This window comes from Urocitellus parryii, chromosome 3, assembly GCF_045843805.1.
Source record: "Urocitellus parryii isolate mUroPar1 chromosome 3, mUroPar1.hap1, whole genome shotgun sequence".
NCBI lineage: Eukaryota > Metazoa > Chordata > Mammalia > Rodentia > Sciuridae > Urocitellus > Urocitellus parryii.
Window position 1 is genome coordinate 205,790,346 of NC_135533.1, and position 144,179 is coordinate 205,934,524.

Genomic DNA, 144,179 nt, shown 5'->3' on the forward strand with positions numbered 1-144,179 from the left:
TCCCTCCCTCCCAGGCCCCGCCTCACCCGGCGGGACTCTCCCCGCGACCCTCCCGCCGCCACCGCAGAGGGGGAGACCCGGGGCTGGGGGGCCGCGCTGCCCACAGACCGCTCCGGCCGGCAAAGCGCCGCGCAGGACCCGGGGCCCGGCCGGACTCCGACCGCAGTCGCCGCAGCTGCCGCCGGAGGCCCAGGTCCCTCCACAGCGACTCATCCGTCCCCTTCACTGCGACCCGCTCCCCTTGAGGGAACTGCGCCCTCCACACTCACCATTGCCCGCCTTCTGGGGTTCCCGGGGTCGCCTCAGCCTGTAGAACGGAGATGTCACAGCGAGGAGGCTGGGCCACTTAGAAGTTCTCCTGGCAGAACCAGTGGGACACACTGAAGTTGTTCAGAAGTGGAGGGTTCTGTCCTCTTATAGCTGCGCTCCAGATTGGAGGATCCTGCAGCCCCACCCCATGTCTCTGATTGGCTAATGATCCAGGCCCCGCCCCTGAATCCCGAGAGGCTGCAGAAAAGAACCTCCACCTGGCTGAATTAGAACCCTTCCCAAAGCCGCAGTCTGGCTGGGCACAAATAACCAAGCCGTCACAAAGCCTTGTAGGTTCAAACAGCAACTCTTAATTCCCCCAACTCTCACGGGCACTGCACACACACTACTGGGGAACACACTCCTTCCACCAGGTGGCGGGCAATCTCCCCAACCCCCACCAGAACTCCAATGTAGCCATAGCCCCAGGCAGATTCCCGGAGCAGCCTGAGCAGGGTTCATAAACTCAATCAATCCAGCATCACAGCAATTATATACACCTTAACTCAAATCATCATCTCAATGGTTCCCTGGCGTCACCTTTCAGCCATTCCCTCTGGCAATATGCCTGATGTCTTTCTGACTCGGTTGTGGCTCTCAACATCCCAGCATAAGCTTCTTCCCAGGGACCTGAAGGATTATTGCACCTTTTCATTTAATTGCATCATCCCGATGTGGAATAGGGGCTGGGGTCATGGCTCAGCGTGGAGGACTTGCCTAGCAAGGCGCTGGGTTGGATCCTCAGCACTACATTAATAATAATAATAATAATAATAATAATAATAATAATGTGTCCAGATATGGAATACCTACCCAAAGTTAAGTATAGTGCTGGGGGTGTAGTTCAGTTTCTAACTTCTCATGCCCCCTCCTCCTATCCTGCCAATGTGGGATAGAAGGCCATGATCCAGGGGAACCTCTCCCTATTTTCCATTGTCTGCCCAGAAAAGCAGGAAGAGCCACAGTGATTACTCATTAACAATTCCCTGGTGGGAGGAACGACCCCCGCCCCCCAGGCGGTCTTAGCCACAGGTGAGTCCGAAGTGCCCTGAAGGTATTAACATTCCATTTCCTTTGAACCAGCTTCCATCTTCCCCACCTGACCTGAGGACGGGCTGTCTACACTAGCTCCCTGCCCTTTGTTCTTGCTTTACCCCCACGTCTAATTTTAGGGAACCCTTGCTGCTGTGAGGGAAAAGTGCCCATGACAGCTCTGGCCTCTGAGCTGAGAGGGAATGAAGTGGGGCAGCAGCTTGAGCTTCCCTTTCAGGAATGGGGTTGGTGGAGGGGTCCACAAGAAAAGTCTGGTTTGGAAGCAACAGGTTGTAAAGTCATTGAGAGGCGGGTGATCCACCAGAGAAACAAGAAGACGGGAGTATTGGCATAAGATCAGTGCAACAAAAAAATGTCGCAGCATGCGAACCCGCCGACAGAGCTTGAGAATGTCTTCCACCAGGGGACACCAGAGGACCAGAACGAAGAAGTTGTTCCCATGACAGGGCTGGTGGCCTCAGCCTGGAAACCTAGATCTTTAGGAAGTGACTTACATTGCCAGAGTTGTCAGAAGTGTAAACACAGCATCAGTTCAATCATGGCACAAGGGCCACCTTGGGCTGCAGTGAGGACTTCTAAAGCCATCTGCTTTTGTCAGATGGCTTTCCTCATGAGGGCTACTTCTGTGTTAAGAAGAGAAATACTCAACCTGGTATAAGGCAGTGTGAGTATAGGGTTTCCAGGTGCCACAGTCCAACCTCTAAGCCAGTTTGTGGAGTAACCGTGAAGCTGAGGATCATAGCAACAAAAACCAGATCGGACCCACCCGCGTAGGAGACTGCAGAGGTTTGCTGGCTGTCCTGTACTTGGTGTCCATCTCCCTTGCCTCCAGGGGTACCCAATAGTCCATCTTCCTCTCCATCCTGGGGGAAACCTGTGCTATAATTTTTTCCCACACATCCATTGTGTCCCTTTGGGTGCTGGACACCTAATTTCAGGACTAGAGAACCAATGAGTCCCAAAGCAATTGTTGGCCTGTAAAATCACTATGTGTTGACTGGGGGGTCCATCCTAATTCCCAGGTAGCATTAGGCCATTTGTCAGGTGTGGCTACATTGTTCTCAACAGATTGGGGCTTCTTGGTTTAGATGCCCTGTGGTGGGTTTAAGCTACAAATACCCATCCCAAATCTACAGTCACCATCCTTAGACCTCTGACATGTTTGCACTGATGTTGGGAAGCATGGAGTAGATGGGCTTAAATGTGATTTGACAGCTATAAATCTGAAGGTTGGCTTGTTGGAAAGTGAAAGTTTTTCCATGACCTGGTTGTGATAAAGTTTCATTTATAGGCTATAATTTAATATTGGCATGAGTCGCAGCTTGTTCTGTGTTTCTCTTTCTTCAGTTCTAACAATTAAAGACTATAATTCTGTCCAGTTACTTCCTTGTCAGGGAGATTCCCCCCAAGGTAGCCCAGAAGTGCTGGGAAAGGGGAACAGTCCTCATGTCCAGCAGTCATGCACCCTAGTGGCATGCTGTTGACCCAAACAAGAAAAGAGTTCATTTCAGTGGACCTGTGTAAAATAATAAAGAAGGACCAGGAAAAAAAGGTTACTGATCACCTTTGTCTTTGTGGAAACCTAATCTGTACCTGGCTTGACTACCAACTGGGGGAAAAAAATGGTTAAAAAGCCCCAGGCATTGGGGTTGGACTTGGGGCTCTGGTATAGCGCTGGCCTACATGAGTCACTGGGTTCGATCTCAGCACCACATAAAAATAAAGTAAAAGTATTGTGTCCACCTACAACTAAAAAAATCAATATTTTTTAAAAAGCCCTAGGCTTGATGCTTTTGCTCTAAACAGAAATTTCCCTTGGCCAAATATCCTGACTTCAGCACAGGGAGAAAAATTATTTCAGGGCTCTCTCTCTCTCTCTCTTTCCCTTCCTCCCTCCCTCTCATGCGGCTTTACTAAATAATTAAGAGCCATGTCATTTTTTTCTAGGATTCCTTTTTTGTAATGTGTATTTTTTGGAGCTCATGATTTGATCCTACAAGCCTTGGTTAATATATATTTACTGATTAGTCCTATTGTATCCAACTATAGAGGTTTTTCACACTCTGCTTTCTTCAGAGGCTTGTTTGCAAGGGTCAGCTCTCAATCTAATAGGTTTTTAAAAGCTACACGGCCTTTGTTTGTTTGTGTATGTGTGTATACCAGTGTGTTGTCCTGTCTACGTGTGTGTATCAAACTTGAGCGCTCATAAATTAAAATTTAAAAATGTGGATCCGAGTGCCTTTGATTCACGTAATTTGAAGTGTTCAGTTTACACTGGGCAGACAGATAAGAGTGAATGATGTCTTTACAGCTACGAATTCACTGGTTTTTCTAAGTGTCAAATTGATAAAATGTAGATGTATAAATCCATTGTTTCTAAGGTCTTTGTTCAACATGGAAAAAAAATAAATGCTTTTTGATACACCTGTCTGATACATTGGTTCTTATAATTAATATATAAATTAGATTTAATATCAATGACATTAATCTTCATCAATGTGTTTATTAGAGGCATGTGATTAATTTACAAAGTTAAAATGCTAACTTTTAATACCCTTAACTTCATGAACTCCATGGGATGATATACTTGAGCATTATTTGTGTTTTCACAAATTTGTAAATAATCAGATGTGATTCTATGTACAAGTGATAGACCCAACCTGATCTTTTATTAAAATTGGGAGCCATCTTGCCACAAAGCCATGAAAAGCTAATTTCGGCTTTACTATAAATTACTGCAAATTCTGAACCTGCTTGCAATGCCTGCCCGTGCCTTGAACTCACCCATGCCTGGCTCTCTGACCAGATAGCAGCCCTCTCTGAAACTTTAGTGACGCCTCATCAATCCTGGCCTTCCCTGGCCAGACAACGACCCTCTCTGAGGCTCTAATGGTCCTCAAAAATTCTGATGTTGGGGCCAGCAAAAAAAAAAAAAAAAAAATGTAAACTACCATTAGTGTGATGCTTGTCAGAGTTCTGTTACCTGTAACCCCCCTTTGTGTAACTTGCTGGGCTATAAAGCTGGGCTATAGGAAAGGTGGGGCTGCTGTCTTGTTCCCGCCGTTTTGGGGAGAGGCAGCCCGGCCGGTCGAAATAATAAGCTTGCTTTAATTTGATTTTAATTGGAGTCAGTGGTCTTTTCTTGCGTCCTGGTCTAACACAAGGGGTCCAAAAGTTTCAACTATGTTTCAACAAGAGTATAGTGAATAACATAAAGTGTTTTTTCTTCTTAAAATAGAATAATTTGGGGGATGGGGTTATGGCTCAGTGGTAGAGTGCTAGCCCAGCATGTGTGAGGCACTGGGTTCAATTCTCAGCACCATGTATAAATAAATAAAATAAAGGTTTATCAACAACTGAAAAAAATGGAGTAATTTGTCTAAATTTAGATATTTATTCTTTCTTTTTTAGGCACTCATTCATTTTTAATTTTTTAATTTATGTTTTAATTAGTCATACATGACAGTAGAATGCATTTATGCACTTTGATAGAAGGGATATAATTTCTCATTTTTTAAAAGATTTTTAGTTGTAGATGGACACATACATTTATTTTGTTTATTTATTTTTATGTGGTGCTAAGGATTGAACCCAGTGCCTCACACATGCTAGGCAAGTGCTCTGCCACTGAGCTACAACCCCAGCCCTATAATTTCTCATTTTTTGAGTGTACATGTTGTAGAATCACATTGGTCTATGCAGTCATATATGTAATAATGTCTGTTTCATTCTACTATCCTTCCTATCCCCTTATCCCTTCCCCACCCCTCCCTTCACTTCACTCTACCTAATCTAAGGTCACTCTTTTCTTTGGCAGTGCCCCCCTTTGTTGTAAATTAGTAACTGCATATTAGAGAAAACATTTGGCCTTTGTTTTTTGGGATTGGCTTATTTCTTTTAGTATATTTTCCAACTCTATCCATTTGCTGGCAAATGCCGTAATTTCATTCTTCTTTAAAGTTGCTTAATATTCCATTGAATATACACACCACATTTTCTTTAACCATTCATCTATTGAAGGACACCTAGGTTAATTCCATAGTTTAGCTATTGTGAATTAAGCTGCTATAAACATTGATGTGACTGCATCACAGTAGTATACTGATTTTAAATCCTTTGGGTATAGACCGAGGAGTGAGATCTGGGTCAAATGGTGGTTCCATTCCAAGTTTTCTGAGGAATCTCCATACTGCTTTCCATAGTGGTTGCACAATTTGCAGTCCCACCAGCAATGTATGAGTGAACCTTTTCCCCAGCATCCTCGCCAACATTTATTGTTGCCTGTATTCTTGATGATTGCCATTCTGACGGGAGTGAGATAAGATCTTAGAGTAGTTTTGATTTGCATTTCTCTAATTGCTAGAGATATTGAACACTTTTTCACATATTTGTTGATCAATTGTAGTTCTTCTTCTGTTCAGTTCCTTAGCCCATTTATTTTTTTTTTTATTTTTTTAAAGAGAGAGTAAGGGAGGAGAGAGAGAGAGAGAGAGAGAGAGAGAGAGAGAGAGAGAGAGAGAGAGAGAATTTTTAATATTTATTTTTTAGTTCTCGGCGGACACATCTTTGTTTGTATGTGGTGCTGAGGATCGAACCCGGGCCGCACGCATTCCAGGCGAACGTGCTACCGCTTGAGCCACATCCTTTAAAAATTAAGGCTAGGAATAAAAGGTACAAAAGCACCAATATTCAGCTCTTGTCCTCTGAGTCAGCCTGAACATAGTCAGCCTGAACATAGACTTCTCTAAGGGCTTTGCAAATCTGGGCTACATGACCTCCCAGTCAGGGAGATAATGAGACCACTGGAGAATAGAAAGCTGATTAGTGCACACATACTGCAAAAGAGGAGGGTCATTGGAAAAGGGAGACATCCCAGATGCCTCCAAGAAAAGCCACCTCATCAAGGAGACCCTGACTCATCCTAGAAGATGGCAGTAAAAGAGCTATGAAGCTGCTCTCAAGTTCCCCAAGAGTGACCCCTATGGGAACTCAGCTGACTCTTAACAACAGAGAGAAACCTAGAAAAACAGTTATAACCAACATACAGTCATATCTGGGCATTGAAAAAGAAATACAATGGTTCTCTAATGGAACTTAAGAACTATAGTTGTGTCAACCCTGATGCCCCCCAAATTATTTTTTCCTTTGTGAGGCCCCTATTTGCCCCTGCTTACCAAAATTAAACTGGCCTCTGTACCTTAATCTTCCTTACTCCTCAAACTGACATTTTCCCCAAGAACCAAAACCTACCATTCCGATAACAGCACATACCAGATGTAGGAGAGCCCCACGAAGCTATTTGCTTACTCATAGGGCTAAGAACATCCACCAGGATTGGCACAGGAGGAACGGGATTAGAAACCTCTATTCACTATAAAAATAGCACAGGACATTGCAGATATGGAACAGGACACCAATTTTGTACTGACTTTACAAAATCAAATGGACTCCTGGCATCTGTTGTCCTACAAAACTGATCATGAACGAATGCTGTTTCTATGTAAACCAATCAGGGGTGGTAAGAGTCAGGGTTAGCATGGCTCCAGAACAGCCTGGAATACGGAGGGAGGGCAGGTCTGACTCAGGAGCCTTCCCAGATTGGAATGGTAATTTTCAATATAATAAGTTTCAAAATGTTACCCATCTTAATATTTATTTTCATAAAGTATTCAGTCTCACAGTGTAAGTATTAGATCCCTACGTTTTATTGTCTGGACCTATTTAATACAAAATAATGACTCACAAAACATACATGTTAAATGTGACAACTGTATGTTATAATATTTCAATTGGACTATATTGCACAGTCCATGATAAACTGTTATGATTCCCCAAAGGCCAGGAGCCACCTGGATCCCTGGACAAGTGCTAAACAATAGCTTGGCCAATAGCTTGCACTGTTATCTTGGTTGGGATAATTGTTTCTGCCATCTACCTTCCACAATTTCAATTTTTTTTTGAAATTTTAATATTTATTTATTTTTTTAGTTTTTGGCGGACACAACATCTTTTGTTTTTGTATGTAGTGTTGAGGATCGAACCTGGGCTGCCCTCATGCCAGGCTAGCGCGCTACCACTTGAGCCACATCCCCAGACCACCTTCCACAATTTCAAAAGAAATTTACTGAGACCTGCCAAACTCAAGTACATATTGCTCAGAAAATTTTGAGCAAAATTCAACAACGAAAAGATTCTTTTATATGGCTAGGAGAACAAATACAAAATTTACAATAGGCTCAAAGACTCCAATGTCATTTTAACATTACCCAATTTTGTGTCACCAGAATTCCATATAATGATAGTAAGATTCAATGGCAAAATGTATGTAATCACCTAATGGGAATTGATCCCAGTTTAGCTGAAGGGATTTCTTCACTTGACCCTTTTAAATACTTTTGTCCACATGTAGCTGGGTTACTAGCTATAACTATACTGTTAATTTTATCTCTGTTCTTGTTTTGCATGGTCTGTCAAGCAGGATGGAGACAATTAAAACTTCAGGTAACTGGCTCCAACGTTAATCATGCTTGCTTTGCATGGGAGGACCCAGAATCTTGAGATCATAGAGAGTGCACCCTAAATTTGATCATGGCAGGATGGCCTTGATTAAGGAAAATGAGTTCACAACTATTTCACTTGCTATGTATTTTAGATGTATGATTCCTGGCATTTAAGAATATTTCCTGTTTTGACAGTGGAAAAAATTTCCCTAGCATTACTAACAAAATAATTAATTCCTTGACTTTCACATTTCCCCCCTATTGTAAACTTTGTACAGAAGCAGTTTCTTAACGAGGTAACCTGTCAGCTCAAACTGCCACCAGGACATACTTCTCCTGAGTCACAGCCTGACTTTCTGAAACCACACAAGGAAGACTTCACTTAAAATGACCTCAAGGATCCTCCCTCTTCAGCCTCAAATGCTCGGATTCTCCATGTCCTCCTCCAGAGCTCTGAAAGGAGGGGTTTCACTACTTCAAGGCTTCTCAGCAGGAAGCAGCTGGATCTGATATGGTCACCCCAGTTCATTCTCCCTTTTCAGAGTCTGGAATGAAGGATATGGAAAATGCAACCCCCCAAAAACTGTCTGACCCAGAGGAAGAGGGAGGAGGAAGGCAATCATTAATCCCAGTAAATCCTTTCCAACTAACCATGGACCCTGGTTAAGAGGGAAAGAAAGCAAACTTCCATCCCTTCCTGGGTTCTTTCCCAGCATCTCCACCAAAAGCAAACAATCCTTCCTTCCCAGCCACATTGGGTACCGAAGGAAGGAGATGGATACTGAAATGCTGGGTCCTGGACTATTACCCTTTCTTATGGCTGATGAGTTCTGGAAGGAGAAGAGCAAATAGTGAAGGTCTGGGTAACAATGGGTCCCGAGGAAGAGGATAAGCAGAGAACAGCAAGTCCTGAGCTTTTCCCAGTGTCAATGAGTTTCAGGCTTTTTACTTTTCTGACTGTTTAAACCAACACGTCTGCTTTAGTGTTCAATGATTAAGCCATCCTCATTGTAACCCCTAAAGCTCAGACTCCTTGGGTAACTAGCAGCCCTTTTCCACCCAGAATGAGCCCCCACTGTTGCCTTACTGACCAACTCCACTATGGAATAAAGGAAAGCTTGTGGATCCAGTAGAGGTCTGCTTCCGTCCGGGTTGTGTTTTCAGAATGGTGCCAAAACCACGTTGGTTATCTTTGCTTACACCTTGGGCCATGTACCGTGGGTTTCTTGAGTGACTTGTTTTAGATGTCTCTTTAAGATATAATTAGCCTTTTCTATCCTTCCAGAGCACTGAGGTCTGCATATACAGTGGAGATGATATTTTATTCCTATGGTTTTGGATATTCCCTGAGTGACAGCTGCTGCATTGTCACATGGGAGGCTGTGAGGCATTCCTAATTGGGGAATTATTTCCTGTAATAAGGCTTTTTCTACTTCTGTCTGTTCATGTTGGGAGGGGTAGGCCTCCGTCCATCCAGCAAAGTATCTACCATAACCAATAAATACTGGAATCCACTGCTCTTAGGTTGTGGTTAAAATCAAGTTGCCAGTCCTCCCCAGGAAATTGTCTTGTCTTTTGTAATCCTGGAGCTTTTTGGTGGACTTAAGTGGGTTATTTCTCTGGCATGTCTCACAGACTTTGACTTCTTGATGGATTGTCCTTCTTATTTTGTTTCCCTCAAATATCTCTGAGTTAGTTTGAGAGTGTATTCTTCTCCCAAATGGAAAATTGATGTACGGTGTGTTTAAACTTTCCATTGAGAGTTAGTGGGTAAGTAAAGTTTATTATCTTCCAATTCACCCAGAAGCTAAGAGAATGTCTCCTCCTATCTGTATGGAGGTCTTAACTCTAGGGAGGGCCTGTCCATAGTAGAGGGCCTAAGGTTGTTGGTTGGTGCAAAGCCCTGTTGCAGCCTCTTAATCTGTTTGTCTATAGCACTTTGATATCTCATCTGTTCCCTTTTGATATTCTTGGCAGTGGGTTACTGCTACCTTTTTAGGTGTATAAAAAGCTTCTAACAGTTTTAAGATCTGTTCTTTTTTTTTTTCCAGGTGTCTGGAATACTCTCTTTCCAAATTGCTACATGTGCGTGCAGCATTAGGTAGGCATATTTAGAGTAGTGTAAATATTAACTCTTGGGCTGGGGATGTGGCTCAAGCGGTAGCGCGCTCGCTCGACATGCGTGCGGCCCGGGTTCGATCCTCAGCACCACATACCAACAAAGATGTTGTGTCCGCCGAGAACTAAAATAAATAAATAAATAAATAAATTCTCTCTCTCTCTCTCTCTCTCTCTTAAAAAAAAAAATATTAACTCGTTCAGGATTTCCCTCTAGTGTTTCTGGGAGGAAAATGGCTAGGTTTCAATTAGAGCAGGTCCTTTTTGAGTTACCGGTCCTTGTAGAAGGAAAGCCTGTTATTTCAGAGATGACTATCTGAGAGACATAACCCGCCTTTTGTATTTAAAATCCCTGAGAGAGCATGAGAGGTATAGACAATGAGGTGTCGTCTCAGGATGATTTTGATTATGTCATGGGTTAGCAGGGCAACTGCTGATACCACTCCCAAGCAGAGGGGCCATCTCTAAGACTCTATGTCAAATGCTTTACTGAGCTATGCCACTGGCTGTTGAGCTGTTCCATTCTTTTGGGAGACTAATTACTCCCAGACCACTCCTCCTCATTCAGTGACAAACAGGTTAAATTTTTTTGCTGTGTAGATAACCTGAGGGCAGGGGCTTTAAGTAAGGCCTTTTTAAATACCTTACAAGGCTTAGTGTGTCCCAGTTCCCATATCAGGACAGTTGTTCCTTGGTGTGCATTTTTTTTAAGGAGGCTTTAAAAAGATTTAGCTAATCCCCCATACCTAGGAATCCAAAACCTTAGTGCCCAGTTATCTCTAAGAAGCCTCTACATGGCCTTACCGTGTGGGATGGAGGTATGGCCCTGGGGGGGTTCTTTTCTCCTTTCCTAGCTTGCAGATTCGCAAAGACAACTGTAATCCTAAGTATTGAACCTGTTGTTGACACAATCGAGCTTTCCTTTTTAATACCTTATAAACTTTCTGCTAAAAAGTTTAACAGTTCTGTAGTGGCCTTTTGACATTCATCCTGGCACACAAGATGTCTACATATTGGAGAACAACCAAATGACCTTTCTCTCAATTCTGCAAGGTCCTTGGCTAGGGTTTGCCCAAACAAGTGAAGGCTACCTTTAAATCCCTGAGGCAATACTGTCCAGGTTAATGGAGATCCACTATCTGGTTCCTCAAAGGCAAACAAATATTGTGATTTAGTCTGGAGGTATACAGAAAACGGCATCCTTTAAATCTAATACAGTAAAAAAGCAACAAGCAGCTGGGATCTCAGATAACAGAGGGCATGTGTTAGCAACTACAGGGTGGAGGGGAATGTCAGCTTCATTAATCATCCTAAGGCCCTGGACTAGGCACCATTCCCTATTTGGCTTCTGAACTTCTACGGTGGTGTATTGCATGGGCTGTTGCAGGGCAATAATAGTCCCTGCCCTTTGAGGTTCTGAATGATGTCTCAAGTCCCTTTCTGCCTCTGGGTCCCAGGGGGTATTGTCTCTTATGCAGAAAGACAGAGGGATCCTTTAAGAACATTTTAATTGGTCCTGCACATTTTGCCCATCCAACCTTGATTCACTATCCCTACTTGAAGGTTTATGTGGCATTCTAATAGATGAAATGTCCTAAATCCATCTTGATGGGAGCCTGGAGTCTTAAAATTAAATCTCTCCTTAATACAAAGGTAGGGCACTCTGGGACTATCCACAATGCATGAGAAAACATCACCCTAACCCACTCACCACTCAGAGGGGGAATAAACTTTTTGGTAACAGACTATTCATACACCCCTTGCACCATCACAGTATTAAAGGAAACAAGTCCAGGGTAAGAGGTGAGTACAGAAAAGATGACACCAATATCCAAGAGGAAACTGACCTCCTGGCTTTCCTTGGAGAAGAATACACAGGGCTCATGTGTGGTGATAGAGTTATAGGAGCCATTAGAAGAGACACAGGCCTGGTCCTGTCAGGCCTGTGTGGATGAATCTGCCTCAGGCCCTCTATACCAATATGAATTCTTGCCTTTTCCCTCTGCTTCCATGGTACTCTCATCTTCCCAGTTGATGTTTGTCACCAGGTGCTCTCTGTCTGGGGTTTGGCGTATTCTGTTCACTACTGTGAAACTCCCTAGACTCCACAATCCCACCAGATTTATCCACCCAAATATTTTTCTATAAAAAATCCAAAGCACACTAAATATAGATCTCAAAAAACAAAACAAAACAAAAAACCCAACCTCAAACTGGCCCCAGTCTCAATATTCCTGAGGCTCCCTCACATGCCTCAAAGTAAATAACCCATTTAAAATGGTCTTACAAAGTGGGGCACAGTGGTGCATACCTGCAATCCCAGCAGTGAGGGAGGTTGAGGCAGGACTGCCTTAAGTTCAAAGCCAGCCTTAGCAATTTAGAGAGGCTCCGAGCAACTTGCCAAGACATGATCTCTAAATAAAATACAAAAATAGCTGGGGATGTGGTTCAGTTGTTATACACCCCTGGGTCCAATCTCATTGTCAAAAAAAAAAAAAAAGAAAGAGCCTTTTTTTTGGAGAAATATGTATCAGTTCGTTTTATTTGGGTATTCAATAATATCCTTGGTGATAATGCTGACTCCATGGCTTCTGACCCCAGAATTGACCCTGCTGCCACTGGTTGTAGCCCTGAGATTGATTTAAAAATACGGAACGCTTCACGAATTTGCGTGTCATCCTTGCGCAGGGGCCATGCTAATCTTCTTTGTATCTTCCAATTTTAGTATATGTGTTGCCGAAGCGAGCACGAAAGAGCCTTATTCCAAGAGAATATAATAACACTATATTTTTAAAATAATATAATACTACTATATTTAAAAATTTTTTTTCTATAAATTTTATTGGTTCTTTTTAGTTGTACATAACATTAGAATTCATTTTGACATAATTATACAAGCATGGAATATAATTTGCTCTGATTCAGTCCCCAGTACTTCCTCTTCCCCTCCCCTCAACCCTCCCCCATTGCCTTCCCTCTACTTTTTTGCAGACTTTCTTTCCGTTTTTTAAAAATTTGTCCTATTTACGTATACATGAGAGAAAAATGCATTTCAGTCCATTGTACATAAATAGAGCCCAAAGTTTCAATTCTCTGCTTTTACACAATGTAGAGCCACACCATTTGTGCATCCTAGGGTAATGATGCCCATATCATTCCACCATCTTTCCTGCCCCATGGCCCCTCCCCTACTCACCCATACACTTGCCCAATCCAAAGTTCCTCCATTTACCCTCTCCCCATTTTGGACCAGCATTCACTAATCAGGGAAAACATTCAGCCTTTGTTTTTTGGGTATCAGCTTACTTCAATCAGCACGTTCTCCAACTCCATCCACTGCATATGCCATAATTTTATTCTTTTAATGCTGAGTAATATTCCATATTGTATGTGTATGTATGTATGTATATGTGTGTGTATATATATCTCAGTTTCTTTATCCACTCATCTATCGATGGGTATTGAGGTTGTTTCCAAAATTTAGGTATTGTAAACTGAGCTACTACAAACATCAGTGCAGCCACATCACTACAGTATGATGATTTTAGGTCCTTTGGGTATAGACCAAAGAGTGGTATAGCTGGGTCAAATGGTGGTTCCTTTCCAAGTTTTCTGAAGAATCTCCATACTGCTTTCGAAAGTGGTTGCACCAATTTGCAATCCCACCAGCAATGTATCAGTATACCTTTCTCCCCACATCCATGCTAACACTTATTATTGCTTGTATTCATTTTTTTTAAAAAAATATGTATTTTTTAGTTGTAGTTGGATATGATACCTTTATTTTATTTATTTTTATGTGGTGCTGAGGATCAAACCCAGGGCTTCACACATGCTAGGCAGGTACTCTACTGCTGAGCACAACCCCAACCCCATTGCTTGTATTCTTAACAACTGCCATTCTGACTGAAGTAAGATGAAATCTTAGTTTTAATTTGCAATTCACTAATTACTAGAAATGCTGAACATTTTTTCATATATTTGTTGATAACTTGTTTTTTTTTTTTTTTAATATTTATTTTTTTTTTTAGTTCTCGGCAGACACAACATCTTTGTTTGTATGTGGTGCTGAGGATCGAACCCGGGCTGCACGCATGCCAGGCGAGCGCGCTACCGCTTGAGCCACATCCCCAGCCCCAAACGTGAGCTGATCACTTGTATATAGTCTCTGAGAAGTGTCTATTCAGTTCCTTAGCCCATTTATTGATTGGGTTGTTTTTTTGTTGTTAAATTTTTTGAGTTCTTTATAGATCCAGGAGATTAGTGCTCTATCTGATGTGCATGTGATAAAGATATTCTTGTACTCTGTAGCCTCCCACTTCTCATCATTGACTGTTTCTTTTGCTAAGAGGAAGCTTTTTTTTTTTCTTGAATCAATCCCATTTATTCTTAATTTATCTTTAAACTGAGAACACAAAAAATTTATTTTGAAAGTTAATAGTTGTAGATTTCTTCTCACCCTGATTTCCGTAAAATATTTCCAATTCATCTTTAAGCAAATATATGCCTTTGGCTTAAAAAGATCAGATACATAGGAATGTGAGAAAGGGGCTGGGGATGTGGCTCAAGCCGTAGCGCGCTCGTCTGGCATTCGTGAGGCCTGGGTTCAATCCTCAGCACCACGTACAAACAAAGATGTTGTGTCTACCGAAAACTAAAAAATAAATATTAAAATTCTTTCTCTCTCTCTTTAAAAAAAAAAAAAAGAATAAATTATTGGTGAATACAATATAACTTTTGGGACATGCCTCCTGGTAGTACATTTTCTGGAGACACCAAATCAAAGTATTTTGCACCATGCTCTTCTATTAATTGCATGTACATAATTCTGCTTCATAGGCCTCCGAAACTATTTTACACCTGTTATCACTCTTCTAAGAATTTTTCACATTCATAGGGTTTTCTTGGTGTGTTTTGTTTTTGTACCGTGAATTGAGCCCAGGGGCACTTAACCATCTAGCACATCCCCAGCCCTTTTGTTTGTTTTGTTTTTACATTTTATTAAAGACAGGGTCCCACTAAGTTGCTTAGGACCTCTCTAAATTGTTGAGGCTGAATTTGAAATTGCAATCCTCCTACCTCAGCCTCCCAAGTCACTGGGATTACAGACATTCACAGGGTTTTTCATTCACTGTGATTTCTTACATACGAACCAAAGAGAGATTGTTGCACAGGTCTTCCTTCTATTGCAGGTTCCACCGCATACTGTGCTCATTTATATGGGCACACTGAACCAAGATGGCAACAAGGGTCAAAACTTCCAATGCAAAAATACAAGTTATTACAGCTGCTTATTAGGTTTGCTCACAAGTTCATGTGATAATAAAGACTTCCCATTTCTTCTGTTGATACAGGGTTACCCTCCATGTGGTGTTTTATGTACTTAAAAGAATCTTAAAATTAAGGTTATCCCACATTGCTGACATCTTTAAAGTTCCTCCTCGCTATGATCTTTTTCATGGTATCAAAGGGAACTGTGAACAGGAACACTTTCTCACATGGCTTACACTCATGGGTTTCTCTCAAGTGTGAGTTCCTTGAATTTTGAGAAGGTACCTGGATGGAGTGAAGGCTTCTTTGCACTCTTTACACACACAGGGTTTCTCTTCAGTGTGCATTCTTCCATGTATTTTAAGGGTGGAGGAATGACTGAAGGCTTTCCCGCACTGCTCACATGCATGTTTCATGGCACTGTGAAATCTTTGATGTTGTCTGAGGGGACTGGAATCACCATAGGCTTTGCCACATTGCATGTACACATAGGATTTTTCTCCAGTGTGATTTATTTCATGTCTTCTGACTAAATAGGAATGAAGAAAAGCTTTACCAGATTGTGTACATGTATAGGGTTTCTCTTCACTCTTAAAGTCTTCATTCATATGGTAGATGAACTGAAGCCTTTTCCACATTGCTAAAAACACAACATTTCTCTCATTGTGCATTATTTCATGTATTTGAAGGGATCTGTGAAAATAAAAAGCTTTCCTACATTATTTACATGTATAAGGTTTCTCTTCACTGTGAATGTTTTCATGTGCTTAAAGTCTTTCCCACATTGGTTACATATATAGGGTTTTTCTCCGGTGTTTTTGAGGTTTTTCATGTTTTCTGATTGAACTGTAAAGACTGAAAGCTTTCCCACATTGCTTACATGTACAGGGTTTCTCTCCACTGTGAATTCGTTCATATATTCTAATAGAGCTGGAAGTTCCAATAGAGCTAGAAGTTTCTTGCATACATAGGGTTTTTCTCCATTGAGCATTATTTCATGTATTTGAAGGGTTCTGGGGAATTGAAAAGCTTTCCTATATTGCTTACATGTATAAGGTTTCCTGGCACTGTTATTTTACTCATGTGTTTTTAAAAAATATTTTTTAGATGTTGGTGGACCTTTATTTTATTCGTTTATTTATATGTGGTGCTAAGAATCAAACCCCAGTGCCTCACACGTGCTAGGAAAGTGCTCCACCACTGAGCCACAACTCCAGCCACTCATTCATGAGTTTTGGTATGGCTATAAGAAGTAAAGGCTTTTCCACATTGCTTACATACATAGGGTTTTTCTCCAGTGTTCTTGAGACTTTTCATGTTTTCTGATTGAACCATAATAACTGAAAGCTTTCCCACATTGTTTACATGCATAGGGTTTCTCTCCACTGTGAATTCGTTCATGTATTCTAATTGAGTTGCAAGAACTAAAGCCTTTTCCACATTTCTTGCATACATAGGGTTTCTCTCCACTATGAATTCGTTCATGTGTTTTAAAATTGGTAGAAGAACTAAAGCCTCTTCCACACTGCTTACATACATAGGGTTTTTCTCCAGTGTGAGTTTTTTCATGTCTTCTGATTGCTTTGGAATGCCTGAAAGCTTTCCCACATTGTTTACATGTATAGGGTTTCTCTTCACTGTGATTTCGTTCATGGATCTTCAAGTACTTAGAAGTACTAAAGCCTTTTCCACATTTCTTGCATACATGAGATTTCTCTCCACTGTGAATTAGTACATGTCTTTTCATGTATCTAGAAGTACTAAAGCCTTTCCCACATTGTTTACATGTGTAGGGTTTCACTCCATTGTGAATTTGTTCATGTCTTTTCATATACCTGTAAGTACTAAAGCCTTTTCCACATTGCTTACACACATACTGTTTCTCTTCACTGTGAATTTGTTCATGTGTTTCCATTTGGCTAGAAGAACTAAAGCTTTTTCCACATTTCTTACACACATAGGGTTTCTCTGCACTGTGAATTTGCTCATGGATTTTAATGTAGCTGGAAGAACTAAAGGCTTTTCCACAGTGCTTACACACATGGGGTTTCTTTCCACTGTGAATTTGTTCATGCCTTTTCATGTCACCAGAAGAACTAAAGCCTTTTCCACATTGCTTACACACATAAGGTCTCTCTCCACTGTGAATTCGTTCATGGATTTTAAGGTAGCTGGAAGAACTGAAAGCTTTTCCACAGTGCTTACACACATGGGGTTTCTCCGCTGTGTGAGTTCTTTCATGCTTCTGGAAACGCTGGGGATCATGCAAGGCTTTCCCATCTTCCTTATATTCATATGGCTTCTCTCCATGTTCCTGATACTCATGTGCTTTGTGTCCAGTATGAGCTGTCAGGGGCACAGCTAGGGATGGATCAGCAATGGTGACTTCTCTACACATATGGTGTTCACTTGGTTTTACTCCAGAACTTCTCTTGTTAACAAGAGAATCTATTATATGGCTGAGGATTTCTCCACATTGACCATCTTTTTTCTGTTCACAGAGTCTCTCTAACACTTGACTTCTGCAAAGAATGAAAAGCACATTACTAAGTATTTGTAATATTAATGATTTAGCAGAAGAATTGGTTTTATGCTGTGTAAGCTTTACTGTTGAGCTACCTTCCAGTCCTTTTAAAGTTTTCTTTCTTTCTTTCTTTTTTTTTTGATAGCATCTTAGTAAGTTGCTTGGAGCCTCACTACAGTGCTGAAGCTGGCCTCCCACTTGTGATCCTTCTCCCTCAGACTCCCTAGTGGCTGGGATTAGAGGTGTGCATCACTGCCCAGATCAGCTTTCTAAATAAGCCTGCCAAGTTACGATTTTGTTAACTCTGAAGATGCTTACACTTGTAAATACAACTGAGTACTGCTTATGTGAAATGCGTGAGAAAAAATTCAGATGGGATTTTGTGATATTTGTGTATACACAGAAAAATATCTTCAAAATGAGTCCCACTTGAAGGTAATTTCATACATTTCTAATAAACTGTGTATGGAAAACAGTCTGTATATAATAAACTACCAGAAAGTATCACTTAAGACATCAAGGCACTGTTTCAGAGGGTGTCTGTACTGGAACATTTGAGTTTTGCGCTCTCCAATTATGCATGTTCAACCTGTATGCACTGAAGTGAACAAATGGAGATAAATCATTCTGTACCTTGGGGTGTATCTTTTCCTTATTTTTATGATTTTTTTTAATAAGTTACTCCCAGATTTGTGAGGAACATTGCCTTCTCTTGTGAGTTAAATTACCTTAGATTTCCCCTGGAATTGTAGTGATCATCAATGGCCTGATTTTTCCATTGTTTTCCTAAAATACAGACCCAGAAAAATCATAATGATTCATTTCAAAATTATATAAAAACTATAAGAGTATAGCAGATCTGTTGTATAATGTCACCATGCCAATACAGTCATCAAAATGTGGGCTTCGAATATTCCAAATCATGGAACAGCACTAATAACTGAACAACAGTTCTCTGATTGACTAAGTGAGAAAAGTATGTCATATGTCACCCTTACCTATAGTGATCAGGTTCCAGAAGGTTTCCTGCATCACATCTTTGAAGAGCTTCTTCTGGAAAGGATCCAGCAGAGCCCATTCCTCCAGGGTGAAGTTCACAGCCACATCCTCAAAGGTCACTGGCTCCTGAAATATCCCACAGGTTTTCCCAGGAGGAAAATGAGACACACAGCACTAGAGACCTCATTCACTTGTGAGAATTTCACATCATACTATGTCCTCCCAGAGAGAACAGGAACACTTGCGGTACTGCTAGGTCTCTCCAATTCTCTTTCTACACAGGTCTCAAGCACTTCTCACAACAAAGTGCAACTATGTACAGTGCTTAGTATCAATAGCTGTCCTGAGACAGCACATTCTTAGGAATGCTTGAGAATATACCTTGAACTTTGTTGGTATCTAGCAATTACTGCCGGGATGATCCTCACCAGCTTAACTGCAAGGAAGGGCTTGGGGTTCCCAAGCAGGTTATCCCAACAAAATGGGAAAATGTTTAAATCCTGCTGGTCCTCTAACTGGAATAGTTTGATATGCTTGTCAGAAGTTGCATATCTCAGGCTGTGGCTGTGGCTCAGTGGTAGAATGCTTGCCTTGCACACATGAGGCACAGTATTTGAGTCTCAGCACCACCTAAAAATAAATAAATAAATAAAAATATTGTATCCATCTACAGCTAAAAAATATTTTAAAAAAGAGAAGAACTGGGCTGGGGATGTGGCTCAAGCGGTAGCACGCTCGCCTGGCATGCATGCGGCCTGGGTTCGATCCTCAGCACCACATACAAATAGAGATGTTGTGTCTGCCAAATACTAAAAAATAAATATTAAAATTCTCTCTCTCTCCCTCTCTCTTTAAAATAAATAAATAAATAAATAAATAAATAAAATAAAAAAGAGAAGAGGTGGCCTATCTCATCAATGCCCAAAATACACTAAGAGTGATGAATCTCCAATGAACTGGACTATCAGACCAAATTTGAAACCTCTTTTGCAAAACATTAGAGAATTTAGTACATACTTTGGGAATGCACTAAGGGCCCACAACCAGAAGCCTGTACCAGGTTCCTGTAAGTCATTAGAATTAAATAGTAAATAAGATTCATTAGGGATAACTCAGTAGACTAATAGGTAATCAATAAAGATTTGATGGAGAATGTCAAAGCACAATAAAACAAGGGGGAAAGTGGTATGTGTTCTTAGAAAGATTTTACTTCACCAAGATGTCACCTATACACTGACCTATAAAATTGCAAAATGTCAATAACAAAAGCTTTTCCTAAGAAAACAAAAAATTGTTCGTGCCTGCTCCATTGGCACATGCATATAATCCCAGCAACTTGTTCTTAGCAAGACCCTGTCTGAAAAATAATAAATAAAGAAAATTAATAAGTTTTTAAAAATAGGAAGGCATATGGCTGAGTGATTTAGGGCTTCTGGCATCATCCCCCAAACCAAAAATAAAAAAAAAAAAAATTGAAAAAGGAAAAAACAACAGAGGAAAAAAAAGTAGCTTATCAAATCCTCTAGGCATATTTAATGTCTAACAATCAAGGATTAATAAAGAGCCAGACACACTGGTGCATGCCTGTAATCCCAGCGATTTGGGAGGCTGAGGCAAGAGGATGGCAAATTCAAAGCCAGCTTCAGCAACTTGGCAAGGCTTTAAGAAACTGAGCTGGAGATGTGGCTTAGTGGTTTAACGCCCCTGGGTTCACTCCCTGGCAGCATCATCATCATAGTAATAAAGAAAAGGGAAACAGGGCTCATTAATTGAAAAAAAGAAGAGAGAGAGAGAGAGAAAGAGAGAGAGAGAGAGAGAGAGAGAGAGAGAGAAAAGTCACTTCTGAGAAACCTCAGAATTTGAATTCAGTCAACAAAGACATTCACTGGGCAAGTGATACACTCCTGTAATCCCACTGAGTCAGTAGGCTAAGGCAGAAGGATCACAAGTTCAAGCCCAGCCTTGGCAATGCACCAAGACCCTAACTCTAAACAAAAAATTTAAAAGGGTGGGATCTAACTGAGATAAAGATTCAATCTTCAGTATCACCAATCAAAAAAGCAAGCAACCAACCAACCAAACAAACAAACAAAAACCCATAGAGTAATTTGCAATTATAAAAAGTCACATGAAGCCATCACTATAGGTGTTCCATGACATAATGAAGCAAGGAGAACAAAGAATCATCTAAAATGAAGTCAGAGACTGTTTCACCAGTGTATCTCCATATCATGCCTTTTGGAAAGTTCTTTAGAGAGAAGCAAAAAGATGTAGGAACAGGGATCACATAAAGTAAAACAGAAATTAGTTACAAATATGGTGTATATTAATCCCATTGTATCAATAATCCCTTTAAATACAGACAGACTGGTAGAAAACAAGATCCACCCTGTGTTCCACCCTTGTGCACTTTATGAGAAAAAAAAAAAAAAAAACAGTTTTAACTATCAAGACATCAGGTCAGGAGTCAAAATGTTTCTTATTTTTTTTTTAAAGAGAGAGAGAGAGAGAGTGAGAGAGAATTTTAATATTTATTTTTTAGTTTTTTCGGCGGACACAACATCTTTGTTTGTATGTATTCTTTTTTTTTTTTTTTTTAAAGAGAGAGTGAGAGGAGAGAGAGAGAGAGAATTTTTTAATATTTATTTAGTTAGTTAGTTCTCGGCGGACACAACATCTTTGTTGGTATGTGGTGCTGAGGATCGAACCCGGGCAGCACGCATGCCAGGCGAGCGCGCTACCGCTTGAGCCACATCCCCAGCCCCAAAATGTTTCTTATATATGAGAAATAAATTCAAGAAATCTAGAACTGTGAGAAATCATTAGAGAAGTATGTTTAAAGTGCCCTCACTCCAAACACACACAAAATATATGTAAAGCAATGTATTTGGTAATCAGATCAATTCAGACATTCAGCAATGGCTAAGGGATGCGGATATAGTTTAGTTGGTAAAGTGCTTGCCTCACATGTACAAGGTACCTGGGTTCAATCCTCAGCATCACAAACAAACAAACAATGGTATATGAATAGAAAGAAAGAACACCAAAGAAATTTAAGTATTTCAAACTATGTGAACTTGAACAAACATGCTAATATTACTTATGGGATACAGAAAAAGCAGTGCGTAGGGAGAACTTTAGAACAATAAATGTGTATATTAGAAAAGAAGAAAGACCTCAACTCAACAGTGTAATGTATTACACTGGACCTGCAAACAAGAGCAAGATACTCTTAAGCCACAGATAAAGAACTTGGAAGAAGTCAAACAATTTCTGAAAAGAAACAATCCAGAAAAACTCACATGAGAAAAGATAAACAATATAAATAAGGCTCTATGTATTCCACAAATTGAAACAATAGAAACTCAAAAACAGGGAGAACCAGGCCCACCTTGTCTTTTGGGCATATTCTAACATTTAAGCATATCAATCATTACAATATCTTCCGGGTAAGAGGTGCAAAAGTACTACTTCATAATGCATGAGGTCCACAGTGCCAAAATATAAAACTAGATAAGCATTATAAGAAATAACAAAAATAAATTAATAAAGGAAAGGAGTGTAGCTCAGTGAGAGTGCCCTGAGTTTCAATCCCATTACAGATTAGAGGGAGAGAAGACAAACTGCTTCTAAAATACAGGTGAAAAGAAACTGAAGAGAGCTTAGCTCAGTGGTATAGTACCTGCCTGGCCTAGAATTTAAGAATGACTAAACATTTAAAAGTCAACTCATGTAATTGATCACCTCAACCAGCTAAACAACAAAATCCTATGGTCATATCAATAGGTACAGAGAAAGCATAAGAAATAATAACAATAGGCATTCAGACTGAGAAGAAACAAATAAAAAATGGCTGTTCACACATGCCACCTCCCACCCTGGAAACCCTTACAATAAACATGCAAATACTCATCATTTTTCTATATATCAAGTATAAAAAAAAAATCAACTTCAAATTTAAAACACTATTTATACAGAACAAGAATTTGGACAAAAAGAGAAACAATTTCACAAAAATAAAGGAACACTAAAAAAAAAAAAAAAAAAAGATCAAGGCCAGAGGTAATCAATAAAAGCAAGCTATATCTTAGTGGCTCATGAGGCTGAGGCAGGAGGATCTCAAGTTCAAAGCCAACCTCAGCAACTTAGTGAGACCCTGTCTCAAAATAAAAATGAACAAGGCTGGGGATGTAACTCAGTGGTGAAGCACCCCACCCCTGGGTTCAATCCCCAATATAAAAAAAAAAAAAAAAAGAAGAAGGTTTGTTGCTGGGGATAGGGCTCAGTGCTTAAGGACCCTGGGTTCAATGACAGTATCAAAACTAACAAACAACAACCTGGTAACAAAGAAGGCTGACAGCAGGGTGAACTCTAATCTAGGGAAGCAGGCCAGAGACCTCCCACCATGAAAACCCCCTTACCATAATTAAGCAGAAACCCCCACCATATACATAACTTATGAGTTCCTATTCTTCTCACAAAGCAAAAACAAAACAACAACAAAAACAACCACAAAACAAACAAAAACCAAAAACTTCTGCATAGCAGCATAGAGCACTGTGATGGTAGTTTCCTCTTTTTGGAAACTGTAGGTTTGCCAATGAAAAAAAAAATTTGTAAAACTTCTAGTCTCAAAAAATGGAACAAAAAAGCACTTGTCCTGTAAACCTTCAAACCTCTCCTCTCAGAGGGACAAAGTCAAGAACTCCAGACTCTGCCGCCCACAGAATGCTTCAGGCAACGGCCTCTCTGGGCCCCGCAGTCAACAAACCTGCTTCCCGAAAATTCCTACGGATTCCCGGGTGCCCAACCTCCCCCGTCCTCCATCACTAGCGCCTTCTGGGCACCCCGCTTGCTCCTCTCCTCAAAGAAAAGTCCTTTCTGCCACCCACTGAGGGTCTGCAGACCTCACAGCGGGGCTTCCCCGCTTTGCGGTTCTCTTAAATGCAGCTGCGCCTCCCTCGATCCGCATTTTCTAAACCAACGTCCAGCGGCGCTGATTTCCAGTCAGGGGCCCCGGCAGAAGGGTCTACAGACCTGTCCGCCTCCTGCCCCCACAAGCTCCGGGCTGAGGGTCAGTCGCGGATTCGGGAACCGGCTTCCCCAGTTTTGCAGACTTGGAGGAACCGGGGGACCGAGGAGCAGGGGGCTGGGACGCGCACACCTCCCTTCCAGGCCCCGCCTCACCCGGCGGGAGTCTCCCCGCGACCCTCCCGCCGCCACCGCAGAGGGGGAGACGCGGGCTGGGGGGCCGCGCTGCCCACAGACCGCTCCGGCCGGCAAAGCGCCGCGCAGGACCCGTGGCCCGGCCGGACTCCGACCGCAGTCGCCGCTGCTGCCGCCGGAGGCCCAGGTCCCTCCACAGCGACTCATCTGTCCCCTTCACCGCGACCCGCTCCCCTTGCGGGAAGGGCGCCCTCCACACTCACCATTCCCCGCCTTCTAGGGTTCCCGGGGTCGCCTCAGCCTGTAGAACGGAGATGTCACAGCGAGGAGGCTGAGCCACTTACAAGCTCTGCTCACAGAACTCGCGAGGCACACTACCGCGTCCCAGGAAGAAAGCTGTTCAAAAGAGGAAGGTTCCCGCCCTCTTCCAGCTGCGCTCCTGATTGGACAGTTCCTGCAGCCCCACCCCCGTGTCTCTGATTGGCTAGTGATCCAGGACCCGCCCCTGAACCCTGAGTGACAGCAGGATAGAACCTCTACTTGGATGAATGGAACCCAAGAGGCGGTTTCTATCTACAGCCCTTCTCAGCCCCAGCAACTATCCAGGGCCTGGACCTGACCTGACGTGAGGGATTATTGCATGTGTCCATTTAGATCCAACCTCCCAGGTCTGGGAACACCTATAAAAACTAAATATAGTATATGATATGTAATATAATTTTATAAAAGACCATTTATTATTTATTATTTTTAAATTATAGGTGGGCACAATATCTTTATTTTATTAATTTATTATTTATGTGGTGCTGAGGATCGAACCCAGTGCCTCGTGCATGCTAGGCCAGCGCTCTACCACTGAGCCCCAGCCCCAGCCTTAAAAGGTCATTTAAAATATAACCAATAAGAGATATTAATATTCTTAACTATATTAATTATTATAATATATAATTAAATGAAATTTATTGCAGAATTGAAAAATCTGGATTTAATTGCTTAAGCAAAATTCCATCCTGGCCTTTCAGAACTGGTGTTGTCATCTCATTGTAATCAGTGGGCTCTTTCTGTTGCTGCCCCCTAATTGAGGGAACCAGTGAATGTACTTAGGCAATTCCAGAGGCAATGTCCACGAGATAACATCCCACCTCAGGAAAGGACATCTTGTCAAACATGGTGGCACATGCCTGGAGTCCCTGCAGCTCTGGAGGCTGAGGTGGGGGATTGCAAGTTCAAGCCAGCCTCAGCAATTTAGCAAGAACCAATCTCAAAATAAAAACAGAAAAAAAAAGAAAAAGGGCTGGGAAGTGGCTCCGTGGTTAAGCACCCCAGGGTTCAATTTGGTACCAACAAAGAAAATGACATCTACCCGGACTGCTAGTGAAGCCAGAATCAGACAGGTAGTCAGCATAGATAGGTAAGTTGAGTCAGGTCAGATCAAGGAGGCCAATTTTGAGTGAGTGAGGCAAGTTGGAGACTATCCCCTGAGGGATTGAAATGTTAATTCCTTCAGAGCCCTTCCTCCACCCTTATCAGCCCCTGCTCTAAGGTAACCTGTCCCAGATATTGCCCCTCCCTACAGGGAGCTATAAGATTGTTAATCAGCCTGTCCTGGGCTGCTTCCTCCTGCCCTTCCCCCTTCAGCCCACACTTTCCCACCTTTGGTCTGTTCCACTGAGCATTCCTGGGCCTAGTCCTGGGCTAGTCACATATGCAGGAAGGAGAAATATAAGGGGATAAAGGCAGGAGAACAAAAGAAGCCTAGGACATAGAAAAAGGGCAGAACACCTTGCTTCTGGAGATACCAGGATACCAGCTACAGCCCCCTTCTTTCTCCTGGGAGAAGTCTATGTTACCCCTTTTTAAATAAACCCGCTTTGTATGCTTGCCTCTCGGCATGCTTCTCTAATGTTCAGACTTCAACATTTGAGGTAGCAGAACTTGTCACAGGTAACTGGCAGTATTAGCAGGACATAATGGAACAGAAGGGAGTGAGGCAGTGCCCTGTATTGTCAGAGGTCTGACATTTGGGATGAGACAGCTGGCTTCACAGCCAAGGCTTTCTTACGCCTTTGCTGTCTATCTACCCTACCTACATATCCACAGGGGACTACAGTTCAGGGGGCAATGGAGCTATATGGAAGCAACGTTCTACAAAGGAATCAAGAGGGAATAAAAGGAAACATTTGAACTCAGAAACCAGCCTGCTCCACATGTAGGAAAAGCTTAGATTCAGAAGATTAAACATATTCCCAACCTTGAGGGCCACAATGACATCTTACTGAATCCAAGTTTTCAAAATGGGACACTCTTGGGTGCTGAGGCAGATTGCATAAGGATTTCATGGTGGAAGTCTCCATGCCCAGCTGTCCCCTCCTCATGGTATGCAAACTCTCCATCCTTCAAAACCTGAACATTCACCATAAACACTCATGTTGACTCACTTTTATGACCTTTTCTTAGGAGATCTTTAAATTGAAAGACCCTAGCCCAGTTAGTCCAGTTACCTAAGGCCAAGATATGAAATCAAGATACCGGGCTTGTCATAAACAGGCTCAGGCACCGGATGTGCTTTCCATATAACTGGATGTGCTTTCCATATAACCGGTTGAGAAAGGACAGAGCACCCACATCCTGAGGCATGAATGAATAAACAGGAACAGATAAGCAGGAACAGAAAGAATAGAATGCAGACCTGTGGTTTTTGGAATGCAGACCTGTACCCCCTAGGTGGCCTATATGCTAGATTTAAACAAACCAATAAGAAACCTGTTGCTTCCCGCGCGCGCAAAACCTGCCCCAAACCCTATAAAAATCTCTGTATCCCCAAGCCCAGTGTGCCAGTTCGCCAAAGCTCCGATTCTCAGCACCACATATAAACAAAGATGTTGTGTCCGCCGAGAACTAAAAAAAATAAATAAATATTAAAAATTCTCTCTCTCTCTTTAAAAAAAATAAATAAAAATAACATATTAAGATTTATTTATATCATTTAATATACTACAACTGGACCTCTTATCAATAAGATATATAATAAGTTTTATGTAACTTTTTATACTGGGATACAATTTAAATGTATTTTTTTTTTAAGAGAGAGTTACAGAGAGAGAAAGAGAGAGAGAGAGAATTTTTAATATTTATTTTTTAGGGCTGGGGATGTGGCTCAAGCGGTAGCGCGCTCGCCTGGCATGCGTGCGACCCGGGTTCGAGCCTCAGCACCACATACCAACAAAGATGTTGTGTCCGCCGAGAACTAAAAAATAAATGTTAAAAATTCTCTCTCTCTCTCTCTCTCTCTCTCCTCTCTCACTCTCTCTTTAAAAAAAAAAAAAAAAATATTTATTTTTTAGTTCTCGGCAGACACAACATCTTTGTTGGTATGTGGTGCTGAGGATCGAACCCGGGCCGCACGCATGCCAGGTGAGCGCGCTACTGCTTGAGCCACATCCCCAGCCCTTTAAATATATTTTTAAGTTAATGAGAACCTAATCTAAGTAAAGGTTAATATTATAAAACACAAGCATTTTGCTACTTTTCCACAAAAGGTTAAAATCTCTCAGCCTTTCTTTAATTCATGCTTTAATATCATATTGTGTTAGCTAGTATTCATGTGACCTCGAGCAACAAGTGTGTAAACTTTGTAAAAATGATATTTAAGAAGCAAAGATCAGCTTCAGAACTAGAACACTTAAGATTTATAAAGAACCCTGTCTTACCTGAGATAAGGCTCTGTCTCCCATCTTGCTACATGATAGAATGACGCCAAAGTAGGCCAAACTTCAGTTCATTTAAAGTTGTGTTCAGAGATTGATTTTTATTAAGGTTACTAGGATCTTGGGGGGAGGTGGGATTGTGGTTCAGTGGTAGAGCGCTTGCCTAGCATGCATGAGGTACTGGGTCAATCCCTGGACCACATAAAAAAAATAAAATAAAGGTATATAAAAAGAAGATTACTAGGATCTCAAACAGGGGGTATAATATATTACTCAGTCAAAATTCAAGGTAGCTATTATATGAACTAAATGTTTTTAACTGTAGTTAATTTTATTCTGTATTTTCCTTATAAACTGTCTAACAGTTGCCTATTAATGTTTTGCAGAGATATTACTTCAAGAACACAACCTGGATTAATTTAAGATAATAAGCCATCACCTACAGGACAGATAGGATATTGCAGACCCCAGTAAATAAAAAGGGTTTATGATTCTAAAGTTATAGATATTAAAGTTAAAGCCCTGTTAACAATTGACTTGCTTCATCTTAAACCCCCAGTGAAAACAGTTAAAACCAAAACAACCATTCCTGGGTGAAAGACCCCAGCCCAACAACCTCAGGCCTAGTTGCAAAACCACCGTGGCATGTCACAAACCTACGCAGGCACCAGAGGTGTTTTTCAGACAATCAGTTAGGTGTAACCGGTTGAGAAAGCACAAAGGACCAGGTCCTAAGGCATGCCTGAATGAGCAGCAACAGGAGGACCAGAGTGCTAACATGTAACTTTTATGTGGCTTTTCCAGTAACATAAAGTGAAAAACAACTTTGCCCTTTAGGTAGCCTATATGCTGGTTTAAAATTAACTAATAAGAAACCTATTGTTTACCGTGCTCGAAAACTGCCCCTTTACCCTATAAAAATCTCTGTATCCCCAAGCCCGGTGTGCCAGCTCACCAAAGCTCCGGCTGAGGTTCTGCTGGGCACCCGCAGGCGCCTGTGTCCCAATAAATCCCTCTTGCTTTTTGCAGCCAGTGTTTCGTGTGATTCTCCTTGGACAGGGAATCGGGGGTCTTTTCACTGGGTATTTAAAATAATAATAATAATAATAATAATAATAATAATAATAATAATAATACACCTTGTGTTAGCCCCCCAAAATAAGCAAGACAGGAGGCTACAAAAGAGAAATTCTTAGGCAGGAATGCCTGAAAACTATCAGAAGAAACTATCAAGAGAAACTGGCAGAGTCAGAAGGTTTTAGTTAGTTTAAGGCCTACAGATATTCCTAACCTACACAGGTGGGCTTGATGTTTGCTAGTATGATTATCCAGCCCTGAGTAACAGAAGCACACACCAGATGTAGGAGAGACCCCCGGCCCCCCTGCAAGTTATCCCCTTACTCATAGAGCTAAAAACATACATTGGTATTGGCATAGGAACAATGGGATTCAGGACTTCTATAAAAATAGCACACTTTATTACAGATATCCAACAGGTCACCAATTTGGTACTGACTTTGCAAAATCACCTGGACATCTGAAGTCCTGCAAAACTGGTTGGGAAAGAATGCTGTTTCTATGTAAACCAATCAGGAGTGGCAAGAGATGGGGTAAGAATGGCTCCAGGACCATCTGGAATATGGAAGGAGGGTCTGACTCAGGAGACTTTTTGGATCTGGAATGGTGATTTTCAATATAATCAGTTTAACAATGTTACCCATCTCAATATTTCCTTTCATACACAGAATGTGTATTACATCCCTATGTTTTATTATCTGGACCTATTCAAGAACAATACAATGCCTTATGAAACATAAATTATGTTAAATGTGAGAACTGTGTATTACAACAATGTGTCAATTGGACTATATGGCCGAGTCCATGAGAAGCTGTTATGATTCCCAAAAGGCCAGGAGCCACCTGGCACTTTTACAAAGTGCTGAACATTTTATCTGGTGGCCAATAGCTGGCATGGTTATCTTGGCTGGGATAATTTTATGCTTCTGCATCTACCTTCAACAATTTCAAAAGAAATTGTCAGCACACTTATTGCAGATACCCAACAGCTCACCAATTTGGCACTGACTTTACAAAATCAAAGTAAAGGAAACCTGGCAAAGTAAAGGACATATTGCTCAGGAAATTTTGAGTGAAATTTGCAACTAAAAGATTCTGTTACATGGCTAGGAGAACAAGTACAAGATTTACAATAGGCTCAGAGACTCCCAATGTCTTTATAACATTACCTATGGGGAGGCAGCCAGTGTCTTGTTAAGTGGGTTCGTCTTCCTGCTCAGGAGGATATAAGCCACCTAAGAAATTAAAGTCTAGAATAATTAGCGAAGAACAAAAGATTAAGTCAAAAAGATAATTTCAAAAGATGGAGACCTGATAGGTCCAGTCCACCCAGGAGCTGAAGATAAACAATTAGAAAATAGCTCCTTGGGGCTGGGGCTGGGGTTGGGGCTAGGGCTCAGTGGTAGAGCGCTTGCCTAGAATGTGTGAGTCACTGGGTTTGATTCTCAGCACCACATAATATAAATAAAGGTCCACTGAAAACTAAAAAAAAGAAAGAAAGAAAGAAAGAAAATTGCTCCTGACCTTTACTGAAGGGGGTACATCAAAGAGAGATAACATTTCAGGGGTGAAGAATTACTTCATGATGTCTTCTTTTAAAAAATGTTTTTAGTTGTAGTTGAATACAATACCTTTATTTATTTATTTTTATGTGGTGTATTTATTTTTCATGTGGTAACATGTGGCATGTGCTAGGCAAGTGCTCTACCGCTGAGCCACAACCCCAGCCCTCTTCATGATGTCTTGAAGGCAGCAGATTGATTGAGGACACACCCATCTCAGAGGGGCTGTGAGGGACATTTGGCAGAGCTTGAATAAGGCTCACAATGTGTCTGGGCAGTCAGCCAGAGGAAATGTCCACTGGAAGTTCCCAGTCACCAGATTCTCCTATTCATTAGGCTGTGATGTGTGACATAGTCCCTACACAGCCCACAGATGGCTCTCAACAATCATTCAGTTTCGTGTTAAGAGTTCCATATAATGATACTGAGACTCAATGGCAAGATGTATGTAATCACCTAATGGGACTTGATCCTTTTCCATAATGCCTCTTTGGATGTGTTAAAATTACAGTCTCAAGTTCTGGCCATGGCTAATGCAAAAACACCTATTTTTTTTCTTTTTCTTTTTTCTTTTTTTTTTTTTTAATAATGAAGAAGATTGGGGCAGTTTAGCTGAAGGAATTTCTTCACTTAATCCTTTTAAATCCTTTTATTTTTCTCCACATGTAGTTGGATTACAAGCTATAACTATGAAGTTAGTTTTGTCTCTGTTCTTGTTTTACATAGCCTGTAAAGCAGGATGGAGACATTACAACATCAGGAAACTGTGGTTCAAAAGTTAATGATACTTGCTATGCACCAGAGGACCCAGACCCCTGAGATCATGGAGAGTGCACCATGAATTTGAATGGGGGAAGATGGCCTTGATTAAGGAAAATAAGGTCCTAACTACTTAACTTGCAGCATACTTAAGATGTATGATTCCCGGCATTTTAGGAGAACACATCCTGTTTTGACACTAGAAAATTGTTTCCTAGCTCTAACAAATTTAATTAATCCTCACCTCTCTTTTTAAAAATTTTTTAATAAATTTATTTTATGTATTTTATTTTTAAAATGTATTTATTTATTCTAGTTATACATGACAGCAGTGTGCCTCTCACATATAGAGCACAATTTTTCATGTCTGGTTGTACACAAAGCAGATTCACACCATTCATGTCTTCATATATGTACTTAGGGTAATGATGTCCATCTCATTCCACCATCTTTCCTACCTCCTGTCCCCTCCCTTCCCCTCGCCCTATCTAAAGCTCCTCCATTTCTCTCATGCCCCTCCCTGCCGGGAGCCACTCTGAATGACCCACGCCTTCCAGTCCTGAAGCAAGAGGCTCTGACCAATCACTACATTTGTGGTGACTTGGGCTTTATCCTGGTTTGGATAGAGAGGCGGGTTTTCAGGTGTAGGGAAAACATGTCCCTCCTAACCCTGCCCCTTCTGGCCTTTTTTTGGATAGAACTTTCTAAGAACTAAAGTCTCCTCAATAGAAACTCACTTCCGAACATGCTGGCTCTCTCTCGCCAGCCTCTCATGACTTTCTCTTGCTCTTTCTTTTGGGGAGCCTTAGGCCAAGAGCGGGGAAGCTGTCCTGAAGCTTGTATAAAGGTAAAGTGTGTCTGTGTTTTACCTGGTGTCCCTACACATTCACACAAGCGATTTTAAGTTAAGCTGCCGCTCAGGTTGGGGGCGGCACCTCCCGCCATCTCCATTATGGATCAGCATCCAGATATCAGAGAAAACATTCAGCACTTGTTTTTTTGGAATTCACTCACTTCACTTAGCATAATATTCTTCAACCCCATCCAGTTACCTGCAAATGCCATGATTTGATTTGATTTGAATGCTGAGTAACATTCCATTGTGTAATATACCATTTTCTTTATCCATTCATCTACTGAACGGCATCTAGGTTGGTTGAAAATTTAGCTATTGTGAATCTTGTTGCTGTCAACATTGATGTGGCTGCGTCACTGTAGTTTGCTGTTTATAAGTCCTTTGGGTATAAACTGAGGAGTGGGATAGCTGGGTCCGTTCAAAGTTTTCTAGGGAATCTCCATACTGTTTTCCATAGTGGTTGCACCAATTTGCAATCCCATCAGCAATGTATGAGGGTGCCTTTTTCCTCACATCCTCGCCAACATTTATTGTTCCCTGTATTCATAATAGCTGCCATTCTGACAAGAGTGAGATAAAATCTTAGAGTAGTTTAGACTTGCACTTTTCTAATTGCTAGATGTTGAACATTTTTTCATATATTTATTGATTGATTATATATCATCTTCTGAGAAGTGTTTGTTCACTTCCATGGCCCATTTATTGATGATGATGATGATGATTTGGTGTTAAGATTTTTGAGTTTTTTTTTTTTTTTTTTTTTTAATATTTATTTTTTAGTTCTCGGCGGACACAACATCCTTGTTGGTATGTGGTGCTGGGGATCGAACCCGGGCCGCACGCACTCCAGGCGAGCACGCTACCAGTTGAGCCACATCCCCAGCCCCTTGAGTTTTTTATATATCCTAGAGATTAGTGTTCTATTTGCTGTGCATGTGGTAAAAATTTGCTCCCATTCTGTAGGCTCTCTATTCACCTCACTGATTGTTTCTTTTGCTGAGAAGGTTTTTAGTTTGAATCCATCCCATTTATTGATTCATGATTTTGTTTCTTGTGCGATAGGAGTCTCATTAAGGAAATCGGGGCCTAATCCAACATGATGAAGATTTGGGCTTACTTTTTTTTTTTTCTGATAGGCTCAGGGTCTCTGATTTAATTCCTAGGTCCTTGAACTCACTTTTAGTTGAGTTTTGTGCATGGTGAGAGATAGAAGTTTAGTTCCCTTTTGCTACAGATGGATTTCTAGTTTTCCTAGCACCATTTTTTTTTTAAAGAGGTTATCTTCTATACAATGTGTTTTTGGTGCCAATACCATATATCTAATATGAGATAACTGTATTTATGTGGGTTTGTCTCTGTGTCCTCTATTCTGTACCATTGGTCTACAAGTTTATTTTGGTGCCAATACCATGCCGTTTTTGTTATTATTGTTTTGTGGTATATTGTAAGGTCTGATATAGTGATGCCTCCTGCTTCACTCTTCTTGGTAAGGACTGCTTTGGCTATTCTGGGACTCTTATTTTTCCAGATGAATTTCATGACTGCTTTTTCTATTTATTTCTTTTTCTTTTTTTTAGTTTTAGGTGGACACAATATCTTTATTTTATTTTTTAAAATTTTTATGTGGTGCTGAGGATCGAACCCAGTACCCCGCGCATGCCAGGCAAGTGCGCTATTGCTTGAGCCACATCCCCAGCCCCTGCTTTTTCTATTTCTATGAAGAATGTCATTGGAATTTTGATTGGAATTGCATTAAATCTGTATAATGCTTTTGGAAGTATGGTCATTTTGACAATATTAATTCTGCCTATCCAAGAACAAGGGAGATTTTTCCATCTTCCAAGGTCTTTAATTTCTTTCTTTAATGTTCTGTAGTTTTCATTGTAGAGGTCTTTCACCTCTTTTGTTGATTCCCAAGTTTTTTCTTTTTTCTTTTTCTTTCTTTTTTTCTTTTATTTTTTTGAGGCTATTGTAAATGGAGCAGTTTTCCTAATTTCTCTTTCAGAGGATTTGTCACTAATGTACAGGAATGCCTTTGATTTATGGGTGTCGATTTTATATCTTGCTACTTTTCTGAACTTATTTATTAGTTCTACAAGTTTTCTGGTGGAATTATTTGGATCCTTTAGATATAGAATCATTATTTGTTGTCAAATAGTGATAGTTTGAGTTCATCTTTCCTATCTATATCCCTTTAATTTCTTTTGTTTGCCTAATTGCTCTGGGTAAAGTTTCAATAACTATGTTAAATAGAAGTGGTAAAAGAGGGAATCCAGTTTTTAGAGGGAATGCTTTCAATTTTTCTCCATTTAGGAAGATGTTGGTCTGGGTCTTAGCATAGATAGTTTTTACAATGTTGAGAAATGTTCCTGTTATCCCTAGTTATTTGGTGTTTTGAATATGATCATGTGCTGAATTTTGTCAAATGCTTTTTTAAAATTTTTGCATCTATTGAGATGATCATATGATTCTTGTTTTTAATTCTATTAATATGATGAATTATGTTTATTATATCCATAGGATGAACCAACTCTGCATCCCTGGGATGAATCCCACTTGATCATGGTGCACTCTCTTTTTAATATGTTTTTGTATGTGATTTGCCAGAATTTTATTGAGAATTTTTGCATCTATGTTCATCAGGGATATTGGTCTGAAGTTTTCTTTCCTTGATGTGTCTTTGTCTGGTTTTTGTATCAGGGTGATATCAGCCTCATAAAATGAGTTTGGAAGGGTTCCCTCCTTTTCTATTTCATAGAATACTTTGATAAGTATTGGCATTAATTCTTCTTTGAAAGTCTTGTAGAACTCGGCTGAGAATCCATCTGGTCCTGGGCTTTGCTTGGTTGGTATGCATTTGATGGCATTTTCTATTTCATTATTTGAAATTGATCTGTTGATATCATGTATGACCTTCTCGTTCAGTTTGGGTAGGTCATTTGTCTCTAGAAACTTGTCAATGTCTTTGATATTTTCTGTTTTATTAGAATATAAATTTTCAAAAAAGTTTCTAATTATCTTCTCTCTTCCAGACATGTTTATTGTGATATTTTCTTCTTCACCTTGATTTAGTAATTTAAGTTTTCAATAGCATGGCCAGGGGTTTATCTATTTTATTTATTTTTTTCAAAGAACCAACTTTTTGGTCATTTTTTTCAATTGTTTCTTTTGTTTCAGTTTCATTAATTTCAGCTCTGATTTTGATTATTTCCTGTCTTCTGCTTTTGATGTTGATTTGTTCTTCTTTTTTCTAGAGGTTTGGCACTTAGTGTTAGGTCATTTATTTGTTGACTTTTTATTCTTTCAATGAATGCCCTCAGTACAATGAACTTTCCTCTTAGTACTGCCTTCATAGAGTCCCAGAGATTTTGATATGTTGCATCACTGTGCTCATTTACCTCTAGAAATTTTTTTATTTAATTCTTGATTCCTTCTACTATCCATTCTTCATTAAATTGTGTATTATTTGGTCTCCATTTGTTATAGTAGCTTCTATTTTTTATTTTATCATTGATTTCTAATTTCATTTCATTGTGGTCTGATAGAACACAAGGCATTATTCCCCACCCCACCCCTTTTTTTGGTATTTACTAAGGGTTGCTTTGTGGCATAAGATATGGTCTATTTTAGAGAAGAAGCCATGTGCTGCTGAGAAGAAAGTATATTTGCTTGTTGATGGATGAAATATTCTATCTAAGTCTGTTAAGTCTAAATGTTGATTATATTATTTAGATTTACAGTTTCCTTATTTAGTTTTGTTTGGAAGATCTGTCTAGTAGTGAGAGAGGTGTGTTAAAGTCACAGAGTATTATTTCATTGTGGTCTATTTGACTCTTGAAATTGAGAAGGGTTTGTTTGATATACATAGATGCTCCATTGTTTGGGGCATAAATATTTATAATTGTTATGTCCTGCTTATATATACTTCTCTTAAAAAGTATGAAATGTCCTTCTTTGTATCTTCTGATTAACTTTGAAGTCTACTTTATTTGAAATGGGAATGAAAACCCCTGCTTATTTATGCAATACATATGAATGATAAGTTTTTTTCCCATCCTTTTACTTTTAGCCTGTAGATGTCTTTGCCCATGAGGTAAGTCTCTTGAAGACAGCATATTGTTGGGTCTTACTTTTTAATCTAATCTGCCATTCTATATCTCTTGATTGATGAGTTCAGGCCATTAACATTCAAGCTTATTATTGAGATATAATTTGTATTCCCTGTCATTTTGATTTATTTCTGGTTTTTATTTTTCTTAAGATTCTCATTTGGTTGAATATCCCTTTAATGTAGATCCTCCCTTTGCTGGTTTTCACTTTTTTCCCCCCACTTTATCCTCATGGAATATTTTGTTGAGAATGCGCTGTAGTGTAGGCTTTCTAGTTGTGACTTTTTAAATTTTTTGTTTATCAGAGAACATTTTAATATCATCTTCAAATCTGAAACTTAATATTTCTGGATATAAAATTCTTGGTTGACATCATTTTCTTTCAGAGCTTGAAATATATTATTCCAGGACCTCCTAGCTTTGAGGGTCTGGGATGAGAAATCAGTTGAAATCGAATTGGTTTCCCCCTATACATAATTCAATTTATTTCTCTCGTAGCCTTTAAGATTTTATCATTATTCTCTGTGTTAGTCATTCTTATTATAATATTTTGTAGCGTGGGTCTGCTGTAATTTTGTTCATTTGGGGTCCTGTAAGCCTCTTGTATTTGATTTTCCATTCCATTCTTTAGGTTTGGGAAATTTACTGCTATCATACATTGAAAAGATTGTGCATTCCTTTGGTTTGTATCTCTACTCCTTCATCTATTCTGATAATTCTTAAATTTGGTCTTTTCATGTTATCCCATAATTCTTGGATATTCTGTTCATGGTTTCTTACCATCTTCTCTGCATGTTCAACTCTACTTTCAAGATTATATATTTTGTCTTCCTTAGTGAGGGTCTATCTTCTAAGTGGCCTAATTTGTTGGTGATGCTTGCTATTGAATTTATAATTTGGTTTACTGATGCCTTCATTTCAAAGATTTCGGCTTTTTGTTTTCCATGTTCCCTAACTCTTATTGAAGTGGTCTTTCACTTCCTGTATGTTTTGTTTGATTTCACTCCTTTTACTATCCTTATCAATTCCACTATATACAATCTGAACTCCTTCTTGGACATTTCTGCTACTGTGTTATTAGTGGCTTCTGTTGTTGAAGCCTCTTGGTATGTTTGGGGCACTTTATTCCCTTGTTTTTTCATGTTGTTAGTGTGTTTTCCCATCTAAAAGTATGGATCTAAGGCAGAATAAGTGTACACAATATATAGCCTTAAACCCAATAGCTTCCACTAAGGCGTCTACTGCTTTCTCACATTAAAACAAAATGATAAGTTCAATAACTATCTATACCACAAGCAGAATATTTGTTACAATTTACAACTTCAAATGGTGGATGTGAGAACAGAGGTAGTGTAGTAAGCAATATTCATAAGGGAGAAGGAGAGAGGCTAAAAGTAAAAATTCACAGGAAGAGTGGAAAAGGAGCTGACAGAGATTGGCTGTTGGTTGGAGAAAAGTTGGAAAGAAAATAGATGGTGGGCGGGGGGGGGGGCTGGGGTTGTGGTTCAGCAGTAGAATGCTCGCCTAGCATGTGTGAGTCACTGGGTTTGATCCTCAGCACCACATAAAAATAAATATATAAAATCAAGGTATTGTGTCCAACTACAACTAAAAAAAATTAAAATAGATAAAGTTAAAGAAAATAGAGGAGGAAGGATATGAACAAAGAGAAAAAATTAAAAACATTAAAAGGAAGGATATGAACAAAGAGAAAAATTAAAAACATTAAATTAAAAAGTACAACAAAAATGCAAAACACCATTCATATATCATTGTCCTCCATACACTGATGCATAAAAAAACATCCTGTTTAAATATGTCAGAGATTAGTGAATCAAAAAATAAAATAAATCTTGCTGGAAAGTTGAACTTTCTCTGTCAGTGTTCAACAGTTTCTCAACCCTGTCTCTGATGTCTTTCGGGATCACCAAACCCAGATCAGCCCTCCCAAACCCAGTTTCTAGCCCACCGATCTGGGCTTCAGATACTGCAGGCTCAGCCACGCTGCAGTCCTAAGATCTCAATGCTGCTCCTATTTGCAGAGAGACCACTAGGGATACACTCATGCAAAGGAGCAACCCAGAGATGCATCAGCAAGACAAGAACCACCAGCACTCTCAGCAGGAAGACAGCAGACTCCTCCAAACCCACAGGTACCCCAACACTGGATCTGAAGGTCCCAGATGGAGTCCGCAGACAGAGGCTCTTGTGGTGATAAACCTGCTGGCACCCAGGCCCCAGGCCCCAGGTCTGGTTGGTGTCCCAAAATAAGTGCAGCCACGTACAACCAAACATGGAGTCTCCCCCAAAGCAGTCCCCTAGGCTGTGGTAGCAGCGGTAGTGGGGTGGTTGTTAGCAGCAGGCGGTGGGTCAGCAGTAGTGGTGGGTGCCATTAGAGCTGCAACTGCAGCCACGGGAGCAGAGTCACCAGGCAAAATCTCCAGGAGTCAGCAACAGTGTCAGCTTCAGTTGCATCCAGGTATTGTGTCCAACTACAACTACTTTCTTCTGTGGCAGCAGCATGCAGAAAGAAGACCTCCAGGCGACCTCAGGCTGGCAGTAGCAGAATCAGAGGCTACAGCATTGGTGGTAGTGGTGCAGGCAGCCTACAGTCCTTTGGGATAGTCAAATATTAGGTATTTTCATAAATATCCTTCCTTTGTAGCCTCCAATGTTACTTACACTTTGGTAGGCTGACACAAGTGTACATCTTAAGTTACATTAAAAAAAAAACATTATTTTTCCTTTTAAATGTCCATGTAGGACTGTGCTCAGGTGTTCAAGACCAAGTTGGTCAATACTGACCTTGTTTCTATCTATTCTTAAGAGTCAGCTGAGATTCATCAGCGATCACTCTTGGGGAAAGGTGTGAAGCCTCCTGGCTCCTTTAGGCTTCCTCTATCAGTGGTGCCATGTGCCAGGATGGGTCAGGATAAGGTCTTGATGACCACACATGTGGCTTCTCTTGGAAGCTTCAGGCATTTTATTTTCCAGTGACCCTCCTCTTCACAGAATATGTACCACCAGTTGGTGGCTCTCTGTTCTCTAGGGTCCTCTCCATCTCTCTTAGTGCAGACAAGTTGGCTCACTGGAGTTTCAGAGCCCTTAGAGGGGCCCCATCATTCTCTGGCTGCTGGCTGATCTTACAGGGCAAGGGCCAAATATTGGCTGCTTTTTCCTTTACCCTTTTACTTCCTTGACTTTGGTCTCAAATTTTTGGTTTTAAACACCCAGCAAGCCAATTTTACCAGTCTTAAAGAGGGAATAACAGGTTATAGCTTTTTAAAAATATTTATTTTAGTTGTAGGTGTACACAATGACCTTTATGATATTTTTATGTGGTGCTGAGGATCGAACCCAGAGCCTCACATGTGCTAGGTGAGCCCTTTACCACTGAACCACAATCCCAGCCCCCAGGTTATAGCTGTAATATCTATAATTTTACAGTTACCCCTTTCATTTAATTGGGTTAGTATTAGTATTGCAAGTCAACATTATATACTATTTGTCCTGTAGGTGATAACTTATTCTCTCAAATTAACCCAAGTTGTTTTTTTTTCTTTTCCTTTTCTTTAGAAGCAGTACCACCGAAAAACACAATACAAAATAAAATTAACAGCAAAAACATATTTAGTTTATGTAATAGCTATGAACCAAGAAAAATGCTTTTATAATCTTGAACCTTTACTTCATTGTACATTATATCCTGTTTGAGATCACAGTAATCTTTTTTAAATTTTAATTTTTTTAGTTGTCAATGGATATTTGTTTATTTATTTATTTATTTATTTATACGTGGGGCTAAGAATCAAACCCAGTTCTTCATGCATGCGAGACAAGTGCTCTACTACTGAGCTACAACCCCAGCCCAAGATCACAGTAATCTTTACAACAAAAAACAATTTTTTGAACACAGGTTTAAATGAGCTAAAGTCCAGCCTCCTTTGGAGACATTCTAAGATGGAATAAGGTGGGAAGTAGAGCCTTATCTTAGTTAAGGTGAGGTTCTTCACAAATAACACAATACATCATTACATCTGAAATATGAATCCAAGAAAAGCTTAGAGAGCTTTTAACCCTTTTTTGTGGGAAAATGGTAAAATATTTTCATGTTTTACAATATCCACTTTTAACCAGATCAGGCACTCATTATCTTAAAAGTACATTTATCTCAGTGTAAAAAGTAACAGGTCCTATTATAGACCTGTTGTAATTTTAGAATACACTAAAAGACATAAAGAAATCACCAACTAAATTTGTTATTTTATTAAGTTTAAAATTACCATTTCAGACAATTTTAGTTTGGAGAACATTAGCTTGGAAAATCAAGCTTTATATTTTAAAACTTGTATATTAGAAGAACATGAGTATACTTAATATACAAAGAACTAATAGCATCATCATTACACAGATGTCCTTATATTAACTAGGTTTGAAATTCCAAATTCATAGATTATTACAGGTTTTCAGAGTTTAGCAGTACTAGAAAAACCCCTTAAATCTCTTATACATTTAGGGAACAGCATTAATGATCAAAACTAGATTTACTTAAAGCAGACAGATTTATATCACTTTCTCAAATGGCAGTGTGGCCCTTTTATGCCAGATACAATATATAAAAGATAGCACTTATTGGTGAAACCTATATAAAATTTCATTTTATAAACTTTTACAGAACTTTTAAAGAAGACTCAGACAAACCTATTTAGCTTCAGATGCATACACATCTCTAGTCACATATATTCATATATTCACATATTATCCATGAAAAAGTCAAGCCTGGCCAAAATTGTAAGTTATGTGCTTCTCTAGCAAAGAAAAATCCTAAAAGTAATGGACATCACACTTTAATATTTTATAGCTCAAGCCTTGCACAAATTGTTACTCATCAGTGTTGGGTGTTTTCTTTTTGTTTGTTTGTTTTTCTTTTCTTTCTTTCTTTTTTTTTTTTTAGAGAGAGAGAGAGAGAGAGAGAGAGAGAGAGAGAGAGAGAGAGAGAGAGAATTCTTTTTAATATTTATTTTTTAGTTTTCCGCGGACACAGCATCTTTGTATGTGGTGCTGAGGATCAACCCCGGCCACACGCATGCCAGGTGAGTGCGCTACCGCTTGAGCCACATCCCCAGCCCATTTTCTTTTGTTTTTCCAGGCAGGATAGGCAGAGTAGGATATCTGGAAAACCTGACTCAACTCACATTTTCAAAAACTATCCAGAAAGGAATGAATCCCCATTAATATTTCTTAAGTGGTTATCCCCTTCTCCTCAGGGTCAAGTTATTTCTTCCTAAAATAAACTCTTGGTTAAGAAAACCTTGATCACTTTCCTCAGGGTTAGGGTTAGGCTCTTCCACATTGCTTGCACACATAAGGATTTTCTGCAGTGTGAATTATTTTATGTCTTCTGACTAAATAGGAATGAATGAAAGCTTTCCCACAGGGTTTGCAGGTATAGTGATTTTTATAGTGAATTCACTATAGGTACAGTGAATTTGTTCTTGTATTCTAACGGAGCTGCAAGATCTAAAGCCTTTTCCACATTGCTAACATATGTTAAGGTTTATTTCTAGTGTGAATTTTTTCATGTGTTCTCATTGAACTGTAACGACTGAAAGTTTTCCCACATTGTTCACAAGCATAGGGCTTCTCTCCACTGTGAATTCGTTCATGTATTCTAACGGAGCTGGAAGAACTAAAGCCTTTTCCACATTGCTTACATATGAAGGGTTTTTCTCCAGTGTGAGTTTTTTCATGTCTTCTGATGGCATAGGAATGAGTGAAAGCTTTCCCCCATTGTTCACAGGTATAGGGCTTCTCTCCACTGTGAATTAGTTCATGGATTTTCATGTGGCTAGAAGTACTAAAGCCTTGTCCACATTGCTTGCATACATAAGGTTTCTCTCCAGGGTGCGTTATTTCATGTATTTGAAGGGTTAGGGTTGGGGTTAGGGACTGAGGTCCGGGTCCTTCCCCAGCGACTCAGCCATTCCCTCCACCGTAACCCGTTCCCCTTCCGGGAAGGGCGCCCTCCACACTCACCATTGCCCTCCTTCTGGGGTTCCGGGGTCGCCTCAGCCCGCAGAGGGCGGGGGTCACAGAGAGGAGGCTGAGCCACTTCGAAGTTCTCTTCCCAACACATGCGACACACCTACTATGGTGGCTCCAGGAAGGAAGCTGTTCAAAAGTGAAAGGTTCCTGCCCTCTTCCAGCTGCGCTGCTGATTGGACAGTTCCTGAAGCCCCACCCCATGCCTCTGATTGGGTCGTGATCCAGGACCCGCCCCTGAACCCTGAGTGACAGCAAAAGAAAATCTCCCTCCTGGCTGAATGGAACCCAAGAGGTGGTTTCCAGCTGCAGCCCTTCCCAGCCTGAGCTTCTTCCCAGGGCCTGGATCTGAGCTAACGGGAGGGATAATTGCATGGATCCATTTAGGTCCACCCTCCCAGGTCTGGAAACACCTATAAAAGATAAATATAGTATACAATATGTAATATAATCTTATAAAATACTACCATATTATATTAATATGGATAACTCATATTACATAATTTAAAATCATTATAAAATTGAAAATTTTGGATTTAATTGGTTAAGCAAAATTCGATCTTAGCCCTTCAGAACGGGTGTTGTCTTCTCAGCATACCCAGTGGGCTCTTCCTGTCTCTTGCCCCTGTGATTGAGGTAACAAAGTGTACTCAGGCAGTTCCAGAAGCAATGTCCATGGAGATAAACATCCCATTTTAGAAAAGGACATCTTGTCAGAGGCGGTGGCACATGCATTTAATCCCCACAGCCGGGCATCTGAAGCAGGAGGACTGCAAATTCCAAGCCAGCCTCAGCCACTTAGTGCAACTCTTTCCCCAACAAATAATTTTAAAAAGAACTGGGCAGGTGGATCAGTGGTTAAGCACCCGGGTTTAATCACCTGTACCAAAAAAATAAAAGGACATCCACCCAGACTACCACGACATAATGGAACAGAAGGGAATGAGGCAGTGCCTCATATTGTCAGAGGTCAGACATTTGGGATGAGACTGCCGCAAGCTGCCCGGCCCCGGGCCGGCTGAGTCCCGCTCCTGCTGCCGAGCACTGCCTGCGGCACCCCTGCTGAGCGATCCCCTGCTGAGCTATCAGTGCACGCCGGCTTGCAATCTTACAGCCCGGTTGGGCACAAAAACACAAGCCAGTCAAACTGAGACAAAGTTTTATTTAGAGAGAGGCCATGTGCGTCCCCTAACAAGTGGGTCCACACGTGTGTGTCTACCTGAGCCGGGAGGGTTTCCACTTCCCCCGGAACACCCTCCTACTATCCTTTTCCAACCAATGGGAACTCTCCCATTACAAGAGTGACATGAGTAACCTGAGTCCTGAAATTGGGCCCAGCTGGACAGCATGAGTCCAATTACCATATGAATGTGAATTGCTGGCTGGCAGTCAATAATATCCAAAGGTGCCTGTATCAATATTTTTGCTGTGGCTCCTAACATCTGCCCCCTACTGTTTAAATAAACAACAGGCAAATGTGGCTAGGGACCGTGCCTGTTAGGTATGTCCAATTCACATATGGTTCTTACCCGTCATGGGAAAACTGACCTTATTGCGTCAGTCTCCTGGCTTAGGTTGATACCACTGTAACCGAATCATACCCGTCACTGACTACCGGTCCAGTATATAGCCATACCTGTGTAATAGGCCTATGCACCAGTGGGGGGGTGAGGTTCTTGCCTCACCTCTGTTGGCCCCCAAATTTAACCTTGGTGCCAGTGGGGGGGTGAGGTTCTTGCCTCACCTCTGTTGGCCCCCAAAATCAGACCATCACTAGCAGAAGGGAGAAAGACGCAGAATTGCCACGACACCAAGCCAATTGACGGCTCCTTTGGAAACACTGGTGACACATCGGCTAAGATATTTAGCACTACCAGTTCGCTGTATCAACAAATAGAGCACAATGCATACAGGTGATACATAGTCCAGGCAAGTTGTGTAAGCAGTTCAAAGTGGAGGAGTCTATCAATATGTCCATTTCCTCCCAAGGTAAATTAAGTCTTTGATTGAGCAGTTCAAATTGGAGGAGTCTATCAATATGTCCACTTCCTCCCAAAGTAAATTAAGTCCTTGATTGAGCAGTCTTATTGAGTTATTTTGATTGATGTATCAATTTATACAGTTTATAGTGATAGCTATCATAAAAGTTGTAGTTTGGTCTTAGTCTTCACCGGCACTGGGATGGAGATGGGAACTATGGCCATGTTGCTAAAGAGACGTTATCCTGAACAGAATTATGAAATACAATGAAAAGGAAAGGTGAAAGTAAACAAACATATCCGTTAACCACCTTTAAAAACAAAATTTAATAACAGCTGTTTACCTAAAGTAAATTAAACCATATAAGTCACGTGACTAAATTTTTTTTTTTTTTGAATACTTGTATCTATATATACATGAGCGCTCCTTATAAATGAAATATGGACATACACACATACAGACATACAACACAAAACAGCATACATAACATAGAACATATAAGACAATAGTAAATAAAGGCCTTGTAGCTATAGCTAGGTGAAATCTCCATTGCAATGTTTAAAAACTTTACAGTTAAAAAAAAATAAATAAATAAAACACAGTCAAAAAAATAAAACTGATCAGAAAAACACTAACCTAGGTTTGTATGAGCTTAAAAAATAAGGTAAAATAAAATAAAATAAAATAGAACTTTATGATGTGGGAAAAATGCAAATAATAAAATAGATATTGAAAAAGGCACCATGGTAAATCACTGTCGCAGATGCAATAATAGCCAGGCTGGAACTCTGGATATCAGCTGTTATGGATTTGAGTCAAATCATTTTCTTTTTCTGTAGAAATTGTTTTAGTTAATCTCTCTGGAATCCAAATTGGTTGCTGTTCCTCCTGTGGAAAAACACAGACAGAGCCCCGACTCCAGACTATTACTGGGTCCGGACCTTTCCATTGTCCTGTTAGAATATCTTTCCAAAGTACCTTAGGCTTATGTACATTTTTCGGATACATATGTCTTTCCGCAGCACTAAGTCCTGATGCATCCAAATTTAGAAAGTTTAGAGTAAAAAGGGTTATTTTAAGTTTATCTTTGGGGGATATATACCCCTTACTAATTCCCTCCCTTTGCTTTAATAAGTACATTTTTATAGTTTGATGAGCTCTTTCAACTATGCCTTGTCCCTGTGGGTTGTATGGGATTCCTGTTATATGAGTAATGCCAAATGATGAGCAAAATTGTTTAAAAGACTTGGAGATGTAACCAGGACCGTTATCGGTTTTTAACTGTTTAGGAACACCCACAGTGGCAAAATTTTGTAAGCAATGAGCTATAACATCTTTAGTTTTTTCTCCGGGATGAAGGGAGCCCATCAAAAATCCAGAAGAAGTATCAACTGTAACATGTAAATATTTTAATTTTCCAAATTCTGGCAAGTGTGTGACGTCCATCTGCCAAATATGGTTAGGTATCAGTCCTCTAGGATTGACTCCAAGATTAACTTGTGGCAAAAATGTCACACAATTTTGACATTGTTTTATTATATGTCTGGCTTGTTCTTTAGTTATTTTAAAACGTTTTTGTAAAGTATTAGCATTGACATGGAACCTTTTATGAAAATTTATAGCTTCTTCTATTGTGGAGAAAATATGTATGTCATGTGTAGATTTATCTGCTAGTTCATTACCCAAACTAAGGGCTCCAGGCAATCCTGTATGTGCTCTGATATGTCCTATAAAGAATGGATCCTTTCTATCCCAGATTAGACTTTGTATAGCAGAGAACAAAGAGAAAACAGTAGAGGAAGGAGAAATCCTACCAGCATCTTCAAGAGATACGATAGCATTAACTACATACTGACTATCAGAAAATAAATTAAATGTAGAATCTTTGAACATCATAAAAGCTTGCAATACTGCATTGAGCTCTACCTTTTGAGCTGATTGTTTGGGTACTAAAAATGTAAAAGTTTGATCAGGAGTAACTACTGCTGCTGTACCATTATTTGACCCATCAGTGAATATATTTGGAGCATTTATGATAGGGGTTTTTCTTGTCATTTTTGGAAAAACTACAGGATGCTTAGACCAAAAGGACAACAAAGGATTAGATGGCAAGTGATTATCAAATGCAACACTAGATTTACACATGATTATTGCCCAAGTATTTAACTCATTAGCTAACTCATCAATTTGATCCATAGTATATGGAGTAATAATTTTATTGGGAGAAATCCCAAACACTCCTTTTGCTGCTTTTATTCCTTTGAGTATTAATTGCCCTACAGCCTCAGGATATCTAGTAAGAATAGTATTAGGAGAATAAGATAAATGTATCCATAATAATGGACCTTCTTGCCAAAATACCCCTGTAGGAATATTTTTTGTCGGTAATACAATAAATAATAAAGGCAAACTTATATCAATTCTATCCAAATGCATATTTTCCATATATGTTTCAATGATTTTTAATGCCTTTCTAGCTTCAGGCGTTAACATGCGGGGTGAATTTGGATCTGATGGACCTTTTAAAATATCAAATAAAGGTCCTAATTCTCCTGTTGGTATGCCTAGATAAGGCCTTATCCAATTTATATCTCCCAATAACTTTTGAAAGTCATTAAGTGATTTGAGTTGATCTACTCGTATTTGAATTTTTGGTGGACGGACCATGGTTGAGGATAATAGAACTCCTAAATAATTAATTGGAAGATTTAATTGTACTTTATCTATTGCTATTTCTAGATTATAATTTTTTAATAAGTTTGTAAGCGTGGCATAACATTCTAGCAATGTGTTTTTATCTTTATGTGCCATTAACACATCATCCATATAGTGAAATATCTGTAGTTCAGGGTTTTGATTTCTAAGTGGCTGGATTGCTTTATCAACATAAATTTGGCACAAAGTTGGGCTGTTAGCCATCCCTTGAGGGAGTACTTTCCATTCATATCTCTGATCAGGACCTTCATGATTCAGTGCAGGGATAGTAAATGCAAAATGTGGACTATCCTCGGGGTGAATTGGAATTGAGAAGAAACAATCCTTAATATCTATAGCTAGAATATGCCACGTTTTTGGTAAAGCAGACAGTTGGGGAATCCCTGATTGAGCAGGTCCCATAATAACCATCTCATTATTAATGGCTCTTAAATCTTGTAATAATCTCCATTTACCAGATTTCTTTTTAATAACAAAAATGGGAGTATTATGGGGAGATACGGAAGGTTGTATATGTCCTTCCGCTAATTGCTGTTTGACCAGATCATGGGCTACTTGTATCTTTTCTTTAGTTAGGGGCCACTGAGGAACCCACACTGGTCTTTCTGATTTCCAAGTAATTTTGATTGTCTCAGTGGCCCTTTTTGAAAACCCAATCCATGTTTATCTATCTCTTGATCTACTTGAATTGGTGCTGTTATATCTTGTTCTTGATCTCTTAATCTCTTTTCTTTTCTAAAGCCTTGTTTTGCCCTAGTAGTGGGCGCGTTAGGATTGACGTTATTTGTTAATGTCAATCCTAATTGATCTAGGACGTCTCGTCCCCATAAATTTATGGGGAGATGGTCCAATACATAGGGCTGTATAGTTCCTTCACATCCTTCAGGATCCCTCCAATCTAATACCATTGCACTTCTATGGGGATTAGTTGCCACTCCTAGGCCTCTAAGCGTTTGGGTCGCTTGCTGTAATGGCCAATGCTTAGGCCATTCCTGGCGAGATATGATGCTGAGGTCAGCGCCTGTGTCCAGCAGTCCATTAAAATCATGCCCTTGAATATTTAATTTTAGCATAGGGCGAGAATCTAAATTTAAAGATAGCATAGCCCAATCTACACCTGTGGAGCCTAATCCCTTGGAACCTCTTTCTACATTACAACTGGAAAATTTATCATGTAGGCTTGGTATTATTAATAACTGTGCTATTCTATCTCCTGATGAAATTACTGATATACCTCTTGGAGAACTAGCTATGATTTTTATTTCACCCTCATAATCGGGATCAATTACCCCAGGACTTATCATAAGTCCTTTAAGTGTAGAAGAACTGCGTCCTAATAATAAGCCTACTGTTCCCTGGGGAAGAGGTCCTTTTACTCCTGTGGGAATGATTTGAACTCCCATCTCTGGAGTTAATACTGCTCTGGCAGAGGCACAGATGTCCAACCCTGCGCTCCCTCTAGTCTGTCTGATGAGGGATCTGATGGATAATGCGTCCTGGGCACCACCTTGATGGTGCTGCTGGGTTCCTCCATTGCCCCGTATATTTGTGGTTTTGGGCCCCGGGGCATTGGGCCCTCCAATTCGTTTTTTGACAACGGGGCCTGATGCCTTTCTCCACGATATCGTGGGTAGACACTTGGTCTTTGTCCATTTTTTGATAACGGAATACCCTCTATGGTGGTTTGAGAATGGCATTCATTAGCCCAATGTCTCCCTCTATGGCATCGTGGGCAAATACCCGGGATTCTACTCTTTTGATACCTAGCTTTGTTAAACCCTCCTCCTATGGGGCAATTTCTTTTAAAATGCCCTTCTTGATTGCAATTATAGCATGTTTTTGGCTTGGTACTTAAAGCCTGTTTTACTTCAGCTGCCATGACTTGTCCTTGTTCATTAATGTCTCTACATAATTTAATATATGTGTTTAAATCTTCCTGTTTCCACGGTCTAATGACCTCTTTGCAGCAACGATTTGCTTGATCGTAAGCCAGCTGTTTTATAAATGGCATTGCCTGTTCTGTATTTTCAAATGTCTCAGAGGCTGCTTCAATAAGTCTAGCTACAAAGTCAGCGTAGGGCTCATTAACTCCTTGTATTATCTTAGATAGTTGACCTTGAAAATCCCCTTGTCCCTTTAAAGTTTTCCATGCCTTAATTGCATTTATAGCGACTTGAGCGTATACGCCAGGATCATATCTGAGCTGTTGCATTTGTTCTTGAAATTCTTCTTTTCCCAGTAACATTTTCAGGCCTCGTTCAGGGTAACCTGCTTCTGCATTTTGCCTAGCTGTCTCCTTGCAAAATTTCTCATTGGCAATTTTCCATAATAAATACTGTCCTCTATTTAGCACAGAATTACACACGTTAGCCCAATCTGCTGGTGTTAAGTTCCAGCCGGTAATAGATTCGACCATACTGACTGTGAAGGGAGCGGCCGGGCCGTAGGCTGCTACAGCTTCCTTTAATTGCTTTATTATTTTGAAATCTAAGGCACGGTAAACTCGTTCTTTTTCTTCTCCCTGCTCAACTACAGGGCATGCTAGTTTTTGGGGTCCCGCCTCAGGATTCCGTTCATCATCTATGGAGGCAGGTAAAGCTGTTGGTTGAACTATGCCCTCTGGTGGTGGAACGGAGTTAGTAGCAGCCTCCCTATCTGACGACCGTTTTTTCCCTGAGCTTGCCTTGTTCAAATTTTCTTCTATCTGACTAGCTTGAGAGACCTTTTGTTTTGCTTGACTTAATATGTTTTCTGCCATGGCTTGGACCTCTAACAATTTACTTAACAGTTTTTCGGTTTGTTTTTTACTAGATTCTAATCTACTATAAAGGTAACGTAACCCAATAAGATAGGATAGAAGAAAGCCAAAACAGAATGAAACAGAAACGGAGAGGAGGAAAATGATTATGTCAATTTTCTCTCTCTCAGGGCCGAATAACTTCAAACCTTGAGCTAGCCATTTATCCCAACTGGTCTGGAAAAATTGTAAGGCTAGAGAGCCTGAAATAAGAGCAGAATAAATCAAAACAGAAATACCCATTCTGTCGCCTTTCCTTAGGGGCGAGCGATATTACTCACCTTTAAGTTTTGGGCGTTCCCAGTACAGGGCCACCAAAATGCCGCAAGCTGCCCGGCCCCGGGCCGGCTGAGTCCCGCTCCTGCTGCCGAGCACTGCCTGCGGCACCCCTGCTGAGCGATCCCCTGCTGAGCTATCAGTGCACGCCGGCTTGCAATCTTACAGCCCGGTTGGGCACAAAAACACAAGCCAGTCAAACTGAGACAAAGTTTTATTTAGAGAGAGGCCATGTGCGTCCCCTAACAAGTGGGTCCACACGTGTGTGTCTACCTGAGCCGGGAGGGTTTCCACTTCCCCCGGAACACCCTCCTACTATCCTTTTCCAACCAATGGGAACTCTCCCATTACAAGAGTGACATGAGTAACCTGAGTCCTGAAATTGGGCCCAGCTGGACAGCATGAGTCCAATTACCATATGAATGTGAATTGCTGGCTGGCAGTCAATAATATCCAAAGGTGCCTGTATCAATATTTTTGCTGTGGCTCCTAACATGAGACAGCTGGTTTCATAGCCAAGGCTTTCTTTGCCTTTTCTTTAGTTACCCACTTTCACCCAAGAAAATAAAAACATACCTACAGGGAAGTATACTTATTCAATTCAGGAGGAAAATGGACTTATATGGAAGCAACGTTCTACAAAGGAATCAAGAGGGGAATAGAAGGAAACATTTGAACTCAGACACCAGCCTGCTCCACATGAGGCCATAAGAAAAACTTAGTCTCAGAAGGTTAAACATGTTCACAAGCTTGAGGGCCAGGCTGATAGCTTGCTGAATCCAAGTTTTCAGAGTGGGACACTCCTGAGTTCTGAGGCAAGATACCTAAGGATTTCACTTGGGGAGCCACCATGGCCAGCTGTACCCTCCTCATGGTGTGCAAACTCTCCATCCTTCAAGACCTGAATATTCACCTTAGACACTGTCACTTGACTCACTTTCATGACCCTTTCTCAGGAGATCTTTAAATCTTCTTTCTCTAATGCTATTCCTCATACATTTTCTTCATATGAACAAGTTACAGACCATCTCCAGCAAGCTACACATTTGAACTCATAAACCAACCAAAACCACTGTCTCCGAAACAGCCACAGTGAATCATGAGTCTCAACTTCAGAAAGGAAGCAGCCTCAAGTCCACCTACAAAGGGGGCTCCTGCTTCTCAGAGCTCTGCAGCTTCTCACTGTCACCTCGCCCTCTGGTGTTGTGCTCAGCAGCAGCAGGACACCTACAGGAAAGGGCTGCTGCAGGAAGCACCAAGGGGAATTCAGTGCCTTCTCTTTCCAGGCTAGACACAGTCCAGTGTGTAGGAAGAAAGGAAATGCTTTATTGCAAAGTGAAAAATACATATTCCAAGCTGCGAGTGGGTTTATTCAAAAGCTGAGCAGCTCGACAGTTAAGACTGTGGATTATTGTAACACAGAGCATGGGTCTGGGTTGTCTCATGAATTCTAAGAATGAAATCTATGGACAGAACGGATTGAGAGCAAAGCAACAAGTTCATTGGGCAGAGCTCCCAAAGAGGGAGGAAAGCCAATGGGTGGCTTTTGTCTAGGGTGTTATGATCTTGATCTGTCCCTATAGGAGATTGGTTAGATGACATAAAAATACAGGATTTAAAAGGGGGCTCATCAACTCTATTTGTCTTCTTGAAGAAACACAGAGACAATAGTTTTTAAGCCTTTCCTAGCATAAGGGTTGGGGTGAGGGTTTGCTGGCACTAGAGAAAGTGATGTAGAGAAGGTTATGTGATTTATGTTGTTAGGCATAGCGGGAGGAGGAACTCAGGATGAGCTGTTGCAGTTGAAGCTGTCAAGGGCAGCAACAATACATCCCCCAGGCTAGGATGGCATGGTTTCTTCTTCCTTTTATTCTGAGACCCTTTTCTGGTTGCCTATGGGTGGTCTCTATTTCTCTCCTTATGAAATTTAGGGTTGATCTTCATATTAATATTCACAAGTAGGGTTGATTATGGATGCAGTGCCTCAGAATAGGGTGGCCCTTGTGGAACTTCATTCAACATTATTAGCATGTAATTATGCAGCTAAGGGGTGTGGGAGGACATATGGTAACAAGTCATAATAAGCAAAATGTAGAGGTCAGCTTTCTTCTTAGTGCACCTCCCGGAAAAGCAATTAAAGGCTTGCTCAAGGTACACATTGCTCAAGGTGTGGTCCCTTGTGGCTAGGGAGACTATTGTGTTTTCCAAACTAATGCAGGTGGGATACCTGTGGATGAACAGGAGGCCTGATGCCAGCAAGATTCCCAACTACTCCCCATATTTAGAATCTAGCAGGAAGTCTTATGCCAATGGAATTTCTGTTGTCGAGTAACTGCCCACTGAGCAAGACTCTGTGCCTGCACCTACTTCCTTGTTTCCTGTCTCATTCGTTCCCTTCTCCAGAGACTCTGATATCTTATTTAGGATTTGATAAAGGGGGATGGTCCATCTTCCAGAGATGCCTCTGGCTGGAGTAGGACAATATCCCTGCCTAGCCAGGAACCAAAGGTATCTGATTGCCTGGACTTGGTGGAGGGGATGCTGGCAGCTACGGGGTGGGGTGAGGGTGGAGTCTCTGGTGTAGGGAAGCCTAAGTCCTTGACCCAGCATTTTCTTAATCTCAAGTTTCTATCTCCAAGAGACATATTTTACCAGGAGATGAAGAAGATCAGAGCCCAAAGTAGGAGAAATATAGCAACCAAAAATCCTAATCATGGTAAGAGCCAGGTGAAGCTAGTCAAGGAAGCCTCATAGTTTGGCATAGAGCCCAGCACTGCCTGGGGAAGCAGATGTAAGCCAAGTATTTACAAAGATTTACTTTGTAAAGTCTTATCAGCTATCAGCACTGGTTTCTGGGTTCAGACACACTGACATGAAAACAGCAGGTGGTACTTGCCAGAGCCCAAATCCACCTTCCTGAGGCAAAAAATAATCTCTTATTTTGTAACACCAGATGAGTTAATGAGACCATGGAATTTGGTAGCAATTGAATGTCTTGTCCAGTTTCGATGGCAATGTCTCTTTTGGTTTCTGAGGTGTCATCAATTCAGAAAGTGATTTAATTCAGGTGATTCCCCAGGTACAGTTAGACTTGGACCTCACTTGTCCAGTTCTTGTGTAGCATAGAGATGGTACCTCAGTGGTCATTGGTGAAAATGTGTATTTTGTCAAGCTGAAGAGAAGATACATCCTACTCCCCATGTTTGAGACACCTCTTTTCAATAATGTGTTATGGTTTCCATGTCATAGAAGCCTCCAAGGTTTTGTGCCTGTGTCACAAAAAAAACATTTTCCCAGGTAAGCACACAAGCCTGTGTTAGGAACAGCTTCTGTCTTATCATAGGAGCCGCTGAGGTGTCACAAGTTCATTTACTTAACAGGTTGGTGTGTGAGTTCCTTTTCCAAATCTTTAAAACAATGACATCCCTTGGTTGAATTTGTGGTACAGCAGGGCTGGAGTCAGAAACTGAGTGGACTTTATTTCTGAACTGCAAAGGGCCTTTTGCACTTCTTTCAAATTGATTATATATCTGACGGCTTCTTGTATCTTAGGATCAGTGACAGGGTCTAAGTCACAAATGGCCTCCCATACAGTATTTCACAATGGCTCAGCTGGAGAGAAGTTTTGGGGGGCCACTCTGATTATTCACAGCCCAATAGGCCAAAGTTGTCCTAAGGGTTTGGGGGTTTCTTTCAAGGTGATTTTAATCAGTAGATTGTCCCTTTCTACTTCGTCTGACAATTGAGGTAAGGGAGTAAAGATGTAAGAGGTGCTCAATGCCCATTGGGTCTCCTGCATCACCCAGGAGATAGAGGCCCAGGATCACTCTGGAGTGACCCAGGGATCCAACCTGAGGATAGTTTCCTTTCATAGAGCTCTAGTGACCTGTTGGGCCTTTTGGGTTCAGGTGGGGTATGCTGCTATTCACCCGGAAAAGGTTATCAGCAAAATCAAGAAGGTGTTCACATCCTTACCACGGGGGAGGGAAATGGGGAATGCACCTCATTCCTGCAGAGGTTAGGTAAAGGGGGTAATTTGGTCACCCACACCCCGACTCTGCTGGTAATACACGGGTGTGGAACTCTTATAGCATCTTGAATGGTAGAGGTGACATCTTTCCCCACAAAGGTCTGAGTGACCAAAGTCATCAGTGCCTCCCTAAGCAACAAGTCATGTTTTATGATCTCTTTAGTCCCCCAGCCATCTTCTGCTGCTTCTGTCCCCACTGTTTGCCCATCCCTCCTCCATCTTTGACTAAGAGCAGGATGCACACGAGATTGGGGCCACGGGCATTAGGCCACTTCTGAAGCACTGGGATCTATAAATGTACTTCCTGCATTCTGTGTGAACCACCATCTTGGGGGTCCCCTGACCTGCATGGATGCTGCCTGAGTAACCATACTGCTTCCACGAGGGGGACAGTTTCAGATCCATGTTTTTATGTTTGACTGGGTTTTTTTTCCTCCTGTCAGGAGTCCCCGTTCCTTCTATATTGTCATGGGAGCATGAAGACCTAGGAATGCACACCTACAGTCAGTGTAGATTTCCGACTCAGCTGCAGGAAAGCTGGTTATTTCAGTTTTGTTTTGTTGAGGAGCCTGGGGGAAGAGGTCTTGCTTCTGGGATGGAGTGGCACAGTCTGCCCTCCTGCTCCCTCCCCCAAGGAATACTTCCCTGTGTCAACCAGTCCACATCAGAGTTGGTCAAATGTTGGCTCCATTCCAGAAGCAAGGCCTTCTAGGGTGAACCTTTTCTGGGATCTCCATACAGGGATGAATGAAGTCATCTTCTTCCTCTGGGGAGGGAACCAGGGTTGCCAGGTTTTCAGTTAGGCAAACATTAGGAATAACCACAGGGGATTCCAATAGGGGGCCTGGGGCTTGGACGTCATCATCCAGTCAGGGGTCTGAACCTCCAGTGTGTATCCCAGGGTTAGTTTAATGCCTTTTCCACCAGAAGTCCTGTGGTGACCATGGTACATAGGCATTGAGGCATGCACGGGATGCAGAATCGAACTGATTAGAAAAGTAAGTTACAGGTCGAGGACCCTCTCAGGTATGTATGAGAGAAAGGGTTCATCCAAGTCAGGATCCCCCCAGCTGCAACAGAAAGCAGTTAAGTTTTTGAGCTCCATTTCCCTGTCCAGCCCAGCAGTACAGTTGGGACCCAGAGTAACCTCAGAGTAGCTTGGCCAAGTTCAAAACCAGGGATCTACCTTCTACAAAATCCGGTCATTTCTAGGAAGGCTCTGAGTTTTCTCTTGGTGTGGAGTGGTTCTACCATTTAAAGGACTCAAGGGTGAAGAGTTATTTCCTGTGGAGTTAGGATATGGCCTACATATCTTAGTTTTTGCTGGGAGAGTTGGGGATTTTGTGGAGACACCAGTACACCGGGACCCCTAAGAAATTAAGAACTACCAGGCATGGTGGCACATGCCTGTAATTCCAGTGGCTCAGGAGGCTGAGGCAGAGGATCATGGGTTCAAGGCCAGCCTCAGCAACTTAGCAAGGCCCTATGTAACTCAGCAAGACCCTGACTCTAAATAAAATATTAAAAAGGCTGGGGATGTGGCTCAGTGGTTAACCATGCCTGGGTTAAATCCTTGGTACAAAAGAAAGAAAGTAAGAACTGACAGTAATTTTTGTAGGGCTGCAGATAACGAGATAATTATTGAAGAGCTCCGTTTCTATTACTTAGGAAGCTTCAGTTCTCTTGTTAGGCCATTTCTAAATAGGTGGGAATTGTGCTTGAGTACCTGAAGCAGCACCACCTAAGTGTATTTAGTGGTTTCTGTTGGGGAAGGGTCAGTCCACTCAAAGCAAACAGGTATTTCGAGTCAGAGTATAATGGAATAAGAAAGGTGGTTTTATTATTGTTGAGGTCAAGGAGACACTTGAATCATTCAGGCCTACTGGTAAACAAGTCAAATCAGTGTATAGGTTTGGGACTGTGGGATGGAATGGGATAACAGCCTCCTTAATTGAAGGAAAACCTTGGAGTAGCAGATATTCCTCATTTGGTTTTAGTGCTGATAGAATCAGGAGACTGGCAATGAATGTCATCCCTTTCCCAAGTTATTTCTGTGACCTTTTCATCATTTATTTGTTTGCTCATGCACATTTTCATTCCTTTAATTAAATGTCATGTGATTCGAATGAGAAAGGTTGGTGTTGGGAGCTGTCTTGGATGCAGATGCCTTTAAGTCCTGATGTCCCAAGCCACTGAACAATTATTACCTTCAGTCTAGACGACAGTGCCAGGTCACAGTAACTTGCGGGGCGTTACCCCAGCTTGGATAACAAGGCATGCTCCAGGAGTAGGTGTCACCCTCCAGGGTTGAGTTACACTCACCTGTTCCTTTGTAATCCTACCCCTTTGCCCTTTTGGGGATAGAATATTCCATGGAACAGCCTCCTACAATAAACCCTGGGTTCGAGGCATACTGTCTTGCCACCTATGTGGGAGCTGGGTCAGAAGAGCCATCACAGAACCCAAAGGAAAAGGTATTTCTCTGACTCTGTGTGATTCTTTCGTGTCAGCCTAGTTCATCTCGAGTGACCCTGGCTGGTGTGGTTGTGTACTGAAACAGGGTGGTATACCCTGGCTGCCAATCCAGTTAGGATCCTGGGTGTGTCCTGCAGTAGTTCCTACTCCCTGACTGAAATCCAGGGCCACTACACCTTCAGCAAAAGCCTGAGCCTTGCTCCAGGTATGAACCTTCTCCTCGAGGGTACAGTAGGCGGACAACACTAAAAACAGGTCACCCCAGGTAAGATTAAAGGTCACAGCACCTGTAACTAATCACTTTGCCTCAATCCCATCAGAGTCATCATTAGTTTTTGTTTGCATCAAGTCTAAACTAGAGAAAGGGGAATATACCCAAGTGATACCATCTGCGTTGGACTTCCTAGAGTGGACACATGGTAGTTGTTCTGGGGCCCCACCATGGATTGAGGTATATGTCTGCCTGCTTTTCTCTGATAGGATAAGTAACTAGGGAGGACAAATAGGTGGGGCAATTGGATTGAATGGCACTGAGAAGTGACTGGGGGTCCCCTTACGTGGGAGAGGCTGGACTCCCAGCTCCACAGGCCTGCTGTGTTGACACACAGCATTTTCACTCAGAACATTCTTCCTGGCTTCTGGCAAGGAACATGACTACAGCCCAGAGTCCTGGTACAAGACCATGAAGGTCTGGACATAAGGAACTTCTTCTGTCCAGTTTTCCTCTCCCTTGCAGGAGATTCAATTGCAGCCTTGTATTTTAATTCAGAGAACCATTGGGAGGTCAAATTTCTCCAATTCCCAATCTGTATTGAGATCTTGAAGTACTGTAAGACAAAACCAACCTTTTTCTTGAATCTGTGAGCCTTAGATGATGAGCCATTTATCTTACATGTAGCTGAGAGACTTTACTTGACCTGTGGTTTACTTTTCTAATCAACCCCAAAGGAGCTGGGCATTGTGGTATATGTCCGTAATCCCAGTGACTGGAAAGGCTGGGGCAGGAAGGCAGGAAATTCAAGGCCAGAGCTTAGCAAGACCTTCTGTAATTTAGTGAGATCTGTCTTGGAATAAAAAACTAAAAAGGCCCAGGAATATACTTAGCGGTATACTTACTGTCTTTGGATTCAATCCCTACTACAAAAAACAAACAAAACAAAACCCCAAAGGGGAACTGGCTAGGATGGGTGAGGTGAGGCATCAACCATTTTGAAAAAGCTCAGCTTGGTCATGAACTGGTATTTAAACCTTCTTAGGCTTGAAAGAGAAAAAAAAAAAAAAAAAAAAACTCACAAATGATCATCTCCTGAAGAGATCCTTGCCCCTATGGACAAAGTTCAAGAGCAATCTACTGTGGATTTGGCCTACACAGGTCTGGCTTGGGATCCTCCTGAAGGTGAAGGATGTTAGGCATCCCTAAACATAATACTGTGGTACCCAAGTACTCCTAGAGACCCAGAATCTGCTTAGCATTCTCAAAGCCCATTTACAAGAGCCACAAAGCTCCATCAGGGTTCTTGAAAAAAGAACAATGTCAGAATAAAAGAGTCAGTTTTGGTGGGCCCTATAAGAATCTTGAATGCAATTTTCAGTGATGGAAATAATTTATATTCATCCTCATAATTATTCATATGGTTCAGCACGGTAAAAGGACAAATACCCTGAACACTCCCCCAAATATTTGGTGAGAGGTTTGAGGAAAATAGGAGCTTTCTAATGGAAAAATTTTGGACTTAGTGACTGTCTTATCCCCACACCACTGCCAGAGCAATCGAGGATGCCAAGTCGGCCAGTGTTGTGATGGAAGGAGAGGAAGTGGGCAGGGAAGCTAACTCCTGGATAAGGTGAGAGCAGTGATCTACCAGAAAATGAGTCCAAGGGCAGAGACCTTTAGTGTGTGAGAGAGGAGAGTTATCTTCTGTAAGATTAGGGTGGGGGTGATTCCAAAGATGACCATGGAAAGTAAAAAAAGATTGTCCTCCCGAAAGCTTAGTAACAAGCCTTTGCAAGTAAATGCAAAAGCTAGAAAAGGTTGAGCTTCAGAGTCAGAGCAACGTGAGCAGCATCCATTGAACAGGACCAGGTACGTTTTCTCTACATGCCTTAAAAAACAAACAAACAACAACAAACTAATTTAGGGGCTGGGATTGTGGCTTAGCAGTAGAGCGCTCGCCTAGCACGGGTGGGACCCAGTTCGATCCTCAGCATCACATAAAAATAAAGGCATTGTGTTGTGTCCATCTACACTTCAAAACAAAACAAACAAACAAACAAAAAAAACCTGATTTAATGGACACTTCTTCTTTCCCTCAAGACACTGGTGATCAATCTGTGTGTACCTTCCCAGATGAGCCAGGGATGTTCCTCACACCCAGAAATGAAGTGTTCCTTTGGGGCTTCCCTGAGAGGGTGCTGCACATGCGGGGTGTTCCCCCTCACATGTTCTCCCTGTTGAGCTGGAAGGAATGACTGCTTACAATCAGGCACTCACAGACGTTCCAAACTAGAAGAGGCAAGGCTACAATGATTTAAGAGGAAACAAAACAGGCAAAAGGGGCGGGGGGCAGAAAATTTATCTAGTGGAGAGATAGCAGACTAAATAGAATATGCTAGAAAAAAGTTGGCCACTCACCAGTTTGTGCTGTTGCCTTCAATTTACTACCTGTTGGTTTGCCAAGGAAGGAAAACTGTCACCAGTTAGGGGTTTGCAGAGTTGTCCAGAGACAGAGCAGACCTCCACTGAAATCTTTCTAGGTTCCTGACTATGCCATCAAATATAATTTTATTTATGTCTTTATATTGGGGAATGAATCCAGGGGCATTTAATCACTGAGCTACATCCCTAATCCTTTTGTATTTTTTGAGATAGGGTCTCCTAAAGTTGTTTAGGGACCAAGATGCTGGAGCTGGTCTTGAACATGTGATCTTTCTGACTCAGCCTCTTGAGCTACTGGGATTACAGGCATGCCCAACCACCAAAAAGAATTTAAGGACAAGTCAGGTTATAGCAAAAGAACAACTGTTTTGTTGCAAAGGAAAGGTACACATACTAGGAACAGCATGCAGGCATACCCGAAAGCTGAGCAGCTCCAGTGTTAGAAGGGCTGTGGTTGTTTAGAACTGATAGTAACATCAGGGGTTGACTATTTGGAATAGGGAGGTAACTTCATGGAACTCCACTCAATTCATTAGCATATAATTATTCAGCTAAAGGGGGAGGGATTACATATGGTAATGAGCCATAATAAGCAACAAGGTAAAGTAGAGGTTACATTGACTCTCGGTGCACCTGCATGAGAAACTATTTGGACCTGGCTCAAAGGTGTTATCAATCTGGGGTTGTATGGATATCTTTTTGCTCAATTACAAGCTAACAAGATATCTGTGGTTGAAAAGGAGGTCTGATATCAGTGGGATCCAAGCCTGCTGCTAGCAGAATCTACACCTATCCCCATAACTACAGTTGAGAAGGAACATAATGCTGTTGCCTGACAGGTAAGAACTCTTGCATGGCCCCAATAAAAAAGTTTTAGCTGAGCCAGTGGTACACACCTGAAAGTCCAGCTACATGGGAGGCTGAGCCTCAACAACTTGGACATATTCCAAAATGAAACAGGTCTGGGGATATGACTCAGTGGTATAGCACTTACCTATAAAGTATGAGGCCTCTGTACTAGAAAAAAGAAAGAAAAACATTTCTTAGTCATCAAACTATATGCTCTACAGGGCAAATATGGCAATTTGATTTTGCAGGGCCCTTTGGCTAAGATTGGTTTCACAGATACCTGTAATCAATTTGATAACAGGGAAGACTTAATTTTGAACTCAGAGAAGAGAATTAGTATCTGAGAATTTCATTCTTCTCAATAGATCTATACCCACCCCAATAGTACTCAATTATTATCAATATATTTTGAGAACTGAGTGTGGTGGTGCACGCCTATAATCCCAATGGCTCAGGAGGGTGAGTATAAGGATTGCAAATTCAGTCAGCCTCAGCAACTTAGTGAGGCCCTGTCTCAAAAAAATAAAGGGCTGGGGATGTGGCTTATTTTTTGAGCACTCCTGGGTTCAAGCCATGATACAAAACAAACAAAAAAAGTATATATATTTGAATTTTTCCAATAAAATTTAGAGAGAGTAAAAAAAAAAAGATAGGAAAAATATATTAATCTACAAATTGTTTGAAAGAGTTAAGAAATTCTTTATAAAAAATCTACAGAAATCTGAGGAAAATATATTATCAAAAAGTAAAAAACCTAAAACGTAAAAATGTCATTTGTTTCCTGAAAATGTACACACATACACACACACACTCTTACATAGTTCAAAATGAAAGAAGACTTACCATCCAGTTTGATTTAAAAAGACAGTTACCTATTAAACTCATATACTAATGCCTAATCAAAACTTGCAGAAGTATACCACCTCAAAGTTTATTTTCAAGAATAAAAATAGAAACACATAATACAGAGATCTACTTTTAAGAATGAATTACTGGAGCAGGCATGGTGGCACACATCTATAATCCTAGCGACTCGGGAGGTAGGAGAATTCCGAGTTCAAGACTAGCCTGAAACTTAAGCAGACCTTGTCTCAAAACAAAAGGTAAAAAGGCCTGGGGATATAGCTCAGTGGTAAAGCATCCCTGGCTACAATCTCCAGTAGCAATATGCATCACACTTTTTTTTTCCCTTGCACTGGGGATTGAATCCAGGGGCAGTTTACAACTGAGCTACATCCCCAGAATTATTAGTTTTTCAGAGAGGACTTTGACCTGGGGATCCTCATATCTCAGCCTCCTGAGTTGTTGGGCAAAAGCAGTGAGCTGTAGGCTAATGCATGTGAGTATATGTGAGATAGGTTTGGCTCAGCTTTGAGGTTCACTAGGTGTATTAAATGCATTTGTTCACTTATGTGTTAATTTACCATGGGTTTATCAGAATGGAACCATATCAGTAGTTAATTTATATTTATGGAGAACACTATACAATACATTGTAGGAAATTACTATCTAGATAGTAAGTAAGAAAGGCAAAACCAGATCCTGAAACCTGGAGTCAAATTCATATTCCAGCCAATTATGACACATATTTCTGACAATGTGCCTGTAAAATTGGTGAAACAGAACATATTCTGAATCATGAAAAGGAGCAAAGTTTCCCTTTTCTCACTGAAGTGACTGGTACATCTCATGAATTAGGGTTCCCTTCACCCCATTATTGCTGCCTTCCAAGTCAGAAACTATTATGGTTACCAGACAGGAGTGCACTCAACCCTGCCAATGCATCTAGTAGATGGAGATGCCTCACTACACTGAAAAGTCATCAGTCCCCCTAGAAAAACAGCAAATCCTGTCAGGAGTTCTAGGAGAATGCTCTTACTAATGAACCACTTAAATAATCATTTGTGATGAAGAAAGTAATTACTGCAATTCAATACATTCTATATGACAAAGGTATATTCCAAGAGTCCACTCACAATATCAAAATGTCTTTTTGGGTTTGTTGAGTGAAGGACAAATTATGATAAAAAGAAAAGCTATAAAACTATAACATATAAGCGGGAAGAATGAAAATTAGGTGGGAAAATAATCTTTAGTTGTATACACATGATAATGTATATTGACATGAAAGGAAATACAACTCACACACTTGATTTATCAGTGATTATGATGGGCTATTTACAGGTATTTTCTCAGTAAATAAAACATTGTAAAGAAAAGAAAACACTCTAGCAGAGTTTTGTTATGACTACATTTTCTCCTTTTGTTAGTCTCTATTCATATCCTTATGACAAAGTTAATGTTGCAATCATTTCAAGGTAGCTTTATACTCAATAAATTTTTTTGGGGGGATACTGGGGATTAAACTCAGGGGCACTCAATCACTGAGCCACATCCTCAGCCCTATTTTATATTTTATTTAGAGACTGAGTCTCACTGATTTGCTTAGTGCCTTACCATTGCTGAGAGTGGCTTTGAACTTGCAATCCTCCTGCCTCAGCCTCCTGATCCCCTAGGATTACAGGAGTGTGCCATTGCCCCTGGCCTCAATAGTTTTTGTTATTACTCACAGAATTGACAAAAACAAAAATCCATAACAGGGAGGAAAACAATAAGCAAGTAATAAAAACAGTGAATCTGAATACTTTGTTAACCTTCAAGTAAGTCTCTAACATAAGCAGAGAGTCAGTATGCTGGACATGATGGCACACACATATAATCACAGTGAGCTGGGAGGCTGAGGAAGGAACATTACAAATTCCAAGCCAGTCCAGGCTGGTAATGTGGCTAAGTGAAAGGGGCTCCAGGTTTATTTCCCAGTACAGGTTGGGGAGGGGTGAGGAACTACAACAAAACTAGAAAACAACAGCCTGGTGTAGTGGTGAATGCCAGTAATCCTAATTCTAAATATATTTATATGCACCCAGTATAACATATATTTATATCAAACATATAAAGTAAGTATTAGTAGACCTAAAGTAAGAAATTATATCCAAAACCGTAAAAACTGGGTGGCAGAGGCAGGATGATCACAAGCTTGAGGCCAGCCTTGGCCACTTAGCCAAACCCTGACTCAAAATAAAATTATAAAAAGGGCTTGTGATATACTTCAGTGGTACGTGCCTCTGGGTTCAATCCCCAGTTCCACAAAATAAGTGAATAAAAAACTAGAGGGCCCCTGAGGGCCCCTGGATTTAATGCCTGGTACAAAAAAAAAAAAAAACCTCAATAATTACCATAACAATAAGATTGATATTCAATTAAAAGACAGAAAGAATGAATGGATTAAAAAATGCCCAATATGTTATATGAAACTCATTTAAACTGTAAGAAGACATAAGACTGAAAGTGAGGGGATGGAATAATATATTCCACCTCAGTAAGTGGAAGCCAAAAGAATGCAGCAGTGGCCAGACTAATTTCAGATAAACTTTAAATAAAAAGCAGTAAAGAGACAAAGGTATTAGATAATGACAAAGGTGTCAATTCAGAAAGGAAAAACAATTCTAAATATATTTATATGCACCCAGTATCACATATATTTATATCAAACATATAAAGTATTAGTAGACTTAAAGTAAGAAATAATATCCAATATCATAATATTTCCACACTGAACAGATCACCCACAGAAAATCAACAAAGAAAGAGAATTAGCCCTAACACACTACAGAACCTTCCATTGACAACTGCTGAAAAAATTTTCTCAGTAGCATATGGAACACTCTACAGAATAAATGAGGTGAGAGGTCATAAAATAGTCACAACAAATTCTAAAAATGTAATATATTTAGTAAAGCTAGAAATCAGTAACAAAAAAGTAAAAACCTTTGAAAACTATACACACATGTGGAAATTAAATGACTTAACTTTTGAACAACCAATGTATTGAAGAAATTAAGAAGGAAATTTTAAGAATTCCATTAAAACAAATATAAATGAAGACACAACATATCAACAACACAGATGTTTATAGCAGTCAATGCCCAAATAAAAAAATGGACAAGTATCTCAAATAATCAAGCTATTCCTCCATCTCAACCAGAAAAAGAACTAAACCCAAAATTAGAAGGAAAGAAATAACAAATATCAGATCATAAATAAATCAAAGGGACACTAAAGAAATACAAAAAAAGAAAAAAAATCAATGAAACAAACAGATGGTTCTTCAAAAAGAAAAGACAAACCATTAGTTAGACTAAGAAAAGGAGAAAACTCAAATAAAACTGAAGATGGAAAGGGAAACATTACAATTGATACCACAAAAATATAATACATCATTAGACACTGTTAAGCACTACTATATGCAAACAAAGTTAATAACCTAAAAGAAATTCCTAGACACAACACCTTGCCCAGACTCACTCTCAAAGAATTAGGAAAACCTGGAGCTGGGGTTGAGTATTTGCCTGGCATGTGTGAAGCACTGGGTTCAATCTCAGCACCACATAAAAGTAAATAAATAAAGGTATTGTGTCCATCTACAACTAAAAAAAAAAAAAAAAAAAAAAAAAATTAAATTAAATTAAATTAAAAAAATAATAATTAGGAAAACATGAACTAACCAAAAGCAAGTAGCAAGATTGATGGGGCTAAGGCTACAGCTCAGTAGTAGTATACTAGCATAACATGAGCAAGGTCCTGAGTTAAATCCCCAGTACTTCAAAAAAAGAAAAATAAACAGGAACAAGATTCAAGCAGAGGTGGGGTGGGGAGTAAGAGCCTTCCATCAAACAGGTCAGGATCAGAGTGCTTCACTGTTAAATTTTATCAAATATTTAAAGGACTTTTACCAATTCTCCTTAAGTTATTCCAAAAAAATAAAAAATAAAAAAAGAAGAAATAGGAAGAATACTTCCAAAGACATTCTCTGAGGCCAGCTTTATTCTGATAGCTAAAACAATTAAAAAAAAAATCTTCAGGTTGGTATCCATCTGTGTTGAACACAGATGCAAAATCCTCAACAAAATACCAGCACACTGAATTCAACAGCACATTAAAAAATTATTCACCATGATCACATTTTATTCACTGCAGGGATGAAAGGATGGTTTAATAAACACAAATCAATAAAGCTGATACAGTAAGGGCTGTGGTTGTGGCTCAGGGGTAGAGTGCTCGCCTAGCACGTCCGAGGCCCTGGGTTCAATCCTCAGCACTACATAAAAATAAATAATAAAAGGGTATTGCATTCATCTACAACTAAAAATTAATATTAAATAAATAAAGCTGATACAGTACATCAACGGGACAAAAACCACATGGTCATCTCAACTGATGCAAAAAAGGTATGTGATTAAATTTAGCATTCCTTCATCATAAAAATACTGATCAAATTAAGCAGAAAGTAAGGTATCTCATCATAAAATCATTTACAATAAGCCAAAAGCTTTCATTATATTGAGTAGGGGAAGAGCTAAAGGCTTTCTAAGATACAAAACAGATCAAGGATGCCCAGTTTCACTATTATGCAACATAACAGCAAGAAGTTCTAGCCAGAGACAAGGAAAGAAAAAGAAATAATGGGTGTTCAAATTAGAAAAATAAAACTGACACTGTCTACAGATGACATGATTATACATAGAAAATCCAAATCAACCAAAAGAAAAAAAAAGAGGTTATAGATTTTAAATGAATTGAGCAATAATACAGAATGAAAGTTCAACATAAAAAAAAACTTTGCTACATGCCAACAATGAATTATCTGAAATAAAAATTAAGAATACAATCTCATTTACAACAGCTAAAAGAAAAAAAATATTTAGGAATGACTTTAAAAAAAAAGAGGGAAAAGAGCCTTAAAATTAAAAATTATAAAATATTGATGAAAGAGATTGAAGGGACACACACACAGGAAAATAACCTACATTCATGGATCAGAAGAATTGATATTGTTAAAAAGTCCATACTACCCACTGTGATTTACAAATTCAATATTATCCATATCAAAATATTTTTCACATATAAAAAAGAATTTTAATATTTTTATGGTACCCAGAAAAAAATCTATTAATAAATAGCCAAAAGCATTTTGAGCAAAAAAGAATACAGCAGGAGGCAGTTAGCTACCTGACTTTAAAACATACTAGAGAAAGCTGTTGTAATTAAAACAGCATGGCAGAGGCACACAAGAGACACATTTATCAATGCAACAATATGTATTAGAAAAAGGCTGTCTTTCAACATGTTAATGAAAAAACTTAATTTTCAGATGCAGAGTGACGCTATAGATGTTTGTCACTTTCTCTCACCAATCATAAACATCGACTCCAAATGGCTTTAAGACCTAACCATAAGAATTGAAACTAAGGGATGAAAATGCAGGGGAAATGCTTCATGACTCTGGAGTGCACATATTTTTTGGATAAAACCCAGAAGCATTGAAATGAAAGCAAAAATAGACAAATGAGATTACTTGAAGTTAAAAGTTTCTGCACAACAAAGGAAATATGAATCACAGAATACTCAACCAACATAATGTATGAAAATATTTGCAACAGACACATAATGTGTGAAAATATTTGCAACACACAAAAACTCAACAGGAAAAAAACAACCCAATTCAAAAGTTGTCATTACATCTAAATAGTTCTCAAAAGATGACATGGAAGTGGCCAACAGGTACATGGAAAAATGCTCAACATCACTAGTCATCACAGAAATGCAAATCAAAACCACAGTGAGATTATTAGCTCAAGCCAGTAAGAATGGCTAAGATGTAAAAGGCACAAGAAAACAAGTGCTGACAAGAATGTGGAGAAATGACTGGGCATGGTGGTGCACCACTGCTGAGGCGGAGGGAAGGCTGAAGTTCAGGGCCAGCTTCATCAACTTAGCAAGGCCCATAACTCAGCAAGACCTTCTCAAAACAAAAAGGGCTTAGCTCAGTGGTAGAGTACTCCCAAGTACCTGTCCCTCACCCCCAAATGTGGAGAAACAAGATCCTTGCAAACTTTTGGTGGGAAAGTAAATTAGTACAGCCATTATGGAAAAGAGGATGGAGGTGTTTCAAAGAATTAAAAAAAGAACCTATGTACCAGCAATCCCACTACTGCCTCTATATCCAAATGAAATTAAACCAGAATTTGGAAGAGACATCTCTATTCCCATATTCATCATAGCACTATTCACAATAGCAAAGTTACAGAAGCAATTTAAGAGTCCATCAACCGGTAAATGGATAAAATAAATGTGGTATATACTTGCATGCTGGGTGCAGTGGTGCATGCCTATAATCCCAGTGACTCAAAAAAGTTGATGTATGAGGATCGTAAATTCAAAACTAGCCTCAGTGATTTAGAGAGACACTACCTTAAAATAAAAAATAAAAAGGGCTGGGGATGTGGCCCAGTGGTTAAGTGCCCCTAGGTTCAACCCTTGGTACTTAGAAAAAAAAGGTTCCTATTTGCAATGGCAGACTATTCACCCATTAAAGGAATGAAATCAGGGCTGAATATGCAGCTCGGTGGAAGAGCACTTGCCTAACATGCAAGAGGCCCTAAGGAAGTAAGGAAGAATTAAAAAAAAAAAAAAAAAAAAAAAAAAAAAAAAAGAGAGAGACAGAAATCCTGTCATTTGCAACAACATGGATGGAAACGGAGATTTTGACACTATATGAAATAAGCCAGATATAGACATGATCTCACACATATGTGTATTCTAAAAAAGATGATTTCATAGAAGATGACATTTAAGTGCAGATTACCAAACGCTGCTGAAAGATGTGGTGTATGGGGAAAGGTTGATCAATGGGCAGTAAGTTAAAATTACATATAATCAGAAGCTCTGAAGTACTACTGCAGAATGGTAACTATAGGTATGTATTATACATACTAAAAATTTAGAAGACTTTTGAAAGGTTCCACTGCAAAGATATAAAAAAAGCTTACAGGGAAAAAATATTTCAATATTTAACCTGGCTTAAATATCACACAGTGTATATATTGTATGGGATAGTACATTATCCCGTTCTTATGTATTATGGTTTTGTACTCCAGCTAAGATTTTTAACAGCAAATACAAACAAAAAATATATATAATTTTTGAAAGAAATGAAAAATAAATTTTAAAAAAAGTCCTGAAAACGCTTAAGTTTCTTCCCATGGCGTAGTGAAACCAAGGGAATGAGTCATTCTAACCAAGTTTTTCACATGTACATAGTTCTAAAAAGCTTAACTCTCTTACTTCTGTTTGACTTCAATACTATGGTCTTACATGGAACTAAAAAATACTTATTTTGGTAATCAAAACTAAGCATAGGTTCTTTCTGTGTCTTTTCATCTCTGCTAAATAATTCTTTTGGGAAGGGGAGTACTGGAGATTGAACCCAGGGGCACTTAACCATTGAGCCACACACCCAGCTCTTTTTAAAAATATATTTTATTCAGAGACAGGGTCTTACTGAGTTGCTTACGCCCTTGCTAAATTGCTGAGGCTGGTTTTGAAATCATGATCCTCCTCTCTCAGCCTCCCAAACTGCTGGGATAACAGGCGTGCATGACCATACCTGGCTCTGCTAATTCTAACACATGTCCAAACAAATAGATGTCCTGTATACACTAAGGAAAGATGAAATGTGAAATAAAGCATATAAACCAGGAAAGGTACAAAACCCAACAATCCTAGTCTTTGCTTACTTCTGCTTTTCTTTCTTTTTAAAAATATTTTTAGTTGTAGTCGGACACAACACATTTTATCTATCAATCCATCTATCTATTTATTTATGTGGTGCTTAGGAATGAGCCCAGTGCCTCACACGGGATAGGTAAGTGCTCTATGACCTAGCTACAACCCCAGCCCTTACTTCTGCTTTTTAACTCTTTCATGGTCCCAATAAAATGTCTTTTAGTCACCAAAGCATGGTCAAATCTGGTCATCTGATTTTGCATGGCTCTTGAGCTATAATGGTCTTCACAGATGGTATATTTGATAGGTAAACTTAAAATTTTAGCTAAACTTAGAATTTTAACAGTTAAGAAAATTTACCCCTGAAAAGAACTTTGTTCTTCTCATTAGTAGACCTGTATCCAAAAAAATTATACTCAATTATTATCATCACTACATTTTGAATTTTGTCACAAAATTGTGTGGAAATATAAAAATGGGGAAAAAGGACATTTCTTAAAGTTGTTTGAGACACTGAGAAAAGTATTTAAAAAAAAAAAAACAATGTTCAAGAAATAATTTTTTGGCAGATGGGAATGGGAAAGACAGTGGGATGAATCAGACTTAACTCTCCCAAGGTTCACATGAATACACGACCAGTGTAACTCCACATCATACACAACAACAAGAATGGGAAGTTATACTCCATGTATATATAGTATGTAAAAATACATTCTACTGTCATGTATACCTAAAAAACAAATTAAAAAAAAAATTGTGTTTGAAGAAAATCTACATCAAAAAGTGAATACAAAATCTATGTAAAAAGTCCTTTGTCTCCCCAAAACCAAATGTGTATGTACATACATATATGTATGTATGTGTGTATGTATATGTATGTACTTATATATGTATGTATGTATAAAGGGGTAAAAACTTGTCACGTGACTATTAGGAAAACCCCAACAATGAAATCTAATTTTTCCATTGGTCCATTAAAAACAATTATTTAAAAACTACACGGAGCCAGGTGTGGTGGCACATGCCTGTAATCCCAGCAGCTCACAAGGCTGAGGCAGGAGAATCAAGAGTTCAAAGCCAGCCTTAGCAACTCCCGAGGTGCTAAGCAACTCAGTGAGACCATGTCTCTAAATAAAATACAAAATAGGGCTGGGTTGTGGCTCTGTGGTAAAGCACTTACCTGGCATGTGTGAGGCACTGGGTTTGATTCTCAGCATCACAAATAAATAAATAAATAAAGGTCCATCAAAAAGCGAAAAAAAATAATTACATAAAAATTAAGTCCTCTGACATTAGAAATATACTTCAATTTGCCTATGAGTCCAACGTGATTCAAAATAAAAGGAGAAACACCCCATTATCTGGTTTGAATTTAAATTCATCCACCACTGTCTAACAAAACAAAGTATGTCACCACAACTTTATACTTTCATGAGTAAAAATTAGACACACACAGGGTGGAGATACATTAAGAACGAGCCACTGGAGCCCTTTCCTTTCACCTGCTGGGGATGGCCAGGGCCTTCTGTGATCTTCCCAATTTGCCTGGGGTTTTCAAAGATGGGCATTTTTTGCAGCAGCCTGGGAGTTAAGGACTGTGTGTGAGAGTCTAGCCTGGGTTAGGCGGGCTGTCAGGGCTTGGACTGGGAAAGCACATGCTCGTGAAACAGGAGACAACCTCCTGGCCTAGGTTCCTGCCCTCAAGCCATATGTTCACCAATGGAAAATGAACCCCAGCCATGTGATGTTCTCAGGTGTCTGAAGAAATAACTGTCTAAAAAGTACCTAAGGTACTTAACTCCCTGAGAAACATTTACTCAGGTCACTCAGAACTGCCTACTCTTCTTCAGCTGGGCTTAGCAGCTCCAATTACCATCTCCTTCAAGACAGAAAACGCTCTGCCTCATCACACTGCAATTAACCCACTTTGTTCACATCCAATCCTCGTGTGGAAGGATGTACAGCTCAGCTAGAGGCATAGTGCCACAGAAGGCTCTCCACTTGCACCAGTGCAGAAGCTGAAGAGAAGAAATTGCAGGAGTGTCAGTTTCTCTCAGGGCTCCAGGACCTCATTCTTCAAGAGGAACAACATGGCCATACAGGTTTCCCATGGCAGCGGGCACTGTGGCAGTGGGGTCTGTGTCAAAACTGAGGATTTTGCAGCTTCCTCTTACCACAATGGTACAAGAGTGTAGAGATGGCAGCTATGATCATGCTGGATTCTGGCCTTCCAGGATCACACCAAAGGCAGTCCCACAGATGCCAGGATAATGAGGATGAATACACCTTCACCATGTCCAGCAGTGCCCTGTGTTGGGATAGTAAGGATCTCCTAGTGGATGATCTGGATGTTCTGGCCACTCTGTTCTCAACCTGCCAGATCCCTAAGACATTCACACTAGAAAAGAACCACAACAGCATGGTACTGGTCACTCCCCAGAACTCTGCCATGGCTCCCCCATGCTAGTCCCACAATCCAAGCCAGGCAGAAACACCTCAGTGGAGCCAACCTAAGCAGAGATCTGTAGTCAGTGGAAATGGCAGACTGGTTTGTTACTGCAACCATCTCCATTTGCAGCATCTTTCCTGCAGTCGACAGCAGGAACTTTACCCAAGTCAGTGTGGGCCCAAGCTAAAGCTAAAATAATAAGTAGTAGTATAGGAGCCTCACATTTTGCTGACCCTCATCACCTGGGCCAAGGGAGACTTCAACCTTGTGGTAACTGACACTAAGGATGCAGACCTCTTCTACCCAGTCCTCAGCAGGTCCTTGTAGAAGTCCACCCTCCTAAGGGGGACAGACTCTGGGTACAGAGTCTTTAGGCTCAATTATGGTTCAAATCAGAATGCTTTACTCACTAACAAATCAAACCAAAGATTTTTAAAAGAATTTACATCAGGCCAAAATGGAGCCAAGCCTAGGTGGGTAGACTACTAAAACAAAATCAGAAATTCAGGATATATTCTAAACTTGAATCTCTTTGGTTGAAGTCTCAATGTCTACTTGAAGTATCTAAATTCCTGTGTCATTCATTTTCCACTGAGAGCATTCCAATTCTGTGTATCACCACTTCTGCCTGATGAAAGAGAACAATATCAATTCCTTTATGTTTGTATCCTGCCTCACAAAAGCTTTTTCTTATCCATTCTGTTGTTTAAGAGTTTGGTGAAACAAAACCTCACCTCTATTTCATGTGAGGCCCAAGGAAGTTAATAGAATTATTGGGTCCTGCAGTCATCAGAGGCAGAGATGACTCAGACTGGAGTCCCAGGGCTGGTTCTTTTATCCCTCCAAAAGCAAGCACTCCCCTGAGGCTTTGGAACTGAGGGTGGCAGAAATATTTATAAAATATGTCCATGCCCTTCACAGCTTGCATTCATTTGAGAAAATAAACACTACATGTAAAAGACAAGATGCTCCCCTCTCCCAAAAAAGCCACTGATGAGCACAATCAATTCATGACTAGTACATTTCCTTCAGGTGGTGCATTTTCTGAAGCATTCTACTCAAAATTATTTTGCATCAAGGTCTTCACAGTAATCACACCCTTAGAATTCCAGTCCAGAGGCCTTTTTAGAGGACAGTGAAACTTTTTCTGTTAAATGACAACTTTCTTGTATTTTTCACATTCGCAGCCTTTTTGTTCAGAGCAAATACTTACACATGGGTCAACTGAAGGCTTTTGCACATCTCTTCTATGTTCATTTATATGTATATACTGAACAAAATGACTGCAGGCATCCCCACATACTTAACATTAATACAAGTTCTCTCCACTGTTCACATTTGACAGAAAGTTCAAGAAAGAAGTCTTACCACAGTCTTTGGTCAGCGCTACTTTCCCTTGAGTTCTTTCATCTATGAGAACATAGTTGGACTGAACGAAAGCTTTCCCACACTGCTTGTATACATGGGATTTTTCTCCAGTATGTGTTTTTTCATGTATTTTAATATAACTAGAAGAACTAAAGGCTTTTCCACATTGCTTACATACATAGGGTTTCTCTCCAGTGTGAGTTCTTTGATGTCTGAGAACGTGACTGGATCGACTGAATGCTTTTCCACACTCCTTGCATATATAGGGTTTCTCTCCAGTATGAGTTCTTTCACGTCTTTTAATGTAACGGGAAGAACTAAAGGCTTTTCTATACTCCTTGCGTATAGAAGGTTTCTCTCTAGTGTGAGTTCTTTCATGATTTTGAAGGGAAAAGGAAGAACTAAAGGCTTTCCCACATTGCATGCAAACATAGGGCTTCTCTCCAGTGTGAGTTCTTTCATGTTTTCGAAAGGAACTAGAGTAACTAAAAGCTTTCCCACACTGTTTACAGACATAGGGTTTTAGCCCACTGTGAATTTTTGCATGGTCTCGAAAGGAACCAGAATAACCAAAGGATTTTCCACATTGCTGACACACATAGGGTTTTTCTCCAGTGTGAGTTCTTTCGTGTAATTTAAGGGAACTGAAACAACTGAATGCTTTTCCACATTGTTCACAGGCATATGGTTTTTCTCCAGTGTGAATTCTTTCATGTAATTTAAGGGAACTGAAACAAGTGAATGCTTTTCCACATTGTTCACATATATAAGGTTTCTCTCCAGTATGAGTTCTTTTATGCCTGTGACAGGAACTAGAGTCACTGAAAGCTTTTCCACATTGCTTACAAACATAGGGTTTCTCTCCAGTGTGAGTTCTTTGATGTCTGATGATATGACTGGTTTGACTGAATGCTTTTCCACATTCCTTACATATATAGGATTTTTCTCCATTGTGTATGCCTTCACATATTTTAATGTAACAGAAAGAACTAAAGGTTCTTCCAAACTCCTTGCATACAGAGGGCTTCTCTCTAGTATGAGTTTTTTCATGATATTTAAGGGAAAAAGAATAACTAAAGGCTCTACCACAATGCATACATACATATGGTTTCTCTCCATTGTGAGTTCTTCCATGGGTTCGAAAGGAACTCAAATAACTAAAGGCTTTCCCACACTGCTTACATACATAGGGCTTCTGTCCAGTATGAATTGTTTCATGTAATTTAAGGGAACTGAGACAACTGAGTGATTTTCCACATTGTTCACATACATAGGGCTTCTCTCCAGTGTGACTTCTTTCATGTACTTTAAGGGTACTGAAACAACTGAATGCTTTTCCACATGGTTCACATACATAGGGTTTCTCTCCAGTGTGAGTTCTTTTATGTCTATAAAAGGAACTAGAGTCACTGAAGGCTTTCCCACAATCTATACATACATAGGGTTTTTCTCCAGTGTGAGTTCTTCCATGTTTTCTGAGGGAACAGGGAAAATGAAAGGCTTTTCCACACTGCTCACATACATAAGGTTTCTGTCCATTGTGAGTTTGTTCATGTCTTCGCAGGTGACTCAAAGAAAAGAAGGCTTTTTCACATTGCTTACACCCATGGGGTTTCTTTCCATTGTGATTTTGCTCATGTCTTCCCAAACTACTGAAACAACTAAAGGTTTTCCCACACTGCTGACATCCATAGGGTTTTCTGCCACTGTGAACCCTTTCATGGTATCGAAGAGTACTGTGATTATTGAAGGCTATACCACACGGTGTACATATATATGGTTTCTCTCCAGTGTCAATCCTTTCATGTATTGGAAGGGAACCAGGACAAGTTAAGATTGTCCCACCTTGCATATGTTCATGTTGTTCCACTCCCATTTGAGTCTTTCCATGCTCCTGCAAGGACTGGTAATAAACAACAGACTTCTCATATTGCTGATATTCATATGGTTTATGTCCAGTTTGAGATCTGAAAAGCACATCTGGTGATGAATCGTCAATGAGGAGTTCTCCACACACAAAGCTTTCACCTGGTTTTGCGCCAGGAAGAGTTGTATTGTTCTCAATATAATGTGGAGTTTGGCTGAAGATGTCTCCATGTTCACTACCTTCACAGAGTGTCCCTAATACTTGACTTCTGGAAAAAAATGAGAAGTATATCATTAAGCTTTTGTTTCTTTATGGCTTATAAGGAAAAGTATTGGTTTTATGTCCTATAATTTTTGAACATGAAATGATACCACGCAGAGCTGGGTTTGTGGCTCAGAGGCAGAGTACTCGTCTAGCACACGCGAGGCCCTGGGTTCGATCCTCAGCACCAAATAAAAAATAAAGATATTGTGTCCAACTAAAAACAATATATATATATATATTTTTTTTTTTTAAAAATGATACCATGCACTATGGTATGGGTCAATCACAAATATCATTGAAGTAGGGTTAGTGGGGTTTTGCTTGTTTTTTTTTTTTTTTGTACTAGGGATTGAACCCAGGAACTCTTTACCAGAGCTACATCCCCAGCCCTTTTTAATTTTTTATTTTGAGACAGGGTCTTACTAAGTTGCTTAGAGCCTCACTAAAATTCTGAGACTTGACATTGAAACCGTGATCCTATTGATACAGCCTCCCTAGTTGTTGGGATGATAGGTGTGTGCCACCCTACCAGGCAAAATAGTGATGTTATAATGCAAAAATCTTAATACTGTTCCTAAATAAACTATTTGGCCAATACTGAATATAATATCACAATTAAATATGGTTCATTACTCCTTATGTGAAATGATGGGGATCAAAAGCATCTGGATTTTGAAACATTTGCAAATAAAGAAATATCCAGGGAGTTAGCTCAAACCCAAAATTTACTTTAATATCATAAACACTTCGTACCTAAACTCAAAGGAAATTTAATACAACATTTTTGATACTTTTGTGCATGGAACAAAGTCTCTCTAGGTGGACCCATCAGAAAAGTATCACATATGACAATATGAGTGCCAGATATGTTTCTAATGCTGGAACATTTTGAATTTCTGATTTTCTGATTAACAATACTAACCTGAATAAAAGTCAAGGAAAATTTCCTTAAATCAAATCAATTTAAAGCTGTGTTTATTTGCATTGTTTGTTTTTTAAAATTACTTGTCATTACAACATTCTTGAGCAACATTGCTTTCTCCTAAATATAGATTACCTTAGATGTTTCCCAGGATTTTTGTATGCATCCTCATTGGTCTGGCTGTCTCTTTCTTTTCCTAAAATGTAAACCCAGTAAATCAGTATGAATTAGTAAACACTATAGAAACCTTATTACATTCTAGTTAGGTTCATTGTGTATTGTGACCACACCTAGTCTAACAACTAAATATTTCTTTTACATATTCCATATCACGTAGTAGCCCTCATAAGGAAGAAACACTTTATTTCTGATAAAATAATTAAGAGAATGATGTCATCCTTACCTAGAGAGGCCAGACACCTGAAGGTTTCCTGCATCACATCTTGGTAGAGCTTCTTCTGGGAGGGATCCAGCAAAGCCCACTCATCCACGGTGAAGTTCACTGCCACATCCTCAAAGGTCACCAACTCCTAAATTATCCCACATATATTTCCAAGAGGAAGGGTAAGACTCAGTACCAGAGATGGGAAATCATTTCATTAAAATTTGACATGATGTTGTATTCCTCAACATTCACTTCATATCATCACTCTCTAATTCCCTATCCACACTCATCTCCTCTCACACAACAATTCTATACTAGTCCGGAACTTAACAGCAGGATAGGAACACACATTGTGCTCCTGGGTCACACCAATATCTTATTATGCAGTGGGGTTGTAATACCTCTCAGAACAAAATCATGAGTGCATCCAAGACAGTAAGCACCACCTGTCCAGATACTGCATATACTGCATATCCTTTTTAAAAAAATATATATTTTTTGTTGTCAATGAACCTTTATTTTTTTTTTTTAGTTGGAAACAATACCTTTATTTATTTATTTTTATGTGGTGCTGAGGATCGATTCCAGGGCCTTGCACATGCTAGGCGAGCGCTCTACCTCTGAGCCACATCCTCAGCCCTGGACCTTTATTTTTTTTTTCTTTCATTTATATGCAGTGCTGAGAATCACATGCTAGGCAAGCGCGCTACCACTAAGCCACAACCCCAGCCCACTGCATATTCTTATATATGCCTGAGAGAAATATGAGAGTATATGCCAACAATGTGTTCTCATTCATAATCTGTTGTACCTCTGAATGTTTCCAATATTCAGAATGGTCATCAGCCCTCCAAGTACATTCTGGATGAAGAATCTCTAAGGAATTGGTCTGACAGGTACAATTTACACCACTTGTCACAACTTGCTTGTTAGTACAATACCAGAGGATGTGTTCTAGTCCCTAAGAGACAACCTTTGGAAGCTTGTACATTGTTTCTTACAAAACAACCTTAAACACTAAATAAGCCTCATAGGGGCTGGGGATGTGGCTCAAGCGGTAGCGTGCTCACCTGGCATGTGGGGGGCGCTGGGTTTGATCCTCAGCACCACATTAAAAAAAAAAAAGAGATGTTGTATCCACCGAAAACTAAAAAAGTAAATATTAAAAAAATTCTCTCTTAAAAAAAACTAAATAAGTCTCATGAAGAATAATTCACTATGCTAATGGAAAACACTTTTTATTGGACAATGTCCAAGAGCAACTGAAATACAAGAAATGATAGCACATGAATATAGAGTTCAATGTCTTCAAGATATCTCACATACATTAATAAAATTCTTAATTCCCAAAGCTCACTTTTTATACATTAACTAGTCAGCAAAAACCACTTTCCTCAATTTAGTAGGTATAATCAATGCCCAACAATCATTGGAACTAGAAATTAATTTAAAATTAATTCAATGGGACTGGGGATGTGGCTCAAGCGGTAGCGCGCTCGCCTGGCATGCGTGCGGCCCGGGTTCGATCCTCAGCACCACATACAAAGATGTTGTGTCCGCCGAAAACTAAAAAATAAATATATATTTTTTTAAGAGAGAGTGAGAGAGAGAGAGAGAGAGAGAGGGGAGGGAGAGAGAGGGAGAGAGAGAGAGAGAGAGAGAGAGAGAATTTTTATTATTTATTTTTTAGTTCTCGGCGGACACAACATCTTTGTTGGTATGTGGTGCTGAGGATCGAACCCGGGCCGCACGCATGCCAGGCGAGCGCGCTACCGCTTGAGCCACATCCCCAGGCCCTAAAAAATAAATATTAAAAAAAAATTATCTCTCTCTCTCTCTCTCTCTTTAAAAAAAATAAATAAAATAAAATTAATTCAAAATAATTGGAATTAGAAATAGCTTACCTAAAATACATAAAAGATTTTCCTACTACACTATTCAGGATACTACATTTATCACAGATTAACAGATTACAGAATATTAATTTATGATAGCCCAGACTGAATACAAGAGTGGCAGAAATCACAACCTCAATACATGAGACATGGAGAAATTGGTGTCTACTTGAATTTTATACAGTATTCCTGTCTATGTCATGGATGATAATCAAATTATAAAACAAAATGGGAAAGTTAAAACTTGAATTCTTTGAGAAGTCAGTAACAAATATATTTTGGATGAAAAAATAATTACATAAAAAGATAAGCCAGCAAGGCATGGTGGTGCACACCTATAACCCCAGTGACTCAGGAGGCTGAGGCAGGAGAATAACAAGGTCAAGACCAGCCTTAGCAACTTAGCAAGGTCCTAAGCAACTTAGCAAGCCCTTGAATCAAAATAAAAAGGGCTAGGGATGTGGCTCAGTGGTAAAGTACCCCTGTGTTCAATCCCTGGTACAAAAAAAAAAAAAAGGGATGAAGTTGTAGCTCAGCAAGCGAGTTCAATCTTAGCACCACATAAAAACAAATAAAGGCATCGAGTCAATCTACAACTAAAAAGAAAAAAAATTAAAAAGAGAAGAGAGATAAGCCACTAAAAATGGATTGGGAATTTTAGTATATGAATATTAAGGGAAGTAAAAGGCAAGGAAGGAACACATGAACAAAGAAGGATCAAAATCATGAAACTTAGGAAGAAGAAACCACATATTAAAACAAAAAGCAGATTTGGTTGAGGAAGTAGCTTGACATAGTGGCCACTGGAACTGATGAGGAAATAATTTGCCCCCCTCCTGATACTAGCATGTGAGAAACATTGAGGCAAGTGAAGGACACATAATACCTTTTTCTGTGATTCCTTTAATAATCACTTATGGAAAGTTCCAAGGAGACAATGCTAAAATAATTGCTGAGTGAAAAATCACACTTGCTAAAAGATAGGAAAAATAGCCAAAGGATCAGGATAGTAGATACCTTTGGGGCAAGACAGGAAAGGATCAGTCAGAGGACCACATGGAGACAATCCAAGTTATAAATCTTCTTTCCCCCTTTTTCCTCAAGTTATTAATCATAACGAGGATTTCCCAGTTTATAATGTATTATTAAATCTTACCAAATTTTTTATTCTTTTTCTTCTTCTTTTGTACTGGGGATTGAACCCAGGGGTTCTTTACTACTGAGCTCTATCCCTAGCTCTTTTTATTTTGAGACTAGGTTTCCTGAAGTTGCTTAGTCTGGACTTGAACTTATGATCCTTTTACCTTACCCTGTCCAGCATGCCTGGCTATTCACTGTTTTTAAATGTACTTCATGATGATTTATTTAAACAAAAAATTAAATTTGGGCCAGGTATTGTGGCACACACCTGTAATCTCTAGTGATTCGAAAGACTGAGACAAGAGGATCATAAGTTCAAAGCCACCCTCAGCAACTTAGTGAGACCCTGTCTTAAAAAAAAAAAAAAAAAAAAAGCTGGGGATGGAACTCAGTGGTAAAGCACCCTCGGTTAAATCCTAGAACCCTCCCCCCTACACACAAAAATTAAATTTAGGAAAGACATTTATTTATGTTTTTCTTCCTTGCAACACGGCAACATGAGTCAAGATTTATACACTGGGCAGCAACAGAGAAGCACAGGTCTAACGCAACAAAATCCCTTCAAAGCCAGGAAGCAGAGGTCCAGTATATGTTGGCCATCAGGTAGGAGACCAGGTTAGCAAATCAAAGCAAGAAAAGACAGATACAGAAAGTGGTTATAGCTTTGGTCAGTTTTAGAGGTGTGGTTCTGATGTTGACACTGATGAGGAGAAAGAATACAAAACCAAAGGACAGCCAAAGTCTCACTATTCATATAATTGAGGGCATAGGGAGAGTAGGATAAGCATCTCAAACAAGTAGCAAGTGCCTTAAGAGAGGGAAGAAATGAGTCCGGCCTGGGAGTTTTATACGTTATTAACACAGAAGTTTTGATGAGAATTCACTCCAGTTACAAGGACATAGGTATGGGTGGTTTCGGGCTCCTGGCAATGCAAAGTAGAGCAGTGCCAGGCTTTTGATCACCTTATCTTGATGTGGTGCACAAAGGGAAGAAGGAGTGTTAAAGGTTAAATAGTGAATTTGAATTGAATATCTAAAAATGGAGTCACATAGAAAGACACGGTGGCACATACCTATGATACCAGCAGCTTGGGAGGCTGTGGCAGGAGGATCAGAAGTTCCAGGATAGCCCTCGGAACTTAGTGAGAGACCCATCTTAAAATAAAAATAATGAGCTGGGCATGGTGGTGCAAATCCCGTAATCCCAGTGGCTCGGGAGGCTGAGGCAGGAGAATCACAAGTTCAAAGCTAGCCCCAACAACTTAGCAAGGCCCTAAGCAACTCAGTGAGACCCTGTCTCTAAATACAAAAAAGGGCTGGGGATGTGCCTCAGTGTTTAAGTGCCCCCGGGTTCAATCCTCAGTACCAAAAAAAAAAAAAAAAATTCTTATTTTCAGGGAAATGGATGAAACCTGAGGACATTATGTTAAGTGAAACAGGTCAAACTCAAAAGGTGTGATAGCTAGAGAGGAAAAAAGAAAAGATCAGTGGGATCTCATGAAAAGTGAAGGGAGATCAGTAGAATACAGAAAAGGGACTAGGGGAAGGAGGAAGGGAGAAAAAGGGGAAGTACTGGGGAATGATAGTGACCCAATTATATGGTCATATTGTAGGCACGTACGAAACAAATCCCACCACTATGTATGACGACAAAGCACCATTAAAAAATTTGGAGCCAGGTGCAGAAGCACACACCTGTAATCCCAGTGACGTGGGAGGCTGGGGCAGAAGGATCATAAGTTGGACACCAGCCTTAATAACTTAGCAAGGACCTAAGCAATTTAGTAAGATCTTGTCTCAAAATAAAAAAATAAAAAGAGCTGGAATGTGGCTCAGTAGTAAAATACACATGGGTTCAATTCCCAGAACCAAAACAAAATACCCCCCAAAAGCTGGTTCTTTGGAAAAATCATCAACATTTATAAGTCTTAATTAGCCTTAGTTAGACACACAAATTACTAACCTTGGTAACAAAAGTGGTACATTCCACCTAATTCCTTGGATATTAAGTGAACCACTAACAAATATTCTAAACAATTATATGTCCATAAACATAATAAAATGAATCAACTCCTGGATAGAAATAATCTACACAACTCACAGAAGTGATAAACAATATACATAAGAGCCTATACAGCCAGGCACAGTGGCACACACCAGTAATCCCAGTGATAAGGAGTCTGAGGCATCGGATCTCAACTTCAAGGCCAGCCTTAGTGATTTAGCAAGACAATGTCTCAAAATAAAAATAAATAAATAAAAAGAGCTGGAAATGCAGCTCAGTTGTAGAATGTCCTGGGTTGCATCCCCAGTATAGCAAATGATAGAGTATATTACAGAAACTGAAAGAGTATAAAACATAATCATACAAAAAAGACCAGGTCCACATGTTCTCACTGGTTTATTCCACCTAACATGTAATCAAAATATGACACCAATCATCTACAAACTTTTCCAGGAAATAGAAGAGGTAGTAACACTGCTTCATGCTCTGAGGCCCATACTGCCACAATATCAAAATTAGAGACATTACAATAAACAAAAACCACAGGAAAATATTTCTTTTTTAAAATATTTATTGTTTAGTTTTCGGTGGACACAACATTTTTATTTGTATGTGGTGCCTGAGGATCGAACCCAGCGCTGCGCGCATGCCAGGTGAGCGCGCTACCGCTTGAGCCACATCCCCAGCCCAAACCACAGGAAAATATTTCTAACAAACATAGAAAAGAGTAAATCCCATTAAGGCATAAACAGAAATATGTACCACAATCAACTGTGAATTCTAAGTATGGAAACCTAATAGAAGATTTATAAATAAATTCATGTAATCCATCACATTTACAAGCTAAATATCAAAACTCCTAAAATCACATTGACACATAGGAAACACCAGGCAAGAAAAGAAAGCTCTGAGATTGAAAATAAAACTGTCTTTGTTCATAGGTGAAATTGTCTATGTAGGAAAAAAAAAAAAAAACAAAAAAATCAAAATCAAGCACCTCTGGAATTAATAAGGGATTGTAGCAAGTTTCCATGATAGTTGCTAAATATAAAAATATACATTTTATTTCATATCAACTATATAACTGGATCAGAAATTTAAAAAAAAAATCACAAAACTGTTTATACAGCACAAAGTGAGAAAAGAGGTGGGTAGAAGACCACCTAGAAAAAAATCTCAAAAAGATACAATCCCATAGTGATGCTCTTTAATACCAAAATATAAATAAATTAGAGCATTGCAAATGTTAGCAAACCTTTCAATAAACACAAAAAACATGAAAGGTCAGAAGATCAAAAATTTATACAGACACAATTTCCTATTCAATTTCAATTTGTCCATAATTTACAAAAAGGTTTCCCACTCTGTTTAAAAAAAAAAAAAGATATATTAGCATTAGAGGACAAAATAAACATTGTTGAAAACATCAAAAAATAAACCTGAAAGGGCTGGGGTTGTGGCTCAGCGGTAGAGAGCTTGCCTAGCATGTGAGGCCCTGGGTTCGATCCTCAGTACCTCATTAAAAAAAATAATAATAAAATAAAGGTATTGTGTCCAACTACAACTAAAAAATAAATATTAATAAATAAATAAATAAAATAAACCTGAAATAACCAAGTTCCAGAAGCAGTGAGAACCAAGGGAACTATCATCACACCAGCAATAGATGAATGAAAAGAAACAACAACAAAAGAGAAATCTCATAGTGCTGGGCATGGTGTCACAAGCCTGCAATTCCAGTAGCTTGGGAGGCTGAGACAGGAGGATGTCCCAAAGCCAGTCTCTAAACAAAATAAAAAAATAGGGATGGGGTGTGACCCAGTGGTCAAGTGTCCCTGAGTTAAATCCCTGGTAATCCCCTCCCCCTAAAAAAAAAAAAATCTCATAATGATAAATAGATGGTAACCAATAAGGAAGGTTCAAAAAATACATCCTCTAGTCACCTAAGGATGCCAAGCTACATGAGATCAGGGAAACACATTGGAAGTGATTACGGTCTGTTTATTCTCCTGCATAGTGATTCCATGTACCTTTATAAACTTAATTCCTATAAACAAGTAATTCATGTCAATAATTCTTTCTCACATCTCATTAAATCCATCCATTCAGGTCAAGAAAGTTGGCATCTTACGTTCAATAAAATTCTTAAATGTGTAAATCAACTGCCCCCCCCCCTTTTTTAGTACTGGGGACTGAATCCACTGGTACACTACCACTCAGCTCCATTCTCAATCCTTTCTGGATTTTACTTTGAGACTGGCCTGAAACCATGCATGATTCTCTGGCTTCAACAACCTGAGTTGCAGGGATTGCAGGTATACACCAACATACCACTGCTATTTTGTAAAAACAGGATTCTACACAGGAAACAAAAGGGAAGCAGCTCAGGGCAGCAGTCTGCTTCACCCACAGTTCATAAGGGGATCTAAACTCAGAAGGCAAACACATTCTTAAGGCTACAGAATTCTTCACTGTGCAGATGAAGCCCAGCCACCCACTGTCAGAGAGTGAGTGAGGGAAACATGAGCATTTAGGAAATTGAATTCTGGAACCTCCATATACCCTGCTTTTCACTTTTCCAAGTCATGGAAAGGCTCCCTCACGGGCTGGGGATGTGGCTCAAGTGGTAGCGCGCTCGCCTGGCATGCATGCGGCCCGGGTTCAATCCTCAGCACCACATACCAACAAAGATGTTGTGTCTGCCGAGAACTAAAAAATAAATATTAAAAAATTCTCTAAAAAAAAAAAAGAAAAAAGAAAGGCTCCCTCATGCACAGGTTCAATTCTAGTGAGCATTCACTCTCAGTCATTTGAAGGTTCTGATCTGTGCTCTTTTCTAACATCATTTCTGACACCAAATCTGTGTTTACTGAATGCTAACCAATTCAATACCAACTGGGCATCAAACAATTAAATTCTGATACCACCAAGACTTAATATGGTCCCTACAAATTCAGGGCTCTGTCCCAGTATACTGACCCCAGTGCAGATGTGAACACAAAGCAAGTGTTTGCTTGTGTGGTCAATAGTCCCCATTTTGAAGCTAGAAGGGTGGTACCGAGTCAACTCCTGAGCACAAATTCAGGTACTGTCTAAAAGAGGATGAAGATAAGCAACCAGAGATACTCCTATTGTTCAGGAAATTCCAGGGTTTTAGGTTTTCTGTGCCACAATCAGGGACAAAGACCTGTTTTTAAAAACTCTTCTATACATCAAAATGAAATATGAAATTCTCCAGTAGGCAGAACCCAAAGTTTTCTTTCTCTGACTGGTTCTCACTGACACAAATTACACTCTGACAAGAACAACTATGTAGATGCAAAAACAGCTGAAGAGATTGAATTTCATGTAACTGCTGAAATCCTGGAAATCAGTGGTGATTAAAGAAATCCCCTGTATAAATGCTTTGTACCCTGGGGAAGCAGCCTAGTGCAAACAACACTATACTCCTTCCACTTACCTGATGTCCCTTTACCTTACCTATGACAAAGCCAGACACAGTTTCCAAATTCTCACTTTTTGCCTCAAAAATTGCCAGCTCAAGTGATTAACAGAAACAAAACCGTTAGGCAAACTTTCCTTGGTGGTTTCTCCTTCCTTCTTGACTCACCCTCAACCTGAGCCAGTACAAAATCTCTTTATTGTCACCCTAAGAACAGGAGAAACGTTGTGGCTTCTAGGAACTTACGTTGCCATCTCCATCTTCCCCTTCAACCTAGTTTCTACTCCCATCTTCTTCTCCCAAGGAAAAAAGTCCCTTTTCTACTTATCCACTGAGATGCTCGGAACCTTACAGTTGGGGCTTCGCCCTACTGCAATGCTCCTTTCAAATGAAGTCAGGTCCTCCTTTAATCAGTGTTTCCTTTTTAAAAACAACGTCTGGAACCGTCTATAACAATGACATGGGGGAAACTCGCTTCCCAGCCAGTCCGCGGGACACCCTCGCCACCGAGCTTAGCAACGTGGGGAGTCTCAGGAGACGTGGGGGTTCCTGCTGGGTCCCCGACCCCCGCCGTCCCCGCACAGCTTGGGGAGACGGGCCTGCGCCCGCAGAGGGCTCAGGACCAGGTAAAGGTGCCGCGCAGGGCCGAGCGGACGCCGGTCTCCGCCCCGCGGGACAGAAGGGACCAGCGGACCGAGGGCCGAGCGCGGTGCCAGGCACCTACGGAGCGGAGCGGGTTTCGCTGGGCCCCCGTCAGAGCCAGGCCCTGTGCCCACGTCCGGGACGCCTGGGCCCCGCACACTCACCATCTCCCTGCTTCTGGGTGTCCTGCTGTCCACCTCACGGCTGCCGAAGTCAAAGGAGGTCACAAGGCCAAACAGGAAGAGCAACCTCGGCAGCCCACAGAGTCTCAAAGATGGCGGAGCCAGAACGGAAGGTCCCGCGGTTCGGAGCGGACCCGCCTCCCGCCGGCGCTCCTGATTGGACCGCTCTGCAGCCCCGCCCCGCCCCCGGTGGGCTGTCAGTCAAGGACCCGCCCCGAGCGCGCCGCCTGAACCGAGCGGCGATCCCGTTCCCTCTCTGCCTGGAACGTCTGTGAGTTCCAACCAGAGCTCTCCCCAGGCCACACTTCTCCCAGGCCGCGACCAGCAGCAGCCCCAAGACGGTGCGCAGAAGCACAACTTGCTCCTGGCTTTCCACGGCGGCTCTGGCTGCTTCTTCAGTGGGCCCTTCTTGTTCCTCCTGGAAATGGGGCCACAGGTGTGCTCAGGGGATTCCAAACTCAGTGTCCCATGCAGACAACCCCTGTTCTCAAGAAGCAGGGGTGCCTAGGACAGGCCAGGACAGGCCTCCCTGGAACAGAGACAGCTGACTTCATGGTCAAGGCCTTTTTACTCCTCCTTCTAACCTACCTATTTTCAGCCAAGAAAATAAAGGTGCCAATAAGAGATTAAATAGGTAGAGAAACTATAGAGTTCTGTGGCAGCAATACTTTATGTCCAGAGTCACAAAGAGAACATGAACTCAGGTTAAACATATCAAAGTTATTCAGGGATCAGAAAGAAGCTGTCAAATTCATAAACTTTCTCCAGGATAGTGCCTAAATGTGTCCTTCTCTAAGCCTGACCTTAAAAAGATTTTATTTACATAGAAATTACAGGTTGACTACAGTAACTCCATGCATGCCAAAATCAGAATGTTGTCCAGAAAACAGCTACAGAGAAAACAGACTTATAACCTCTAAATGTGTAATAATGGTTCACTTTATGCTTTGAATATAGGTCTTGCTGCTGTTACTGTAAATTATTTTCAAAACAGACAACTTTCTCTCTCTTCCTCTCTCTCTCCACATCCCTAATCTCAGGAGAAACAGGATTACCTTTCTTCCCTATCCTGGGCAGGGCCATCTGTCCTTAAGCATACATCAACCACAAAAACTAAGTAATTCAGGCTTCAGGGATGGTACCAGAAGATCTAAGAAATGACACTCCTATATTAACAAGTTAATTACACATCAACAGAGAATATCTAGAATGTAGCCATTACCTCTTTAAAAGCCCTTTATTCTCTCTGACAGTCAGAATCACAGCCTCTGGGATAGGAGCAAAGCAACATAGGGAGACCCTATCTCAAAATGGGGAAAAAAAAAGAAAAACTAAAAAACTAGAGATGTAGTTCATTGGTAAAGTGCCTGTGGGGGCAATCTCCTAAACCAAATTAATTAATTAAGAAAATAAAGATGCAATACATTAGAATGACAACAGGGAACACAGTGTTGCCAGAGACAAAAACAACTGCCAAAAATCACATTTCACATACTTTTACACCAGTAAATATCATTCAAAATATATCAACATATTATTTACATAAAAGTAAGTGGCTCCCAGGGCTGGGGTTGTGGCTCAAGGATAGAGCCGAGGCTCTGGGTTCAAGTCTCAGCACCATGTAAAAATAAATAAATAAAATAAAGGTATTGTGTCCAACTACAAATAAATTTTTTTTAAAGTAAGTGATTCCAATATCAACACAAATTATAAAGAAATACTCGGAGCCAGACATGATGGTATACGTCTATAATTCCAGTGACCTGGGAGGCTGAGGCAGGAGGACTATGAGTTCAAAGGGAGCCTCAGGATCTTAGCAAGGCCCTAAGCAACCTAGGGAGACCCTATTGCTAAATAAAAATAAAAGGGGCTGGGGATGTGGGTCAGTGGTTAAGCACCCCTGGGTTCAATCCCTGGTACCAAAAATAAAATTAAATTAAAAAGCTTGCTACCAAGGAAAAACCTAAATAAACCCTGTAGCTTTAGATTTTCTTACTTGACATAATTTGAAAGGTTGCATAGTGGGGTACTACATTATTTGTCTTCACTAGCTTTGTTGTAGATCACATCTGTCACGTAGGTTATGATGTCAATGATTGCTCAGGTTACTATTCAGGGATTGAGACTGCTTTTGCTGAAAATACTTCCTCTTCACTTCGGCTGAAAGCAATGAAAAGGCTTGAAACCTCTCTGTATGTTCTGTATGTCCTTTGCTGTCTTAATCTTTGGGTCAGATTTCTACTAGAAAGAAAAGGGAACCCTGTAATAGACTGTTGCTATCAATGGTCCCATCTTGCTTGATTCCAGTTCCCTTTCTCATTGGCCAGCTATGGGGCCTTCACCTGCATTCTGGTGATCTTGTTTATTTTTTAGAGCTGACTCCAGAAACTGGTTGTTGATCACAAAATTAACCCAAAAACAGACTGCCTGGCTCAGGTTCCTGAGATAGTGCTGATTTCGGCACATATTCCCCTAACTGATCTTCATATAAACATTCTCCATCTCCCCAAAGACCTTGAAAGAACAAATTGAGGCATTAGTCATCTTCCTTTCCCAGTTGGTAGCATCCTCAATAAAGTCTTTCATTCTCAACACTTGACTCTCACTGATCAGTTTTTCCAAGGGATGAGCTTCTGCACCTAATTTCAGAAATAAGCTCCCAAACATTTACTCTCCAGTTCCCTGTGCACACAATAACTATGGAGGATTCTAAAGGACTTTTGTTTGCTATGTACTATGTGAGGAATCAAAGCAGAAATATAAAAAAGTTATTTAGGCATCAATTTATTTATGCAGGAATTGAACCCAGGGGCTCTCAACCACTGAGCCACATCCCCAGACCAATTTTTAGATTTTATTTAGAGACAGGGTCTCATTGAGTTGTTTAGGGCCTTGTTAAGGTGCTGAGGCTGACTTTGAACCCACGATCCTCCTGTCTCAGCCTCCCAAACAGCTGAGATTCCAGGCATGTGCCACCAAGCCCAACAAGACCTCTTAAATATGCGAAACCACAAATGTCAAGTTAACTTTATAAAGATATAGGAAAAAGGACTAGGGTTATAGCTCAGTGGTAGATCATTTGCCTTGCATGCGTCAGCACCACATTAAATAAAGAAAGATATTATGTCCATCTACAATTTAAAAAATATTTAAAAAAAGATACAGGAAAAACAAAATTTAGGATTTGTGATAAACAAAGACTATCCTGGATAAATTAACAGGCAGATGGAAAGTTGGGAAAAGGTGTCTGCATTGTCCAAAAGTGACAAGGGAAGAATACTGAAAATCAAGATGTCAGGTCCGTGGCGGTGACTTAGGACAAAGCAGCCCTCAGGAAAGAAACATCTATCCAGCGCCAACAGAAATGCCTATCAATCAGAGGGATCTCCTGACTAACGCCTGTCAATCATCAGGACCCCCTGGCCAATCCTGGAGTTCAGCCAGTTCCCGGGACCAACTTCAGTGGGACAAGGGACTCTAAAAGTACCTTTCCTGTCCCAAGCCCTTCCCTTCCTGCCTAAGCTCCATAAAACCCCAGGGTTGAGCTCCCAGGCAGTTTCTCCTCAGACCCTTCACTCTGTCCGTCTGATCAAGTTCCGCCAGGGAGTGATATCTCAATGAAGCCTCCTTTGGCAGCCTTTTAAAATCTGCCTCCTTTGGTTGCTGCCCGCCTCGCCTGATCTTACACAAGAAACCAGTTATATCAAGACATAGGAACCTCAATATAAAAAAATGAGCACAGAATATGAGCAGATAATTGACAGAAGGGTTACCTGAGCAAAAGGAAGGATAGACAAAAGGAAGAAAAGGAGGGAGGGAGGCAGGAAAGAATGTAGGAAGGAAATAAAAAATGGCCATTGCATTTCACTGTTTATCAATGAATTTCTCCAAATTAGAAAACACCCAGTGAAGGTTTGCCACTACACACGACTAAACCAGTCAGGGTCACTCCAGGTGAACAGGGCTGGCATGAAATAATCAGAGACAGAGAAATACCTTTTCCTTTAGTTTCTGTGACAGCTCCTCTGACCCAGCTCCCACAAAGGAGGCAAGGCAGGCAAGAAAGAGAGGACACGCCTCGAACCTGGGTTTTATTGGCAGGAGGATGTTCCATGGAGTACTGTACCCCCCAAAAGGACAAAGGGGTAGGATTACAAAGGAACAGGTGAGTGTAACTCAACCCCAGTGGGTGACACCTACTCCTGGAGCCATGCCTTGTTATCTGAGCTGGGGTAATGACCAAGTTAGTGTGACCTGGCATGACCTTGCAGCCTTGCCCTCCTGAACACAATAATTGTTCGTGCCTCAGAGCATCGGGACTTAAAGGTGCATTCATTCAGGGCAACTCCAGATAAGGGTTGGGATAGGAGGAATAAGGAATTCTTGCACACTGCCAGTGGGAGGGTAGAGTGGTGGAAATTAAGAACAGAAATGCACATGTGCACTATATACCAGGAAATGTGCTTCTGGGTCTCTATGATGCCTTCTCACACCTGTTTGTAAGGCAGCATGGGAGTCGATGTTCCCAGAAGCATTTCTTTCAGTGAGGAAACTGTTACTGGGTAGAAGGCAGGAAAGACCCTGGTGATGCAGGAAAACAGACCACCCATAAGCCAACAGGGTAAGGGCCTCAGAGACTGGAAAGAGGGAATGAGGCCATTCCAGCCTAGAAGGAGACATCGGGCCTGGGAATGTTCTGTCACTGCCCCTAACAGCTTCAGCCACACAGCTCCTTAGTTATGCCTAACCCTACCCCTAGCAATGGCTAACCACTTAATCTTCTCTAAAATCCTTCCTCTTTTGCCAACAAACCCTCACCCCCACCCTTATGTTAATAAAGGCTTAAAAATTACTTTTCCTAGATTTGTTGAAATACTGAGCTGATTGGCCCCTTTCTGAATCCTATTCCCTACCAATCAAATATAGGGACAGATCAAACCCATGAAACACCCTGGACAACAGAGACCCTTGGCATCCCTCTCTTGGGACCCCTTCCTCTTCAGGACCTCTGTTTCTATTATTCAAATAAATCTTGTTTTTTGGTCTCACCCTGTTCTCTGTGGATTTCATTCTTCACATTCACATGTTACTCTGGCAGGAACTAGGTAAAGACACACAATATACGTTATCTGGTAAACAATACTGACCGAATACATCAAAAACCAGAAAAAATTCTCTAACATTATTCCATTTGGACACATTATAAATATATGTACATTAACTCTGAGGCAGAAGGATCTCAAGTTCTCACAAATTTGAGACCAGCCTCTGGAACTTGGCAGGACCTTTGTCTGGTTAAAAAAAAAAGGAAAAAGAAAGAAAAGCAAAGACGACGACTCAAAACTACCTGGCCTTGCACTGGGAATTTGGCTCAGTGGCAAAGTGTCTACCTAGCACGTGTGAGGCTGTGGGTTGGTTCCCCAGCACCCTCCCCACACAAACACACATAATCTGTCCCAGCATCCATCCACAACCACATCCACATTTTAGGTTATTTGTTCCAGCAAAATCCATTTCTTTCTTCCATTCAATTTTTGTTTTGGTCAGCTTCATGCGAGATTGGGGAATTCCTAAAGAACCAGAAATTTATTTTCTCACACTTTCAGAGGCTGGGAAGTCTGATATCTTGACACCAGCACCTGGACATGTCCTTCCTGCTGCATTCTCATGTGGCAGATGGCAAAGGGGCAAGATGAAACAACTCACTTCCATGAACCCGTTAGAGAGGCATCAATCCATTCATGAGGGCACATCCCCCATCATCCAAACTCCTCTCCAAAGGCCCTGCCTCCCAATACTGTTGGATTGGTGACTAAGTTTCCCGCATAGGACTTTGGGGAAAACACTGAGACCACAGCATAAGACTACACGTCCATTTTAAGTTTGAATCTGAGCTCTGACTTTTATTTCCAAGAAGTTATAGTTCTAAGATTTTTCACTTACAAACACAGGAAAACCAATTAAACAGCCACGTACTCCCAGATCAAGGACACCACTATTTACTGACCATTCAGTCTACTCTGGGAGGTACTCATAAACACTCTGGCATGCAACTCAGAAAACAGTCTCTTGAGATTGGCACTGTGCTGATCACCATGTCATTAAAGACTCTGACTAACAAGCTGACAGAAGTTCCTTCCCTTAGGACCAGGTCACACCCTCATAAACCCATCATCATGTTAAAAATGCATTTAATACACCTCATCTACTGGACAGCACAGCTTAGCTCTACATACCTTGAACATGCTCAGAGCACTTCCATTAGCCTCACCTGGGGAAAATGATTAAACAAGGTCTGATTTCTACAGAAGTGTTGAAAATTTCATGTAATTTACTGAATATACTACAACAAAGACTCATCAGTTCTTTACCATTTCCTGATCACAATGCTGACTGGGAAGAATGTCATACTGCATGATCAATTCAGGAAAATACCCAAATTCAACATTCTGGTATTCCACCCTGCCCAGGGTTGGCTGTGTGACTATCTCTATGACTAAAAGGGTATCTCCTTGGGGCCTGAGGCTTCTACAGGTCTCTTCCCAAGAAGCCCACCATGGGCTCATCCTGGGAATCTCCAGTAGCCATTCAGGAGGTATGTGCCAGGGCATGGGGATGGGGCCAAGAACAAAAGAAGTGTCCAGGTAGCAGGGAGTGGACATTCCAGAGGGGAAGCTGGTGAGCCAGGGACACAAAAAGTACTAATAAGCAAGTCACATAATAGAACTTTTAGAGAGGAATAGATGGTATCATGAGTAATGGAGTCTAGCGGGTAGAGTTAGGAAAGTGCATTAGAGAGGGATTCAGGGTGAGAACCCTCAAGTATTTAGAGCTAAAGAATATGAGAATCTAGCTGGGTGCAGTGATGCATGTTTGTAATCCCAGCAGCTCGGGAGGCTGAAGTAGGAGGACTGTGAGTTCAAAGCCAGCCTCAGCAACAGCAAGGCACTAAGCAATTCCATGAGACCCTGTCTCTAAATTCTCTAATAAAATACAAAACTGAGCTGTGGAGGTGGTTCAGTGGTCGAGTGCCCCCAAGTTCAACCTCTGATACCAAAAAAAAAAAAAAAAAAAAAAAAGATGAGCCACTGATGAACACAATACTCACAACTTTTAGAAAGTTTGCTTCAAGGAGGATATTTTCTACAGAATTTTACACAAATTACTTTGTATTAGGCTCTTCATGTGACTTGACATTCATAGGATTTCTTAACATTCATAGGATTTCACAGCATGAGGAATTTTCATAGGATATTCAAACTATTTGTCACAACTGACAACTTTCTCATATTTTTCACATTCACAGGCTTTGATCCAGTGCACATCCTTACATGTAGGCCAACTGAAAACTTCCACACATCTTCTATTGAAGCAGTGTCTCTACATTATGTTCTTCTATATCAGTGAACTGAACCAAGATGATGAGAGCTGTGGCGTTGAGTCCTCTCCACTCTGCATGCTCATGTGTGCTACAATGGTTGTATAGTAATGAAGCCTTCCCACATGCTACAAATAGGGTTTCTCTCTAGTGTGAATCTTTTCATGTTTTTCTAAATTATTGGAGCCCTTATAGGCTTTCCCACAGTGCTTACATAGTTTTTCCCTCCAGAGTGTATCTCTTCATGTCTTTGCATTTTACTGAACTCTCTGAAGGCTTTCCCACATTGCTTATGTACATGAGGTTTCTCTCCACTGTGATTTCTTTCATGTATCCTAAGAGTACTGGCTCAAGTGAAGGCTTTCCCACAGTGCTTACATATGTAAGGTTTTTCTCCAGTGTGGATTCGTTCATGTATTTGAAGGAAACTGGAACATCTGAAAGCATGCCCACATTGCTCACACACACGTTTCTTTCTAGTGTGAGTTTGTGCATGTCTTCGACAATAAACAGGAAGACTGAAGGTTTTCCCACACTGCTTACATTCGTAAGGTTTCTCTCCAGTATGAGACCTTTCATAATCTCGAAGGTAACTGGGCCACTTAAAGACTTTATCACATTTTTTTACATTCAAAGGATTTCTCTCTATACTCCTGATACTTAAGTCGTCTGCATGTAGAGTCAGATGTGATGTGCCTCTTAAGGGATGAATGACCAAAGGCCACTTCACACACACAGCTTTCATGAGTCTTTACTCCAAGAAGTGTTTTCTTGTTCAGAATATGATCTGGAGTCTGGCTGAACATTTTTTCACACTGTCTACTTTTTTTATATTCATGAGTCTCTCTACCACTTGACTTCTGTAACAAAAAAGCAGCACAATATAAAGGATTTGCTTATTAGTGATTTTACATTTATTAATATATATTAGCTTTCATGTTAACACCATCAAGAAGTGTGTAGGCTTTATACCTATATGAACCAAGGGAACTTGAATGGACTGACTGCTTGGAAAGATGGTTCAACAACAGATATTGTCAAAGCAGTGATATTCACTGGGTTTCTTGATTGGGATTTTTGGGAGGATTTTTTCTTTTCTTTTTGAATTGTATTTTTGGAACTGGGATCCAATGCATGACTTTGCACATGTGAGGCAAGTGCTTTACTGCTGAGCTATATCCCAGCCCTCACTGGGGTTTCTTGATACTATTTCCAACTTAACTATTTTGCAAACACTGACCATCTAAGTCACATTTAAGTACAGGTTAGGTATTCCTCATCTGAAATGCATGGGCCCAGAAGTGCACTGAATTTCAGATTTTGAAATATTTGAACATACATATGAAATATTTTGGAGATGGAACCCAAGAGAAAAGGTCAAATTCATTTAGGTTTTATAATATACCATATGCTCAAAACCTGAAAGTAATTCCATACAACATTTTAAATAATGTTGTGCATGAAATAAGGTTTCTGTACATTAAATCATGAGAAAATGTCCCTTGTAGCATCATGCTGGTGCTCAAGTAGTTTAGGATATTGCAGCATCTAAATTTTGAATTTTTGGAGTAAGGATGCTCAACCTGTATTTAGTTCTGGAGAAAATATTCTGAAAGAAAATAATTTTGAAATGGGCTTATTTGTTTTGTTTGCAATGTTTTAATGTTAATGTTTCCAACTCACTCCAAATTTCTTGAGGAATGCTGCTTTCTCTTGTGAGTTCAAATCATTAATATATATATTAGCTTAAAAATTGATTTCTCCACGGATTTTTGTACTCATCTTCAATGTTCTGATCCCCCCATTTTTGTCCTAAAATGTAGACCCAGAAAAATCATTATGAATTATTATCACAGAAAATTTCTAAGAACGTAGGTTCACATTATATTGAGATCATGTTGACTTTTTCACCAAAGCATTCCCTTTTCACATGCCAAATCTTTAAACAGCATTGATGAATACTTGTTCCCTAACTGACTAGGTGAATGAATGATTTCACCATTACCTACAGAGGCCAGGTTCCTGAAGATTTCCTGCATCACAGCTCTGTAGAGCTTCTTCTGGGAATGAGTTAGCAATGACCACTCTTCCCGGGTAAAGTTCACAGCCACATCCTCAGAGGTCACTGACCCCTAAAAGAATCCCAAATATGTTTTCAGGAGGAAGGGTGAGACTGACAGCTCCTGGGGTCCTGTACTCAATTCATAACAAGGTCACATAAGGCTGCAAACTACAAACATTTATTGCATGACTTGGTTGTTACATTCTTTCTCTGCCTATACCCATGTTCTCTCACATAGCTTTTCTGATGCTAGATTTGAATGCTTCTATACAGAAATAGCAGAATGAGAACATTTGTCACATTGGGGAGTTCAAATATACTGCTGGGGCATCCCTAATATCTCCTTGTACCATGGACCTATAGCATCTATCCACATAGTGTAGGCAACAGACTTAACATCAGTGGTCTTGAGACTTCATCCTTAGAAATACTTAGTCACTCATTCTGCCTCCTTTACTGGTAGCTGGGAACTGGAATTGGGATGGACTTCATCTATCTAACCAACAGGAAAAGCTTGATTTGCCTAACTGGTTTATGCAAATGGTATGGGAAGTTGCTTCACTCCTGTTTCCCCTCTAAAAGTTTGCACTTTTCTTACCTGCTTAATAGAAAGGGCCTACTTGATCAGTCCTGAAAATCTTGTTTAGGTAATGAATCCCTCTCTCTTTCTTTTTGCAGCACTGGAGACTGAACCCAGGACCTCGCACATGTTAGGTAAGTACATTACTACTGAGGTACATCCCCACCCTTTCAATAAAGTTTTATCTTAAATTGCCCAGGCTGACCTCGAACTTGAGATCCTCCTGAATCATCCTCCCCAGTAGCTGGGAGTATGGGTGTATACCACCATGCCTGGAATGAATGCTAGATCTCTAATGAGCTTCCCTAATGGACAGTGGTTGACAACTTTTAGTAGTTGACAACTTTTCACCTGGAGAATGCAGCACATCCTCTATGGTTACATTAAGGGATGTCTGGAAGGATGAACCTAGTATCCTTTACATCTAATTTAATTAAATATTTGATAAGACTCATGAAGGATAAATACTCAGTAGCAGAACTGGGTAACTATCAGTGGGAACAATTTACTGTATACTTTAAAATAGGTAGGAGGAGTTTGCATGTTCCCAGCATGAAGAAATGGTAACCATTTGAGATGACAGATGTGACAATTACCCTGATCTGCTCATCACACACTGAACACAAGTACCAAAATATCAGATGGTGCTCCATAATATATATAATTATTATGGGTTTATTAAAAATTAAAAACATTTATCAAATAGCCTTATATTTTATTGGGGGATGTCAAAGGAAAATGAAATAAGGTGAAAGAGGCATAGGTTTTTAAGAACTCAATGTCTCCTCTCACATATGTCTATAAAATCCCCTAAATTCCCCCAAAATAGATCTTGTAGAAGTCAACAAAACTATTTTACCAAATCTAGTAGAAATAATAAATTCTATCAGAACTGAAAATCTTCCAAATGGGAAAGAGCTTGCCTAAAATACATGAAGTGTTTTGAAACTATAATATTTAGAACATCATGCCACTAATGGATAGAGATAAACCAGTAGACTAAGTATAGGAAAATAATGTTTACATACATGAACAGTAGATTAATAACAGCACAGGTATGAAATAGAAAAGTGGCAGAAATCAAAAGCACTTTAATTTATGGGAAGGGGTAAATTGGTATCTAACTGGAAACTGCATTACCTCCCAATCCATTCCATGCACAATAATCAATTCATTATACATTCAAATGGGAAAAGTAAAACTCAAAGGCTTCAAGATGTCAAAAATCTTTTGAAGGCAGATGAAGGGCACAGGCCTGTAATTCCAGCTGCTCAGGAGGCTCAGACGGGAGGATCCCAGTTTGAGGTCACTGTAGCCAACATAGTGAGATCCTATCTCAACATAACAAAGTGGGACAGGGGCAAGAGGGGCTGGGAATGTTGCTCAATGCAAGAGCTCCGCCTAGTGTGCCTAAGGCCCTGGGCTCAATTCTAGACCTCAATAAAAATTTGTTAAATTTTTTTGGATGAAAGAAGAGATTCTTCAATACTTTAAATACAGGGAAGTAAACAAGAAAGCAGAAGTAAAATAACCTGAACACATGCAAAATGAAAGGATTACTCTGCCAAGTTAAAACAAAGGAACACATGATTTAAAGACTGGGAAGCCAGGCAGGGTGGTGCCTGAAATCCCAGCAGCTTGGAAGGCTGAAACAGGAGGATCCCAAATTCAAAGCCAGCCTCAGCAACTTGGCAAGGCCCTGTCTCTAAATAAAATATTAAAAGAGAGCTGGGATGTGGCTCAGTGGTTAAGCGCCCCTGGGTTCAATCCCCGACATAAAAATCAACCAACCAACCAGGGAAAATGATCATAATGCATTTAATGGTACATAAAAACACCATACATGGAAAAAGATCCATGTCTTTGACAATGAAGGAGTAGTCAATAAATCAACGGTCAAGTAGGTCCCATTTCATAATCATAAAGCACAAAATTTAGCCAATAAGATAGTGCCAAGTGTCAATGTCTACAGCAAGTCATTATGATGAATGAAGATCACTGGACACACTCCACTGGTATTTCCTATTGTTTGAATTTGATCACAATCTAAATAATAATGTATTCTGGAAATCAAAGGATTGCATTTTAAGCATCCTATCCACACACCAAAAAATGTAGATATGTTAGCTCAACTTAGGCACTCCACAATGGATACATATTTCAAAGCATGATATTTTAAATTATAAGAATTCAATTTTATGTATCAATGAAAAGTATATGGATATTTTTTAAATAAAATAAAAATAAAGACAAAGACATTAAATATGTTATGCAGAGAGATAGGTTTCTAGCATTAACTGGAAAAACAGCTGGGGCTAGAGTTGTGACTCAGTGGTAGAGTACTTACCTAGCATGTGTGAGGCACTAGGTTCAATTCTCAGCAACACATATAAATAAATAAAGGTCCACTGACAACTAAAAAAATATTTTAAAAAACCAGTTGAGTGCTTATATTAATTCAGACTAATCAGGCAGTAACTGTTCAAGGAAAATTATAAGGAATACAGGGATCAAATAATGATAAAGCAGTAGGTTCTCCCAAAAGACATAATAATCCTTAATATGTATGCTCCTAAGTAAACAGTCACGTTATGTGAACCCAAACTTAAAACAAAGAAAATATAGATCTATAATTATATTTGAAGACTTCTACAGACATATTAGTAATTGACAGATAAAGCAAAAATAGTCATAACAGAATTAAACTCAAAAGTATCCATTAGGGCTGGGTTTGTAGCTCAGTGGTAGAGTGCTTGTCTGGCATGTGTAAGGAACTGGGTTCCATTCTCAGCACTACATATAAGTTAATTAATTAATAAAGGTCCAACGAAAACTAAAAACAAAATAATAATAATTAAGTATCATCCATTAACTGAAGCCATTTGATAGTTCAGAATACTCCACATAACAACTACAGAGTGTACACTATTCTCAAGATTACATGGAATACTCACCAATATAGACCATGTTCTGAGCTATAAAACACACCACAACAAATCTAAGGGAACAGAAATCATATAAAGTATGCTCTCAGAGCATATTGGAACAGAAGTGGAAATCAACAGCAGAAATATAGTTGGAGAAACTTCAAATTACTACAGACTGAACCATAGATTTCTTTAAAAAATGTTTTTAGATGCAGATGAACACAATATCTTTATTTTATCTATTTTTTAAATATTTGTTTTAGTTTAGGTGGACACAATAACCTTTATTTGTACTAAGCAACTCAGCAAGACGCTGTCTCTAAATAAACTACAAAAATAGGGCTGGGGTTGTGGCTCAGCAGTAGAGTGCTTGCCTAGCACATGCAAGGCACTGGGTTCAATCCTCAGTACCATATAAAAATAAAGGTATTGTGTCAACTAAAAAAATATTTTAAAAAAAGAAAAGAAAAAAGAAATCAATGAAACCAAAACCTATTTCTTTTCTTTTTCTTGTTTGGTACCAGGAATTGATCCTAGGGCACTTAACCACAGAGCCATATACCCAGTCCCTTTTTGTATTTTATTTATAGATAGGGCCTCACTAAATTGCCAAGGCTGGTTTGGAACTTGTAATCCTCCTGCCTCAGCTTCCCAAGCTGCTGGGTTTACAGGTATGTGTCACTACGCTGAGCTCCAAAACCTGTTTCTTTTTTGGGGAAAAATAATCAATGAAATTGACAAACCCCAGCCAAACTAACTGAAAAAGGAGAGAACACACAAATAACCAACCACAATGATATAATGAGGGGATCACTGACACTAATTCTATAAACATTAAAGAAACCACAAAGGAATATTACAATTCCATGCCAAAAATGTACTAACTTGTCTGAAATTAACCAATTCCTGGAAAGAAACAATCTGCTAATACTCATACCAGGAGAGAGAATATAAATAGAGGGGGCAAAGGTATATCATTTTGTAATATATCAACAATAAACAATTGGATATGAAATTTAAAACCACAACATCATTCACATAATACCCAAAACAAGAAAAAAGCAAAAACAATAAACCTCATGAAAAAGTAAGAGGCTCTCTGGGGCCCCACCCAGTAGACACTAAGCAACTCAGTGAGACCCTCTCTCTAGATAAAATACAAAATAGAGCTGGGGATGTGGCTCAGTGGCTAAGTGCCCCTGAGTTCAATCCCTGGGAGCCAAAAAAAAAAAAAAAAAAAAAAGGCTTGCCAAGTACAGTGGTGCACACCTGTAATCCCAGTGACTGGGAAGGCTGAGGCAGGAGAATCACGAGTTCAAAGCCAGCCTAAGCAACTCAGCGAGGCCCTAAGCAACTGCCTCTGAATAAAATATAAAAAAGGGGTGGGGATGTGACTTGTGGTTAAGGTCCTCTGGGTTCAATTCCCAATACCAAAAAAATAAAAATCAAAGGTTTAAACAGCAATACTGATCAGTAAAAAGCAATATAGAATCATACAGATATAAAGGATATAAATAAATAAAATAAATTAGATCATTCCGAGTGTAAGTCACAAGCATACACAATATGCTTGAAAGGTCAGAGCATTCATCCATAAACAACTACTGACATCTTAGATTAAATTAGTCACAATGTAAAAGGCAACATTTTCCCCAATTGTGTAAAAAAATCAGCAGTGTTCTAGCAGTTGGGAACAAAAACTGAGAATGATATTATCAACATCAAAAATAAAACCCCTGCTGAGCATGGTGGTGCAGGTCTGTAATCCCAGCGGCTTGGGAAGCTGAGACAGGAGAATCAAGAATTCAAAGCCTCAGTAACTGGCAAGGCACTAAGGAACTCAGTGAGCCCTGCCTCTAAATAAAATACAAAATAGGGCTGGGGATGTGGCTCAGTGGTTGAACTCAGATTTAACTCAGAGCCCCTGAGTTCAATCCCCTGTATCCCCCATCAACAACAACAACAAAACCCCAAAACATCCAAATCCCAAAATAAGTGAATCTAGGTTCAGCATTAGGAGTAGCATGTGTGTGACAGGCAAAGAACCAAGAGCTTTTCTGTACAAAGGAATGGAATCTTAAGTGTACTATTAACACCTTCAAAATCCCAAAGAGGTAAAACCCAGCAAAACTACCTCATGATAAATACAGGGTAAAGCCATAAAGAACTTCAAGAAGTAGGAATTATTGTCATCTCTGGGTATGGAGGTAGGTGAGAGTAGGGAGACACTCCAAAATTAACCACCATTCTACCTGGATGGTGATGCTGTGGGTGCTTATATTCTTAAACTTAGTATGAAACAGTTTATTTCAAGAATTCTCTTTGCTTCTCCAGACCTTATCATTCTATCCACTCAGGTTCAAACCAAGAAAATAAAAATTTTACATTTGAATCTTGAAATACATACAATTCTTCACTGCTTAACTAAGCCTGAGCTGTTCAAAGGAAACAAAAGGGAGCAGCTCCGAGAAGATGAGCACTTTAGCCAGAATTCACAAGAGAACCCACACCCCTAAGCTTGGGCCCAGGGTAGCTCACATCTAGGCTGTGAGTGAGGAAAGCCTGAGCAGCTCGGAAATGAATTCTAGGGACTCCATACACCCTACTGTCCTCTCCTCACAGTCCTCCATTGTCCCAATTCTCACCAAGGACCACTCACCCAGTTTAAAGCTCTGACTTGTGACATCACTTCAGGTACAAAATGCATGGTACTTACCAAACACCACTGAGTGTGCCCCAATTCTACTCTGACACCAGAGTTAACAGAGACCATACTAGTTCAGTGCGCAATCTCACCACACCACCCGCACTGTAGATGCCAGTCCAAAGCTGTCTAGTTACCAGTCCTGAAGCAGATATCTAGAGGTCCCACTTTGAGTTATTCCATTAGCATAATGGGATATTTCCAGAAAGAAGCTCCTTATGCACAACCAAAGACATCCTATCACTCAGGAAATTCCAAGGGATTTAGGACATATGCGCCAGAAACTGGAGACAGAGATCAAGTATATTTTTTTTAATTATATCACAGACCCAAAGAAATTCTCAAATTCACAAATGCTCCTCCAGCAGAACCCAGAGCTGTCTGGGTCAGAAATTCATAGACTTTCTCAATTGGCAAAAACTATGCTGACTAACCCAATTCTGTGGATGCAAAATCAGGCTGCTAAGAGTTTAATGTCACCCTGTTGAGAGCCACAGCCAAAGGGGCCCAGCAAACTTCCAGCTGCCGGCTGATGATTGGCTCACAGCGGCCCCAGCAACATCTAGCTGATTGGCTCCTCTGTGGTGATATTCATTGGGCTGTTTCCCTGCCCTTCAGACTACGGAACTGCTCATTGGGGGACTTCTTTGGCTCCGCCCATGTGACCCAGCCAATCGGCCTCAAGAGCAGGAGGATTGTGGGAGGTGGTGAGGTTTGTGTGGGGGAGAGGCTTGTGGAAGCCGGTGGTGGCAGTTGGGCTCTGAGGGTTTCTTTTCCTGAGGAGCTGTTTGTAGTTCTAAAAATAAAGTTAGTTTCTTTTGACAAGTGGCTCTTGAATTGTGCCCAGCCAGACTGCGGCATTTGGTGGCTCGCACAGGGAGCGATTGAGGGTAAGTAAACTGCTCGCCCCTGAGGGCAGGGCGAGAGAATGGGTAGCCATTCTAAGTTTACTCTTTTGTTTTGCCTCATTTTTGTTTTAACTTGCCTCTCCCTGGAGATGAGTGAGAGGGAAGAAAAACCGCTCACATCTGAGGAAAAACTATTTGTGTCTGAGGAACAGATAGGGAGAAAGGACGGATGCACATGTCAGGAGGATAGAAAGGCTATAATGAATTTTTGTTGTTCCATTTTTATTGCATTCTGTCTCGGTTTTGTTTGGCGTCATCTTGTTGGGTTGTATTATAGTAGAAATACGGGATCAGCAATTAGTAAAAAACAAACCGAAAGAGTGTTAAGTAAATTGTTAGACGAAGGAGGCATCTCAGTAAAATCAAGAATAGTCAGGGCATACGTTGATACAATACAAAAATATAGCCCATGGCTTTTTAAGGAGGAGTTGTTAGATATATCACAATGGAACCATCATGGTGAAGATTTAAAAAGAATAGAAAAGAACAACCCAGGGACTCTGCCAGTTGGCACATTGCCATTGTGGGCGACCGTATCTGGTTTGCTTAGTCCAAAGCCTTCAGTTCAGACAAAGGTAGAGGAAGGAGAAGACATATTGATTCAAGTAAAAGAGAAGGTCTCTCAAGTTAGTCAGAAAGAGGAAAAGATTCAAGTACAAGAGAAGGTCTTTCGAGCTAGTGAGACAGAGGAAGGAAGTTTAGAGCAGAAAAAGCCATCAGGGGAAAAGTTACAACAGGAAACTGCTAATAACACCTTTCTATCAGAGAGCGAAAGTCTCCAACCAACAGCACCACCTCTACAGGAGACTGCTACTAACAGCATTCTATCACCAGAGGGCATAAGTGTCCAATCAACAGCACCACCTCCATATGCTAGGAGACTCCCAACCCCCGCAGTTGATAGTTGGGATCCTGAGACAGGATCTCAAGTATGCCCTGTATTTGAGGTAGGAGGGCAGCGAATTTACCAGGGTTTAAATTTCAAATCAGTGAAGGAGCTAAAAGAGGCTGTAACAACCTATGGTCCTCAAGCACCCTTCACTGTAAGCTTGGTCGAATCCATTACCAACTTAAACATGACACCAGCAGATTGGGCTAATATTTGTAAAGCTGTGTTAACTGGAGGACAATACCTGTTATGGAAGGTTGCCAATGAGGAATTTTGCAAGGAGACGGCTAGGCGAAATGCAGCAGCTGGTTATCCTCAGAGAAATCTAGATATGTTGTTAGGAAAGGGACCTTATGAGGATTGGCAGCAACAACTTGCATATGATCCTGGTGTATATTTACAAATTGCTGTAGATGCAGTTAAGGCATGGAAGACTTTACAAGGACATGGAGGTTTACAAGGTCAATTATCTAAGATAATACAAGGAGCTAATGAACCTTATGCTGAATTTGTAGATAGGCTTATTCAAACAGCTACCAGAGTTTTTGGGAATACAGAACAAGCAATGCCATTAATAAAACAACTGGCTTATGACCAAGCAAATCGTTGGTGCAGAGATATCATTAGACCATGGAAACAGGAAGATTTAAACACATATATTAAATTATGTAGAGACATTAATGAACAAGAGCAAGTCATGGCAGCTGCAGTAAAACAGGCTTTAGATGCCAGAGACATTAATGAACAAGGGCAAATTGTGGCAGCTGCAGTAAAACAGGCTTTAGATGCCAGAGACATTAATGAACAAGGGCAAATTGTGGCAGCTGCAGTAAAACAGGCTTTAGATTCCAGGCCAAGAACATGCTACAATTGTGGACAAACAGGACATTTTAAAAGGAATTGCCCCATAGGAGGAGGGTTTAACAAAACTAGGTATAAAAGGAGTAGAATACCGGGTATTTGCCCACGATGCTGTAGAGGGAGACATTGGGCTAATGAATGCCGTTCTCAAACCACCATAGAGGGTACTCCATTATATTGGGCTAATGAATACTGTTCTCAAACCACCATAGAGGGTACTCCATTATCAAAAAACGAACAAGGACAAGGTGTTTATCCACAATATCGTGGACAAAGGCATCGGGCTCCGTTGCCAAAAAATGGACAGGGGGCCCCAATGCTCCAGGGCCCCAAACCACAAATATAGGGAGCACTGGAGGAAACCAGCAACCCCAGCAACCCCATCAGGGTAGTGCCCAGGACATCAGATCCCTCATCAGACAAACCAGAGGGAGCACAGGGTTGGACATCTGCGCCTCCGCCAAATCAGTACTAACTCCAGAGATGGGAGTTCAAATCATTCCCACAGGGGTGAAAGGACCTCTTCCCAAAGGAACAGTAGGCTTATTACTGGGACGCAGCTCTTCTACTCTAAAAGGACTTTTGATAAGTCCTGGGGTAATTGATCCCGATTATGAAGGTGAAATAAAAATTATACCAGTTCTCCAAAGGGTATATCAGTAATTTCACCAGGAGATAGAATAGCACAGTTACTAATAATACCAAGCCTACATGATAAATTTTCCAGTCATGCTGTAGAAAGAGGTTCCAAGGGATTAGGCTCCACAGGTGCAGATTGGGCTATGCTTTCTTTAAATTTAGATTTTCGCCCCATGCTAAAACTAAATATTCAAAAACATGAATTTAATGGGCTACTGGATACAGGTGCAGACCTTAGCATCATCTCTCGTCAAGAATGGCCAAAACATCGGCCATTACAACAAGCCACTCAAACGCTTCGAGGCCTAGGAGTGGCGACTAATCCTGATAGAAGTGCAATGGTATTAGATTGGAAGGATCCTGAAGGATGTGAAGGAACTATACAGCCATACGTATTGGATCATCTTCCTGTAAATTTATGGGGACGAGATGTCTTAGATCAATTAGGTTTGACATTAACAAATAATATCAATCAAAATGCACCCACTATTATGGCTAGACAAGGTTTTAGGAAAGGAAAAAGATTAGAAAAACAAGAACAAGGTATAGCAGCACCAATACAAATAAATCAAGGAACAGACAGACATGGGTTGGATTTTCACAAAAGGCCACTGAGACGATAAAAATTACATGGAAATCAGAAAGACCAGTATGGGTTCCTCAGTGGCCCTTGACTAAAGAAAAGATACAAGTAGCCCATGATCTGGTCAAACAACAATTAGCGGAAGGACACATACAACCTTCTGTATCTCCCCATAATACTCCCATTTTTGTCATCAAAAAGAAATCTGGTAAATGGAGATTATTGCAAGATTTAAGAGCCATTAATAATGAAATGGTCATTATGGGACCTGCTCAATTGGGGATTCCTCAATTGTCTGCTTTGCCAAAAACTTGGTATGTTTTAGTTATAGATATTAAAGATTGTTTTTTTTCAATTCCAATTCATCCTGAGGATAGTCCACGTTTTGCATTTACTATCCCTGCACTAAATCATGAAGGTCCTGATCAGAGATATGAATGGAAAGTACTCCCTCAAGGGATGGCTAACAGCCCAACTATGTGTCAAATTTATGTTAACAAAGTAATCCAGCCACTTAGAAATCAAAATCCTGAGCTACAAATATTTCACTATATGGATGATATATTATTAGCACACAAAGCTAAAAAAACATTGCTAGAATGTTATGCCACACTTACAAACTTATTAAAAAATTATAATCTAGAGATAGCAATAGATAAAGTACAATTAAATTTTCCAATTAATTATTTGGGAATTCTATTATCCTCAACCATGGTCTGTCCACCAAAAATTCAAATACGAGTAGATCAACTCAAATCACTTAACGACTTTCAAAAGTTATTAGGAGACATAAATTGGATAAGGCCTTATCTAGGTATTCCAATAGGAGGATTGGGACCTTTATTTGATATCCTAAAAGGTCCATCAGATCCAAATTCACCCCGAATGTTAACGCCTGAAGCAAGAAAGGCATTAAAAATCATTGAAACATATATGGAAAATATGCATTTGGATAGAATTGATATAAGTTTGCCTTTATTATTTATTGTACTACCAACAAAAAATATTCCTACAGGAGTATTTTGGCAAGAAGGTCCATTATTATGGATACATTTATGTTATTCTCCTAACACTATTCTTACTAGGTATCCTGAGGCTGTAGGACAATTAATACTCAAAGGAATAAAAACAGCAAAGGCAGTATTTGGAATTTCTCCTAATAAAATTATTACTCCATATACTATGAATGAAATTGATGAATTAGCTAATGAATTAAATACTTGGGCAATAATCATGTGCAAATCTAATGTTTCATTTGATAACCACTTACCATCTAATCCTTTATTGTCTTTTTGGTCATTGCATCCTGTAATTTTTCCAAAAATGACAAGAAAAACACCTATCATGAATGCTCCAAATATATTCACTGATGGGTCAAATAATGGTACAGCAGCAATAGTTACACCTGATCGAACTTTTACATTTTTAGTACCCAAACAATCAGCTCAAAAGGTAGAGCTTAATGCAGTCTTACAAACTTTTGTGATGTTTAAAGATTCTGTATTTAATTTATTTTCTGATAGTCAGTATATAGTTAATGCTATAGTATCCCTTGAAGATGCTGGTAGGATTTCCCCCTCTTCTACTGTTTTCTCTTTGTTTTCCACTATACAAAGTTTAATCTGGGACAGAAAAGATCCATTCTTTATAGGACATATCAGGGCACATACAGGATTGCCTGGAGCCCTTAGTTTGGGCAATGATTTAGCAGATAAAACTACACATGACATACATATTTTCTCTATACTAGAAGAAGCTATAAATTTTCATAAAAGGTTCCATGTCAATGCTAATACTTTACAAAAGCATTTTAAAATAACTAAGGAACAAGCTAGACAAATAATAAAACAATGTCAAAATTGTGTGACCTTTTTACCACAAGTTAATCTTGGAGTCAATCCTAGAGGACTGATACCTAACCGTATTTGGCAGATGGACGTCACACACTTGCCAGAATTTGGAAAATTAAAATATTTGCATGTTACAGTTGATACTTCTTCTGGATTTTTGATGGGCTCCCTTCATGCTGGAGAAAAAACTAAAGATGTTATAGCTCATTGCTTACAAAATTTTGCCACTGTGGGCATTCCAAAACAGTTAAAAACAGATAATGCCCCTGGTTATACGTCTACTTCTTTTAAACAATTTTGCTCATCATTTGGCATTACTCATATAACAGGAATCCCATACAATCCACAGGGACAAGGCATAGTTGAAAGAGCTCATCAAACTATTAAAATGTACTTATTAAAGCAAAAAGACGGAATTGGGAAGGGGTATATATTCCCCAAAGATAAACTTAAAATAACCCTTTTTACTCTAAACTTTTTAAATTTGGATTCATCAGGACTTAGTGCTGCAGAAAGGCATATGTGTCCAAAAAATGTACATAAGCCCAAGGTACTTTGGAAAGATATTCTAACAGGACAATGGAAAGGTCCTGACCCAGTAATTGTCTGGAGTCGGGGGTCTGTTTGTGTGTTTCCACAGGAAGAACAGCAGCCGATTTGGATTCCAGAGAGATTAACCAAGGTCCTGACCCAGTGATTGTCTGGAGTCGGGGGCCTGTTTGTATGTTTCCACAGGGAGAACAGCAGCCAATTTGGATTCCAGAGAGATTAACTAAAGCGAATTCTACAGACCAAAAGAAGATGATTTGGCTCAAATCAATAACAGCTGATATCCAAAACTCCAATTTGGCTATCCTTACATCTGCGACAGAACCAGGATGCTTTTTTCAATATCTGTTTTATTATTGCCCTTTCCCATATTATGAAGTTCTGTTTTGTTTTTTGAGCTCATACAGACCTAGATTAATGTTTTGCTGATCAGTTCTATTTTTTTTTGACTATAGAGTTTTTAAACATTGCAATGGAGATTTCACCTGTAAAAAGTTATAAGGCCTTTACTATTATGTTATGTGTTGTATGTATTATATTATGTGTGCACACTTGTGTTTTGTGTTATATGTTTGAATGTACGTATGTCCATATATCATATATGATGAGCGCTCATGAAAAAATGGATCCAAAATTTTTTTTTATTCACGTGATTTTAAATGGTTTAATTTAAATTAGGTAAATAACTGTTAAGAATTGTTTTAATATGTAAACAAAAAAGGAGGTTAACAGATCTGTTTGTTTACTTTCACCTATCCTTTTCATTATATTTAATAATTCTCTTGAAGATAATGTAAATTGTTAAGAAAATTGTTTTCTTTTAGTGCCTTCTGGAATGTTAAATAATTTTTTCTTTAGCCATTACTGCCAGAATTCCTATCTTCATCCCTGTGCGGGTGAAGACAAAGATAAAACTAATCTACAGTTTCTGCAATAGCCATCACTGAACCGCTTACAGAACTTGCCTAAACTATGTGTCACTTGTATGCATTATGAACTCACTTGTATTCTTTGTGAACTATCTGCTGGTGCAGCGACTTGTGGTAGTGTTGGGGTATTTTTGCTGATGATGTCATCGGTGGTACAATTTTCCCAAAAGGAGCCGTCAGTTGGCTTGGTATATCTTCCTCCCTTCTGCTTGTCATGATCGTTCAGCTAAAATTTGGGGGCCAACAGAGGTGAGGCAAAGAACCTCACCCCCCCCCGTACCTCTCCACAGGTGTGGCTGTATACTGGACTGGTAGTCAATGATGGGTAAGATCCAATTACAATGGTACCAACCTAAGACAGGAGGCTGATGCTCTGAGGTCAGCTCATCCGAAGACGGGTAAGGACCATATGTAGTACTGGACAACCTAAGGCAGGCACGGTCCCTAAGCCACATGCTTGTTGTTTAAACAGAGAGGGGGAGATGTTGAGAGCCACAGCCAAAGGGGCCCAGCAAACTTCCAGCTGCCAGCAAACTTCCAGCTGCCGGCTGATGATTGGCTCACAGAGGCCCCAGCAACATCTAGCTGATTGGCTCCTGTGCGGTGCTGTTCATTGGGCTATTTCCCTGCCCTTCAGACTGCCAGCTGGTGATTGGCTCACAGCGGCCCCAGCAACATCTAGCTGATTGGCTCCTCTGCGGTGATGTTCATTGGGCTGTTTCCCTGCCCTTCAGACTATGGAACTGCTCATTGGGGGACTTCTTTGGCTCCGCCCATGTGACCCAGCCAATCGGCCTCAAGAGCAGGAGGATTGTGGGAGGTGGTGAGGTTTGTGTGGGGGAGAGGCTTGTGGAAGCTGGTGGTGGCAGTTGGGCTCTGAGGGTTTCTTTTCCTGAGGAGCTGTTTTGCTTGGCGTTTGTAGTTCTAAAAATAAAGTTAGTTTCTTTTGACAAGTGGCTCCTGAATTGTGCCCAGCCAGACTGCTGGGCCCAGCCAGCAGTTTAATGTCACCCAAGCCCAGGCATCCAGCAATAATAAAAGAAATCAAGGCCCATTGCCTGGTGTTCTGGAGAAGCAGCCTAGTGCAAAAAACACCCTTCCCATTACACTTAGATGATATTGCCCCCACCTTTTAAACCAGACATGTATTTTCAAATTCTTGATTTTTGCCTCATATGATTAAGCTGAACTTATCAGTATAAATAACATATACTTGTTCATCAAACTTAAATTCTCTCCTTCCTCTAGACCTGTGATCTCTGACCCAATCTCAGCCTGAGCCAGCACACAACCCTCCCTTTAAATAATGGACTATCTTCAGGGGAAACTTTCTCTGGTTCAGGATCTTATGTTCCACCCTCCATCATTCCTTGCTCTCCCATTCTTTCTGCTCTCTTCTTGTATCTACCTCCTGAGGTGGGGTCAGGGAAGCCCTTTCTGCTTACTACTGGGATATCTACAGACCTTACAGTTGAGGCTTTCCCCCTACTACAGTACTCCTTTCAAATAAAGCCATATCCTCAATCAACATTTCAATTTCACTTTTTAATTTTTGGTACTGGGGATTTAGAAAGGTCATGATTGGAGCAAGTTGTTCTTTTCCTTTTGCTATAGAAACCCTTAAGAACTACCTAATGGGGCATTGTTTCTGTAACTAGGGTAACGGGGCTGTGTTTCTGTAACTGGGGTGACTGGGCTAATTGTGATTGGCTAAGTGCCCCTCCTTCTGACTGCACTCTCTGGCTTCTATAATCTGGCTGGCTGGCATTGGCTGGACCCCCAAATGTCCTGTCCTGTTTGTAGTTTTCAGGCTTTTAAGGGGCGCCCTTGCGATTGTTTGGGGCTGATCAGGGGAACAGCTGTATGTTCTGGTCAGTCGCCACCGGTGTGCTTCAATATGGGCTTGATTAAATTATACGTGAGGGGTCTGGAAGTCAATTTATGAAACCCCGGGATGTTGCTTTAACTATACAGCCTAAACAAAACTTGCAGAAATATGTCACCACAAGCCATTTCCGTGAGCCCCTGGAGCCTTCTTTTTCCCCTACAACCCCAGGGTTAACTACAGGCCTTCTACAGTCATCCCAATTTGCTGCAGTTTTCCAAAGCAGAAGAGCTGTGTACAGTGAATTTCACACAGAAGCTGGCCAGGACTAGAGATCAGTCCCCCAGCTCTCCAGGAACAAAGTTATGTAGCACAAAAAGTTGCAAAGTGAGGTGTCTTGAGAACTTACAGGTAACAAGATTTTGATAAGCATAATACAAAGGCAGATAGCAGGTTAATGATCTACACCGCATGCTATTTCAAGATAGGGAGTAAATTCAGATCCTGACATCAGAATTTATGAGGTGCTGCTGAGGTTTCAGAGAGGGTTGTTATCTGGTCAGGGGGAGCCAGGATTTATGAGGCACCACTAGGTTTTAGAGAGGATTGTTATCTGGTCAGGGAAAGCCAGGCATAGGTGAGTTCAAGGTACCAGCAGGAATTCCAAACAAGCCTAGAAATCGTAGTAATTTATAGTAAAACAGAAATTAACTTTTCAGGACTTGTGACAAGATGGCTACCAATCTTAAAATGTAATTAGGTTGGGTCCATCATTATTTCCTATAATAGGGCTTTTACTACTTCTGCCCATTCAGTTTTGGAGGGGTAGGCATCAGTGCATCCTGTAAAAATATCGACCATACCTAATAAATACTAGAATTCACCACTCTTAGGCATGTGGGTAAAATCAAGTTGCTGGCTTTTTGGTAGAGTTAAGTGGGTTAATTCTCTGGCATGTCTCACAGGCTTTGACTATTATTTGATGGATTTTCCTTGGTATATTCTTTCTCCGTCAAATATCTCTTGAGTTAGCTGGACAGTGTTTTTCTCCAAATGGAAAGATTGACGTAGGGTGTGTAAAATTTTCAATTGAGAGTTAGTGGGAAGTAAAGTTTATTATCTTCCATCTGAATCCACCCAGAAAGTAAGAGAATGTCTCCCCTATATAAGGCCTGCTGTGACTCTTCTTGGCTGTATGGAAGTCTTATCTATGGGGGAGACCCTGTCCATAGTAGAGGGCATAAGGTTGTCAGTTGGCATAGAGTTCCCTTAGAAGCATCTTTGGCCTGTTGATCTGCTTGTCTATTGTTTTGATGCCCTTGGCAGTGCATTACTACTACCTCTTTAGGTGAACAAACAGCCTCTAACAGTTTTAAGATTGGTTCAAAGTTTTTGTGGATGTTCCCCCAGTTTTTTGGAATCCTCTTTCCAAATTGTTGCATGTGCAAGCAGCATTAGGTAGGTGTATTATAGTCCATGTAAACATTAACTCTGTTGTTTCCCTAGTTTATGTGCTTTCCTTAGGGCTATCAATTCTGCAAGCTGTGCACTTGTGCCTAGGGGTAAAGATTGTGCCTCTAAAGTATCATGTAATGTCACCATGTCACCATGGCATATTCAAGCCTTGTGTATTACTTGTTCAATAAAGGAACTCCCATGTGTAAACAAGGTGCTGTCCAGACAGCACTGTCTCCTCAGGCTGAGTAGTTTACAGCTAGGACTTGTAGGGCAATGCCAGATTTGTGGGACCCCAATAGATCTCCAGAAGCTGAATCCGATGCAATCACACAAGAGTCTTTATTACAAGCTGGAGCCTGGACTCACAACTGTTCCCGACGCAGCGGTCCCAGGGAGTGAGTCCCGGTCCTTTGTTCAACGAGATTTTATAGGTTTTGGGGGGGTACTCTATGCATCACAACATCACACAGCAAATCATTCCATACTGTGGGAAAATCAAACAACAACTTTTAACATTGATTAGCACATTCAATGGTAGGAACAAGTTGGGTAAGGGTGATTGGTTAGTACAAGAGGGGGATTCGTTTGAACTGATTGGTTTAGGCCACGAGGGGTGTACGTGCTAAACTACATGGTTTTCCAACATGTTATCAACCACCATAAACTACTTGGGAGTCATCTGGCATTCCAGGTATTTTCCGTGTCTCATGCTGATTGGAGGTTGCTAGGGGAGTTGCTATGGGTCCTCACCTAGCCTAACTGAGTCAGGGACACCTGGCGCTGCAGACCTCTCCTGTTATTTACAGACAAACAACTCAGCAGGGTGGGAATGTGCTTAGGAGTGCTCTATGGGTTTTTCCAAGGACACGGGTCATGTCCCCTTCCTTAGGACAGGCCTTGAGGTAGAAGCTGCTGTTATTTATTTATTTTTTTAAATGGAGTCACATCAGTTTCTCAGTAGGACTCAGGTTCAGGATTTTCTTCTTGTATTTCTGGGAGGAACTTGGATGGGTTTCAATTAGAGCAAGTCCTTATTTGAGTTACAGGTCCTTCCAGAAGTAAAGCCTGGCATTTCAGGAAGCGACTGTGCCGCAGTCTGGCTGGGCACAATTCAGGAGCCACTTGTCAAAAGAAACAAACTTTATTTTTAGAACACACACACCACACCACACAGCTCCTCAGGAAAAACCCTCAGAGCCCAACTGCCACCACCGGCTTCCCACAAGCCTCTCAACCTCCCACACTCCTCCTGCTCTTGAGGCCAATTGGCTGGGTCTCCTGGGCAGAGCCAAAAAAAGTCCCCCAATGAGCAGCTCTGTGGTCTGAAAGGGCCAGGAAATAGCCCAATGAGCATCACCGCAGAGGAGCCAATCAGTTGGCAGCTAGAAGTTTGCTGGGCCCGCTGTGAGCCAATCATCAGCTGGCAGCTGGAAGTTTGCTGGAGCTGAAAGTTTGCTGGGGCCCCTTCGGCTGTGGCTCTCAACACACTGAGAGTCATAATCCCTCTTTTGTATTTAAAATCCCTGAGAGATCATGAGAGGCATAGACAATGCGGTGTCTTCCCAGGGTGATTTTGATTGCCTTAAGGACTAGCAAGGCAACTGCTGCTACTACTCCCAAGCAGTGGAACCGTCTCTGAGACACTGTCAAGCTCCTTACTGAGCTATGTCACTGGCTGTTGAGTTGTCCATTCTTTTGTGTGACCACTCCCAGGACTATCCTTCTCTATCAATGACAACCAGGTTAAATTTTTGCTCCATAGGTAAGCTGAGGGTAGGGCCTTTAAGTAAGGCCTCTTTTAATGCCAAAAAGGCATTAAAAAGTATGTTCTGGTCTTGGTCTCAAATCAGGACAGTTGATCCAGGATGTAGTTTCTTTAAGGAGGCTGTAAAGAGGCTTAGCTAATTACCCGATACCCAGGAATCCAAAGCCTTCAGTAGGCATTTATTCCTAAGAAGCCTCTACATTGCCTTCCTGTTTGGGGGTGGATAATATGACCCTATGAGGGTTCTCCTCTCCTTTTCTAGGTTGAAGATTCAATGAGACATCTGTAATCCTAAGTATTGAACTCACTACTGAGCTTTCCTTTTTGAGACTTTAAAACCTCTACCAGCTACGAAGTTTGGGAGTTCTGTAGTGGCCTTTTGAAATTCCTCCTGAGTGGTGGCACACAGGATGTTGTCATCTACATATTGGAGAACCATCAAGATGATCCTTTTCTCAATTCTTGGCTAGGGTTTGTCCAAATAAGTGAGGACTACCTTTAAATCCCCAAGGCAACACTGTTCAGGCTAAAGGAGATCCACTATCTTTTTCCTTGTATGCAAAACAACACTGTGTTTCAGAGTCTGGAGGTATATACAAAATGGCATCCTTTAAATCTAATACAGTAAACCAAGCAGCAGCAGCTGGGATCTCAGATAACAGAATATATAGGGTTAGGATCTACAGGATAGAGAATGACTGCTTCATTAATCATTCTAAAGTCTTGGACTAGGCACCATTCCCTGTTTGGCTTCTAAACTCCCAAGAGGGTGTAGTTCATGGGCTGTTGCTGGGCACTAGAAGTCCTTGCCCTTTGAAGTTCTAAATGATCTGCAATAAGCCCTTCTTGCCTCTGGGTGCAGGAGTATTGTGTCTGATGAAGAAAGAGGTATCCTTTAAGACTATTTTAACTGGGACTGTACTTTTTGCCCATCCAATCTTGTCTTCGGTGGTCCATACTTCAGGGTTTATATTGCATTCTGATACAGGTAAACACAGTGGTCCTAAACTCATCATGATGGAAGCCTGGAGCTTTGAAAATAAATCCCTTGTCAATGAAAGGGTAGGGTACCCAGGGACTATCAAAAACGCATGAGAAAGCATCACATTCCACTCAACTTATTGGGAGAATAAACTTTCTGGTAAAAGGCTGTCCAGAAATCCCTTGTACCATTATAGTATTAGAGGAAAGAGATCTAGGGTAATAGGTGAGTACAGAAAAGTGCCAGTATCCTCTTCACTCTCTATGCAGAACCACATCCAGGGCTCATGCATGGTGATGAGTTATGGCAGCCTTTAGAATCCATTCTAAGCCTCATCAGGCCTGTGTAGAGGAATCCAGCCTCAGGAACCCATACCTTGGAGGACATCTGCAGATATTCATTTCTCCAATGATTGCCTTGACATTGAGGATGGGCTCCATAGATGGCCATTTGGCCTGCGGGCATTTCTTTTAAAAATGGAAACAAATCCCTTTTGTGGCTGAAGATTCATTCTGTTCTTCTCCTCTCTTATCTGGGAAGCTCTTAGGGCCATGACTAGTGCCTCAGCCTTTTTCATGTATCAAGGCTCCCTTTCCTTCTTTTCCTCCTGATCTCTGTTAGAAAACATGAAAGTTGCAAATTGGAGGATATCATCTGAGGATTGATGAGGGCCTTATGCCAATTTTTGTAATTTCAACCGAATGGGGCTGGCAATGATAAATTTAACTTTTTTTAAAATACTTTTTTAGTTAAAGATGGACACAACCTTTATTTTTATGCAGTGCTGAAGACTGAAACCAGTGCCTCACACATACTAGGCAGACACTCCACAACTGAGCCACAACCCCAGTCCTAAATTTATCTTTTAATGGTAGGTGGCCCTCTGTAGATTCAAGATCCACAGTGGTGTGTTTTCCTCTTTGCCTCTCTTGAGTTCCTCCATAAAAATATTGGGACTTTTGTTAAGGCTTTGTACAATCTCAGATAACTTGGAATAAGTAATAGGTTATTTTTTGGTTTTCCTGAGGGTCTTAAGGATTAATGTCTAGAAATATCTAATTTTCTAGGCATCCTGTTCATCATTTGGATGCCATCAAACTATTATTTTCATGGTAACAAACTGATAAGAAGAACAAGTATTCAGATGTGAATACTTTTCCCTCTGCTTCCATCCTTTCCTCATCTTCCCAGTTGATGGTTGTCACCAGTGCTCTCTGCCTGGGATTTGAAGTATTCTGCTCATCATTGTGAAACTCTCTTGACTCAACCACCCCACCACTGACTGATCCATCCAAATAAATTTCCATTAAAAATCCAAGGCATAATAAATATATTTGTATCAAAAAAAGTCAAAGTGGCTCCACATTTAACATACGAGGGTCTCTCAAAGTAAATGACCTGTTTAAAATGGTCTTACACAGTGCACACTGGAGCACACCTGTAATCCCAACAGCTTGGGAGATTGGGGCAGGATGATCTTGAGTTCAAAGCTAGCCTCAGAAACACAGCAAGGCTCTAAGCAATTTTTTTTAAGTAATGTCTTATTCTGATACTTTTAATACTATCTTATAACTGAGAACTTAAAAACATTTATTTTGAATGTCAATAGTCACAGATTACTTCTCTCCCTGATTTCTGCAAAATAGTTCTAATTCATCTTCAAGCAAATAGAGGCCTTTTGCTTAAAATGAGATCAGGTAAATTGGAATGTGAGATAAAGCAGCATATTCATGTATTTCAGGAAAAAAGGTACTTTATTGCTGGTCTTTGTTTTCTTTCATTTTAAAACTCTTTCCTGGACCTAGTAAAATGTCTCTTGAGAAGCTGGGCTGAGGATGAGTAGCACAAGACTAAAATCTCAGTTTCCTGAGTGGCTAAGGCAGGAGTTTGTGAATTAGACATTAGCCTTGGCTATTTAGATCCTTTATCAATATAAAATAAATGGGGCTGGGGATAAAGCTTAGTAGTACAGCAATTACTTAAAAAGTGTGAGGCTCTGGATTCAAAGACAGGAACTGCAAAAAAAAAAAAAAAAAAAAAAAAAGGAAAAAGTCTCATTGAGTCCTGAACTTGTCTGTAGGGCTGATACAGAAATCTGGTTTTCCTGGACTTGAGCTCTAAGAAATGTTCTACAGATGATAGCTGTAATTAATTTAATATATAAGTCAAACTTGAATTTATAATTAAAGGCAATTGGTATCCAAATGAAAAAGAATTTTTTCTCAGGAGTAGATCTGTATTATAAAAAATGTACTATATTAAAAATTATCAATGTTTCAAATTAAAAAGTTTAAAAGAAGAAGCTAATATATGTTAATCTGTAATTTATTTGAAACATTTAAGAAAACCTAAAAAAGTATGAACAGAAATCTAGTTTAAAGAAAATATACATCTATTGCTATATCATGGGCATGTACAAATATATATGTAAATAAATTTCACCATTATGCTTAATTATGATACAGCAATAATATGGAAAGTACACACCAAACTGTGACAAAATCCATGTAAAAATCTCATTTTTCCTCTAAAAAAACATACATGTATATATATATATATATATATATATATGCATAATCCATTATGTGAGGTCAGTAGAAAATTGACAACAACAAAAACTCTTTTTTCACTGCCACTTTATCACAATTATTTAAAAACTACATAAAAAGAAGGCTAATGGCATATCAGAAATACACATCAATTTGCTTTGGATCCAACATGCTTCAAAATGTTAGAAGTCTTACTACCTGGTTCTATTAAAAATACATTACCTAGAGCTGGGGTTGTGGCTCAGCAGTAGAGTGCTCACCGGGCACATGCAAGGCAGTGAGTTCGATCCTCAGCACCACATAAAAATAAATAAATAAAATAAAGGATACATACACACATACTATACACACACACACACACACACATACACACACTACCTATTAAACTCTCATAGTACAGCCTAAAGAAAACTCCCAGAACTGTCTCATCTCAATCTTTATTTTCAATAATTCACATTAGAAACACAGTGCAGAGATATACTTTAAGAATGAATTACTGGTGAACACAATATAAGTTTTGGAACATTTCTTCCAGGTTGTACAAGGTCGTACATTTTCTGGAAACTTCTAATCAAATTATTTTGTACCAAGCTCTTCATATTAATTGCATGTATAAAATTCTGCTACATGTGGAATTTTCATAGGCCTCTGAAACTGTTACATTTGACACCTCTTATCTAAGCATTTTTCACATTACAGGGTCTTGATCCACTGTGATTTCTAACATGTGAACCAAATGAAGATCATTTCACAGGTCTTCTATTGCAAGTTCTACTGCATACTGTGCTCATTTATATGGGTACACTGAAACAAGATGACAAGTGTCTCCACATCCTTTGTAATAATATGTTATTACTACTGCATTCTCATGTCTGTGAACAACTTCATGTGATAATAAAGAATTCCCAATTTTCTGTATTCAGAGTTACTCTCCAGTGTGCTCTTCCATGTACTTGAAAGAATTTGAGAATAAGGGCTTTCCCACATTGCTGACATCATTAAGGTTCCCCCTCACTGCGAATTGTTTCATGGTATCAAAGGGAACTGTAAGCAGTAAAGGCTTTCTCACATGGCTTACACTCATGGAGTTTCTCTCAAGTGTGAGTTCCTTGATGTTTGAGACGGTAACTGGATGGAGTGAAGGGTTCACTGCATTCTTTATACACATACCCACACACACACACACTCTCAAGATTTTTCTTCACTATGAATTCTTTCAGGTATTTTAAAAGTGAAGGAATCACTGGAGGCTTCCCACACTGCTCACACGCATGTTTCATGTCACTATGAATTCTTCTATTGTCTGAGAAAACTGGGGTCATGACAGGCTTTGCCACATTGCTTTCATACACAGGGTTTTTCTTCAGTGTTCATTATTTCATTTTTTCTAACTAAATAGGGATGAATGAAAGCTTTTCCAGATTGCTTACATGTATAGGGTTTCTCTTTACTGTGAATACATTCATGTTTTGGTGTGGCTAGAAAAACTAAAGGCTTTTCCACATTTCTTACATGCATAGAGTTTCTTTCTACTGTGAATCTGTTCATGAATTTGAAGGGAATTGCGAAAATAAAAGGCTTTCCCACATTGTTTACATTTATAAGGTTTCTCTCCACTGTGAATTCAAACATGTTTTTTAATGTAGTAGGAAGAACTAAAGCCTTTCCACATTGCTTACATACAAAGGGTTTCTCTCCATTGTGTGTTATTCCATGTATTTGAAGGGATCTGGAGAAATGAAAAGCTTTCTCACATTGTTTACATATATAATTTTTCTCTTCACTGAGAATTTGTTCATGTGTTTTCACATGACTAGAAGAATTAAAACCTTTTCCATATTGCTTACATATGTAGAGTTTCTTTCCACTGTGACTTTATTCATGCATTTGAAGATAACTGAGAAATGTAAAAGATTTCCCACATTGTTTGCATTTATAAGGTTTCTCTCCACTGTGGATTTGTTTGTGTGCTTTAGCGTTGCTGATGAACTAAAGGCTTTTCCACATTGCTTACATATGTAGGGTTTCTTTCCACTGTGAATTTCTTCATGAATTTGAAGAGAACTGAGAAATGTAAAGGCTTTCCCACATTGTTTGCAGTTATAAGGTTTCTCTCCACTGTGAATTCGTTCATGGATTTTAAGGTAGCTGGAAGAACTGAAGGCTTTTCCACAGTGCTTACACACATGGGGTTTCTTTGCTGTGTGAGTTCTTTCATGCTTCTGGAAACGCTGGGGATCATGCAAGGCTTTCCCATCTCCTTATATTCATATAATTTGTAGATGGACACAATACCTTTATTTATTTTTATGTGGTTCTGAGGTTTGAACTCAGTGCCTCATACAAATGAGGCAAGTGCTCTGCCACTGAGTCACAATCCCAGCCCCACCTCTTGAGTTTTGACTGACAGCAGGATGACATAAGACTTTCAAGTCCCCACTTCCATGACAAGTCTAAGTCACTTTGGCCCACGCTGACTGGTTCTAATTGGAACAGGTTCTTACAGATTTTATGGGTAGAGAAAATTATCCGAATTTTCTCAGAGTTGCAGGACCTGATTGATGTAAGGGTCACAAACGTCACCCCCTTCAGGGTAACTTGTGTTCCTCTTATGAGCATTTCCCCTGAAGATAACAGGTACTTCCTTGAGGAAAGTACATCCTGTCAACTTAAGCCAGACTTGGCTGCAGGTAAATTACTTTCTAAAAGTGAAAGCAAGTGGGGGTCTGCACAGTGGGCCCATTTTATAACATGATTCCCTTATCTCATGGTCCCACCGCTCACATCTCTCTGTCCCCTGACATTTCTGATCCTGTTTGTTCCTCTCTATAAGGAAAACCCACTTTTCTATCTCTTGAATGCGTGCAGACCTTACAGTTGAGGATTTCCTCCTCCTGCTCTACTTCTTTTAAATCAAGTCATGTCCCACCTCAATCAGCATTTGGCTTGAGAACAATACCTACAAACAGCCCAAGGACGACAATAATTTCAGAGAGGACAAGACCTTTCCCCTTCTCCTCCAGTCCCACCCACACGTACCTGTGGATCTCCCCTCCCATCCGCGTGGCGCTGCGGGGAGACACCTGTGTGTGGACATCACTCCAGGCCTCAAGAAACTCGGCACCACGGGGACAGGGCGTGGGTTTGAGAACCGGCTTCCCCAGTTTTGCAGACTTGGAGTAACCGGGGGACCGAGGAGCAGGGGGCTGGGGCGCGCACACCTCCCTCCCTCCCAGGCCCCGCCTCACCCGGCGGACTCTCCCCGCGACCCTCCCGCCGCCACCGCAGAGGGGGAGACGCGGGGCTGGGGGGCCGCGCTGCCCACAGACCGCTCCGGCCGGCAAAGCGCCGCGCAGGACCCGGGGCCCGGCCGGACTCCGACCGAAGTCGCCGCAGCTGCCGCCGGAGGCCCGGGTCCCTCCACAGCGACTCATCTGTCCCCTTCACCGCGACCCGCTCCCCTTGCGGGAACGGCGCCCTCCACACTCACCATTCCCCGCCTTCTAGGGTTCCCGGGGACGCTTCAGCCCCCAGAGGGTGGAGGTCACAGCGACCAGGCTGAGCCACTCAGAAGTTCTCTTCACAGGACCCGCCGGACACCCTAGGGCGGCGCCTAGAAGGAAGCTCCACAAATGTGGAAGGTTCCCGCCCTCTTCCAGCTGCGGTGCTGATTGGACAGTTCCTGCAGCCCTACCCCGTGTCTCTGATTGGCTAGCGATCCAGGCCCCGCCCCTGAACCCTGAGTGACAGCAGGATAGAACCTCTACCTGGCGGAATGGAACCCAAGTGAATTGTTTCCAGCTACAGCCCTTCCCGGATGAGCTTCTTCTCAGAGCCTGCACCTGAGCTAACCCAAGGATTATTGCACTTCATCCACGATTACTGCACTTAATCCATTTTGTTCCATCATCCTAGATGTGGAATATCTATAAAAACTTAGAGTACAAATATAATTTTATAATGAATGATTGTATAATTATATTAATTAATATTAGTTAATGTGATAATATATAAACTCTAGATTATGGAAATCAACCTATTTTAATGCACTAGAGAAGGAACCTTAGAGGGTCACCAGGGAGTGTCCCAGCCAAAACCTCGCAGTTTTTCCCCTTTATCCATCACCATGCATCCAAAGGCAGACTGGGATTAGAGACATTGTGTACTCATGCCAGAAGCCCTCTGAGCCTGGATAGGATAGTGAGAAATGGCTTTGGCAAAACCCGACATCCTGACACACAGGAAAGGTGATTAGGGACCCCCTAGGCCCTGAATCCTATCACCTGAGTCTTGTAGAATGGTGGCTTGCACTAACTGCATTTAATTAGTTGAGGGGTACCCATTATTGTCCTCCAGAAAGAGACAGAAAGCTCAGAAAGGTGTGCGGTGGGCGTGAAGGACCTTATCTCTTTGATCATCCTGGAGGAGCTCCCAGAGATGATGCCGGTATTGTGAATCCGATCAGTAATAGATATGGAAAATTTAAAACGCCCAAAATAATGTGGCCTGAGAAAAACAGGAGGAAAAAAAAAAAAGCCATGCACTGATAGCTTTCGTCCCCCAAGACGAATGTTTTCCTGATGCTAATTGCAGGCAGGAAGGAAGTGTCTCATTACACCTAAAGTGATAGCCACTGAGGGGCACTGACCTTCCTCAGAGTAAATCCTCTCCAGGTGCTCAGCACAGACCCCTCACCCAAGAGCTCAAGTTCTTAATTGCTCAAACTGACCCCTTCACTGATTGATAGAACAAATCCCAAATCCCTTGGTGCCCAAGAAAACTGAAACATCTACAAGACCACCTTTCAGGATAATCTATATAAGCCCAGGCCCTTTCTTTGTTCAGGGGCTCATTTTCCACCAGGAAAATGAGTCCCACCAAGGTGTCATTTCATCCCTGCATTCCCTGCTCCTGTGTGAAACTTCATTCCTGAATAAAGCACTGAGCCGATCTGTGAAGTTTTCATTTGTCCAGATCTAGCCATCAGGGCCCAATTCCCCTGGTGTGGAAGAATGAATCCCTGAGAAATGCCAACTAAAGCACAGAAGAGGTTTTATTTAAAGGAATAGAGACAGACTGCTCCTGGGGGAGGAGAAAAGGATCCAGAGCTGGAATCCATGAGAGGAGGGTGTCCTACTCCTTTTATCCTTTCTTCTCACTTCCCAGCCTCCCTTGTATTGTTTATTGTTTATGCCCCAAGTTGGGAAAGAAATCGTCCAGGGGTGCCTCTTTCTGTCTACTGAAAGGGTCAGGAAAGGAGCCATCCAGGAGGTACTTCAATAACAACTCATTTTGGGGCACAGGGTGGTGGTCCACGCCTATAATCCTAGGGGCTCCAGAGGCTGAAACAGGAGAAGCCAGCCTCAGCAAAAGCAAGGCACTAAGCAACTCAGTGAGACCCTGTCTGTAAATAAAGTACAAAATAGGGCTGGAGATGTGGCTCAATGGTCGAGTGCCCCTAAGTTCAATCCCCTGTACCAACAAACAAATACTAATTTTGGGGAGGAACTTGGCAACTTGGCAACAGGTTGAAAGGGGTGAGGAAGTGTCCTGAAGATAGTAGCATTTTGTTTCTTTCCTTTCAAACCAGCCTCATCTTCCCTATTTGACCCGATCATCTATCTATATCTGCCCATCCTTTGTTGTTATATAACTATTATTCACTTCATGGAGAAACTGGAGTCACCTCGATGCAATGCCACACACCTGTAGTCCCAGCAATTTGGAAGGCTGAGACAGGAGGACAACAAGTTGGAGGACAGCAAGTCCAAGGACAGCCTAGGCAACTTTGCAAATATCTGTCTCAAAAAAAAACAAAAAAGGGTTAGGGATGTAGTTCCAGGGTAGAGTGCCACTGGGTTGAATCCCTAGTACGACATCAGCAACAAAAACTGAAATTTTATGGCAGCAATGTTCTGTAAAGAATAAAAAGGAAAAAATGTAAATACTTGACATGGCTCAGACAGGCCCCCAGCCTCACCCAAGGTCACAAAGACCCCCCATTCAGAAGGCCAAACATATTCCCAAACTCCAGTGCCAGCTGACCACTGAAATGAGCCTGCAGGTCACTCACTTGCTTCACACCAACACTGATGAGTTCAATGACACAGATAGTGAATACAGTACATTTTTTAATATGAAACAAAATCCAAGATACATTATATGGATTTTAAAAACTGACAATTATACCTCTGAAAATAGAAAGATGTCATCAAACTATTATTTTCATATGAACAAACTGATAAAAGGAACGACTAACCAGATGTGGATTCTTCCCTTTCCCTCTGCTTTCATGGGAAACTCTCTTCATTCAACCACCCCACCACCGACTGATCCAGCCAAATATTTTTCTGATAAAAATCCGAAGCATAATAAATATATCTCTATCAAAAAAGTCAAGCTGACCCCAAGTGTAATGTCCCTGAGGCTCTCACTGCCTCAAAGTAAATGACCTTTTAAAAATGATCTTACAAAGCTGGGTGCTGGGGTGCATGTCTGTAATCCCAGCAGGTCAGGATTTTGAGGCAGGAAGATCCTGAGTTCAAAGTCAACTTCAACAACTTTGTGAGGCCTTATGTAATTTAGAAACCCTGTCTCAAGGGGGGGGGGGCTAGGGATATGGCTACATGATTAAGTACTCCTGAGTTAAATCCCCAGTACTCCCCCTACCCCCAAAATAGCTAGGGTCTTAACCTGATAGACTTAAATACTATCTTATAACTGGGAAATTTTTAAAAATTTATTTTGGAAGTCAAGTCACAGATTCCTTCTCTCCCAGACTTTTGTAAAATATTTCTAATTCATCTTGAAGCAAATAGATTGCCTTTGGCCTAACAAGATCAGGCACATTGGGATGTGATATAAAGCAGAGTATAAATGTATTTGTTTTCTTTTGTTTTCGAACTCTTCCCTGCCTCTAGTAAAATGTCTCTTAATAAGCTGGGCTGAGTGGCACAAGTCTAAAATCCCAGTTTCCTGGAAGGCTAAGGCAGGAGGATGGCAAATAAGACATTAGGCAGGGCAACTTAGACCCTTTATCAAAATAAAATCAAGGATAGAGCTGAGTAGTACTCAGAAAGTGTGGGACCCTGAGTGCAAGCCAGGAACTGCAAAAAATAAAAAAAATTAAAAAAAGGAAAAAGTCTCTGAGTCATGAACTAGTCTGGAGGGCTGACACAGCAATCTGATTCTGCTTGGCCTTGAACTATAAGAAATGTTGTGGGGCTGGGGATGTGGCTCAAGCGGTAGCTCGCTCGCCTGGCATGCGTGCGGCCCAGGTTCAATCCTCAGCACCACATACCAACAAAGATGTTATTTCTGCCAAAAAATAAAAAATAAATATTAAAATTTTCTCTCTCTCTCACTCTCTCAAAAAAAAATGTTGTGAAGATGATAGCTGTAATTAATTCAATATGGAAGTCTAACAAAATTGCTGTCTCACTGAAGAATTTCATTCTTCTCAGTAGTAAATTGGTATTACAAAGTACTCTATCACAAAGTTTTCAATAAAAATTTTTGAAAGAAAAAGCTAATATATGTTAATCTGTAATTTGTTAGAAAATATTTAAGAAACTGTAAAAAAGTAATGCACAAAAATCTGGTTTGAAGAAAATATACATTCATTGCTATATCATGGGCATGGACAAATATGTGAGTGAATTTCACCATTATGTGTAATTATAATGCACCAGTAAAATGGGAAAGATATACCATTCAACTGTGAAAAATATAAAATCCATGTACAATTGTCATTTTTCCCCTGAAAAGAAACATACACATACATATGCCTACCTCTGAGTGTATATATAAATAAAAGGGTATGCATAACCCATTAAGTGAGGCCAGTCAGAAATTTACAGCAATGAACAAAACCTCATTCTTCCCTGGCCCATTAACCATAAGTATTTAAAAACTACATACAAATGAAGCCTAATTGCACCTTAGAAATACACATTGATGGGGCTGGGGTCAATATGTTAGAAGGCTCACTACCTGATTTGATCAAAAATACACTACCTATTAAACTCAGATAGTATAACCTAAACAAAACTCACAGAAGTATTTCACCTGAATCTTTTGGTTACAAGAATCAAAATTAGAATCATGCAGTGCATCCAGGCATGGTGGCACAGGCCTGTAATCCCAGCAGCTCTAGAGGCTCAGTTAGGAGGACCCTGAGTTCAAAGCCAGGCTCAGCAACAGTGGGGTGGTAAAGCAACTCAGTAAGACCCTGTCTCTAAATAAAATACAAAACAGGGCTGGAAATGTGGATCAGTGGTCAAGTGCCCCTGAGTTCAATCCGTGGTACCCCTCACCACCCAAAAAACACGCGCGCTCGCGCGCACACACACACACACACACACAGTGCAGAGATCTACTTGAAAAATAAATTACTAGTGAACAGAATATAAAACTTGTGGGAAACCTCCAGGTAGTACATTTTCTGGAGACTTCTAAAGAAATTATTTTGCATCAAGCTCTTCATACTCATTACATTTTAGGATTCTGCTACAGGAGGAATTTTCATAGGCCTCTGAAACTATGTTACAACTGACAACTCCCTTCTAAGAATTTTTCACAATCACAGGGTTTTTATTTACTGTGATTTCTTACATGTGAACCAAATGGAGATCATTGCAAATCTCTTCTATTGTAGATTCCACTGCATACCGTGTTCATTTATATAGGTACACTGAACCAATTTGACGAGTTCCCCAGATCCTTTGCAATAATACAAGATATTGAAACTGCATACTCGTGTCTGCTAACAAGTTCACATGATAATAAAGACTTCCTGGGCTGGGGTTGGGGCTCAGCAGTAATGCACTTGCCTGGTATGTGGTTTCTATTTTCAGCACTGCATATAAATAAATAAAATAAAGGTCTATCTACAACTAAAAAAAAAATTTTTTTTAAAGACTTCCCATTTTTTCTGTATTCTGGGTTACTTTCCAGTGTGTTCTTTCATGTACTTGAAAGAATCGGAGAATAAAGGCTTTCCCACGTGGTTGACATCATTAAGGTTCCTCCTCACTGTGAAGTTTTTCATATTATCAAAGGGAACTGTAAACAGTAAAAGCTTTCTCATATTGCTTGCACTCATGGAGTTTCTCTCAAGTGTGAGTCCCTTGATGTTTGAGAAGGTAACTGGATGGGGTAAAGGCTTCATGGCTTTCTTTCATGTATTTTAGGGGGTACAGGAATTTCTGAAGGCTTTCCCACTGCTCACAAGCATGTTTTCATGCCACTGTGAATTCTTTTATGTTTGCTGAGGGAACTGGGCTCCCCATAGGCTTTGCTTGCATACATAGGGTTTTTCTCCAGTGTGCCTTATTTCATGTATTCTGAGTAAACAGGAATGAAGAAAAGCTTTCCCACATTGTTCACATGTATAGGGCTTCTCTCCACTGTGAATTTGTTCATGTTTTCTTCAGGAGCTGGAAGAACTAAAGCCCTTTCCACATTGCTTACATACATAAGGTTTCTCTCCATTGTGCATTATTTCATGTATTTGAAGGGATCTGGGGAGATGAAGTGTTTTCCCACATCGTTTACATGTATAGGGTTTCTCTTCACTGTGAATTTGTTCATGCTTTCTACAGGAGCTGGAAGAACTAAAGCCTTTTCCACATTGCTTACATACATAGGGTTTCTCCCCATTGTGTGTTATTTCATGCATTTGAAGGGATTTGGGGAAATGAAACACTTTCACACACTGTTTACATGTATATGGTTTCTCTCCACTGTGAATTTGTTCATGGATTTTAATGTAATAGGAAGAACTAAAGCCTTTTCCACATTGCTTACATATGTAGGGTTTCTTTCCACTATGAATTTGTTCATACATTTGAAGGGCACTGACAAAAGTAAAGGATTTCCCACATTGTTTACATATATAGGGTTTCTCTCCACTGTGAATTTGTTCATGGATCTTTATGTAACTAGAAGAACTAAAGCCTTTTCCACATTGCTTACACACATAAGGTTTCTCACCACTGTGAATTTGTTCATGTTTTTTCATGTGGCTGGAAGAATTAAAGCCTTTTCCACATTGCCTATATACATAGGGTTTCTTTCCACTGTGAACTTGCTCATGAATTTGAAGGGAACTGAGAAAAGGAAAGGATTTCCCACACTGTTTACATTTATAAGGTTTCTCTCCACTATGAATTCGTTCATGTGTTTTCATGTGGCTAGAAGTATTAAAGCCTCTTCCACATTGCTTACATACATACGGTTTCTCTCCACTGTGAATTTGTTCATGAATATTAAGGGAACTGAGAAAAGGAAAGGCTTTCCCACATTGTTTACGTTTATAAGGTTTCTGTCCACTATGAATTTGTTCATGTGTTTTCATGTGGCTAGAAGAACTTAAGCCTTTTCCATATTGCTTACACACCTAGGGATTCTTTCCAGTGTGCATTATTTCATGTCTTTTGACTAAATAAGAATGACTGAAAGCTTTCCCACATTCATTACATGTATAGGGTTTCTCTTCATTGTGAATTTGTTCATGTGTTTTCAGGCGGCTGGAAGTGCTAAAGCCTTTTCCACATTGTTTACATACATACAGCTTTTCTCCAGTATGTTTTTTTTCATGTATTCTGAGTGAATCTGAACGACTGAAAGCTTTCCCACATTGTTTACATGTATAGGGCTTCACTGCACTATGAATTTGTTCATGTCTTTTGAGGTACCTGGAAGAAATAAAGGCTTTTCCACACTGCTTACATGCATAGGGTTTCTCTCCACTGTGAATTCGTTCATGGATTTTAAAGAAAAAGGAAGTACTAAAGCCTTTCCCACATTGCTTACATACATAGGATTTCTTTCCACTGTGAATTTGTTCGTGAATTTGAAGAGAACTGAGAAAAGTAAAGGATTTTCCACATTGTTTACATATATAAGGTTTCTCTCCACTGTGAATTCGTTCATGGATTTTAATGTAACTTGAAGAACTAAAGGCTTTTCCACAGTGCTTACACACATGGGGTTTCTTGCCACTGTGAATTTGTTCATGTCTTTTCATGTCACTAGAAGAACCAAAGCTTTTTCCACATTGCTTACACACATAAGGTTTCTCTCCACTGTGAATTCGTTCATGGATTTTAAAGAAAAAGAAAGTTCTAAAGCCTTTTCCACATTGCTTACAAACATAAGGTTTCTTTTCACTGTGAATTTGTTTGTGCGTACGAAGAGAACCAATAAAAGTAAAGGATTTTCCACATTGCTTACATATATAAGGTTTCTCTCCACTGTGAATTCGTTCATGGATTTTAATGTAGCTGGTAGAACTAAAGGCTTTTCCACACTGCTTACACACATGGGGTTTCTTGCTACTGTGAATTTGTTCATGTCTTTTCATGTCACTAGAAGAACCAAAGCTTTTTCCACATTGCTTACACACATAAGATTTCTCTCCACTGTGAATTCGTTCATGGATTTTAAAGAAAAAGAAAGTTCTAAAGCCTTTTCCACATTGCTTACATACATAAGGTTTCTTTTCACTGTGAATTTGTTTGTGTGTACGAAGAGAACCAATAAAAGTAAAGGATTTTCCACATTGTTTACATATATAAGGTTTCTCTCCACTGTGAATTCGTTCATGGATTTTAATGTAGCTGGTAGAACTAAAGGCTTTTCCACAGTGCTTACACACATGGGGTTTCTCTCCTGTGTGAGTTCTTTTATGCTTCTGAAAACGTTGGGGATCATGTAAGGCTTTCCCATGTTCCTTATATTTATATGGCTTCTTTCCATGTTCGAGATACTCTTGTGCTTTGTGTCCAGTGTGAACTGTTAGGGGCACAGCTAGGGATGGATCAGCAATGAGGACATCTCCACACACATGGTGTTCACTAGGTTTTACTCCAGAAGAACTTCTCTTGTTTATGTGAGGATCTATGATCTGGCTGATGATTTTTCCACATTGACTATCTTCTTTCTGTTCACAGAGTCTCTCTAACACTTGACTTCTGCAAAGAATGAAAAGCACAATACGAATGATTTGTTTATTAATGATTTACCAGAAGAATTGGTTTTATTCTGTGTAATCTTTATTACTGAGCTACGTTAGTTTTTTTTAAGAATTTTTTTTTTCAGATAAGTTCTCAGGAAGTTGCTCATGCCTCACTAAAGTGTTGAGGCTGGCCTCCCTCTTATGATCTCCTGCCATATATTTCCAAGTTGCTAGGATTATGGGTGTGCACTACCACCCAGCTCCGTTTTCTTAATACCTCTTTTCCAAGTATTTTGTTAACTTTGAAGATGTTTATCGAATGTAGTTACAATTAAGCACTACTTATATGAAATGCATAAAACAAAATTCAGATTGGATATTGTGATATTTGCATATACATAGAAAGATATCTTCAAAATGGGTCCCATTTGAGGCCAATTTCATACATTTCTAATAATTTGTATATGGAACAGACTTTGTATATAATAAACTATTAGAAAGTGTCACTTATGATATCAAGTCAGTGTTCTAGATGGTGCCTATTCTGGAACATAATGGATTTTGAGTTTTCTAATTATGGATGCTCAACCTGTATGCACTGTTTAAGAAAACAGAGATAAAATCAACTTGAACCTTGGCATATATCATTTCCTTCTTTTCATGATTTTTTATAAGTTATTCCAAGATTTGTGAGGGATACTGCCTTCTCTAGTGAGTTCAATTACCTTAGATTTCCCTTGGAATTGTAGTGATCATCGATGGCCTGATTTTTCCATTGTTTTCCTAAAATGCAGACCCAGAAACATCATTATGACTCATTTCAACATTGCATAAAAGCTATTAGAGTCTTGCTGATCTGATGTATACTGTCACCATGCCAGTATATTCACCAAAATATGAGCTTTCCATTTTCTAGATCATGGAACAGAACTGATAAGCAAGTGATACCTGTTCTCTGATGGACTTAGTGAGGAAACTATGTCACCCTTACCTATAATGGTCAGGTTCCAGAAGGTTTCCTGCATCACATCTCTGAAGAGCTTCTTCTGGGAAGGATCCAGCAGAGCCCACTCCTCCAGGGTGAAGTTCACAGCCACATCCTCAAAGGTCACTGGCTCCTGAAATATCCCACAGGTATTCCCAGGAGGAAGGTGAGACACAGAGCACTGGAGACCTGCACTCACTTTGTGAGAATTTCATATGATAGTATGTCCTCCCAATACTCCATCTTACTCTCCAGCAAGGCTCACATCCTCTCACACTGAAATTCTGATGCTGGATCGCATCTACTGGTAGAGAAAAAGGGAGAACAGGAACACTGGCTGTGCTGCTGGGTCTCTCCCATTCTCTCTGTATGTGGGTCTCTAGCACTTCTCACAACAAAGTCCAACTATGTACTGTACTTAATAGTAGCTGTTCTGAGACAGCATATTCTTAGAAATGCTTGAGAAAAAACTTTGTTGGTATCTGGGAACTACTGTTGGAATGGACCTAAGTAGGTTAACTGCAAGGAGGGAACTGGGATTCTCAAGCAGGTTGTCCCAACAAAATGCGGACTGTTAAAGTCCTGTTGGTCCTCTATGTGTTTACAACGTTCTGACATGCTCGTCACAGGGTGCCTATCTCATCAGCCTCCCAAATACACTCTGGGTGATGAATCTCTAGTAAACTGGTCTGTTAGATCAGATCTAAAACCTTTTTTACAACTCCTTATTTAGGGAATTCAGTACATCCTTTGGGATTGCACTAAGGGACCAGCACTGGAAGCCTGTATGTTAGTTCCTGTATGTCAACCAGAATAAAAATAAATAAGATTCATGAAGGATAATTCATGAATAGGTAATCATTAACAATTTTCTTGTAGAATGTCAAAACCTAATACAATAAGGTAAAAAGAGGTACATGTCCTTAGAAAGATTCAGTGTCATCGAGATGTCACCTCTCACATGGACCTATAAAATTGCAAAATACCAATAACAAAACCTTTTCCTAAGAAAGCAAAAAGTAACGTATGCCAGGTGTAGTGACACATGCCTATAATCCCAGTGACTTAGACTTAGTGAGACCCTGTCTCAAAATTGTAAAAAAATAAGTAAAATAGATAGATTTTTAAAAAGGGATAGTGATATAGCTCAGTGCATTAGGGCCTCCGTCATCATTCCACAAAATAAAAGGACGAAAAAAAAAGGAAGAAAAGAATGAATGAAGGGAGGAAACAAAAGAAAAAAATAGTTTATAAATCTTCTAGGCATAATAAATATCTAACAATATTTAAACTCATTGGAATAATAAAGTGATCAATTGACTAATAAACACAAAACATTTTGAAGTCACACTATTTGGAAAAGTACACTATTAACAAAAGGATTAACAAATGATGAAAAAGAAAAGAGCACTCGTGCCCATATGTGAACAGAAAACTGATTCATGACACAGCAGCATTGAACAACTGTGGGAGACACTCCAATCTTTCTAATAACCAAGACAGGGACCAAAAGGTATCTATTTACCTGGACATGCCATGTATTCCTCTCTATTCCAAGCATGAAATTCAAACCACACATTGAAACCATAATACAATACTGGAATAATTTGAGAAACCACAAATACCTTTTTTTTAAAACTTTATTTAGTTGTCAATGGATCTTTATTTTGCTTTTCATTTATATGCGGTGCTGAGAATCAAACCCAGTGCCTCACACATGAAACCCAGTGCCTCACACATGTCGGGCAAGTGCTGCTCTATCACGGAGCTACAACCCCAACCCATACAAATAGCTTTTAAGGGCTGAGGATATAGCTCAGTTGGTAGAGTGCTTGCCTCACATACACTAGGCCCTGGGTTCAAATTTCTAGCATCACAAAAAAAAAAAAACAGTTAAACAAATACAAATACCTTTAAACATAGAAAATAGTGTATCCTAATTAAAAAAAAATAATAATAATTTCTAAAAAATAAGTGGAGCGATTTAAATCTATGAAAGTAGAGGAAAGCAAAAAGCAAACAACAAAGTTCAAAAATTTTTGCAATACATGGCATGAAAAAGTACTAGTGTGCTCTAAGGCATCATGGCATACACCTGTAATCACAGTTACATGGGAGGCTGAGGCAAGAGGATCCCAAGTTCCAGGGAAGCCTGGGTAACTAAGGGAGACCCTAATGAAAAAGGACTTGGCTGGAGGCATAGGCTAGTCTTAGAGCAGTTGCCTAGCAATGTGCAAGGCCTTGGGTTCAAACCCTACTACCCACCGACACAAACACACACATGATTAATATGCAGAACAAAAATTAATGAATACATGATTAAAGACACACTAAACATTTTAACTCAATGTAAAACATCATAAAGAGATCTGTGTCCATGTGTGAGGAAAAAGCCAAATAAATATAATTACTGAAGATCCTAGTGAAACAACAAAGGTTTATACTAAATAGAGGATAAAATGATGCACTCCACTAACACTATAGTTTCAATTTTACCATCAACTTCAAACCAGGAGCTGAAATCAAATTTAACCCCATCAAATATTTCTGCTCAAACACTGAAAGAAGAGACTGTGACTCATATAGATACCCATTACACTCTTCAAATGTTCATATATCTATAACAACAACAAAAATCTAAGAATAATGAAGAGGCAGGTGAGGGGGAACATGCTTGTAATCATAAGCACTTGGGAATCTGAGGCAGGATAATATTTTTTAAATTATTATTTTTTTTAATTGCAAGTTGAAAGCCAGCCTCAGTAACTTGGGAGGCTCTAAGCAACTGAGCAAGTTCCTGTCTCTAAATAAAACATACAAAAAAAAAAAAAAAAACAAGGCCAGGTGCAGTAGAACACACCTATAATCCTAGTGGCTTGAAAACCTGAGACAGGAAGATTGCAAGTTCAAAACCAGCTTCAACAAAGCAACTCGGTGAGACCCTGTCTCTAAATAAAATACAAAATAGGGCTGGGGATGTGGCTCAGTGGTTGAGTGCCCTTGAGTTCAATCCCTGGTATCAAGAAAGAAAAAGAAAGAAAGAAAAAAGACTAGGGATGTTGCCCAGTGGTTAAATGCCCCTGGGTTCAGTCCCCAGTATAATAATAGTAATAAAGAAGAGGGAAATAGGGCTTATTAATAGGAAAAAAATAGAGAAAAGCCATTTCTGAGAAAACTCAGAATTTGAACTTAGTCAACAAAGACATTCACTAGGCAAGGTGGTACACTCCTGTAATCCCACTGAATCAGTAGGTTAAGGCAGAAGGCAACTCAGCAAGACCCTAACGCTAAACAAAAAGTAAAAAAGGGCTGGAGATATAGCTATGTGATAAAGTTTTAATCCTCTCTACTACCGAACAAAAAAGCAACCAACCAAACAAAAAAACAACACATAATAATTTGCAGGTTCCCATTGTAACAACATATATGAAACCATCACTATAGGTGTTCCAGAGCATCCTGTAGCAAGGAGAACAAAGAATCAACTAAGATGAAGTTAGATGACTGAAATTATACAGTCTAGAGGAGGAAAAGAACAAAAAATAAAACTCAGAGACTTTTCACCAGTGTATCTCCTCAGTGTGCCTTATGAAAAGAAGTCCTCTAGAGAGAAGCAAGAAGATACAGGAACAGTGATCACATAAAGTAAAACAAACAGAAAGTACTTACAAATATGCCATGTTTTAATCCAACTACATCAATAATCACTTTAAATGTAAATGTTCTGCAGACAGGCTGGCAGAAAACAACACCCAACCCTGTGTATTTTATGAGGGGAAAAAAAAAAGCAGTTTTTAACTATCAAGAAATCAGGTCAAGAGTCAAAACTTCAGTTACAGGAGAAATAAATTTAAGAAATATGTTATGATGTCTAGAGGTAAGATCATTGGATTGTACTCTGAGAAATCATTAGAGAATTATGTTTAAAGTGCTCTCATTCCACAAAAGATATGTATGTGAAGCAATGTATTTGGTAATTAACTCAATCATCTTGGGTTACCTCTGCTACCACCACCACCATCTTTAATTCAGGCAGCTTCCACCTTGGGACACCAATCTGGGCCTGGAAGCCCAACATCAAGGTACCTATAGTCTCCCAATCTCCAAGCCCCAAGTGCTTGCAGCTATATGGTGGGCCCATCTCTCTCAATGCCTGGTCCTGATCTGCCTACTCTCCATGACAGGCACAAAGGCCCCAGTGCTCAGCCCTCAGCACCTCTAGAGAGAAAAGTTCTTGATTGGGAAGTAGAAAGGGAGGGAGGGACGGAGACACAGTTAAGAGACTAAATTAGAGACCAAGAATTGTAGGGTCCACAAGCAATATAAGGGCCTAAAACCAGGCTCCCACATACCATGGGTGGACCCCAAAGGAGATTCCTGAGGTGCATTCCAACAGAGACTGACAATTGCTATACCCCTCATCCAGGAGTTCCACCTCTAGAAAGAAAAGTCCTTTCTGCCACCCACTGAGGGGTCTGTCTGCAGACCTCACAGCTGGGCTTCCCCGCTTTGCGGTTCTCTTAAATGCAGCTGCGCCTCCCTCGATCCGCATTTTCTAAACCAACGTCCAGCGGCGCTGATTTCCAGTCAGGGGCCCCGGCAGAAGGGTCTACAGATCTGTCCGCCTCCTGCCCCCACAAGCCCCGGGCTGAGGGTCAGTCGCGGATTTGGGAACCGGCTTCCCCAGTTTTGCAGACTTGGAGTAACCGGGGGACCGAGGAGCAGGGGGCTGGGACGCGCACACCTCCCTCCCTCCCAGGCCCGGCCTCACCCGGCGGGAGTCTCCCCGCGACCCTCCCGCCGCCACCGCAGAGGGGGAGACGCGGGGCTGGGGGGCCGCGCTGCCCACAGACCGCTCCGGCCGGCAAAGCGCCGCGCAGGACCCGGGGCCCGGCCGGACTCCGACCGCAGTCGCCGCAGCTGCCGCCGGAGGCCCGGGTCCCTCCACAGCGACTCATCTGTCCCCTTCACCGCGACCCGCTCCCCTTGCGGGAACGGCGCCCTCCACACTCACCATTGCCCGCCTTCTGGGGTTCCCGGGGTCGCCTCAGCCTGTAGAACGGAGATGTCACAGCGAGGAGGCTGAGCCACTTCGAAGTTCTCTTCCCAACACATGCGACACACCTACTATGGTGGCTCCAGGAAGGAAGCTGTTCAAAAGTGGAAGGTTTCCGCCCTCTTCCAGCTGCGCTCCTGATTGGACAGATCCTGTGCCCCCCCCACATCTCCCGTCTCTGATTGGCTAGTGTTCCAGGACCCGCCCCCGAACCCTGAGTGACAGCAAAAGAAAATCTCCCTCCTGGCTGAATGGAACCCAAGAGGTGGTTTCCAGCTGCAGCCCTTCCCAGCCTGAGCTTCTTCCCAGGGCCTGGATCTGAGCTAACGGGAGGGATAATTGCATGGATCCATTTAGGTCCACCCTCCCAGGTCTGGAAACACCTATAAAAGATAAATATAGTATACAATATGTAATATAATTTTATAAAAGACCTTTTTAAATATAACTATGAGATTAATATTGTTAATATTAATTGTTATAAGAGATGATTAATTTCCTTTCAATTCACTGTAGAATTGAAAATTTGGGATTTAATCAGTTAAGCAAAATTCAATCCTGGCCTTTCAGAACTGGTGTTGTCTTCTCACTATATCCAGTGGGCACTTTCTGTTTCTTGCCCCTATAATTGAGGTAACAAGTGAACTCAGGCAGTGCCAGAAGCAGTGTCCATGGAGACAACACCTCATGTCAGAAAAGGACACGTCACCAGGTGCAGTGGCATAGGGTTTTAATCCCCGAAGCTCAGGGGGCTGAGGCAGGAGGATCACAAGTTCAATGCCAGTCTCAGTAGCTTAGCAATAAGCAATTTAAAAATAAAAATAGAAAAAAAGGGCTGTACAGATGGCTCAGTGGTGGAAAGCCCCTATGTTCAATCCCCAGTATCGAAAAAGAAAAAAAAAAAATCTACCCAGGCTGCCAAGACATAAACAGAAGGGAGAGTGAGGCAACACCTCATATTGTCAGAGGTCGGGCATTTTGGATGAGACAACTGGCTTCGTAGCCAAGGCTTTCTTATGCCTTTGCTATCTACCCATTTTCATCTAAGAAAATAAAAACATACCTACAAGGGAGTACAGTTATTTAATTCAGGGAAGCAGTGGAGTTATACGGAAGCAGCATTTTACAAAGGAATCAAGAAGGAAAAAAATGGAAACATTTGAACTCAGAAACCAGCCTGCTCCAAAGAAGGCTGTAAGAAAAACTTAGATTCAGACAATTAAACATATTCCCAAGCTTGAGGGCCGGAATGACATCTTGCTGAATCCAAGTTTTCAGAGAGCGACACTCCTATGTGCTGAGGCAGGACAGCTAAGGATTTCACTCTGGAAGTCACCATTCTCAGATGTCCCTTCCTTATCGTATGGAAACTCTCCATCCTTCAAAATAGTTTTATTAGCCACCATAGGCACTGTCACCTTGAGTCACTTTCATGTTCTGACCTAACCAAACCGTCATAAACCCTTTCTCCAGGAGATCTTTAAATTTTGTCCTTAATCCTAGTCTTCATACATTTCCTTCACAGACACAAGTTACAGAACAACTCCAGCAAGCTACACATCCCAGATCACTGTCTCAAAAGCAGCCACAGTGAAACAAGAGTCTCTGGTGTAGGAAAGCCCAATGACCTTGATCCAGTATCATCTTGATCTGGAGTATCTGTCCCCCAGAAGAGACCCATTTTACCAGGAGAAGAAGAAGATCAGGGCCAATAATAGGAGAAATACAGCAACCAAAAGTCCTAATCATGGTAACAGGCAGGTGAAGTTAGGCAGGGAAGCTGCTTGGTTTCCCCTAGAGCCCAGAACTGGAGAAGCAGTTGTAAGCCAAGTATCACTTTGTAAAATCTTATCAGCACTAGTCTCCGTGTGTCCAGAATGGCTGACATGAAAACAGCAGGTAATGGTTGCCAGACCCCAAATCCACCTTCCTGAGCCAACAAATAATCTGATCTTATTTTCTATCACTATTTGGGCTAATGAATCCAAGGATTTGGTAGCAATTTAAAGTCTTGCCCAGTTTTGATGGCAGTGTCTCCCGTGGTTTCTTTTTTTTTTTTAATATTTATTTATTTTTTTTTAGTTCTTGGCGGACACAACATCTTTGTTGGTATGTGGTGCTGGGGATCGAACCCGGGCCGCACGCATGCCAGGCGAGCGCCCTACCGCTTGAGCCACATCCCCAGCCCCTCTCCCGTGGTTTCTGATGTGTCGGTCACTGCATTGCTGGTCATTCCTCTCACCAATCCAGAAGGTGATCCAATTCAGGCGATTCCCCCAGCTACTGTTAGACCTGGACCTCTCTTCTCTGGTGCCCGGGTTACATAGAGATGGTGTATCCAGGGTCATTAGTGAAAGCTTGTATCTTTCTGCTGAAGTGACAATACATCCTACTCCCCATGTTTGAGTCACCTCTTTCCAAAGATATGCTGTAAAGTCTGCTTCTTAGAATCCTAGATGTTTTTCTCTTCACACACACAAAAAAAGGCATTCCCCTAATACGTACAGAATTCAGGGTTCATGACCAGCATCTCTGGTGGTGACTCATGCCATTAACTCCTAGCAGCTTGGGAGGCTGGGTAGGAGTTCAGGGCTAGGCTCAGCAATTAGTGAGTCATGGGATGAAAATGAAAAATTGTGTATGTAGCTCAGTGGAAAAGTGCCTCTGGGCTAAGCTGCCAGTAAGGGAAAAAAGAAAAGAAAGAAAGGAAGAAAAGAAAAGTAAAGAAAAAACTGAGATCAACATCTACTTTATCTTTAGGAGCTTATGAGGTGTCACTAGTGCATTTGCTTGATCAGGAAAAAGTCCTCTTTGTAAGAAGGACCTCAATACTCTTTGGCAATGATGGCAAATCTCCCCTGTGCTTTTATAGCTGAGGGAGTGGGAAACAGGTACACTCAGAAAAGCCAATTGTGTTATATAATGATGACTTAGGGGGGTGTTGGGGCAGTTTGACCAAGATTCAGGAGGAATCTACAACTTTACCACAGGGAAAGAAGGTACAAGAGGCATTTAATACCATGTGAATGAAGGCAGATTTTGAAGGTTCACGTCTGGGTATCTGAAATTGTTGAAATTGTACTCAGCTACAATAATTCACCAGGTCCTGGGCAAAGGCTAAAAAGCCCATGGAGTGGTGAGCTTTAATTCTTGGGTTTGGAAAGGTGGCATTAGCCACCAAATGTAGATTTAGAATCATGTTAATCTCATTTGCCCAAATACCCTCTAATATTGGATTGGTGTCTCCTCACAGAGTGAACTGATGATGGCAAATCTAATGTTAGGAAGAAAGATGTTGTCTCTTGCTGTGTTTAAAGTGAAGAGGGTCACCCTGCCAGGAATGAGAACGTGCAGGGCGGGGAGGAACAAGAGAAGCACATTTATGTGTACATGCTGCCATCTGGCAGCTCCTTCTGGTCTATGCATGGCTTTACCGCAGCTGGGGCAGGCAGCCACAGGGGAGGAATAAGAGGACTGAAATGCCAAGAGAAAACCAATCCCCAGCCAGGGGTGTGTTCCTCATGGAAGGGAGTAATCCCAACAGCCAAAAGGACAAGTCCCACTAGAGCAGAGAGGAGCAAGATTCCTAGTAGGTAGTACAGAGCTTACACAGGACCCTGCTTCTTCTGAAAAGGACCCATCATCTCCCAGAGGCTCACGTGAACACACCTCCTTTTTCTCTTTTCCTGGTGGCAAGCAGTCCTGTAAACCTCAGGAGGGACAGATTTTGTCCTTGGAAAGTGGGTCCATCATGTCTGGCCCTGGAATCTGAACACCCTCACGGTGTCTAGGACCTAGAAGGAGTCCTCCCATCTAGGGAGTAACAGTTGGCGTGTGAGTTTTCTTTCCAAGTTTTTAGAAGAACAGAGTCAGCCAGGTGGTGGCACACACCTCTAATCCCAGCCAATCAGGGGCAGAAGCAGGAGGACCACCAGGTGGTGGCCAGGCTAGCAATTTAGCGAGACCCTGACTGTAAAGAAATAAAAGGGCCGAGGTTGTAGCTCAGCGGTGAAATGCTCCTGGATTCGATCCCCTGAGCCATATAGAAGAACAAGGTCACCTGGGTGAATTTGTGGAGCAGTTGTGGGCTGGAGTCGGGAGCTGGGAGGACTTGACTTCTGAACTCCAAAGGGCCTTTGGCCCCTGTTCCAAATTGATTACCTATACGATCACCTCTTGTATCTTAGGGTCAGTGACAAGTTCTGAGATCACAAAGGGTCTCCCCTACAGTATTTCACAGTGGCTCAGTTTGAAGTTTTGGGGTGACTCTGATTCTTCACAGGCCCGCCTATAGGCCAAGGCTGTCACTAGGGTTTGGGGATTTTTTTTTTTTTTTGCACAATTTTACCAAGGTGCTTTTAATCCATTGATTGTCCCTTTCCACTTCGTCTGACAATTGAGTGAGCCGTGGGGTGTAAAGATGTAAGTGGTGCCCAATACCCACGAGGCCTCATGTGTCACTTTGGAGACTGAGGCCCCAGAATCACTCTGGAGTGACCTGGGGATTCAAACTGAGGGATGGTTTCCTTTCGTAGAGCCTTAGTGACCTGTTGGGTGGGATATGCTGCTATCCACCTAGAAAAGGTGTCACCGAAACCCAGAAGGTGTTTATATCCTTGCCATGGGGGAAGGGATCTGGAAGAAGTCTACCTGCCAGTAATCCCTGGGGAATCACCCCATTACTACAGAAGGTTAGGTAAAGGGGGATGTTTGGCTGCCCACACCCCCACCTGGAGGCCCTTTCTCAGGTGTGGGGCCAGCTCTTGTGACCTCTCAGTAGCAGACATGAAGTCTTTTCCTGCAGAGGCTGAGTGCCAAAGTCATCAGAGCCTCCCTCCCTAAGTGGCCCAAGTCCTGGTTTCCTTTAATAACTTCCCACTGGTCAGCCCGAGGCAGTCATGTTTTATGACCTCCCTGTTACTCCACCAGCTGTCTTCTGCTGCTTCTGTCCCCATTGTTTAACCATTTCCTCAACCAACTTGTCCCTCTGAACCCTGAGTCCAGAAATTTTTAAAGCTTTGTGCCCAGTATGTAGGGGGTGGGGGACTCAGAGGTTCACAATCTGTAGAAGCCCACATAAAAGTCGTTTTTTCCTACTGTATTGGGCACGGGACCCAGGCCTGAATACAAAAATAAACCAAGGACTCGGTGAAAATCAGAGCCTGGGAAAGGGAGAGTTCCCCTTCCCTTCCCTGCAGCAGAGCCCATTTTCAAGGAACCTAAGTTGATACCATTCACTCTCATCTTTTGGATTGTAAAGGACTTTCCCAAGGGTCTAACTGCTTTTCTTTCAAACGTAAACACCCTGTGAAGTCTCCAGGCCAGGCTAGAGGCCGTGAGCTAGTCCCTCTAGCCTGAAAACTCTTTTCTAAGACCAGTTATGGTGAGGGTCTCTGGAGAACTTAATTAAGGTGTTCTGTGGAGGAGGGGGTGCCACTACATGACCAAAACACTTTCCAATTTTAGAGGAAAAGTTTATTCCAGGATCACATTTTCAGAGGTCTCGGTCCACAGACATTCCTTCGCCTCCGTTCCTTGGGGCACAAGGTGCCTTAGAACATCCCAGTGGAAGTGTGTGGCTATGGAAAACAGCTGGGAACATGGCGCCCGGGAGAGAGCTCAGCTCAACAGGGACAAAATGTCAACCCTCAACCTCACCCCCAGGATCCATTTCCTCCGGCCACACCCACCTGCCTGCAGGACAACTCAGGGAATCCCTGCCAGGGGACTGATTCACTGACTGGGTTAAGGCTCTCACAACCCAATCACTTCACCTCTAAATCTTCATTGTCTCACACGGGAGCTTTTGGGGAACACCCCACATCTGAACTATGACGTCAATGCTGGCAGTCAGTGTTGACATTGACCCATTTGTCTTTCCCCAGTGGCAGAGCCCAGGGGGGCTGGTGACTTCAGCCTTGTGTCCTGAGGAGTTCGGGAGAAAAGGTCTTGCCTGAGCCCCCTCCTGTGGGTGACAGTGGCACAGCCTGCCCTCCAGGTTCATCCATCACAGAAGCTGACCAATCACAGGGTTGGTCCAAGGAGGCTCAGTCCCGGAGCCCAGGCCAACGAGGGTCAACCTGCTCTGGGGTCTGCACACAGGGAGGAAGGGACTCATCTTCTTCCTCTGGGGTGGGAAGGGAGGACCCCTCCTTGCTCTTCCCCACCTGCCCTTCTTCCCTGCCTGGGCGGCCTCCCATGGCCTGGCCCTCCCCACCAAGAGGGCCCACCAAAAGCAACTAACTCCTCATGACCTGGCTCTGCTAAGGCCGTAGAAAAGCCAGACCCTCCTAGTGGCCCACCATCACTTCCCCTGAGGACGTGCCCCTCCAGTGCTGAACAAAGCCTCACTGGGCCGTGAGTTCTTCATCCATGTTTTCTTTTTGCATTTCCTTCCGTGTGCCTTCTTGGTTTCCTGACCTGGAGGGGGGTGTTTGGGGTTGCTTTTTACCCCTCCCCATCCCAACGGCAGTTTTCTTCTCTCCGTGAGACCTCTGAATCCGAGGCCACTTTCTGCCCTTTTGCTCCTGAATGCAACACCGGCCTTCTCGTGTCTTGGAGAGGTCAGATCCCTTCCAGTCTCTAGTGCAGGTGCACGGCCTGAGACCCTCGCCTTTTGCCCTTTCGGACCCCAGGGGTCCCCCCCCATTGAGGATGGAGAGAAGACATTCCTCATTCTCTGGTAGAGCTCTGTCTGGTGATGGGAGAGAGACTTCAAGGAAGGCCTTGGTCTCAACGGCCCCCCGTCACACCTTCAAAATGGGGGCTCCCATGGGACTTTCCCTTAGATTGCCCGAGTGCTCATCTGGAACCCAGGGTTTCTCCACCAACCTGTCCACAATTTAAATTAGGCCACCTAAGTCAATGCCTCCATGACCTTTGAACCCCAAATCCTCCAAGATTTAAACAATTTCCTCCAATGAAATGGCAAATGGCCTGGGGCTCCCTACCTCCAAGCTTCTTGTCACCTCCACTCAAAGCCCTCATTAAGACCACCGTGGGCTGGGGATGTGGCTCAAGCGGTAGCGTGCTCGCCTGGCATGCGTGCAGCCCGGGTTCGATCCTCAGCACCACATACCAACAAAGATGTTGTGTCCGCCGAGAACTAAAAAATAAATATTAAAAATTCTCTCTCAAAAAAAAAAAAAAAAAAAGACCACCGTGTTCCGCCCTACAATCAATTCTGCCAACACCCCCCTCCATAAGCCCCCTAGATCAAGTCCTGACCCCCAGCCCTTTTCTTCATTTACTGTACCCAGAATAGCGATGCACCAGCCCCGCTTTTGCCTGCAGGTCACTAGCACCCATCAGTGCCACCTGCAGTGAGCTGTATGTGTCGGGGAGCGTGCTGGCCCATGTTTGGGTCATGGTTTAACCCAGGCAGGGGCACACCACTTTGGGCATGTCCAGCTTCCCTGCTGTCCCTCCCCAAATCCCAAGGCTCTGCCACATGACCCAGGCTGCCCAGACAAGTCACCTCCACTCACACCCACCCCACCAGGATTGGGCTCAAATCAAGGGAGGAGACACAACCCTGGCAGCCCTGTGAGAGGCCACAACATCTCTGACAATGTAATCACATCCTTAAATATTTACATTCCCAAATACAGGCCTTGTCCTCTCTGGCCGTGTGAAAGGAACAACTTAGCTCTTGCATCGCCTGATAAAAGAAAGATGAATGGTTTCTATCTTCTTTATGATTTTCATTGACAGGTTCCAGATGCTGCCACATTTATCTTGTACTAATCTCACTCTAGTACTCATGTCTTTTTGTTTCTCTCAAAGCAGTACCCATGGGCCCCTCAAATGACCCAAGACATTCCTAACTGCTTTATCACTCACTCTCAGCTCTGTGTAGCCAGAGGCTTCATCTTCCAGAGGGTTAAATAACAAAAGACTGGGTCAAGAAAGATAGGGGCTATTCAGGAGAAGATAAAATGTTTCCACCTTCAGGACGTTTCACACTGCTCCACCCCTCCCTGCTGCTCAGGTAATGTGGCTCAGGGGAGGGAGTTATAGGAGTTGTAAATGAACTACCCCTGGGCCACACCATTCCCACCCTTGGATCACTCCACCTTTAGCCCACCTTTTGTCACTAGTCAGGTAAGGACGTGGGGAGCAGAGAGCATGCTGAATACTGACCCCTTCTTTTCCAGGAGGCAGTTTGCCTGCTCCCCTGACTGACCTCTGGGGACAGGATATGTCACATTCCTTAGCAAACTACCTGTACACTGCAGGAGGAATCCCCACCCAAAATAGGTTGACACGAGAAACCAAGTTTCCCTGCAGGAGGAGACTTTTATGACCAGATTAGGAAACTCTTGAGAGAATCTCAAGATAGAGCTCCCCTCGTTTTAAAATTAGACTTCCTTCTCTAGACTCTCCTGAGACACATTTTCTCTTTTACTCCCCTCATCTGGCAGGAAAAAAACAAAAACAAAAAATCTGTCTCAGTTAATTAGAATAAAACTACCCTTCATCTGTCCAAGTCCAAGAACCCGAATTATTTATATTCTCTAGTGGAGACATCACCCAGAATACTAAGAGACTTGCCTCGCACTTAAAATTGAGGAGCTTAAGATGAGATCATGGTTCTGTGAGGAACGTGGAAGAAGATTTAAGGGCACAACTAGCTGGCAAATGTCCTCCCTCAAAATAATTTACAAAAGGTTAGTTAGTATCCTCCATTCTGAGTGAGGCCCCAGCCAGAGGTCATGGAAGGAAAGTCGGAAACGTTGATCCCTAGAGGCTCTGGGATTGGGAGTTGCCCTCAGCCAAAAAAACCCAGTTTTCTCAGCACATGTGCCCATATTTCTGTTTTCTTTTTGTTTATTAAGAGGGAGCCTCACCCTCATAAGTAATAGTAGGTTATTTTAATTATGGCCATATTATATTTTTATAGGACTTTTTTTTTTTACAAATTCTATATTTTTTGAGCTCTCGGTTTTTGATCCTGTGCACCAAGATTAATGATTTTCTTATCGATCCTCTTTTATCCAAGAGTTTTTTTTTTTTTTCCATTCTGCTTTGTTCAGAGGCCAGTTTGGAAGGGTGAACTCTCAGTCTAATAGGTTTTAAGCAGTTACGTGGTCTGTTTCTTGCCTGTCTTGTGTATGTGTGCACACTGTATACTGTGTTTTGTCTACATATGTCCTTATGTCCATGTCATGTACATGGTATTAAAACTGACAGCGATAAATGAGCACACATAAATTAAGTTATAAAAGAAAAACGGACCTAAATACCTTTAGTTCATGGGATTAAAAAAAAAAAAGTAAGATTTAAATTAGGTAAACAAGTGACATTAAAAATGTCTTTAAAATGAGTAATTGACAAGTTTTTCTAGGTGGTCAGACAATTGGTAGAATGTTAATTTCTGTAAAATGTCTAGAATGCAATATCCATTGCTCCTAGGATTTTTTCTTTAACAGCAAAAAGATGGCTAGTACTGTTATCTACACTTGTCTGTTGTTTGGGTTTTTACAGTTAAAAGTAAGTTAATTAGATTTAACATCAATGGGATTAATCTTCATAAATGTGTTTGTTAGAGGCACCAGATTAATTTACAGAGTTAAAGTGCAAACTGATAAATATAAAATCAAGTACTCTTGATATCTTTTATTCTATAGGGTAATATACTTAAACATCATGTATGTTTTCATAAATTGGTAAATGGAAAAAGGTTTAAGATTTTTTTATCTGTATAAAACAGATAAAAATAGATT

General features: G+C 40.7%; 3 protein-coding genes, 1 non-coding gene and 1 pseudogene across 4 annotated transcripts; all 5 read right to left on the reverse strand.

Moving 5' to 3' along the window:
• Positions 1 to 12,623: 12,623 nt before the first annotated feature.
• Positions 12,624 to 12,729, reverse strand: LOC113183726 (U6 spliceosomal RNA). The gene has a single exon (XR_003300901.2). It is a non-coding gene; the product is annotated as a U6 spliceosomal RNA (small nuclear RNA).
• Positions 12,730 to 16,524: 3,795 nt separating this feature from the next.
• Positions 16,525 to 19,849, reverse strand: LOC113183565 (uncharacterized). The gene is made up of 5 exons (XM_077796486.1): positions 19,832 to 19,849; positions 18,774 to 18,900; positions 18,504 to 18,561; positions 17,103 to 17,773; positions 16,525 to 16,934 (listed from the first exon to the last, which is right to left on the reverse strand). Exons 1-5 carry the CDS (start codon positions 19,847 to 19,849, stop codon positions 16,525 to 16,527), a joined length of 1,284 nt encoding a protein of 427 aa, XP_077652612.1.
• A 21,711-nt stretch (positions 19,850 to 41,560) lies between these two features.
• LOC113183567 (uncharacterized) lies at positions 41,561 to 85,033 on the reverse strand. Its single transcript, XM_026389889.2, has 6 exons — positions 84,999 to 85,033; positions 75,729 to 75,855; positions 75,461 to 75,521; positions 73,323 to 74,407; positions 72,367 to 73,154; positions 41,561 to 41,905 (listed from the first exon to the last, which is right to left on the reverse strand). The coding sequence occupies exons 1-6, from the start codon at positions 84,999 to 85,001 to the stop codon at positions 41,561 to 41,563; spliced, it is 2,409 nt and encodes an 802-aa protein (XP_026245674.2). The 5' UTR covers positions 85,002 to 85,033.
• A 7,489-nt stretch (positions 85,034 to 92,522) lies between these two features.
• Positions 92,523 to 119,888, reverse strand: LOC113183568 (uncharacterized; annotated as a pseudogene).
• A 5,510-nt stretch (positions 119,889 to 125,398) lies between these two features.
• Positions 125,399 to 129,438, reverse strand: LOC113183569 (uncharacterized). The gene is made up of 6 exons (XM_077796487.1): positions 129,405 to 129,438; positions 129,139 to 129,196; positions 127,980 to 128,429; positions 127,252 to 127,895; positions 126,934 to 127,083; positions 125,399 to 125,517 (listed from the first exon to the last, which is right to left on the reverse strand). Exons 1-6 carry the CDS (start codon positions 129,436 to 129,438, stop codon positions 125,399 to 125,401), a joined length of 1,455 nt encoding a protein of 484 aa, XP_077652613.1.
• Between the last annotated feature and the right edge of the window lie 14,741 nt (positions 129,439 to 144,179).

Coding starts and splice junctions, on each gene's coding strand:
- LOC113183565 (XM_077796486.1), bottom strand. Junction 18,562..18,773: donor CTGGAACCTGATCACTATAG/GTAAGGGTGACA, acceptor TCTGTATTTTAG/GAAAACAATGGAAAAATCAG. Junction 17,774..18,503: donor AATTCCAGGGGAAATCTAAG/GTAATTTAACTC, acceptor CATTCTTTGCAG/AAGTCAAGTGTTAGAGAGAC.
- LOC113183569 (XM_077796487.1), bottom strand. CDS start 129,438: ATGCAGGAAACCTTCTGGAACCTGACCATTATAG. Junction 128,430..129,138: donor AATTCCAAGGGAAATCTAAG/GTAATTGAACTC, acceptor CATTCTTTGCAG/AAGTCAAGTGTTAGAGAGAC. Junction 127,896..127,979: donor TTTATTGGTTCTCTTCGTAC/ACACAAACAAAT, acceptor TTTCTTTAAAAT/CCATGAACGAATTCACAGTG.
- LOC113183567 (XM_026389889.2), bottom strand. Junction 75,522..75,728: donor CAGGTGTCTGGCCTCTCTAG/GTAAGGATGACA, acceptor TTTACATTTTAG/GAAAAGAAAGAGACAGCCAG. Junction 41,906..72,366: donor ATACTGGAGAAAAATCCCAT/GTATACAAGCAG, acceptor CACCCTGGAGAG/AAACCTTATGTATGCAAGCA.